A 144,179-nucleotide genomic window follows, 5' to 3' on the forward strand; every position below is an offset into this window, starting at 1 on the left:
AGTTTATCTTATACACATGTATTTTCCTTTGTAAATCTATTAACATGATACAGTGCGCTGAATATACATATTTTTCATCGTATTCTCATGTTTTCTCATTTGTTGCATGTTGATGTTTTCTTATCATACATTTTTTTCATCCATTTCCCATATGTTTCATATTATGTGCATATATTTCGACTTAATTCATTCTGGCAATGTGTTTTGCTTGATGCTGCCTAATTTTCTCTGCTCGTATTTACAACTCGTGTAATTTAACAAAACCTTATCTGTGTCTATATGAAGCGAATTATTAATGATTATATAATCATGTGTGCTTATACAGTCATGTTTGCTTATTCTTCATCTTTGACCATGTCTGACCTTTACCATGTGTAACCGTAATCCTCCTCGCTTTGATAGCTGCCACAAGTGTGTACAGAATAAAGGAAATACCACAAAGTGTCTTCTCCATTATGTAACCAGTAAAGGCTATTGTTGATTGTCAGCTTAAGGCCAAGGCTGGAAGGTGGAAAACTACTGTGAATAGCGATTGTGTACACAGAGTCCAAGAAAGACATAGCAGACGGTGTTTGCCTGCTGGAGCATTAACAGAATGGGAGATACCAGATAAGGATGAGACACAGAACCAGAGTATAAAGAGAGTCCTCCGTTCATTGTTTGGGGTGCGCAAGTTTGACTTTTTGCGTGCCATGCTCTGAGAATTAATAAAGTGTGACCGTGCTGGAAGAGGTTTTCGACTCATTCCTCATTGTTGTTAGAGTGGAATTAGAAATATTTGCTGCAACAGTCTAATTTCAGATTTTTTTTTTTCATTCTCTTGTCTTCCTCCCCTCTCCTTCCTCATTCCTCCTTCTCCTCCCTGTCCTCCATATCCTCATCTTCCCAACAGATGTCCGCCAGGCCACATGATCCGTGTTAATGGGACCAAGAAGTCCTGTGTTTACACCCTGTGCGCCACCCGGCCTTGCCACCGGGGCACCTGCGTGGCCCAGTCGCCCTCCAAGTTCACGTGCCACTGCCCCGAGGGCTACAGGGGGCGCCACTGCGAGACGACGCTGGCCATCTACAGGGAAGACGTGGGCCTCAGCTTCAGCTCCCTCTTTGCTATCTGTATCTGCTTCATGGCGCTGCTAGGTAGCTACTGCAATTATGGCCTGTTGTATTTGTGGGTCGATGATTTATGAGGGCCAGCACGATGCAAGATGGCTCTTTTTTTTTTTGTATGTGTGTTGTCACAAAGCCCGGTTGAGTAGGAATGATGGTTTGTCTAAGAAACACAACCCAGACATTTAAATGAAAGAGAATTGTGACAAAATAATTTATCTGACTGCACCTAGAATCTATCAAGACATTTTGTAGACATTCATTCATTACTAATGAGATTGGCTGGTAGTATTGATGGTCCCGCCCTGCCCCCTGGCATCAATAATGACTAAGTCATGGGCTGATGCTAAATGATTGGTTGATTTTTGATGAGGGCCAGCTGTGACAAAACATTTCTTGGCTGATTGGCTGTTTTTTTCTGGTAGCATCATTTTCCAGAGAGAACACAGAGAAAATACCAAGGAGTACCAACACCATTGTTTAACATTTAGCATTTAAAAACCTCTCATGTTGCAATATCCATGATAAACCTAGTGAAGCCTGTTTTCTGTAATACCTCCCTTTAAACTGGTTCTAACTACAAATATAGGCCCCTCCCCTAGTGAAACTAATCCAGTACAAATTGGGTCTAAGAGGGATTGCTCAAACTACATACAATGAAACAGGATTTCTGAATTTAAAGTATTCACTTAGTGTATAAAAACATGAGGATAGCCTTCCCAGTGTTGCCTATTTTTCACCCTCTTTACACAATCCATATCTCTCCTGCTATTTCCAGGCTTAAAGTGCCCTCTTAATGCAGCCCGACTTTTGTCTGATCAAGTTCGAGTTCATTTCAAGTTCATGTTGATTTATTTATACAGCCCCTCTCCACAAAACATGTCTCAAAGGACTTTTCAAAAAGTGAACCTACTAGTCAAAAGTGAATGAGAATAAAGAGGAAGGACAAGAGGGAAAAAAACAACAATAAAGTGCAGGACACAGAAGAGCAGGTCCATAACCTAGCAACCTAATTTGCTAGCATGCAGCAAAGCTCACTATGGTTTTCAGCAAAGCATGGATGATGTTTTTTGTGCGTAATGTTTACTACGCTAGAATATTTTCAGGATTATTTGTTTGCCTAATAAAAGGTCAGCGTTCCTCGTGACCGTGGGTCAGGTGGGTTCATTTGTGCTTGGCCCGCTTGTGCTGGTGAGCTACAAATATACAGAAAGAGACTGGAGTGGAGAGAGAAAGAGAGAGAGAGAGAGAGAGCAAGATGTCTGTGCTTTGTCACTCTGTTGTTTCACACACACACACACACACAGACACACAAATACACTCACTCACTCACTCACGGAGACTGAAATGGAGTAATATTGGATAAATTGAAGCAGCACAGTGGTGGTCCCACAGTAAAGAAGGTCTGGGTCCTGGTTCTGTGTGGTGTTTGCATGATCTACCCGTGTTTGTGTGGCTTTACTCCAGGTGCTCTGGTTTCCCTCTCCATCAGAGATGTATGTGTGTGAGGTTAAACTATAGCCTTTTTCCATTCACATGTGCTGGCTCGGCTTTCCTTGTTTTGACTCAGCACGTCCTTGTCCTTGTTTTGACTCGGCATGTAAGCCCTGCACATCTGGGATTTGCGTTTCCATTACGACAGGTCTACCCGCTTGAAGATGTCTCTTAACTAACAGTGAAGGCCCATTGGTCACCTGTGGGTGTATTGATTTAACAGACTGTGGCGGGATGCAGCTGTGACAACAACCTGTCATGCAGGCTCTGGTGCTCATTGCAGCAGCCCACCCAGTGGTGCCACTGGGGCTTCTGTATATGTGTCGCCTGCAAAGGTGGTTTGTCAGTCTCCGCTTGGATGAGACAGGCGCTGTCTGGTGACCGTCCTACCTTCATGCAGGGACGCCTGCGTACTAGGGGTCGCCACAGCTCAGTCGTCAGGAACACCGCTGGGTTGAGTGGCTGCCTATGTCTTGGTGTTCACAGATGCATACCTGACGGGGTGGTGTGGTGGGGGGGGCTGCCAGGGAAAAGCGATGCGTGGCCTTCAAGGGAAATCCAACACATCAGCCTGCTCGAAGTCCAGGCAGTGATGCTGGTTCTGGTCCAGCAGATTTGGACCCGGTTCAGGAAGTCATAAGTGGATCTGTTCACCAACACCCACTGTCCACTGTGACTCTCCCTGATGCCACAAGACAGCCCATCCTTGTGGGTGGATCTCCATCTCGTTCCTCCACTGCTGAGACAAGAGAGGGTGGTCATCCTCGTAGCCCTGGACCAGACGGTCTTGATGCACGGAGATGACACAGATGTCCACAGCCCAGTCCTGGACAATCTCCCATTTTTGAGGAGCTCTGTCACAGGAAGTGGACACAACAGGTGCACTGCCCACACTAGACCAACATCTCCAGGCTTGGTTCCTGAGAGGGAGAGGCTGATGCGGACAGGATTATCTGTGCAGGTCATTTAGGCAATCCAAATGGCGAGAGGGGGATCCAGCACTGCCTATGACAAGATGAAATTGTTGGGATTCCATCACTGATGCAAAGAAAAAGGAAGTTAGATCCTTTGAGTTACTCAGTTGGATCATTTTTGCAGTGTCTGCTAGAGAAAGGGCTGTCTCATGCCATTAAAGTCTCTGCAGCTGTCGTTTTGTCCTATCATGAGGAGTTTGATGACAGAAACGTCTTCACCCACCCCTTTGTGAAACATTTCCTTCAAGGAGGAAGGAGACAGTGCCTTGTGATGCATGTATCCGCCCCCAAATAGGAACTGCCATTAGTACTTACCTCTCAAGGCAGTGTCATTCAAGACAGTGGAGATATGCTGTGGGGGGTGTTGCATGAGTTTTGACCCCTGTGAGGTTAGGCCCACGATTCCACACAGGACTATATTAAACATGTCAACTGGGCTGGATAGGGCCCCTTACTTTCCTGCATAAGTGGTCTAAGTTAATGGAAGTAGGGTGGCGTTGGTGACTAACCTGTAGCTGGCCTTTCTCAGGGTGCTGGATATCTGATGTTACGACAGGGCATAGATACATCGGGCTCCACTCACAATACCTTGAGAGTCCTTTAGAGGGCGGAGCATATGTGAGATAGAGTAAAGGTTACAAGTAAATTTTCAGTGGATGAATTTGTGCATATGATTTGGGAGTACCTTCCGCTCCAGAGTCCCCTTCCCCACTCATGATCAAGTATATTCTTGACAAAACCCTGTTTTTCAAGTGTACACTGCACATCTTCAGCTTCTTTAGGGAATACCAATATGGCTGCTGACCCACTTCTGGTGGCCTCAGCCATAGCTGGCAGTTTATTATCATGTTAGCCATGCAGTATGTATTATAAATGCGGTGGTTATGAATATGCACATCCAAACCTGCTGCTTCTCAGTGTAAATTAATGAATGTCAAATGTCATGCTTTGTCCACAATCCATCATGTCATAACATCATCAGTATCAGCTGGACCTATGTATGTCTATGGTAGGGTGTGGTAATTAGATTGCATTTGAAGTATTACTGAACAAGCTTGTTTTCTGGCTGGTGGCGAGATGGATCACTTATTGGCTTTCATGCCATCCTGTTTTGTTGTGATTTTTTTTTTCTTTGTTGAATATTCATCTTCCTCTACCTTTAGGTCTGCGCTCATATTCCTAAAGGATCTTCTAGTGAGAGTCTGCCTCGGGCACAGTATTACACAGAGAATGAGTTGTCAGTGCATTGACACGTTCCTCTAGTTTAATTGAATAGAATACAGCAGAGCGGCAGGGAGCAGTGTGAGACAGAGAACAGTACAACAGAAGACAACGGATCAGAGAGGAACAGAATAAAACAGGACGCGGCGCGAAACCAGAAGAAAACAAGAGGAAGCTGAATAGATTACAAAAGAGAGGGAAGTGTGCTGTATAAATCATCAGAAGAAGAGAGGGGGAGAGGCAGGAGGGGTGTGATGGGAAGCATGGTGTCAATGTCATGCTGCTGCTGGCCATGTCTGGTCCGTTCCACCTTCGTCCTCATTGGCGATTCAGGTGGCACCATCCCTCCCACCCAGACACCAGACGGACACAGTTCAAATGATCATTTCTCCTCCTCCTCTTCGTCCCACCTCTATCCCATCATTCCCCTTCATCTTTGCCGTCGGGCTTGTATTAAATACGGCATCCGACCTTGATCCTGCCAAGGCCCAGTTGTGTTTTAAGTGTTAATTACTTGATTTGTAGGCGTACAAGGTGCTGTTTACCCAGACCTGCAGAAATAGAGAGCAACACTCCAGGGGCTTTGGTAGTAATTTCAATCGGTGGAGCATTCCTCGCTCGATCAGTCGAGCGCTTCTTGCTCTGAAACTTAAGTAGCAGCAAGAGAGTGGGAATCTTTTTTCTCTTTTTTTTTTCATGGTTTCATTCCATTTTGTTTGTGCTGAGTTCAAATGTTTGAATAGCAAGAACAAAAGGAGATCTGCTGAAGACAGATGAGCAGTGCTTTTGAGAATGTTATGATTGGCGAAGATTAAAAAGAAAATCCACTCAAACAAAACTCACACTGTGTCATTCCCTTTGATCTCAGGCTGTCCAGTCTTGCATGGGCAACTCTGAAAAGTCTCACACAGACTATTATACTGAAGAACACATTACTATAAAGAAAAGCCAAAGCAGTCCTAGTCAAAGTTCAGTCTTGCCTTTGCTGTTTTTTTTTTTTTAATTATTTATTTTTAAGTCAATCAATCAATCAATCAATATCACTCAAAAGTTGCGAAACATTTATTGGGAAAACAAATTCAGCGAGAAACTCAAGACCAATGTTATCTCTGAGTTACCGCTTTGGTAACGTAGGGTAGGGTTGAGTTAATTTACGCCTCTGGTCTTAATGATTTCCTCCACAGAAAAAAAGTCTTAGTGCTGCTTCATTACTGCTTCATTGATAATGAATGGCAGACTGGCAGTGTTCATCTTCTAGGGTTGTGGGTTCAGAACAGTTTCTACTTAAAAATGTTTGCACGACCACAAGGAGTCAAAGTCCAATGGGATCTCTCTTGACAACATTACTGATTAACAGCCTCACTCTCTGATTTCTTCCTTCTAGCTTGCATATTGATTTAGCAGCCAAAGATGTGAGCTCATTTATAATTATGTTTACTTGTTTTGGCTTTGGCTTTGACTTGTGGCTGTGTGTGGATATCTATTCATTCCTGCCTCCTCATTCTTATCTGTTCCTATCTCTTCTGGCATTTCCTCCACACTCTTAAATCCACCTGTTGCTGTTGCTTTGACTGACATTTTCTCCTTTATTCACTGTTTGACAAATCATATTCCCCCTGTTCTCTCCTATCCCATCCTACTCCTCTCCTTCAGAGAAAAATACAAGATACAGGTTTCAGTCTAACTTACAAGGATCCATTTCATGGCCACAAACAAGACTGAAGCAAGAATGTGACAGTTTTGCAAACCATATCTGTTTGATTTATTTTTTTTTTCCCCTCAGAGGGCAAATCGAATTCAAGGTGCTGGTTTTAATTGATCTGTGGTGTGTGTGTCTTTTTTTTCATATGATAAGAGGTGAGGCTGCACAGAAATGTTGAGCTGATGTCATTGATTTTAAGTGGCCATTGTAGGCTTTCAGCATTCACAGGTACATAGATTAGTGCCTGATTGCCACCTACATATGCACTGATCTGTGAGGGTGTGTGTGTGTATGTGTGAGTTTGTTTGGCTTCATCGTGGCATACTGAACATGTCCGTGCAATCTGCTCTGCCAGATACAGTAAGCTTCGCCGGTAGTTTGCGGATGACTGCGTTTTTTGCGTCTGCACTTTTGCTTTTATGTTGCACCAGAGAGGCTGGCGAGCAAGACTTGTTGTTATACTCGAGCGGCATGGTGACATTAAATTGAATTAAATTGAAAGGATGGCTGCATTTATCACACCCTGACAAGATAATCAAGATGTTGACTTTCCTCCAGGATTATTTTAAAGGTGTTTTGACTATTTATTTATTTATTTACCCCCTGATAATTAGAAAGAGAATGTGGGATAGAACATGACATGAAGTTCATGACACAGATCCAACAAAACAGTGTTTACATAACCATATCTGGAGAGCCACCTACATTGTTGGAAATATTACATTTCCTTTGCAGCTGGTGAGAAACGCATCACACCCTTTTCCTTCCCGCTGTAGCTGTGAAGCATGTTCACTGCACAAATTAAGTACTTGAGATTAAACTATTTTTCATTATAGGAAGTACTAAATACTGTATGTCTGTTGCAGGGCTGATCTCAGGAAAGGCTTTTTTTTTTTAAATCCTTCCTTCTGACTGAATGTATTGAAACCTGAACACCAATAAGCTTATATTATTATGCAGCTTATTATTATACTCAGAAGGCAGAGCTGAGGGGATTTTCACCACAAATCTCTTGTAACTGATAAGTTGAATATGTGAGGAGCAGCTCTGATTATGTCTTGCCAGTAATGGTATAATGAGCTTGAATAGCTCCTTAGATTGAGCTTCTCCTAAAAATGAGTTCCACTTCAAATCGGGGGTCAGCAACCTTAGGCACACGTGCCACCGCTGGCACATGGTAGCTTAAACAATTGCAGATGAACAGTAAGTGTGCAGGAGAGTGCCCTGTTATTTGCATGCCAGATCAGTCTACCTCTTGCACAGCCATTGGCCCTGTGTTATTTAGTGTGATTGATGGTTCAACCTCCTACTCAAATCATGCCAGCAGTGCCGGTTCAGGCTCAGTAGACGACGGCAGCCCAGCTAGTTAACAAAGCTAACGTAAAGGTTTGAGTATTCCAGCCTTCATAGATAGAGGAGTAAGGTTCCTTGTGTATTTTCTGTTTGAAAAATATTGGGTTAGGGTTAGGATGCTAGAGTGTTAAACAGGATTTTGAGAAAACTTTCAAGGATGAGCCAGACGAGGCAGAATCCATCAAACATGCAGAGTCCGGGGACGGGAAGCAAGGCGAGTCTTTTTTGCTGATCACCTCCCGAGCACACCACCAGTCGTCTTTACTGGGGGAACCCTCAAAGTCTGTTGTTGCTATGTGTCTTGCCTGTATCGATGGATTAAATTTCAGATCCACAGATTTTTATTTTCATGTGGTGTCATAATTACGGTTAATGTCAAAGTCGGTATGGCACACCGAATAACAGGAAAATGTAAAACTGGCACTTTGTAATGAAAGGGTTGCCAAGCCCTGCTTTCAGTTAATCTGGAGGTTATGCTATGTCTTATGTTTAGTAGGATGATGTTGTCAGGCAGGGTTGGCATCCATGTGCATCTCTGTGTCTCTGCATTATATAGTTTTGTCAGGTGTGTATGCTAAACACTTTAGCATACAGTAATCATGGGCAAGTTTCAAAGTAAGGAGAGAGATGGTAGAGTAATCCAAAGATGGTACTTTCTACGCATATATTCTGTCAAATGCAGATTCTATATTATTGGATAAAATGATGAGGATGGGAAAAGGATAGGTGTGATTCTTTGTGTAAGAGTCTGTGCCCTTCAAACAGTGTAATATTGGCTGCAGTAACCCAACAAAGGAGCTCCTTCATAACACAGACATGATTAGTTGTACATGGAGACCAATGGAGGGTGTAAATTATTACCCTTGGAGGGCATGGACATGCTCAGTCAGCTCTACGATACAGGGGTTGCATGAGAACACAGTCAATTTTCCCTTTAATTTCAATTCAAGTCACCACATAGATTTTTTTTTTTCATATTGTACAGCAATGTCACATACATTTTTTTTTTTTTGTATCTGCTCATTTCAGTGCTTCACTGAAGCATAATAATGCTTATATTGATTGAGATATTCAAACCCAGAATGATATTATTTATCGCTGCACCATTATATCGAATAGAAACTATCTCTTATACACATTTCCCTGTAATTCTGCAGGACATATTTGGGTGTCTTTGGAAAACTTGGGATTTCCATTAGTGAATGAGGCGTACTTAGGTGTGAGAGCTCCAGAGACACAGCTGTAACCTGCACTGTTAAACTCTGCTTTTCAGGGGAGGTAATGGCAGCAAACAGTTTTCTAAAATCCACTTGTTTGTCAGTCGTGTTATGTGCACAACAGTGGTTTAGCATTCAGCATGATGGTCCAGGTCAGAAGGCAGGTGAGACCTCCAATATACAGGCTTCCATTAAGCAGCAGGTGCAAACTTTTATGGCCTTGACATCTGTAATGGTGCAGTTACCGACAATAGCTGTTTTTCGGAAAGGATGGATGGTAGACTGCCGACTGAGGAGTGGCCATAGGTGTACTGGAGAATGAGAGGCTCTGTCTCGTGATGATAATGAGCTGAACAAGGAGTGAGCTCAGGTATCGGAAACCCCTTTTAACCAGTTTGGGTATCTCTGGTCAGTCAGCTTTGAAGGAAGAGCAGGGGTTCCTTACAGTCCACCTAAGACCGCAGGGCTTTGCTCCTCTGCAGTTTAGAAGAACAATCTCCTGAGTCTGTGGGAGCAGATACAAGCAGGGTGGGCTGTTTTTTGTTTCTGGGTGGTGGCAGTGGACCATTTGAAGGGTTGAGTCCAGCTCAGTAGGTCCTTTATCTAATGATGGAGGGACAGTAGCTGCAGAAGTTTAACCAAAGAGCTGCTCATCCTCTGTAATCTGCAGGGTTCCCACGGGTCATTGAAAGTCATGGAAAGACAGGGAATTTAATACATTTTTGGGACAAGAATCATGGAACACTTTGGAATTTTGTCAGCCTCAGTTGAAAACATAGTAAGTATTCATTCACCAAAGGTAATATTTATTTTCCGTAGTCTTCACGTTTTATTCACTTCCCCTGCAGAGTAAAATGGAAAAACACCTCTGAATCTGGATCTGGTGTGAAATAGAGAAAGGACCTTGCAGTTAATAAATCCTCCAGCTCAGGCTCACACTTCCAGAGCAGTCGGGCAAGGGGAGATATCAAATTGAGGACAGTCCAGCTCAGCTCAGTCCAGGAAGTTAGTAACTCGGATAACAGATTAGAAGTCCGTAACACAAAGGCTACAATCAACAACCATCTGTGAAAATTGAAAATCTGTCACCAAGATGATTTGGCACCTCTCATCATGTATTAGTAAACATGAACAATGGGACAAAGTCCTAAGAAGTTGGTGTAGTCCTTTAATTAGGCTGGTCCCAATCAGATTTTTTTTTTTTTTTTTTTTTTTTTTTTTCAAAGGAAATTAGAACAGCACTCGCCAGGAAAACAAATTGTTGCATATAGTTAACAAGTAAATGTCCAAACAAAAACTTTGCCATGTAAGTGCTCCAAAAGGCAGCAGTCCTATAGTGAGGGAACACACTCAGGTGTCAAACCTTTTTGAATTTGGACTAAAAAGATCACAGACAGCACCTTCATTTCATCAAAATATCCAAAAATGTCCACTTGAAAGTACAGTTGTGCCAGCTTAAACTCATGTGGAGCTGGATGTACCACCTGGGAGGAAGTTGGTGCATCATGAACCCATCAAACAAGCTAAGTCAAACATAATTACCCTGATAGGTAAGTGCTCTTTTTATGTGAGCCTACACTCGCAATGACATTCCAAGCTGTAAGGCATTTAGAAAGATGGGTACGTCCCTGTCCTTTTCCTGTTCTCCTCCTCACACAAGCATAAAATATATTTCTGCAATTATTTAGGGCTGACAGCCACCAAAGGACACAGAAAGAGGAGAGAAAAGACAGAGAGTTTGAGTTGTTAAAGGACAGGAGATGTTGATTATATTTATTAATTCCAGAGATCATATTTCGTATGATGAGTTTGGTCCAGTACATAGATTGTATTTTATTCAATGACATAGGGTTGGCATTTGGATGAATAAATTGCAGATCAGCAGTGAACTGAACCCATCACGCAGGGATTTCCCTGCTGATTTTTGTTGATTCAAATTAGTTTGATCTTTGTCATTTAAATTGCCGTCTATTGTAACACACTCAAATGGGAAATCAATTGCAGGGACAAAAACTGTGCTAAAGTTGATTTAAAATGCTTTCAGACCCTGAACACAGCCGACATTTCCCAGAGCCTTCCTGTGCTGGTTGTGTCCTATTTGAATGTTTTGTGTTGCTGTTTCCTCTGGGGAATCGATGCACTCCCACTTGATAGTGATTCAGCAGTGTTGTCTTGACTGTAAGGCTTTATACAATCATTTAAAATGCAAGAATTCCCCGTGCTTGCACATTTAAAACGTTTTAATTCAGGTCACTGTGTATGTGTGAGTTTGGTGTGTGTGTGTGTGTGTGTGTGTGTGTGTGCATGGCTGCCATGTGGAGATGACATGGACAGACACATGCAATGCAATTTTGCAAAAACATTTTTTTTTTTTTTTACCACTCATCAAACAATATAGAACACAAATATGTGACCTCATCATATATACACACACATATATATATATATATATATATATATATATATATATATATATATTTTTTTTTTTTTTTTTACAAATACCAAGCACTGTTTTGTTGTTTTGAAATCACAGTATTACCAAAAAAAAAAAAAAAAAAAAAAAAAAAAGCAGAAAAAGCCAGAGAAAGTCTTTGGGATGCTGTTTTTTTTTTTTTTCTTTGGTTTTGTTTTTGTTTTTTAAAGGGGGATCCCAGTTTAACAATCCCGCGATGGGCCGTCCCAAGGCGTATGTGAATTCTTGAATGGAGTGCTGTTCCCCGGGATGTGTGGGCGATTTTCATTTCCCCCTGCTCCTTTACCTATTCCTCTTCATTGTTGTCACTGTTTCCCTCAGCTGCTTTCATTATTTACCATAAAATCATGAGTGCCTGCCTGTCACCAGCTTTATTAGTTTCAATAAACGCTTGTTGCACAATTCCCTCTGTTCGTCCCATTCATTAATATTTTCCTGTGTTCATGCTTTTTGATCAATATGCTTCATTCTCATCCATTTCCTCCCCCATCTCTGAGTAATAGCATATTTCATCTGTTGCTGTGCTGAAAACGCTCTGTTTATTATTATTATTATTATTGTTGTTGTTCTTTTCAACAACTCTGACAGACATCCCTGGGACCGGCGTCTTCACGGGTTTCACAGTGAAACTTTTGAAGACGTCTTTATTAGGCGCTTTTTTGGTGTTCTTTTTTGGCGTTCACTTTTGGCGTGCACATTGTGGCTCTCATTCATGCTCACTGTGAATAAGTTGGTGATCTGACCCTTAAAACAACTAAATTCCTCCAAATGTCCTCGCTTGGTCCCCTCCCAGCCTGAAAAGTTGTCATGTCATCCTTAACAGAGACAAAGCTGAGCAACACCTGGGTTACAAGGTGAAAAGGCTTGCTCTTTTGCAAACAGGTCAGCTACACTAGGCGGTAAAGGCTCATTAGGTGTATAATTTTAAGCTCATGCAAGGCACCAACAAAATAATCAAGATAAAAATGATCATTTGAGACTCTTTGTAAGAGCGCACAGAGAAAGACATTTATTTTATAACTTAGCTGTGCTGTGTAATCTAAAGTTTTTTCACTACCCGCGAGCATCTGTGAAGTTTTACTGTTATCCTGATGCACATCCTGTGCCAGTGTTTGCTTTGCACGGTACTTATTGCAAGATTGTATTATAATATAAATCCAATGCAATTCTTTTTTTAACTGAGGAAAGCCTAACATTTCAGGTTATTATATGCTGAATCGGTCCTGTACCACTCAAGCCCACTGGAAACTCATTTTGTCATTAAATATAATATACACTGTTCAATGCAACAGCTCTGCCATAAATTCTACCTTTTAACAAAGTTTATAACGTTTAGTTTGTGTTCACATTGTGGAGAATGTGTAAATTTAACTCTGTTTATTACTGAGGTTGTAGTTTGCAGAAGTACTGAACTATATTATTGAGAGGTGTTTCTAATTTTTTTCCCCCACCCTATTTATGTACATGAGGGGGGACAAAATAGTGGAAACAGTAAAATGCAGTCCAGTCCAACCGCAGCACTAACTATGAGCTCAATGCCAAACATAGAAGTGAATGAACACCTCTATTACTGTGACAAAAAGAAAAGCTGAGCATCATAGGCTGGATTGGAAAACTACATAGATGACATTTAGTAAAGTCCCTACAAAACAGAATTGCATGGTTTTCAACAGACGGTGTGCTGTAGTCGCTTACTACACTCTTTGTATCTGAACTGTGTTAGGATTTAGATGTGTACAGACTAATATTTTTATTTCTTTTTTTTTCCCTCGTCAAAACACAGACTGCCTTTTGAAGTATTTACATCGTCTAAAACTGACAGGAAAGACCTCATTTTGATTGTTCACCATCAGGAACTCAAAGTATGCAGAGAATCAGTGTTTGACAAATTATGTAGCTGCCTGCCACCGGTTTGATCTGCATCTTTGACTTCCGGTTGAATTTATGTGCGTGCGTACACACACACACACACACACACACACATGTGCATGCACACACACACGTGCATGCACACAAGGAAAGAGGCATAAGAAGTATAAATCTATTCACACCTCTGACAGCTCCAGAGGATAAGTGGCCACTTTACCACCGTGCCTGTGTATGGGCGGGCTTCCAAGGTGATAATTAAGGAGATAATTATATGACACACAGCTGCTCATTCATGTCCCCCCACTGAGTTTTGAAAATGTCTCTGGACCTGGTGTGTGTGTGTGCATGTGTGTGTGTGTGTGTGTGTTTCTGTGCATGCGGGCGTGCAGGAGACTCTACTGAAAAGACTCGTGGCACAAAAGATGGAGCAACATATTGAAGACAGGATATCATACGAGACCTATGGGGAGACCAGTGGAGAGAGAAAGGTCTGGAGGTGCACTGTGAGTTTAGTCAACCTGAACGCTTGCAGAGAGGCTGAGCGATGAAGAGCAGAGTCACACTGAGCTGAAATATTGGGCAGATATTGACCTTTTATTAAGTATAAATGCTGTTTCAATGGCTTCTCAACCCTGGCAAGAATACAAATCTGGGTGAACCACTGAATAGTTGTACTTTTTACTGGTCAGATCTGATGATGGATTACGTGAAATATGACTTTTATCGACCTGTAGCGGTGACCAAGGAATTGCAACCCAATTGCAACCCAAACAATATAGTCACATTTGTCATAATGACCATGTTTGCACACCAAAAACTAATTACCGCGCGATGAAATCAGATAATTTGTTTACGTGTGCTGCTATACTGTGATAACCCCTAAACCTGAGTGTACATGCAGCTCTGTCAGTCAAATGCAGACCGCAAGGTTTCTGTTCTCCTCAACTTTGTGAATTTCAGTTTTACCAGACATACTTCGGAGGTTGTTTTTTTTTTTTTTTTTTTTCGTCTGCCATGAGGGTTCAGGTATGGGAAAGAAAACATAGATGGTGTAAATAAAGAAAGAAGGAGGAAAATAAAATGTAATACTTTCAATCTGAGAAACACAAAAGTTTCTCAGGAGAAGGCAAAACTTTTCCTAGAGAATGTAAAATTATTAATTTCCTCTAGGAAGGTGTAATTTTGCTGCTGTAAACAGTGATGAAGGGCTATGAATAAACTTGAATTTGAACTTTTGTGCAATAATTGTAGATTTCCGGCAGAGAGTGTGATGCATTCCTTCGATAAGCGTGCAATTTATCTGCATTTCAATCCGGTTCTTCCCGTTGTTCCCATTCTCCCTGCAGCTGTTGGATGCATGTACGAATAAAAGACAGATGGGAGAGAGTTGTTCTGACAGAATACACAGACACAAACAGTGAGAAAATGTTCAAATGCCGTGAGTCTGACTCATGAAGTCATGTAGCGAAGTAAGACATACGGTGAACCCTGTGACACAGTGACTGTGGATGCACCTCCGCCTCTGGAAATGCGAGCAGCAGTTGCACGTCAGTTCCCTCATTCGCTTTCTCTTCTCCTCACATAAAAAAAGCCTTTCGCAAAGCCGGCGAAGGATTTACATGGCCCACTGATCAGGTTTTTTCATAACCGCTCTCTTAACCTGATAATGAAAACCGGGCTTGTCGTTTACAAGGCATGTCTAAAACCAGATGACTGCTGCATGTCGGGAATCACTGGATTTCTAAAGGTGCATGTAAACACACTGAATTACAGAGGAATAAGAAACATCTAGTGAGGAGGTAATACCCTGACTGCACAAAATAATCCCATTTGGCACAATAAAGTGATTGATTGAATTGAATATGCCACATATCGGAATAGTAATTTTGTTTTATTATTTGTTTTTTTGGCTCCACAAAGAAACAGTGCCATTTACTCACTCTTTGCAATGCTGAGAAGCTGAAAATGGCAGCGGGAGTGGAAATCAGAGATCTCAGTGTCTGGCCAACTAATCATTGGTATTGATCAGACTGCATCATCCATAACGCAGAGGTATTATGGAAAGCTTGTGGCTTTTTGAGCAATGGAAATCGTACATATATCACAGCTTTAACAATATTGCACAGTTACAATAATGCGATTACTTTTTTCAGTGACGAGTCGTGTTGCAGATTTCAGCTTCAAACTCAGCAATTACATTACAGTTATTATTACCGGTAACAAATCTGTCAACTGCTGTATTTTTTTTTTTTTTTTTTTTTTTTTTTTTTTTTTGCTAATCCCTGGTTGATTTACTATGGGCAGGTGACATTAACATATGTGCATAGCTTCATTTCACACAGCTACTTTAGACCTTAGTTTTGGAGCAATGTTTCAAATAAAGCGATAACACTTAGTGGTGGGCAGCCAGGCTGATATTATTGCTCAGATTAGGTCATCCTTTTTTTGACAGTGGGGTGCTGTAACGTAATGTAATGTACTCAGTAATGCATAATATATTACATTTTCTGAGTACCTTGCCCAGTATCGATCATCAGCGTTAATTCAAATCTATTGGTATCGGCCTTGGAAAGCCCATATAAGTCAAAGCCTAATATAAAGAGAGAGCAGTGAGTGGAAAAGAAATGATAAAAGCAGTGCTTACAGACGGATGGTTGCAGTAAACAGAATTAAAACTTGATGAGGCTAATATCTATAGTATTTTATTGATTTGTCTCGATGTTCTCATAGACACTGATCTCGTTATTGCAGTGCAGCTTGGGTATTGACTCCCTGACTGGAAACCCCATTACACACGCTCACCCCGCCGCCACAATTCAAAATGCTCAAGGTAGTATGCATTTCCCCGCACCTCGGAGAGCAGCGTGCCAATTGACTCTGCATCCGGACCGAAGTGAGGCGGGAGGACAGGAATTTTGAGAGGCCCTCTCAATCGATCACTAACCGAACATTCAAACATTATTCACGCTTGTTCTTTTTGGTTCAGTTCAGAAAAGAAATCCTGTGGTGCCCTCCTTAAGTTGTTGTCAACGATGCTCACAAAAGGAGGGATAATTCAGAAAAAATTCCTTCAGAGAGTCAGTTAACCCTCCTGCTATCTTCAAATTTACTAACATTTTTTTTTATCAATTAGAATCAGTTTGACCCCAGCAATTTAAACCCCCAGAAAAACAGTTATAATAAACATTGTTACTCATGGAAGTAAATGCAGTGCCTTGGCATTTTGACAGATAGACTTAACAAAATTTTAGCTGTGTGTGTGCATCCTTGTGTGTATGTGTTGCTAATGTACTAACGTGTAGTGGGACACAGGCAGCCTGGAGCTTGTGCTGAAGGTTAAGGAGTACCTCAGGGTCCTGACCCAAACTAGCGGTTGTTTTTAAAGGGCAATGCGATCGATAGAAACACACTTTAGTTGGGGGACAAAGAGGGCAAGGAGAGAGGAGAAGAAAAGGGAGGTGAAGAGGGGAGGAAGATAGTAAAAAGCAGTTAGAGAGAGCGGGGGCAAGATGGGAAAGGTATACCACGGATAAGTCACGGAGATAGACTGAGAAAGTAAAAAAAAAAAAAAAAAAGGAGTGATGGTCAAAGAGACTGTGGGACCTTGCAGGCAGTGTAAACAAATAAACACAATCTCTCTTTCCCTCTCTCTCTCTCTCTCTCTCTCTCTGTTTCACACACACACACACACACACACACACACACACACACACGCACACAAACTGAGTTAAAAACACAGATCAAATTCTCTCAATTTCTGTCTTTGCCCTCTGGAGAGGGCCTTTGAACAGAGCAGATTCATCTTGTGTGCCCTGACCTCCAGCTTCCTCACTCACTTCCCTATGGAGCTCACTCCAGCCTCCTCTTTTCAGCAGCCGAATACACACACACACACACACACACACACACACACACACACACACACACACACACACACACACACACACACTGCTCAGCAGATGGAAGGGCGAGAGAGTGAGTGCACACACATATAAACCCCACCACAGTACAGCGAGTGCAAAGGCATCCCTCATATTTACAGTTTCTTTTTTAAAGCACACATACTACAATACACGGAAAACATCGATCCGTGCAGTGCATTCATGACCGCAAGTCAATCGATGAGACTTCTTTGTGCGCTTCCATTCACTTCCAGCCTTTTTTTTAATTGTACAGTTATGACCCAAATAAAGTAAATCCCGCTACATACAAAGTGTGTCTCTATGGTGCCAGTTGTGAGGCTCATTGCTTGTTTATATATACTATATATTATATATACAAGTAGAGCCTCCACAGATGGAGTCCTGGCCTTTGTAGCGAGACTAGCAGACCTGCAGTGTGTCTTACTTTCCTCTGTGGCCTGACATCAGATTCACTGATAAAATCAACACGCCTGTTTCATCTTACTATTGTGTGCCAAGACGTGCCATGACACAAATGTCAGCACTTACGTAAACATTTATGATTTTATAAATGATCTTATAATGGATCTCAAGAAGCCACAGGAATATATACCTTTACATTTTTAGCTCTCTATAGCTCGTTAATAGATTTAGTCGCTCTGTTGCTGCTGCCAATGCTGAGGTGGCACAGGCGTAGGGAATCGCTACTATTGACAGTGAAAGCATGGATTGGTTGATTAACAACATTAGGCAGTGACCTCCACTTACAGATCCAGGTATCCTATAGGGATGAGGATCTTAGTCTCTGAGTGTTAGTTAGAAATCAGTACTGATATCAACTTGGGGAGGAGTATCAGCAGCCAGGGCTGTGCTTGTTGGACCCTGTCGAAAGAAAGGTTCAGTTGTCACCACAAGTACACCAGTATTTGACTAAGAAAATAACCTACATGTGTCTATTATAATGTTAACTTTAGGTTACATGTCTGTCTTTTAGCCCCATAAACGTATTTCTTTCAATGTGTACATTATCATGGATTTTTTCCATTTTCAAACAAGCTCAGACACGGATTCTGCATCTCTTTAAGTCCGATCATATCCATAACTATTGTCAGTGTTACATCAGTATCGCACCTACAGCTCTGTGAAAATAAAGGACTTTCTGTGAGGATACAGCTGATCACTGCGCCATCTGCTGTCTGGAAGAAGAACTGCACACTTGGCCAGGAGATCTAGTGGAATTACAGACATCGCTAACATTTTGAAACATATTTCTGTGATTCTTACAGCAGTTATGGTTAAAGAAAAGTCAAAGGAGGTTGATGCTCTTAGTTCTTGGTAACTAGGTATAAATATTTTCTAAATATCACCAAAAACGAGCACTGTTGCTGCTTCTAGTGCAAAGCCACTGCAGAGCGTTAGATACCATAGAATTCAAAAGGAACAAGCCTGTAATGCGGGAAAGTGTTTTCTATTGGATGAAAGTCAAGATTGATCATGTTTGCCACAAAAGTTTAAAAGTAAATTCCTTAGCTATATTTTGCTAAAGCAGCTAACCAGCTAGTCAGGGGTTTACTAGCCAGTAAGCCAGCTATAGTCCTTTCTATATCCATGCAACCATTGTAGTTGTTGTTCTGGAAATTGCCATCTAATTTGATAGCTGTAAGGTAGTTTAGTATGTTAATGCAAGAATGGAGTGTGATGAGTTTAAAAATGGCTGCTGTACAGGCTGTCCATTCATTTGCCATATACCCTTATTCTTGTTAAGGGGCTCACAGGAGCTGAAGCCTATCCCAGCATGCAGCTGAGTGAAAGGCAGGGAAGTACCATGATTGCAAGGTTGTCAGTCTATAACAGGGCGACCACACAGACAACCCTAACCCTAACACACTCAAACCTGTGGATGATTTAGAGTCTTCAAAACACCTGACCTGACTGTGGGAGAAAACTGGGAGGACACCCATGCAAACATAGGGAGAACATACAAACTCAACACAGAGAGGACTGGTGTTGAAATTCAAACCCTCAACCATCTGTTTGTGAGGTGGCAGTGTTAACCAACAACTGACACAAATTATTGCATGGACCTCCACTTGACAAAAGTTTGTCCCATAAGATAGGGGAGACTGGGGACAGTTGCAACGCTTTTTACATTACCCTCAGTTACTCAGAGACTATTTGGACTAGGCACACCAAATTTTTACATATTAAACCTACATCTGTCTGCTATATACCCATACCATTTAAAGGTGGCTACATATAACATATCAATCACAATATTTATTTGAATAAAGGAATTCAAACGTTGCAACTGAACCCAAACCTGGGGACAGTTGCAACACGGATCAGGGACGGTTGCAACATATTAAAAAATCATTAAATTTCACCAATTTCACTTCTGATTTTTGTCTGAATAAGCACAGTATACAGTATTAAAGTATTTACTAAGTTTTGTTTTGTGTAAAACACAGGCCTACCCTGAGTTAATGTGTAGATGTTACTGAAGCAATGTGTAGATGTTACTGAAGCTATAGAAACTCAATATGACTGTTTTCACAGGAAAATTTATTTAGTTTGTCCCATAGCACAGCACATACAACAATATACAACAATAACTAATTGCTCATTTTTGCTCAACAAGTTATTTAGGGAATTATTTTGTTTATCATTAGCATTAGTTTCTCATTATGATTGCCTGTTCTGTTCATCATGAGCAATGAAATATATTAATTGTGCCTATTTTGAGCTAAAAATCTTCAAAAATACTGTTGTGTGGTCTGTTTTGATATTAGCATAGGGACAGTTGCAGCTGTTGCAACCGTCCCTGTGGTATCAGTCATGACAAAACACCATGTGCTAACTAGCCACAGTGACATTGACACATGTAAACGGTGTCACTGAATAGTCAACAAAACAGTGATTCAAGCTAGGTAGGTTTGGATTCATTCATACAAAAGACCAGGACAGTATGACAAAAATACAGCTCATGAAAAAATCTACTTTCATACCTCCAAAACAGTTTTGCCTTGATAAAAGCTGGACCAGATGATCAATATGGCCACTCTCTTGTTTGTGGGTAGAGGGTCTAACTGAGCATGTGCAGTGTGAGTGTCATCACTCTAGCATGTTTCTGATTGGAGAAATAAGGCTTGTTGCAACCGTCCCTTGTTGCAACTGTCCCCAGTCTCCCCTACCCTGTTAACACTGTACACCCTCTGTGATTACAGATACTGCTTGTACCTTGTGTAACTGGCATCATTTCTGGTGCATTAAATTATTCAGTATTTTATTGTGAATCCTCTGAAACTCCCCAAGAGATCCCACCTTGAGAACATCACCTCATAGTTTTACAGCCAGCGTCTTTTGATGAGTATTAAGTTGAAAGTCAGTGCTGCTGCTTTCAGAGTCTTTGATGTGACCCAGTCCGAAAGCCCCAGGGCTCCTGTTCTCAACATGGACTCTGGAAACCACCAGGCTGCTTTTTCACCATTTTTCAGGGAAGCCCAGGGTGGCTTAGATGAGACCCAACACATTTAGAGCAGGAGATTGAACCTTGTGACCCTCCTGTCTGCATTTCAGCCGCTCCCGAACATCCCGACCACCCGGCGCAGCAGTCAGCCTGACGTTTCTCTTGCCCAAACTGACGTCTGTCGTTCTTTCAGCACCATTAAGAGCCATCAGGGCGCTCTAAAAATAAAACAGCGAATCTCCTGAAACTATTCCATCTTATAAATCTGTCAGACACAAGAGTTCTGGAGAGAGGGACAAGTTGACAGTAAATGAATATTGATTTTTCCTCTCGAACTGTGCGGCTGGTTTCTGGATGAGTGAATTTACACTTGCAGCGTTGTCAGAGCGTGGGCTGTTTAATCGGGTGTTATCAACACACAGGGAGTTTGAGTGCCGTCTGTTAGTGCGGTTACATGATGGATTGGCTCGCCGGGTTTTCGCTGTGATGTCGGAGAGGCGAGTGGATTGAATGAAAGAGAGGGGCTGATGAAAGATGGAGAGGGGAACAGTTAAGGACAGTGTTAAAAATGTAGTTAAGGGTGTGTTTGAATTCATTAAAGTTTCAACATGTCTCGCAGAGCCGATGTTTTGCTGCCCACAAATAAGATTGTTTTGAAAACCCTGAGCAGCCAAAAGACTCACGATGTATTACTGTCAGTCCCGCTTATTAGGCAGCATGTAATCTCTGCTGTCTTAAGTGGTGATTATACACATATTTTTACATAATGACATTTGAAAACATCATGACTTTAAAAAAAAAAACATGAATTAAATAAGAGCGAATTAATCAGTTAATACGCTTGCAATGTATTCCAAATGACCTCAATATGGGATATAATATTTTGCATTCTTCAAAAGTTGCTTCTTTTTTTTCTGATGTCTGCAAAAACAACGTGTGCGACTGAGCTGAAGGACAAAATTAATGACAGAGAATGAAAGAGCAAGAGTTTGTGTGGGTGTGAAGCAGATTTCCGTGAGGTTAATATCACAAAAAGGCAAGTGAATTCTGAGGCGCTAACTAAGGCTGGAGGTGATGGAGTGGGGAGTCAAGGCGCAGGGGATTTGTTAGACATCTCGGAAAAGGTCACAGCAACGCCGGAGTGGGAAATACATGCAGATTGGATCGGTTGAACTGCATGTGTGCCGCCTAGAATTTCCTTCTCGCGAAAAGTTAAATCTTTTCAACCAATTTTTCCCCCCCCTGACGTCAGTCAAAAGTCACCGACAGCTCCTTTCCCCTCATCTTTTCCCTCACATACATGGTTTATTATTAGAAACACCACCTGTAAGCAAATGAATATCTGGATTAAATAGGAATAATTCAGCTCCTGCAAATTTTCCCGTTAGTACTTATCATGTAATTAGCTCTCCAATTAAGATGGAGACGTCCAACCCTTCATTATCCATGCCTCCGTGTTAACCGCGGCGCTTTGACCCTGGGCGGCATCAGAGCCCCGTGGATATGTAACGCCTTTTTATAATTAAGGGCTGCAAGTGTGAGCAAATGCCGGCGATGTACACAGGCAAGGAGAGAATTAAGGGATTTGTTGATCAGCATAGTGTTATTTGTGTCGTGTTGACCTAAAAAAAAAAAAAAAAAAAAAAAGCTGCATTTTAATAAGCTGTGCTAGACTATCAGGCCGGTGTTGGTTACATTAATTTACATGGTCATTACGTGGTCAGATTATTTTTCTGTGTTTGAGAGGAGAGTTTTAGCGTCCTGTGATGGTTTAACGGCTTTTCCACCTTGAGTACCATTCTGGCACAAGCAAAGAGGCTGTGTATTTTTATTTATTTATTTATTTATTTATTGCCATGGAAAGGGTCAAATTTAAAGGCTGTCCAATATCGGCATAAAATATTGTCCGAAAAACACCACATTTAGGCGGCTCAACCCTGATCCTTGAAGGTGACTCCAATTATTCGGTCACAAGCTTCACCTCTGACTGTGTGTCATGATGATATTTAATGTCACAATTTTGGCAAATTATCCTCCAAGGTCGAGTTCATCTCTCTCTCTCTCTCTCTCTCTCTCTCTCTCCCTCTCTCACCTCACTCTGTGTGGTCAGAGGTTAACTGTATGTGATGATTAAGTTGTTAATTCACCGAGCTAGTGTATGTGCTAATGAATCTGTACCACTCTGTCTTCCTCCCCGTCCTGTTGTCTGTGTGTGTGTGTGTGTGTGTGTGCGCGCAGTGTTGCTGTTGGGTATTTTCCTGTACACCCGCTGGCGGAGCTACAAGGGCCTGAAGGAGGGTGTGTATCACGTTTCGGCGCACCACGACGGCTGGGAGGACATCAGAGAGAACGTCCTGAACTACGACGAGGAGGGAGGAGGCGAGGAGGACCAGGTGCTGTATACACACACACACACACACACACACACACAGATATACACATCTTTCCTTTGTCATTAAACTAACTTGTTTAATCCAGCTGCCATCATTCACACACATACATTTATACTTTAATTATATTTTCATAAGAGGCATAACGATTTTGTACCAAAGCTGAAATCTGTGTTCCTGCAGTCCTTGGTCTTCAAAACTGTTAGTTCTTTTGGAGCCCGATGCGAAATAACAGCAAACACAACTACACTGCAGAGCTTTCAGCACCGCCTTTGGTTAGTAATAACATCTGGCCTCGCCACGTACAAAAGGCTTTCTGTTTCCACGGTGCACAACCTTTACAAGCTACACTGGTAAAAGCCTCATTCAACGTCTTGTGTCGAATTGTCGGTTCGCGTTTGAAATCAAACAGAGAGAACAGGAATTCTCAGTCAGTTCAGTTTCGTTCAAGGCCATCCATGATATAACCCAAATCGTGGCCTAAAAAAAAAAAAAAAAAAAAAAAAAAAAAAAAAAGCCAAGTTACACTAAGTCAAGGCAAGTTTATTGGTATAGCACATTTCAGCAACAGGGCAGTTCAAAGTGCTTTACATAGAGCATAAAGGCATTAAAACGATATAAAAGCAACAGAAGAAAACGTACATTAAAAACAATTAAAAAGTGTTAAATTTAGGAATAAAAAGAAGCTAAAACGAGAATAAGATGACAAAACAGGACATTAAAAGTTACAGTGCAGTGCAAATTATTAACCCTCACTGTGGCAAACAGAAAAGTCTTCAGCTGTGATTTAAGCGACAAACTCAACCATGCAAAGGGTGAACTGTCACACCCTTAATATTGACACATACAGACGAATAGTGTAAAACACCCCCTCACTCACACACAAGCCTGCAAAGCCCCATTTACTAGCAGAGGACTGTAGTGGTACAAACACAGTGATGCAAGCGTCCTTAGTTTTGACATATTCAGCCATGGATTCTAGGTAATGCTGTCAATGTTTGTTTGACCCACAGTGGATACAATCAGTTCAATTGGGAATGAAATCCCACCATAATGTGTGTGTGTGTGTGTGTGTGTGTACTTGCTTTTTAATTAGGCCCACGCAAAACACATATCTTTCCCTCTCCACCAGCCAGTGGAGCCCACAAGCACTCAAAAGAAAAGAGGGCCTTAAGAGCTCACATAATATCACGGTTTTGATCGAAACAAAGACGAGTGCAGCTGATGGAGTGCCTGTGCCGGACACACACACACACACACACACACACACACACACACACAGGCACAGAGAGAGAGAACCATGACAACAGACACACATAAACTCAACATTATCATGCTCTGCTAATTCCCTCCCAAAAAAAAACCCCTCATGGTTTCATCCCTGTCACTCGACATCACACACATGCGAGCACGCTGCCCACACACACACGCAGTAATTATCCCCCGTAATAATAATAATGTCATATCATACGCCAGCGTGCCGTGCTATCTGATTCTCTAGAGCCGTGTCAGAAAGCTCCGGAGGAATAAAACACACGGGGCTCTGCGACATTTTCCACTCATCACATAATCAATTTTCACAGAGCGACCTACACCTCCTCTTGTTTCGTTCCTTCCTCCTCCTCCTCCTCCTCCTCTCTCTCCGTGCAGCCGGTATTTTTGTCTCTGCTGCCGTGGTTACAGTTTCAGTTCAATCACATTAGTGCTGAAGCGACTGTACACACACACACACACACACATATATGTATATATATATATAAAGTAGCTGAATGGACGTTCCAGGACCCCACTGTGGTTTTGTATATGAGGCATGCAGGCAGAGGGGGAGACGCCCATCTCGCCTCGCTTTGATTCACACCCACTCAAATTATGTATCTTACGGGTCACATGCAAATACACACACACACACACACTTGCATGACCACACTCTGGCTCCTTCCCAGAGACAGTAAATAGAGATAGATAGGACATTTAAACAAGGGGAACGCTGAAAGCAAATTTAACGGTGTGACTTGATCTTTTGTTTCCGCTCGCTCTCTCTTCGCTTTTCTCTGTGTCGCGTTTGATTCTTCATCTCTCTCTCCCATCTCACTCACTGCCTCCTCCTGCTCTTCTGCCTGTTTGCACTGTGCCTCTGCTAATGCTAATGTCTTTTCACCCCCTTATGCATTTTCTCTGCGAACCGGGGCTTTTCCCTCTTGGTGTATTTTTATGGATGCATGTGTGTGTCCTGCGTGTTTGCGTGTGAAATGATGTGTGTGTGCCTATACATGTGGACTGTATGTGACTCGGTTTGTGTGTGTGTGTGTGTGTGTGTAGGAGTGGGTCTTCTTGTTAAGTACTGAGAGAAAAAAAAAAATCAGGCTCCTTTAAGTATATAGGGCGATTGAACCCTTCACAAAGTAGCACTGAACACCATTTGTTAATGTTCTTTCTGTTCTTCTGTCCCTCATTTAATTGAAACTCTCACACGTTAGTCCATTGTAAGACATTATAACACTCATGAAAAGGCCCCTTTTTGCATTAATGAACTCCTGGCTTTTATAGACTAAGGGGGAACAGAAGATCTGATGGGGACTTTTCAGCGTTACTTTGCAAAATGGCTAAAATGTTGCGTACAGCTCAGGTGGAGCCTGATTTTTAGCTGTTAGTTTTTTCCAATACTAACACTGTAAGAGAAATTGTTAGACATGGCAGTGAAGTCAGAAATACAGCCTTCTTATGAGCTGCTTAGATATAAGTTTGCTATGGTTAAGATTACGGTAAGGCTGTTGAGATAAGATAAGATATTCCTTTATTAGTCCCACGTTGGGGAAATTTCACGTATTACAGCAGCCAAAGTGGATAGCAAGATATGAAGCATAATTTACACTATAAACAGATAATAAGTACCAAAGAGCAATATAAACATTATAAACAAGGAATGTAGAAAAATACTATATGAACAATTTAAACAATAGAAGAAAAAGGATGAATTTAATAAAATAACACAATAATCCCAAAATGGTGGTGATACAAACTTGGATTACGATCATGTGTTAATCTTGTGTTAATCTTGTCCAGAATGCCTACGACATGGCGGAGCTGCAGAAGTCCCTCCAGCCCAGTCCGGCCCAGTCGGTGCAGTACTGCCGCTCGCGGGCCCTGCACCACCCCCCGCCCCCGCCGCACCACCACCACCACCACCACCACCTCCTTCACCAGGCGCCCCCGGTGCCACCCGCCGTCCCGCCTCCAGACCCCCTGAGCCGGACAGCCAGCTCCTCCACCCTGCCCCCCTCCGCCGCCTCCTCCGCCTCCACCGCCACCACCACCGCCAGCATCCGCAGGGACGTCCCGCCCACCCGGCTCCCCGCCCAGGGCCAGGCCCGCCCGCCCCAGCTGGCCCGCCGCTCCCTGTCCTTCTCCAGCCAGGACCTGGCCCGCTACCTGTGCGAGATCATCCGCGACGCCGACCAGCACCCGGACACCGGGCCCTTCGACTCCCTGCAGGTCTTCTCCACGGAGGGCGGGGGCTCGCCCGCAGGCTCCCTCAGCTCCTTCAGCTCGGCGGGGCTGGAGGGAGGCAGCGGCGGCGAGGGAGCGGGAGGAGGAGGAGGAGGAGGAGGGGAGGGCAGGAGGGAGGAGACGCTCGGCGAGTGGGGGCCTCGCTTCGAGAAGCTGCGGGCGCTGTACGAGCGGGCTGAGGCCAGCGACCTCTGAGCCCTGAATTGTGAAGCGCGCAGACCGGATCGAAGCGCCGCGGAGACAGGGACCCTATTTGGCGGGACAAACGAGACCAGTCAATTAAAGATGAATGAGGCGGGAACTCAGAGAGAGAGAGAGAGGAACCCTCGCTCTGTGAGTGTGTGAGTGAGTGTGTGTGCGTGTGCGCAGCCCGCCCCTTGCCTGTTGACTGAGCGTTCGGCATGGCAGGCACTGCATTTACCGAATGATGAGCCCTGTCAATCACCGCCCGCCGCCTAACAGACAGATGAAAGCAGCCGGCGGTGCTGTGCTGCCGTGGATGACAATGTTGCAGGAGCAGACATTATCAAACCTGCCAGTCAGGTTCAAGCCTTCACTTACCTGGGCCACTCATCCCGACGGAGCTCAGATACGGCCGCGGCCCAAACCCAAAAGTCCAAACCGTCCTCTGATATTCGTCGTAAAGCTGCTCTGGATCAAGTGTTCGCGAATACCTAAAATGTGAGGTGTGAAGTGTGAAATGTAAATGCGTTGGCCGGGTGTTTTTGACGCGCCGGGACCAATCGAAAGCCACATGAGAATTACTTTGTGCCCCGATGCTGCTGGGATCTGTTTTCAGCCGTTGTAAATAACCACAGAAAGGACTCCGACATAAAGGATTCACTCTGCAAGGTTAAGTGATGAGACTGTGCAGAGGAGCGGTGTCATTTTTGAATAGCCCACACGACGCGGCCTCCTGGATCTTCAGTATATAATGGACATATTCTGTTCTCTCTGCCTGGCTGTACACAGCTTCTTTCAGTGTTTATACGAGAAAAAAAAAAAAAAAAAAAAAAAAAGAAGTGCTTTGACCGTCATTGGGTTGCAGGGTGACTATTTTTTTTTTTTTTTTTGTCTTTTCTGTAATGCGTCCTTCGCGGGGTTCAGTAATTCTGTATTGGTTTGGGTGTTTGAAGTTTCAACGCTCCGTGGGTTGTAACACATCAAGCTTTCTACTTACACTGCGCCCTCGTCTCCATTTGATTTCCTATTCTCATTCACTTTCCTCCGCCGCTCGCTTCTCCGCACCCGGGGGAGGGCACACAAAAATTCGAGCAGCTTTGTAACAGAGAAATGGGAGCGGACGTGCGGACCGCGGGAGGGAGGAAAATACTGGCTCTGCTGCTCTGTTCCACACACACACTGTTCCTCGGGCATACCAAACGTGGCGACTGCGAGAGACTGTTTTAACGGACTAGAATACAAACTATGTCAAACGGTTTTCCAAGGTGACTACCCAATGAACGGGAGCGAAACGAGGGGGGGAATTTAGAACATATAAATATATAAACCTTGTTCGCTGTGATACCTGTGTGCCATAGGAGACTGACGCACGCAAGCTGCTGAAGAAGAATAAGGGAACGGATCATAATTGTGGGAAAAATTGTGGGGAAATTGCGGGGAAACGTCTTAATGCTGCAATTACGGAGCAAACTGTGGGGTCAAGTGTTAAGTTGTTTGGCTTCCTTGCTATTCAGTGAGGCTGAGTCCTTTATCGCTACATAAAATCACCTCCTGCTGTTATAAAACTGCTGGGAACAATTTGGCTAAAAGGCAAAAAAAAAAAAAAAAGAACCCCCCCCCCCCCCCCCCCCCCCCCCCCCCCCAAAAAAAAAAAAAAAAAAAACAATGAAAAGGCAGCAAGCTGAGGACCGTGGATTGTGAATAGCACCTGCGCTTTTCACCTCTGATGAGAGAGAGATGATTACAGGGTAGCGGGTGAATCAGAGAGAGGGAGGTAGGGAGAGAGAGAGAGAGAGAGTGTAACCCAGCTGAACTCGTGCCTGGCTCTGTGTTAAAATGTGCCACTGGTGCACAGAGCTCAGTGGCTCCACGGGGAGCCACAGAGAGAGGAGAGACGCTGTGAGCAATAGTTTTTCTGGGGGAAACGTTTTGTTGCACAGCAAACGGCACAAACACAAAGTCTGTGTGTGCGCCTCTGCCCCCTCTGCACGCAGCCCTCCAAACAGGCCAACCTGACTTCTCCTGCATTTCGGGGAGGGAGGGGGGGGCTGTATTAATGCAGGAAGACGCAGCAGTCTCATCATACTCTTTATTTATTCTGTTTCCTCTTCACGCTGGCAGAGCCGGAGAGCAGTTAAAGGGTAGGAGTGTGTGAAAACACATCAGGGCACTAATCCTAATAGGAGCTGATGGCTTGCTGTCATGCCGGAAAACCAAAGGATTGCGGGTACTTTCAGAAAAAGTCGGCACAGGAGTCGATTCGCAGATTGTGGCTTTTCAGAAACATGCTAATTTTTTTTTTTTTTTTTTTTCCCGAAAAGCCAGGGCAACAATGCGGCTTTTGAAAATAAGATATTTGGAGGTGGATTGAGCGTACAGCAAGCTGTGGGAAGACGCCTGGAAGTATCACACACTAGCTTTTCTTATAGACAGTGGGGATTTCCTTAAGAGGGATGCCTGCTTGTTTTTGTTTTTTTATTCCCCCATAGACGGAGGCCAGTCAGAGAACCTGAGCCGTGCAGAGCGGCAGAGTACAAAGAAGCTTCATGGCACATTTCTCTCTGCGGCGAGCCGGAGGCACGATCTCCCTATCATCATTCATTTGTACCATAAAAAGAGCTTCTTAAATGTTGTGTTATGGGTGCAGACATGTTGTGACAATGTTATGGTTTTACCTCATTTGTAAATACAGAGATAGATTAATAAAAAGAATTGCTTTTTGTCAAAAAAGGCACTACTGCTCAGATGTGCAGCATCTCTGAGAAAAAAAAGCAAATGTATCTTTTTTATCATTATCAGTGATGAGCTTTGAAAAGTTATGTGGGTGTTTTGTATTGGCTTTGATTTTTTCTTTTCTTTTTCTTTTTTTTTTTCTCAATAAATTCATTTATTTGCACCAGTGATTGTGCTGGATTATGACTGCGTTTGAAAAAAGCTAAAAAAAAAAAAAAAAAATCCAGAAATGAATTGAAAGACAGAAAAAAAAAATCATTAGATGCTAATATGAGTGAGAAAGAGCCAGACAAAATTCTTGGAAAAGCAACGTTTTATTGATCGTACAGACTTTATACAAAGATGTCTCAAAATGCTGATATCCAACACTGACCTCAGAAATTTTGGCAGCTCAAAACAACAAACGTCTTAAATATCCCACACACTTTTCCCTCTGTCAGTACGCTTGGCATGACAACAGTGTGAAGTCCGGGTAAAGAAGCTGCAGCTACTTTGTGTGTTTATTTATGGGATGGAGAAGAGTCCCGATGCAGAACACGGAGCTGCACAACACAAGTACACAGGACTGTTAGAGGACCACAGCGGCCCTGGTTCCACAGTCAATGATCATACAGTATCTGTTTCTCGAAAATATCAGTTGCATAAGTTTGTTCAGGAAACGCTTGGGCAGCTTTGAAGTCGAGGCAATACACCGATTCACTCACATTCATGTTGGAAACAAACCTCTCTGTGGAACGTGGAGGTTGCAATGGCAAACTCAGTCTTGTGTTACATGCATTCGCTAAAATGACTGTTTTCGTGTATAATAATCGTTTAAAATTTGTCCCTTAACGCCAAATATGTGTTAAAAACTTGCATGTAAACTGGAGACAGAGGGAACACTTGCATACATGTCAACTAAGACTCTCAGAAATCTCTTCGCACTTTGAATGCTGAACAGATTCCGTATCCATGTGCAAATTTGAAGTGATTATCATAAAACAAAACACACAAATTTTAGCAAACATGCTGTGCATGCTGGCCAAGTGTCCACCAGACGGAGTGACCTTTGGATATCAACTTTCAAATTTCGCTTGACAAGTTTCACAGAGCAGATTCTCACATTTTTCCAAACTTGAATGGGAGTGAACTGGCTTAAGTTAGCCTTGATACTTTGAGCATATTCCATACAAACTTATGCAAACCGATATCTGAGAGAAAAAGATACGACCAGGACTGCGAAGAAGTCAAAACACAATCCGTATGCTCCGTGAAAACAGAGACTGGCAGGGAGAAACGTCAGAAAAAAAAAATGACCAAAGGCACTATCATACACAATCAGATATTTCTCAATCAAAAAAACGACACAAAATGATTTAAACGCCAAATCTGCAGCTCGGACGTGAGCGGCGGTGGTGGCTGTGGCTGTCCTGAATCTCCAATAATCAATGGCCGGCCATGAGAAGAGGTTTTTTGCGCTGAAAAGTTACACCGTCCGGTTAGAGTACATCAGCTTAAGTACCAAAATCACTTTATGACCGGCGTTCATTTGAACGGCCACAGACAGCGTGGAGCAGGAGCGGCCTACGCGCTGTCCGCCAAACAAATCTTTGTAGGAGGCTCTCAATCATTTCTGATTGCAGCATTGTGTGTACGCGCTGTGTCGGGAATTCATGCACCTTGAACTTGGTGTGAAAAATGCCCCTCAGCTCAGCCTGTTGAGACAAAGGTTTCCTGTTAGCGACACTCACACAGAGCTGCACCACTCGGCTGTGCACTCACTCAGTAAAGGTTTATTTTTGCCTTTTTTTTTTTCTTTTGTTTTTCTTCCCCACAGCTGTAATTGTTGTTCATGTAAGCTTCCCAATGCTAACACTAACAAGGTTCATGTTCACAAATAGGCTGGATTTATATGTGGTGCCGGTTTTGATGGCGGGAGTTCAGAGCTGAGCTGCTGTCATGCGTTTGAGTTTGAGATGTGACTTCACATACATGACAGGTACCTACAGCTGAGGCGCACGGCGCAGCTGCAGCTCATGCCATAAATAAAGCGCGTGTGCCGACTCAGAACATGATCTTACAAAGTGAAGATATAATACAAGTATATTTGGTAACACTGTATTTGAAGTTGTGTTTGTAAGATCGACGCTGCCTTTGACATGATGCCGCAGCTGCTGTCAGGAACATTAATGAAGATTTGTAACGACCGCCATTAAGAGTCATTTGGTCAATTATGAAACTTTCCCAAATTACCAGGCAAATGTCAGCAGTCATACTACTGTTCATGACAGCCACCAGGTCACTGTTATGACAGTCATATGTCAGTCTTATGAACAGAATTTAAAAGTGTATTGGTAACACTTTACAATAAGAGTGCAACAATTAACATTAGTTAATGCCGTAATAAACATTAAGAACCGTTAACTAATGTGTCTAAGAATCATGTACTAATGCTGTTCATGCTAAGGTGTTAATTTATATGTTATTTAAGGGTTATTGTAGATATTATTAACATTAGCAAATGCCATAATAATGATTAACTAATAGTTAATTAACCATTACGGCATTAACTAACGTTAACTAACGTTAATTGCTGTACTCTTATTGTAAAGTGTTACCGATTCAATTATGAAACTTTCCATTTCAAAATTTCCCAAATTACCAGGCAAATGTCAGCAGTCATACTAATGTTCATGACAGCCACCAGGTCACTGTTATGACAGTCATATGTCAGTCTTATGAACAGAATTTAAGAGTGGATATTTTTACATGATGACTCAGCACTAGAACTCACCAACACCCCCCAAAAAAACTATCCAAACCCAGATCTGTGTTTTTGTCAATTTTAACCTTACTAATATCAGAAATGGCTAATTTAATAGGAAATTTCATTGAAAAAAAAAAAAGTATTTGACCCCAACATGAGCAGTAAAGTGAGAAAGTCATCACAGTCTGCGTTCATAGCATCATACTTGTACCCTGTCATGTAAGGTCAAATTCTGAATATTTAAGCTATTCATTTATTTATTTATTTCTATTTTCTTAACTATTTAGACTCTACACGTCTGTAGCCTGACTGTAGATCCACTTTACAGCTGAGGCAATCTACCAATCTCTTTATGGGAAAATTAATTTCCCTGGCAAAACTCCATGTTCAAGTGTTCACAAACTCAACGGTGCTTCATAAACGAGACTTAAATGTAGTATCGGGCCGAATTATGCACAGAGCAACTTAACGGCTTTCCTCCACCTCCTTTTCATTAAGAAAACCGGAGGCAGACAACGCGTCTCAAAATGAAGTACTAGTACCAATATGTATGGAAATTAACAACGCTGAAAGAGAAAAAAAAAAAATAATAATATCACATTAGTACACTCTTATTAGGCAAACATAATGGAATCACTTCGCTCTCAAATAAAGCAATCAGACATCTCCTAAATTAAACATCCAATATCAAGCTGGAGAGAGAGAACAAGCGGTGCTATTCCACAGCGATCTGATTGGTTTGCATTACAATGAGGGCCGCGGCACTTTGCTGGGCTTCGGCACACACAGCTAACGAACAACACGTTTCCAAAAGCGGCACGACATTTGTGTGCAAGCATGCGTGCGTGCGGATTATCAAAGACGTAGGTCCTCATTAACAAGTGTACCAATATAGGCAGAACGAGATGAGGGGAGCGATACGAGGCTTGTGTGTTTATGTGTGTGTGTGTGTGTGTGTCGCCTGCACATGACGTTGCATTGCGGCGCGCGGCTCTGACCGGGGCCAACCTGTAATTACTGCCACGGCTTTTCAATCGCCGTCTCTCCTCGGTGCCTCCTCCTCTTCCTCCCCCTCCCGCCCGTGCATTTTGTCCGGCTTAAAAAGCAAGGGAGAGGAAAAAAAGAAGAAGGGGTGGAGATCATTGTAAAATCTATGTTTTCATGCACTCTTCTTCTGCTGTTCAAACATGAGCCCCTTCCCTATCCTCCTCCTTTTCTCTTCTCGAACCAACAAAGCCTCGGTTTGATATGCAAGCGGGGAATCGGCGTCGTTGTCAGCCTGCTGCAATTTCCTTGCCACTTACATTATTCATGTGTTTTGTGTGTGTGTGTTTGAAAGGGTTGAGACTGAGGATGATGAGAATCACAGAGCCGACAGCAGGTTAAAAAAAAAAAAAAAAAAAAAAAGGGAAAAAAACACACACAGACAAAAAAAAAGAAAAACACAACTGCAATCACAACACCACCATTCTTCGTCACAAAGAAGTCCTAACCCGTTTTACAGGAAAAACACATTTAAGCTGCAACTGAAACATCGCCGCCCAGGCAGGAATCGAATCTAACCCAATTATTTTTGATTTTCTTTTCAGGGATAATTGATAGTGTCTATCGCAGCGGACCCGAAATGTGCCGAGCCCACAGTAAGTGCGGCTCGCCTTCCTGTCTCTGAGAAACTTTGTCGGTGGGGAATTACACCTACGAGCGTCCTTTCTGACCTCTTGTTTGATCTCTAATCAACAGGACATGCTTCATGGTGGAAGCCAGCCGTGTTTCAACAGGTCCCATAATTCAGCGCTGGTCACTTATATAACCATTTGTCAACATACAGCAGTTACTGTGGAAAAAAGTGTTGAATAGGTGATAAAAAAAAACCCTCTTAGATGAAATAAGTCCTGTCATAAAAATAAGAAATGGTTAAAAACTGGGTTCTGTAGACGAGCCACTTCAGTGTTTAAGAAACAGTGTATGAAATTTGGCAGATATGTGACTGAAAACTTCTTGGGTGGCTCATAAAAGGCATGTCATTTGCATGTGTGTGTGTGTGTGTCTGAGTGTGTGTGTGAGTGGGGTACCATCCTCATGCAGTCAGCTGATCTTGCAAGATCACTCTCCATTGATTCTTGAAACCAACCAGAGCTCCCTGCCGCTGAACAGCTGCCGCTGAACAGCTGGACCAATCAGCTTCCTTTGAGCAGCTACAGCAGTGGTTTAGGTGATGACGACAGTGAGAAGAGCCACTCAAAAACACAAACAACAGGACAACAACGTAAATCTTCCTCACAAAAAATGGGAAAAAGGGGCGTAGCATCCTAACAAGCCGGCGATAATCTTGCTCGCTTTCACCGAGGGATGAGAAATCGACTCCAAACGAGGGGATTCTTGATTCTGAGACTCGATACTGAAACAAACCGGAACGGATCTGAAGACACTCCAGCTTTATTCTTGAAGCAGAAATAAAAAAAAAAAAAAAAAAAATTGTTTTAACGACAAAAAGACTGACCATCACAAAGCAGAAGCTGTATATCTTAGCTTGCATTACATGGAATATGGAGTAATACGTGCAATATTTGAATACTCAATCTACTGGACCATTCTGGCTGTGCAAATCAGAATCAGAGTCAGAATCGACACCAACAAATTTGGAATCGCCCCTCCCGTCTTACGCCATCACAGTTGCTGCTGTTTGCTTAGCTTTGGCACTCTAAACATCAGATGGTTCGTTTGTCTGATTGGATGAGTTGACTCATCCAAGACAAATGGCTGATCGCATCACCTGCCTTGTATTGTGAACGATGGAAATGAAATCAGAGCATGGCTGTGTGAGGTTAGGGGAGGTTGACGATCATCGGAAAAAACCCGGGAACCATAAAACACGACAGTTAAAGGACAGATAATCATCCTGTACAACTTACTACCGTATTTTTGCTGCTCATTATGCGAGCGATAGAGGGAGAGAAACACATACACCCACTTAAAATGAAATGAATCTCTTCAATTGTTGCTTGTGTCCTTGTCTTAATAATCGATGCTGGTAGGAGTCTAATAATGCTTGTTTACACTTGCAGAGTTTTTTCTCTTTATCTGCACCAATTAGTGTGTGTGTGTGTGTTGTTTGTGGTTTGTTTTGCAGACAAAACTGCCCACAGCAGGACTCTCACAGGTGCTTCCGCACTCCAAGAACCAAAAAACAACCCAGCTCCGAGCTTCATCTGAGCCGCTGTTGTAACACAGTAGTTTATGGGGATGTTCTATTAAAAAAAAAAAATAAAATAAAATAAAGAGTTCAGACAGAAGATGGAGGAACAGAGTGAGAATTCAGTGTTTTGTTTTGTTTTGTGTTTTCTTCTTCTTCTGGATATTTCTCCTCTGTGGCCTCCAGCCCTGCTGCAGCCTGACCTCTGCTCCGGCTAGTGGGTCGGGTCGGCGTCCGTCGAGCTCTTGCTGCTTTTCGCGCGCTTCTTCCTGAGCCGGTAGACGTGGAAGGTTTTGTTCCGGAAAGTCCTGGTGAACAGCGCCGCGTAGGCCGCCGCGTCCGACTTGATGGCCTCGCAAAAACGGGGGTGTGCGGCGGGAACGAGGTCGGCGTCGTTCTGTCCCGGTCCGTCCATGATCTGAGGAAGCAGCAGCAATGACATCATCATCATCATCATCATGGAGCCTATTACCAACTCACGTTATCAATACACACAACAGAGCCGTGCTTAAGAGAAAAATCAAATGAACATCTGATGCAACTGAGCATAAGAACTAACGCTGCTTAGACTTTCTGTCCTCATTCACTTATACATCCAGTATTCCTGTTACGTGACTATGGGAAAATATGCAAATCACCATAAAATCTCACTGATTGACCTAAAATTGGAAAGAAATATAAATTTTTGGTGTTTTAATGGCTTTATATTATTTCTAAGTACAGATTTTTGTTATTTATAATTGATGCGTTACAAGGTGTGTGCAGGACATTGAAAACATATCATCATGTGAATTTCATGTTTACCCGGTAGTACCCATTACATTAGGAAAAGTCATTTATTTAGAGATGTTAAACACTGACACTAACAGGAGGGTTAAATGTACTCAAGTTAAAAACATGCTGTGTAAAGTTGGGTGTCACTTTATTTGCACTTTGTCTCAACTTTACCCCAAACTGATGCTCAGTTAAAAGTCAGCTGATAGAATTGAACACTCGGGTTGATACTCATTCCATATCAGTCCATCCAGAACTACACTCACTGTGAGACTCACTCAACTGATACAAAGCTGATACCAAGTCGAATATGAATATTGGACAGTGTGATCCGATTTTGTAACACGGGATATAAAAATGTGTTTTATCTATGTGCCAAATCACCGTCATCAGCGGCAACAACAATCAGGGTATGCACACACTCGTGTTAATCAATACATCACATTACCATGTTAATTTGGAAACAGTGTAATTATTGTAAACAAGCAGACAATCACGGAGGAGGCGGGCAGACCGACGACTCAAACTCATTTGCAGACAGATCAGCAGCTCGTGGTGTTACAGAGCTCCATACCAAACTCCAGTAGGAAAAAAAAATGCAAGAATTTTGCACCTTTGAAAGTGATGTGATGTGATTTTGGTGTGTAACTGAAGTTTGGCAGCCTTTGGTGGGCGTTTGAATCGGCTGTCAGAAACATGTTTCTATGAGGAAAAATATCTTAGATCTATGATAAAATATTATAGAAAAAAGGGCCACATGTATGTAGTACTGCCAATATGCCAGATTAGATGGAGTTTAGCAGAACAATCTCCATACATGGCAGATCAATATGTACACTCTAAGAGTGGTCATGTAGTCATTGTTGTGACTTGTAGGAGATAATACACAAGCCAAAGATTTTGGCTGTGTTTTTTTTTTTTTTTTTTTTTTTATTTTCAAATAAAATAAAATAACGGTTCATTTGTGATGATGAGGCTTGATAAAAACTGAAACGATAACCTGATATGTATTGGAGTCTGCTACAGTAAACTGGAGTCGGTGTGCACGTTTGACCGGGGAAAAAAAAAAAGAAGAAAGTACAGAGAATATGCAGAATATATTCAAATCATTTCCCATTTGCTCATGTAGAAATATTAGGACTACCTGTTGTTTCCATTAACCAGGCAGAGCAGAGCAAAGGGAAACAGGCAAAACCTGGGATTCCCTGTTGGTTTAAATCCACTTCAGTCATGGAGATGAAATGGAACAGACAGGTTAAAGAGGGATTTTTAAGGATTTTTAAGCTTTGAGACGAGGATTGTGCGTAAAGGGGTGGAGGTGAATATCAAGAAGGCAGTCCCAACATCACACACACTCAGTTTTCATTCATTTTATTTGAGTCTTTTTTTCCCTTTTCACACAATTACTCACAAAAAAAAACCCAACAACTTAACAGTAATTGAAAAGTTAAACGCTCTTTATTTCAAGGTTTTGAAATAAAGGTTCTGCTTGACTGATGATGGACACAAGCACACACACACACACACACACACACACACACACACGCAGACATGCCCTAGCCCGCCTTCAATAAAGCTGTCTGGATGTCAGATGATCTGTATGCTGTGTGCTGTTTACACAATTACCAACGCAGACACGCACGCCGACACACACGCCGACACACTATTTCACGTGTCTTACACCACACCGAGCCAGACAGCCAGACTGAAGCGTGCGTTGCCTCGAGTAATCCAAACAGCCAGCACGCCATATCCAACATCACAATCAGGAGACGGCGAGGGAGAGGTGAGAGCGAGAGGCTGAGAAAGAGACAGTGATGTGTAGATGAGAAGCCAGGCTATTGATCTTTGTCGAGTCCCCTGTGTTTGTCTGTGGATTTCAAAGCCCTGAGACTGAGAGCTTTCACACAGTCCCAGAAGCTGGCGAAGGGGACTGTGTACTCAGACACACACACACACACACACACACACACACACACACACACAGAATGGCGTGTATTAAATATGTTTGACCCACATGTCCGTTGGCCAGATCCAGCAGGTCTCGCAGTCGGCAGCCTCTCTTGTGCCTCCTCTCGTAGCAGATGCTGTCCTCCAGGACGAGGTAGTCGGCCCCGATGGCCTTCAGGATGCCATAAACCTCCTCTGGGGAGCGGCGAGCATACACCTGGTACACCTGCTCACCACACACACACACACACACACATGCACACACACATAGACAGAGACAAGGAAAGCGGTGTCATGCAGGTTTGTCTTTTGCTTTCTACCTGCTTGAATCATAAAAAAAGATATCCTCCGGCAGTTGTTCATTATTCATCACGGTGACATTTATTTTCTGAACATGGTTGGCACAAACAAGAATCGACTCACTTATGTAATATTAACATTACAGCAAAGCCACCGAGGTAGCACATAATATGCAGTCCTAACAGGATTTGTTAGGTGTGTGTTACAGCGAACGCACAAAGAGAGCGAATCCTGAGACGACGGCCGGCAGGTTGGATGTCTGCCTCTGTCACACCTGCAACAGTGGCTACGTACAGCTTCTCTACCTCCATCCCTGCTGTGAAGCGTGCTTTGGCACCGAGCTCGCCGGCTTTGCCCTGACACCCCAGGCAACACGCGCCCTTTGTGCCCGTCTGCCACTGAAAGAAACGCAGCGCAGGCAGGGATGAACTGGCCGTCGGGAGAAATCTCAGTGGGCCACGAGCTCATGGTGGCCGCCAGAGAAGAAACTGTTTTTTTTTTTTTTTTTTTTTCTAAATCTTAGCCTTTAATTATGATATTCGTCCAACCTCTTGTGGTGTGTGTTGGGCTTTCTCTGAGAGTTTGGATTTGGCCCCTTAAAGCTACAAAGAAAAACAAATGCATAAACAGGTGCAGGGAGCAAACCATGTTATTAGTTCACTAATGAATTATTTTGCAGTGTTGTATAAATTAAGCCTTGCAGAGAATTGGAAACATTAATAAGCTGGTTGTTTTCTTGTTTCAGAATGTATTTGCAAAACCTACCTCCTCAACCACACACACACACACACACACACACACACACACACAGAGCCTGGAAGGTCTACACTAGTGTCGTGGATCATTAGTGAGCTCCACACTAAGCTTCGGCCTCGCCAGCGGCTCAGCATGGCCAAGCTCCCGCTGGGAGGCAAAACAAGGGTTCTGCCACACAAGAGACACACCATATTTTACTTCCTGCTCAACGTGTAAACATACACACACACACACACACACACTCCAACTCATACAGAGGATGCACTGAAGCTGATCCTGTGTATCAAACTGATAGCAACTCCATACTGACTCAAAGCCAGTTGATGAGTAAAACCAGCGTGCTACTTATCAAATATTGATCAGTCATATGGGGCTCTCATTACAGTATGGCGTTAGGCTGGGTCATTTTCTGGCAACGCATCAGCAGCCGAATGTGAGGCGACTGGGATGAGGGTCAGCGCCTCCAGGTTCAAGGCCACGGTGCCCTGTAGGCAGTAGGTGGTTTGCTCCCTCTCAGTTGGGAGTGACTTACTGCCCCGAGTGGAGGAGTCAAGTCAAGTCAAGCCAAATTTATTTATAAGGCACATTTCAAAACAGCCACAGCAGACCAAAGTGCTGTGCAAATCCAAAATCTAAAAGTTAAAATAGAATAAAATAAAATAGAAAATAAAAAAAAAACAATCAAAAATGAAATAAAATATTAATATTAAAATAACAACAAATCACAAAAATCAAACATCACCATGAGACAGAAGCACAACATGAACCACACACGCACACGCAGCCAATCAAATCAGACGATGTCAGACGACCTGAGGGACCTGGAGGTAGTGTAAGGGCTTAAGGGGTCTGTGATGTTGGAGGGGGGGGCCGGTCCATTCAGGGCTTTAAAAAACAAACAGCAAAGCCTTAACATTAATCCTAAAGCATGCTGGGAGCCAGTGAAGGGAGGCCAGAATAGGACTAATAGGTCCCTCCTCCTGGAACCAGTCAGAGGCCTCGACACAGCATTTTCAACCAGTTGCAGGCGGGACAAAGATGAATGGCTAATCCCAGAATGCGAGGGATTACGGAAATCAAGCCACGATCTTAATGGATGGATAATTTTTTAAATAATTTGTCTGCCTTTCCTGTTCGTCAAATTTAAAGGCAGAGGAGTTCAAGCATCATGGGGTCTTGTTCATGAGTGAGGGTAATCTGGAATCCTTCTAGACGGATTAAACTTCCGCATGTCCTTGGAATTGTGGTTTTACTGGACGGGGAGAATTTTGGGGTTTCTGTTTCCACGGAAAAACGAGCGTTCGTCAAAATATAGAGTTGTTGGAGGCAATATTAGCCTAAATCACGCTGTTGAAGAGACTTGTAGCCGTCGTCGCATCATCGGACCATTACCCCATTACCATCAGCACGCCTCTCCCTGTGGGGGCGTTGGAGGCACGTGCCCTGGGGGCTACATATCCCAGCTGGCCTGCAAACGCATCGCAACTGCCAAGGAGGAGCTGGTGGATGTGGCCGGGGGAACGAGGACGTCAGGGCTGCCCTTCTCAATCTGCTGCTATGACACCCAGTCCCAGTTTAGTGGCAGACAGCAGACGGATGGAAGGATGGATCAGTGTATTACAGGAATTAAAGCAAAAAAAATATTTTGGACTGAATTTTTTTTTTTTTTTTTCAGGCCAGTTCATATTCCAATGCGCTGCAACACGCTTTAATAATGGCCCCTTTTCTGCCGTGCAATCGCTTCCCATCGCATCTCCATTTGTTTTTCACAGTTTGATCTATTTTTGAAACGTCGGAGCCTTCCTTCACTATCGATGCGTCCATGTTGACATGTGGAAATCTACTGGAATCTTCTCCGTGTTAAAGATAAATGAACAATCGCAAAAGTCGGTGACAGCAGCTGTAGTAACACGGAGATGAAGATTCAACTTTCATTACATGACGATTAATATGCTCCGTCCTTATTCAAATAAAGTATAAAGTAAACCCGAACCTCAACAGGGAAAAGACACTTACCAAAGAAGCTGCTCTCAGATGTTATCCATCAGCTATCCATTTTGAGTTGGTAAAAAATCCACGTTACATCTCTGTTAATCCCACTCATGCAGTTACAGCAGGGGTCCGTTTCTCAAAGCAGGTTCAACAAACTCCGAGTCTTATACCCCGAACTCTGAGTTGATCTACTCTGAGACAGGAAGCACTGAGTTTTCGGTTCCAGAACAGCTGATTTGAGTTAGTTTGATGAACTCGGAGTAGTTTCACCTGGAGTTAAGCGCGTGCACCAAAGCTGTAAAAAGACAGCGTCAATGGAGCCCCGATTTGACGAGTCACCATGGCAACGGGGCAACGGGCTGTGCAACACCGCTGCAGCGGCAAAGGAGAGGGAGACGGCGTGGGAGAACACTGCTGCTCGGGTCAAGTAAGTTTAAATGTAGTCCGTTGCAATCACAATAATATTACAGGGGAAAACTGCTTGAATGGTCGCCTATTAATTTATTTCATTTAGGTGCAATCCCGCGGGGGAGAAGCGCACTTGACAGCAGCTTAAGATGAAATATAAAAACATTGTTCGAACAGGTAAGACCTCGGCATAAACATCTATGCGCGGTCTTATAACCAGTAATACTGCTCCTTCATCCACGGGATCGTTGTCGAACGGACATGCCATGTTCGTGAAAAAAATGTCGCCACCTAACTACTAATGGACTCCTAATAAAGACCGACTAACTGTTTTTTTTTTTTTTTTTTAATTATTATTTAAAAAAATAAAATAAAATAAATAACAGACGGCAGAACTAATACGCCACGCCAAAACTCGCCTGCTGACTGAATGAATGAGGAAGTTAAATACCGTGTGTGGCTGAAAGAGGGCGGATACACGAAACCTCGAGAAACTCGACGCCGGGTTAGTTTCAAGTCTGTTACTGCGGTAACTGACCGAGAGCCTAAGTTACCTCCCTCTGTGAAACAGGCTAGAGTTACCCCTCTTTCTCTAGTTTGAGTTACCTCCCTTTGTGAAACGAAAAACTCAGAGTTTCCCTCATTTCAGGGTTAACAGACTGAGAGTTTTCACTAAACCTGCTTTGTGAAACGGACCCCGGATCCTTCCCTGAGAGGCAGGGGTGAACCCGCCCTCCTCTGTTTCTGATTGGCTAATGCCAAGGCTCTGGCTGGCTTTATTGGTTTACAACAGCGTCAGTTTAATGCCTAACATGATTTCATTGGAAATTCCGTCATGTGGTATTAGATATCGAGGTTTGAATCTCCCAGTTCACATCCAGCATTTTAGGGCAATGTCAGGCTGGAAAGAATAGAAAAAAAAAATACAATAAAAAAAATTACTATATAGTATACAGACACGGGCGGAGCTTCCTGTCCGTACTCTGCATTCACTTCATCGGTATTTCATCCGTATTTGGGCAGTAACATCGGAAATCATTGGGGCAGTGTAGCCAAAAGTTCAAGAAAGACCAGTCCATGAGCGACAGACCAAGAAGAAATTCATCTGATTGATAAGATTCGAGAAAATACTTCTCCGTCCTCCTGTCGCTGTGTATTTAATGGCCTCACAGACCGCCGCCATTTCCATTTACACTACCTCCTCCGCTTTTGCCTCTTATATCAGGTCCATTATTACCACCTCCTCCACCATCACCATGTTTATTGTCAGACACTTTTGACTCTGAGCTGCCCTCTAGTGGATTCATTGCTGATGCCAACAGAAATGACACATGGAAGTACGTGGGCAGTGATGGTTTCAAACGGCGGTATTTCTCTTCGTACATAAAGGAGTATAAACGAGCCTCAAGAATGCAAGAGTCAAGAAGAGCTCACAGTCACAAAAGGAGGAAAAAAATTTTATACATATCGCTTCGGCAGTATTTTTATGGTGCATTTTTTCCCCACGTGCTCTTCAGTCCGTCCTCATGGATGCAAACTGCATTCACTGTCTGATCAGATATTCATTCACACAATCATCGCGGGTCATTGCCCCTATCTAGATCCATAGCCGAGTGAGACGGATGCTTCAAGCTTCAAGCCTGTGCAATCCACCTCTTTAACTGAACACAGACAAATGTATATACAGGAGAGGTGTGATGTCTGTTTATAGAGCAATGGCTAGCGCTAGGAAAAAAAAAAAAAAAAAGGCAAAGCAAACAAGCAAGCAAGAAAGAGAGGTTTCACAAGGAATGCCAGAACTTAATACTTACACTTGAGTACAAAGACAAAGCAACAGCAAATATATGAATACCAAATATCTAATATGCACTCAGGCCATGGTTCCACTGAGAGCGGCATCAATCCTCCTCGCACTGCTGTCACGCTGCAGCCTCAACTGTGTGCTCTGAATCTGGGGCTGTCTTTGAGAGGGGAAATGTTTAGTTCTTGAGGGATGAAGTGGGAGCAAATTTACTTGCCATAAAAGTTATACTGATGTTTAAATCTGGTGATCTGGGCCACGGAAGGAACTTCACTCCATCCCGCCGCTCATGGAAACACTCCTGAATTTGTTTAGCAGTGTGCGCCGAGGCACTACACTGTTTCTACCACAAAGCGGATGCAATGTCGCCATTCTACAAATGGCTCTGACATCAACGGCACCCACACACACACACACACACACACACACACACACACATGCACGCACACACACACACAAATAAATAAATATGCGGTAATTTGTTGCTACTATTTATCTGGATGACTTTGTGGATGACTAGATTTATCTCCTGCCACAAAATCTCAAGGACGTTTGATCCGAGCCCAAGACCGCTGCTTTTGTAAATTCAAGCTCTTCATTTATTTATTCTTCACCTTTTAATTACTTAACTATTCCAATCTGCAATTTCACACTCTGCAGAGGTGAAGTTGAAAAGAGATTTCGGCTCTCATTAAAAACTAGAACGTTGAATTTGTCAACCAGTATTTTTTTTTTTTTTTCAAATCAATTAATCCTTTACTCTGTCGAATGTTAGATATAATAACAGATGCTCACGGGACTTGAGCGGGGCCCAAAGTGATGTTTTCAGCTTGCTTCCTTAGTCTGATCAGCTGCCAAAACCCCTAAAAAGTATGACTTTTATAACAATGTGAATGGAGAAAAGAAAGCAAATCTTAGCATCTTATTTGGCATTCAATATTTGGCATTTCTGCTTGAGCAGGTAGGACTCCTGGCCAATGCAAAAGGCGGAGGTTGGTCTTCAATTCAGACCAACAGGAGACATTTTCCATTATTGATTAGTCTGAAATTGCTATAGTTGTCGGGGCCTTTGTTCTCTGTGAGGACCACAAGTAAAACTTTTTTTTTTTTTTTTAATCAAACATTCAGTACAACTCAGGGTGAGTAAATGATACAACATCTATCCAGTTTTTTGTGTGAAGTATTACTTTAAAGTTTATATTTCTCAGCCTCATGGCTGTGGTTTCATTAGCCTGCCGTACCTGTCTTGTTCTTTCTCGCAGCTCCTTGTCCTCATAATGCGGGTGGTTGGTGAGGACTCTGCCTGTGCACAGCTTGATGCCTGCAAGCAGCTGCATGCTGCCTGCAAACACAGCCTGCTTCGGCGTCTTCGAGCTGGAGGGGGAAAAAAAAAACAGAGACAGACAAGGAGAGTGAGAATCAAATGTATGGATTTTTTTGACCTCATATAAAGTTCGACTCTTCACAAAATTACAGCATAAACCTGGAACGATGTAAAGTGAGGCGGGATGTACGATGTGAGGAGAAAGCTGCACTGGTCAGTGTGTGTACAGGCATCAGAGAATTAAACAGATTCAAGACAAGCTAGAATAAAACTGAAGCCTGGTTTTAAGACAGCAATATTTTCCTTTAGCTTAGAAAGCAACCTGTAATAAATCTTACTGGGTATGTTCAAGGATTTTCTTGCATTTCTCTCTACAGGTAAGTACAGCAGGCTAGAATAAAGTGAGCTGGTTTCGTAGCAGATCCGAATAAAGACACTAATCCATTCAGTCAAGGTAGTTTCAAAACATTAAAAAAAGTTAACTCTGCTGCCAGAATTCATTTAGACGAAAATAAAGATGGAAATGAAATGATAGAACTAGGCAGAAATGAAATGAAGGTAGAAATGTGGTAAAATGAAGACCTTAAAGCCTCCCAAGTGAAAAGAAGGAACAAGAAAGAAAAGGGCAGTAATAACTGCCTTTTTCTTGTTTTCTTTTCACTTAAAAAAAAAAAAAAAAAAAAAAAAAAAAATCTACCATGGCAACAGTCTATATTTGTGTCAGAAACTGAAGTCTGGGAGGTATTCACAGGTGCATTCGCTTGTCAAAGAAGTTTGATTGACTTGTTGCTTTAGTTTACTTTCATTATTCAGTCCACATCGCCTGAATTTCTTTCTGCATTTGTTGCAATAATTGGGACTCACTGATTGTATTTGAAAGTTTCTTTCAGCGGCATAGCTTCAAGGCCAATGTTGCTATCTTGCACAAGACAAAATATAAAACACTCTCCTACACAGGCAAAATTAAATCACAAAAATATGGCAAAAGAATTTTAGTTAATGTGGTATAGAAGATAAGCAGCTACAAGAATAAATACTGAGGGGCTCTGGGTTTTAACAAGATGTTACAGCACAGTGTGTATCTGTGTGTGTGTGTGTGTGTGTGTGTGTGTGTGCATATAAATACACGTATGTTGCTTATTAACAGCCTCTGACCTTGGCTGGCCTCTGTGAAGAAAGGAGCCGTCTAGTCACACTGAGACACTCACGCACACTCACACACACACTCACACACCTCCAGCCTGTGAAGTTAACCTGGGGGGCCGTTTTTAATCTCAACTCCTGCCTGCACGGAGCACGGAGCACGGAGCACGGCGCGGGTGACGCACCGAGGCCTGACAAAGCTGATTGCATGATTGCACGAGCAGACCTCTGTGCAAAGTCAGTGTCCCGCTGATGGTGTGAGTCACATTTGACGCTGGGGTTTTCATATCCGTGTTGCGAGATCAGATGCGGTAAATTACACCCGCAAACACAGGAGGGTCACACCGCGAAGAGTTGGAGTGATACATCAGGCCGATAGCTGACGTCCATCAGTCAACATCGTCCATCCTGATGTGTGATGGAGGCTTCCTCCCATCTCCCATCACAGCTTGTTTTATAAATTATTCCACCGTGGTTAACCTGAGTCTGGAAAACTTGCCTCACTGTACCATAAAGCTCAGATTCCAGTATGGTAAAACTCTAAAAACAGAGTTCGACGCCTGTTTCCACGTTTCCCTCAGCAGATTTCCCAGTGATTTTTTTTTTTCTGTTTTAAAAATGTAAGAACATTAGCTCTGCTGCAAGCAAACAAATGGCTACAATTATGGATACGTATTTTTTCATGATAATCTCCACAAACCAATAAAAATGTTAGATTTTTGACAAAGCGGTAACATTTTACAATAGCAGTACAACAATTAATGTTAGTTAATGCCGTAATAAACATTAAGTAAGAGGTAATAAACATTAAGTAACAGTTAACTAACCGTTAACTAATGTGTCTAAGAATCATTTACTAATACTGTTCATGCTAAGGTATTAATTTATATGTTATTTAAGGCTTATTGTAGATATTAACATTCGTAAATGCCATAATAATCATTAACTAACAGTTAATTAACCATTACAGCATTAACTAACATTAACTAACGTTAATTGTTGTACTGTTATTGTAAAGTGTTACCGACAAAGCTAATGTTGGGCTAACTAAACTAAAAACATTTTAATTGAATGAATGAATGAAGGCTTTATTTTGAACATGTGAAAAAAAACAAAACACAATGCAAAAAACAATACAGAATAGTCGAAACAACAAAACATGTCCAAAAAGGAGTAGAAAGAAGCATATTATTTAATTCCTACCCCTTCTCCATTACTCAGTAACTACTGTATCAGTTGACTTCCATACAATTTATCCAAATTACAATTTTTAAACCATATACCCATAAACAAACGTGCTATCATATGATCGTTTGTGCATTTTTACCCATAGTAAAAATAAATAATGTGAATAAACAAAAGAAATAACAGAGCAAAATAGACAATACATAAATAAATAAATAATCTGTGAGAACACCTGTTGATTGACACAGCCCTTCTTCCTCCCTGTACCCCATGAAAACCATATGTTCACTGAAATAAAAATAAAAACTAGACTTTAGAAAAAAAAAAAAAAACTAACTGAAATAATATTATGTACTTACAAAACCAACTAAATTAAAATAAAAATATGCAGAAAAAAACTTTAGGTTTAGTCTTTGTTAATTTGGTCAAATTTATCAGAACAACAACATGAAGAGGTGTTGGTGCTGATCTTTATTGACACTTTGACATCAAAATGACTGGGAGTCAGCTGATTCACAAAGTGTTGGGTTTGGATTGTAAAACCTGTTCTGAACCTCTTCAATCTAGACCCTGACAAATACCACCCTTATTATAATTAAGCCGAAACAAACCAAAACAAACAAGAAAAAATACTAACTGAAACTAAACTGAACTGAAAACAATAACAACAACAACAACAATAATAATAATACTAATAATAATAATAATGATAACTAATGAAAAATGTGCATCAGTGTTTGTGCTGTGTCATTATTCTGACAGTTGTAGCTTCAACACAGCAACTTGTTGGCAGCTTACTTTTTCTAATGTACATAACTTAAAAATTTGTGGCTGAGATATTAACAGGTGTGATTTATGTCGACTGTCTTCGGGCTTATGTTAACCACAGACCTTATATTGTGCAAAATTGAAAAACCTAGACGGAAAAAAAAAAGTGGATCTAGCCGAGGATCCCATGACTCAAAAAATGCTGACTCACTTCCAGGTTTTAGGACTACAAACTGTAACAATCCACGGAGAAACGTCTCAAGTATCAATCAGCTTGTCTGGGCCCATCTGTCCCGGTTGACAGCGACAATTAAGTCTGTTCAGAGCAGGGCCATTACGCTACAAACAGGATTAATCAAGCGCAGACGCTCCAGCTTCAATGTCAGCACACGCAGATAGAGACAGATTAGCCTGAGCGGCATGGAAAATAAACTGCGGACAACCTGAGCGTGGTTACTGTGAAGCTGCTCTCACATCAGCATATTTACATCATCCCGCTGCTACTTTGCTTTCACATTTCAACACGCGCAGTAAGGGAATAAACACTTCCACTCCTTGACTCTCCCATCTTTGCTGCAGTTGAACGATTTTTCGTAGAAAAGCTTTAAAGAGCAAGTAAACCCGCCAATCGTTTTAGTGTCCAATATGCTATAAAGTCTGTTTCAAATGGTTTTCTATTCTGACATGAATAAAAACCAGTGTATCCGGAGTATTGGTGCATTTTTATGTACAGAAACAAATTTACAAAGATTGAAAATCAGTGAAGCTTCAACTGAAAACTGCAAAGCCTGGGTCATGCGTGCCAAACCTCCCTTGCCTTGCAATGTTTAACTGTCACCACAAGGAGGCTCTGGTATTTTACAACGTACGTTTGTATATTATAACGTTACATTTAGGCAATATGTCCTAGGGCTCAGCAGACCTGCCTGCAGAGGTTCTCAGTCATCCAAGTCATGCTTACACCTACTTCTTTGCCCACAATATGTAAATAATCACTGTTATAATAATAATATTAACAATAACAGGGACAGAAGGCCTAAAAATCTGCAAAATAAATGACTTTCTGTGAAGACACCGCTGATCACTGTGTCATCATGAAGGAGAACTCAAGGTTGGGCTGGGACGCTGGAAATAATCCAATAAAGCGTCTTCTGTTGGATGATGGCAATGTGAAAGTCACACTGGCTACGAGAGGTCAAAGGTCATTTCCTTAGGTATATTTCTGAATTAGCTGAAGCTCTGATCCAAATGAAATAATATGATCTGATATTGAAGGTGGGATTTTTGCAGAAGACATCCTGAGCTTTCAGAGGTGACCACAAGCTGCCATAACACCTTCAGTGCACCTTGTCATAGCTTCTCCAAGTTTCTCGGTCTCCACCAGAGGGATGGATCACCCTCCCAAAAAAGATCTTCCAAAAGATTTCCCCTCATGTGGTGTTTTGATGATGGTGGTAGAGAGCGCTGTCTAATTGTACAGAGTCTAAAATCTCCCAGCTGGGTCGAGATCTGGTCACTTTGACTTTTGGATATATTTTCTGCTTATAGATTTCATGATATCAAGATGTTTTTTCTTCATCACTGAGCGACACATTATAGGCCTTTAGATGTTGCCTCGCCCCCGTCTTGCCTTCCTCACTAGACGATAACAAAAACAGTGACCCATTTTTTGTAGATCAAGGTGCTACTTTTTATTTATTTATTTTTTATTAAGAACAGCATAAAGTTTAAACAAAAGCTGCCTGTGGTCTATTATCAGTTGAAACTTGGCGCACACATACATACACACACACCCCACACACATGCACACACATTATACTGGTATTATTAATGCTAATCCCCTGCATTATTAATGCTAATCCCCTGCTCTTGTTACAGTTCAATTAGGCAGGGAACGTGAGCATAGGTGTGTGTGTGTGTGTGTGTGTGTGTGTGTGTGTGCATGCCTCAGTAATCAGGTGTTTCTGGAGCCTCGCAGCAGGTTGCCTGGACAGGGAACATCAGCCGCTGCATAAAGATTGCTTGTCTCTCTATTCCCACCCTCACTCGTGTGTGTGTCTGTGTGTGTGTGTGTGTGTGTGAGGGACTGCAGGCAACGAAAAAGGGGGAAAAAAAGGAAATCATGAATGTGCAAATATGCGTGTGCCCCAGTGGACATGCACATGTACGTACGCTGTGCACATGTGAATTTGTGTATTAACACACTCGCTCATGTGTGGGCTGGTGTCCTGACCTTTTGACCCGTGGCAGAAGTGGGTCATTTCCATTCCTCCGTCTCTTCTCTTTCTGTCTGAGTGTGTGTGTGTGTGTGTGTGTGTGTGTCAGGGCGTGTGTGAATTTAATCACTGCCTGCATCCCACAGAGCATCACCTACCGCCTCCTTCTCCCCTGATTTACATTTAATTTTACTTTAAATTCTGATATGTAAATGCCATGAGACACGGGCACGAGCTCTGCTGACATTATAAAAATGGAATAATGACATTAATAGTTGGTTATGGAGGGGTAAAGGGAGGACTCGACAATGTCAGCTTGGTGCTGATATTGGGCTGCCTCCTCCTTTTTTTCGCACATGTGGAGGCGTTGGCGTGTTTATGTATGTATTTATGCGTGTTGTACTGGCGACATGTAAAAAATGGAAAATGCATTCAAGCACCTGTTGATCCAGTTTTCGTCATGCACCAGGTGGAGCGGCAAAACATGTGACGTGACGGAGAGAAAAAGATACACACTGTGGTAAAACAAATCACTAAGTTAAGGACAATCCATTCCAAGGTGGTCTGCTTTTGAAAAAATAATGACTTTGACTTTGACTATTTAGCACAATATCTACCAAGAGCCCTGGAACAAATTAACCTATTCGCACTGTAGGCCATTTGAATAAGACTGCCACTATTTAAAGCACAGTTTTGCACACATTATCAACCTTTTGGAAATGCAATGTGGATTCAGTGGAACTGGAGGTGCTGGTTGAGGAAAAAATTGAAATCTGTGTGGAACGCTACATTATGTTAATGCAGCTGAAGAAACATAACGCTCCATTGTAGAAATGCAAAATATCACACACACACAGATTCTGGGATTGTCCAAAAATACAAAGGTTCTGATCTGCAAATATATGTATGGTAAATCTCAAAGGTACATATGACTTTTGCAAAAATTTATAAGTGCAGATGTAATTTGTGCAGGTCATTCCAATTAAAGTTTATCCATAATGGGTTATTATATTTGTATCAAGCACCGGGCGCTGCCTTCAGTCTCTGGCAAAGAAAGTTTTACTTGCAAGCTTTCCTAGTAAAAATATACTCCAAGAAAAAAAAAAAAAAAAGCAAAACACTACGACATTTTTCATTTGAAAAGCTCACACTCATCATGTTGTGTAATCCAAGTCTCTGATATCCACTCATGCTCAGAACTTCCCAAACAGACGTATTTTCAAAGGCCTCCTCTCATGCGTGCACAAGCGCACGTGTTTCACTGGACGAGCAGATTGGACGGACACTGCATGATCGCCTGTGTGAGAATTTTCTGGAAGTGGTCTTGGAGACGGTGCGGCTTCACTTTATTTGCAATGGTTTCCACAGATTCATGCAGTACAATTTTTGTTGATCAAATCGCAGGGATTTATTAGAAGTATCAAAACGCTCGAGCACACTCTATACGCTTAAAAGACTCTACTCTGACTCCACACTAACTGCCTCTCAGTAGTTACCAGAACTGAACAGACCTTCAAGCATCTATTCTGGCTGCGACACAGCCATATGTGAGGACATGTAATTTTCCTGGGGACCTTCATGATGACACTAACCGTGACTGCTATGACAACTTCTTGCAAAATTACAAAGTTTCTATTAAGGGCTGCAGGGCTGCAATTTTCCTTCACAACAGCTTCAATCTCTGTTGGAATGCCATCATGTCCTCAAGTCCTCAACTGGATGAAGTACGATGGTGATCTTTTCTTCGAGAAGGGACCAGCTATTTGGCATTTGGATCTCTCTTAACATTATTATTATTTTTTATTTATTTATTTATTTATTTGCAGATTGTTATAAAGTTGACACAGTCCATTTTCGTGTGGTGCCCTTTTCATAGTGTTTTATCCACCTATGCTATATCTATAGTATACTTACAGTCAAGTAACACACACACACATATACACACACACTATTACAGTTTCTTTTTTGACTATTTAAGTGTAATCTGTGTGTTGCTGTGCTGACATGCAACAATGTCAGTCATTATCTTAACACCACCCTCCTGACGTGAACTTTCCCGCATTAAATCTGGTTCACTGATTTTCTTTCTTTTCTCTGATTTCTGTACCGCGCTACACACTAATGCGATGCGCATCTTGGTCCCAGTCATCTCCTTCACTCGCCCCCAACCTTCCAGTGATTGATTGATTGATTGATTGATAGGGTGATGAAGTGAAAGTGACTGGGAGTGTTGGTTTAAATGTCACCGCGTTGCTTGCTTTTGACTGCGGTCTTTCTTCTGACTGAGATGTTTGTGGTTCAATCTAGGACATCTCTCGCTCACTCTCTCCCCTTCGCTCTCTCTCTCTCACACACACACACACACAGACACACACTCTCTCTCTCTCTCTCTTGCACTACCCCTCTGTCTCTCTCTCTCTCTTTGTCTATGTCTCTTTATCCATTGACCTCCAAACTGCCTGTCAATGAGATGGGTTAGGATGCAGAGGAAGACACACACACAAATACACACACACACACACACACACACACACACACACACACTGAACTGCACTTTCCCCACTTAAGGATGAGGACAAATGCAACTAATTTAGACAATTTAAAAGATGAAAAGAAGCAGGCTGACAGGAAGACAATTAAGGGAACAAGAGAGCGAGACAGAAAGATAGAGAGATACTGGGGGGGGTGATGTAAGACAAGACTAGGTCAAAACCTAATGGCTGGACCGCTACATTTAAAATCATTTAAAAACTACATTTAAAAAAGCTGCTGTTCTGACCTCGGCTCCACGAGCAGTGACTGAACAGGACAATAGTTTTCAGATCCTGATTATTTATGCAGTTAAAAAGCGCTGATTTATTCTTTATATGAAATAATCATCAAGGTCTGGACCTCTGTGTCCTCGGCTGTCCACATCCATAAATATAACTCTTTGCTTCCATCAGGCCTGGAAGTCACAGCAGTCAGTCGCTGGCATGTCCAAGCACAGTCGTCTAACATGAACTCATGTCCACCCTTACAGTTACTCAGTACACACCACCTCACTGTCTTCTGTAATGTCAATCGTCTGTCTTACATTTTAGTTCACCGGCTGTTTGTTATGGCATTATTTAAAAAAAAAAAAAAATCAATAAACTTAATTTTCTGGTAGTATAATGTTTTAATGTTTAAATGATGCACTTCACGTTCCCAGACAGACAAAATGGTCTGGATAGTAGTGATGTGCCGTAGTGAAGTTTTGTGTCGTGCAATTCAATGGGCGCATATCGATGTGCTGACAAAAGAGCAACTCCAACCTTCAGCCGACCGATGGCGTAACTTCATCACTCGGCGAGCCGGTGACTCACAGAGCGATGGACATTCGTGTTTGTAGGACAGGCCCCGCCCACCGCTGCGGTCCAGCCAAAAAAACAAGACTGACAGTACAGCTTGACAGGGCCAAAAAAAAAAAAAAAAAAGATTGTTGAAGAAGAACTGAGACAAAAATGAACCCTGGCGAGGCATTTCCTCAGATGGAAAAAAAAAAAAACAGAAGGAAAAAGGTTAATTAATTTGTCTTAATTGGGCAATAAATAAATAAAGAAATAAGAGGGGATCACACCGGAGTTCAGTGAGCATCACAACAAAACATCATCAAGTTACGCAGCTGTTATAAAGGTCAGGCACGCAGAGCGGGGCTTCCCTCTCCGGGGTGCAGCTTCCCCTCCGGCTCTCCTCCCCACCCCCTTCCCCCCACCCCCCCTTTCATCCCTGTTATTTCCCTCATGTGTGTTTTATTGGTTCACTGGCTCCCTGAACCCTTACACACTCCACAAGGTGGCTGAGCGCTCTCTTTCTTTCCTATTCGGTGTTATTCAGTGTTTTTGTTGCTTTACTTTATGAGTTATTCCACTATCTATCTGCTAATCTCCACAACATGACGTTTTGCTGAATGAATTTTCTGTTTTTATTGTGTTTGGAAAATAAAACGTAGTTCTGCATAATGGCGCTGTATTGTCAGTGCAACTATGCGAGTTCTCTATTTGTAAATCATACAAAAGTAAAGACTTTTTAAACTATTTTTTTTAGTTGAACAGAACTAAGACCAGGTTACTGGGGAGGGGTGGGATGAGGTCAGACAGACAGATGGGAGGATGGAAGTAAAGAGAAAGTTAAGTTATAATCAGAATCATAGGATGTTTAAATGGAGGTTGAAATATTATTTATAACAAATTGAATATTAATAATAATGAAAGCAAATGGGAAAAAGAAGAAAAATTATAAAAAAAAATTGGTCACCAAGTAAAACCTTTTCTTTCGAAATTAATTTATCCTCAAAAGCATAAAGCAATTCTTTAAAATGCCATTTTTTTCGATAATAAACCGAGGTATTCATATGAAGCTGACTGTGGAACAACCCGCAGCGTCGTTGCTTAATGGCAGCTGTCTTCTCCGGCTACAGCGTCGACTCACATTTAGGCTCGCCAGAAATATCAGCAGCAGACAACAGCAGCGCTGAAAGAGGGCGGGGCCACGACATCCAGCCGTGACCTGGAGGGCTGCGTTAAACCGAGTGCCCTCTTATTGCTGATGTTTCTTTTTTTAGACAAACTCAAACCCTCCACCTCTGCCACTCGCGTCGGTGAACAAACACCATCTGCAATGAAAATGTCAGCGAATCAAGTGGATTTCTCCTCATTTTCTATGCTACAAACATTTGGTGGCTCTGAGATTTATCCTGTGTCAGTGCGTTTCTGGCAGAAGTCTATTTCCAAGACAATCTGAAGTCTAAGGTCAAGAGGTTTCTTATAAAATCTCTCTTCTATATAAAATACAAACGAAAGAGAGAGACTGCATGAGTGAGTGGAGCACAGACAGAGGTATTATTCCTATACACAAGAAATTATATAAATCTGCAGAGGAATCTATGCAAGTACATTGCAGTATAATAAAGAAGAGTCAGTTTTTTAAATAAACATAATCCATTAAAGTCACATTGGTTAATGCCAAGCTGAAGAGGCTCAGCAGAAGATGTTGAGTGTATGGTATATATGTGTCTATATATATGTGTATAGAAAAATTAAGCTTGTTTTTCGCTATCCACGCCTGCACACACACACATAGGGGCTTCTGTTTTTTCCTGCTAGTGTTTAGGAGAGAGTGTATCTGTTGGTTTTAGCCAGTGGAAGTCTGAGGAGGGTACCAGACAGCAGAAACCGAAGCTGTTGATGTTTGTTGTAAAGCTCCTGCAGTCTCCTGTGCAGTGCCATTAATTTTGCTGCAGACATTAACCACATTATTGAGTACATGCTTCGGCTTGACCTTGAGAGATTAATGCCAGCGGATAAAAGAGAAGGTGAACACGGACTCAATAAAAGATTGATAAAAAATTGTCATCAGGGTCTTGTCAGCCTGAAATTTGGTGAGTTTTGTAAAACAGAAGAGACTCTGCTGACTTTTCTTGTATATCATGCCAGTATTAATGTCAAATGTCAGTTTATTACATTTTATATTGTATAAATCTTAAGAGAGCTCCCCCATGCCCCCCCAAAAAACAACAAAAAAAACCAAACGCATCATCGCAAAGAGCTGCACAAGACATACATACCCGTACTACAACAGCAACAGTGACTTACTGACCCAATCACATTGCCTAACAGTTGTCATGGGTACTTTCTTACCCTGGTTTTCTCAGTGGTACCCCAGGCAGTGTTGTTTTCCACAGTCCTTTTTCAGGTCTGGCTTGTACTCAAATGTGGCCACTCGAAGCAAGAGCAGAACATTTTTTTTTTTTTTTTTTTTTTTTTTTGACTTCACTTGTCTTAGTGTAGAAAAAACTGACTCACAGACGTAAGCTGATGAAAACATTGACATTAGCTTCAGTGCAGCATGTTTGACCTTAGGATACCTGACTGTGGGAGCAATTTTCCAAAACTCCATGGTTCCTTCTGTCAAAACACATGTAAGCCTGTCATTCGCAGAGAGCTCCAACTGAGATGCTGCTTGCTCTGCCGTTAAAGGGGCTTTCAAACAACCCGATTCAGCAGTGAAAGGGTTGATGAGGAATGTGATCTTTACGTAACTTCCAACTTAGTCGTTAACGTCCGATATTCCCGGCTCACCTCCCTGGTTTACGTTGAGGTTCTCTGGACAGGTTCCCCCAGATTATGGAAAAATAGGTCCAGTGGTGGCCAAGATATTACCGGGTTTTTGAGTTTAAGCAGGAAGTCCCGGACATAATGAATCTTGTTGGGTTCAAGTACATTAACCACTGCTAATGCAAGTCCCTGCACACATCAACAGGGAGCAGGGACTGATTATAAGCTCTGTTTGTATTTCTTTGTGTGTAATGGACTAACTAACAGAAAGAGAGAGAAAGAAAGACAGATAAAGACAGAAAGTGATAAAAAAAAAAAAAAAAAGACTGGGAGTGTTGCGGATCCCCTCTTGAGGGCTTAGGCCCCGTTTACACGACAACGATTTTTACAAAGAACGGTAAACTTTTGTTGCGTTTTGGCCTTTCATTTACACGACAACTGCATTTTAGGTGCTTGAAAATGCAAACTTTGGAAACCGGGTTCCAGAGTGGAATTTTTTGATAACGCCGCTCTCACCGCCGCCGCGTAAACTGGCAATACGAAATTCTTGTGAAAACGATGACGACACGGCCCCACTTTGCGCGCGACTACGACGTTTTCAGCCATGCGCGAATACTCGCCGCGCCGCCAAAGCGTTTGTACGCAGGCGCGCGGTGCTACTCTGTGGTGTTACATTGCAAAGTTACACCGCCACCTACTGGCCTGGCATGCACACTACAGCGTTTTCAGTTGTTTCTGCGGATCCGTGTGTACGTGGATCGTTCTCACAGCGTTATTGTATAAACATGGGACTTTTTAAAAAAGCAAAGGAAAAAGTTTTCCATTTTTATCAGAACTGTTGTCGTGTAAATGGGGCCTTAGAGAAAATTCACCTCTTACATAACCCTTCTGATTGGAGTTAAATGACTCCAGGTGTGAAGGTGAAGGCTTCCGCCTCCCCCATGTGTTGCTGACAATTTGAGTTTCCTTCTTGACCGTTTATTGTTTGAATTATGTCATGACCATACGCCTGATTACATTTCTACCTCATTTATGGATAGCTTGATTTGTTGTATTAATTATCGATAAAAGCATTGTTTCTTATTATACTGCAGAAAACCGTGAGCTGGATGGAGGAAATAAATAGACAACTAAATTGCCTTTCCCTTACAAGAACTCTTTGATTTGAGCAGCCAACTATTCCTACACCTACACCGGCACATGCATTAGAGGAAATCTAATTCAGGGAGAAAAGAAAGAGAACGAGAAACAATAGAGTCAGACAGGGTGAAGTGAGACAGATGAAAAAGACAAAACTTGTATGAAAGACTGATTGACAAGGGACAAAGAATAAGGACAAAAAGCAAGTCAGAGAAACACAGAGCGAGATAAAAAGAGAGACAGACTGACAGAGAGAGAAAAATGGAAAGACAGTAAGAGAAATGTCACTGAAAATGAGAGAGAAACACTGACAGACAGAGAGACGGAGATGTTGACTTTTGATGTTCTTTAATGAAACTAAAAGAGACCAGGCTGCAGCCGTGGGGTGCACAAAAAATCCACCAAACACAACCGTGCACCAAGGTATACTGCAAAGAGGCAAAATACAGTAATATATAATGCAAAAACTGCACACACTTCAAACATAAACAGAATAGTGTTTCCTTAAGGATTTTTTTTTCAGCAGCAGGGGTAAAGGGTTTTGTTGAACCTGGGTGGTGTGCGTGTGCTGCTGGCATAGCACACATATTCATGCTCATCCTGTGCCCTGTTTGTTACTCTGCTTGAGGAGAAAGTGCTGCACTCATGCTGTTGTTGACAGGACCGCAGCAGGCCAGCCCTATAAATGTGCATAGTCTGTGACTGACTGACTGAGTGATGGACTAAATTTGTAACTCCATCAGCTGGTCTAGTGTTGCCACTTCTGTATCCAACATTTCAAATTAAAAGCCCTCTAGTGCTTCATCCATAGTCCAGCCATATACTGGCTTTTGACCCAGTCTTGTTTATTTGGTTGTCATGACTTAGCGAGTGATTGATGTCCTGTTTGTTTGAGTTCAGTGCGGCGGACAGCTCCACCGAGTTTTGCAATAGTGACTTCATGACACTTCATAAAATCCCAAAGCAGCCGGTGCAATAATATTGCAGCAGCGGACCACTGATGCAAAATGTATAACGGAAACACTGGAAAACTATCAAAAATGGCCACTGAAGAACTCTGGAGCAGATAAAAACAGATGGGCTTCTTCAACAATAAAAACAGCTACTCCAGAAACAATACATTATGAAGGACAACAGTATCACTTACCAGTATATTCTGCCCTTAAGTGCTGAGAGACTATCCCCTTGAACATTAATAGCATGTCAGTAGACCCACTACTCTGCACTTTCCTTTTCCAGGTCAGCCAGATGCCTACTGTAGCCTCTTGGTAACACAAGTGACTGCTCCCATTATATGCATCCCATAAGAGTACTTTTAACAACTTCAGAACAGGTACAACATGTTTTGTTGTTTTTAAGATTTCTTTTTTTGAGAATCAGACAGACACAGTTGAGAGAAACAGGAAACGCACAGCAGAGTGAGGGGATGACATGCTGCAAAGGCCCCGGGCCAGACCTAAACCCAGGCTGCTGTGACTAAGTTGACCTCAGCAGTACATGGTACACACTCCACCGGTGCACCCATGAAACTTGTTTATTGCTTAGGCCCCATCACAAACCACGAGTCTATGCATGTTCCATATGCCAAAGCCTGTAATACTTTGCTCACCCAACTCCTCCAGCCTCTGATGCTGCCTGACATCATGAAGAACACCGATGGTCCTTCCTTTAACTATGGCAGTATCATGGACTTTCCATCTCAACTCCCCAAAGTTCCCCAGGGCTTGCAGTAGCACACGAGACAATTTTCCATTTCTCTTCTTTCCAGCCACGTGGCTTTGCGGACACTCTCAGAAAGGGACAAATGGGAGGGACATTGCTGCTCTTCATTTTAGTACTTAATCCAATCAAGTTCACACTCTGAGTATAATTCTTAACAAGAGTGACAACTAGTCATACAGAGTGCTGCCTGAAACAGGTAGTGACATCTGGAGCTGACTCTTTAAGATAGAGGATAAGCCTGGCTGTGTGTGGTTACATAGTAATGGGACTTAACAACTGCCAGTTGATGTGCAGTGATGTGATAGAAAATACAGATGCGAGTCCTAGTGCTCGTTCATAAATGCAACTGCTCACAATCTCCTAAATATGCCTCTGTGTATGGATACAGAACATGAATGACTCCAGTTTATGGCTTCGGCTGTCGAGCCCCGAGACACTAATGTAGACAAGACCTAATGGAGTTTTATTTGATGTTAGCCCAGTCTGTGAGCAGGTTTCTTCCAGCCCCTTCCTCCTGGCTGTCTCAGGTGGCCTTGTGTTGTGAGGCCCTGGTCATAATAAGGCCTTTTGAAGTGTCAGAAAGCAGTGGATCTCCTCGAGGCACAGCAGGATAGCCTGACAATCCAGCCCCAAATCACTGGGCACTTGTCGGTGGTGCTTGTACTGGATCCCCACAGAAGACATCTATGGTAGAGTTGCCTCTGGTCAGTCTAAATGCAGCCACCCTGATCTCTAAGTCCCTATGTCCATAAGCACCTGCCCTCGTCATCATCGGAGACAGAAACTTCAGGCAATGGTGCCCAGCCCAGAGGAAGTTCCATCGTCTTTCTCTGAATATTCCCGGCTTCAGATTATTCTCTAAAGGCCACTTTTGAAGGTCAGCGAGTGCCATAATGATGATGCAACCAGATGGTAAATTATGAGTGTCCACCCTCTGGATGACACTTAGAATAATGGACACTTCCACTCATGCAGCCAGGAGATGAGAGACTGTGTCATTCCCTCCCAGTTTTTTTTTTCCCGTCTAGCCGTCTGAGACCAGGTGCATGCTAAGGACCATAAGCCCTTTTTAGCTCACTGTAGCCATCCTGGCAGGCGAGGAACCAAAACCTCCCTTCACGCTCCACATAACAGCCTCTCCAATGTCCTTCGTATAAGCAGAGAGCAGAGAGTGAGAAAAAGTCTCAAACATAAGATTTAATAAAGGTACGATGGTTAACCTGTACAACTGGCCTGAAAGTGGGCAACCCTGTCTAACAGCCCATCCAGCTTACATTGGCCTGCTTAGCCCCCACATAACTTAACTAAACATGAGGCCCAACAGGACATTTACCAGGTACTGATGGTCGCACTTATCAAATGCTCTTTTATGGACAAGGGCTGGGAGTTCAAAATTCACACTGCATTGCATAGCAGTAACAGACTACTGAGCAACTGTAAGATTGGTACCTTATCACAGTTTTCACAAGATAACGCCTAATGCTGTTTGCCAAAAGCATTGGAATACTTATAAAATACACACAAAGCAACACAACAGTTCTCCAGTCCCGTAGGGTCACTCAAATCATTGTTTTTAGACGAGTCAATACGGCCCAACAACAGCTAAGTGGCAGCTAATGTTTTGCTAAGCGTTAGTCCTTCCCAACTGTATCCAAGAAACTTTTGAAAAAGTCCAGCTTCAACCACTGGGGAAACAGCCTTGCTCAGGTAATCGAAGGTAACGGTTAAGTACAGCACGGTTCTATCAGCATGAACCAGCTTGGGCAGATCCACCAGTCACACCTGAGCAGACATCAAGTCCCATACCTGGGGGCTTATAAATTCACAGGGCAAGAAGTTTACATCCCTCTCCTGCATTTCACTCAACACAGAAGCCAACAGCTTCATGTTTCTCCCTGTCTCCTTTCTAACCTCAAAACAAAGCTTGGAGCTGCCATCTAACCCTTGCTGCTTCAATTTCATTCAAAGCTTCTCTGAAATCGTATATTCTGCAGATAAATGCGTCTAAATTTCAGACCAATCACATGAGTGTCTTTGCCGCTGCAGTCAGCAGTGAAACTACAGAACAAGTTCATTCAAAACAAAGCCTAACTTGTAGCTAAAAGTCGGCATTTTCACCACATTTTCATATTGGAAGTCAGAGACAAAACAATATAAGTAATCCAACATAAGCCTTATGAGTATGAAATGTATCCCTCATTTCCATTTAAACATTTTTCAGCACAATCCATTTACAAATTGTTTGTGAAGCAAATGAAAAAAAAAAAATGCAGGACTGGCTCTGTGTGTTTACAAATTAAGTTTGTGCTCTTGACACCCTCTGGTGGTCAGAAATCGCTTCGTGTAACTTTAAGCAGCACAAACAGGTTTTGTTGCAGCCTGGGTTTATTCTGAGCTACCAGTGGACTTACCTGTTAGCAGGCCCAAATTCAGCGAACACTCTCCCGTCTCCGATGTGCAGAGACTCGGAGCAGTGTACTGCTGGCCAAAAAAAGAAATTCTAATCTATCGCTTGCTGGCAAAATGATGAATAAAATGATGATCAGAAATCAGAAATGCTGTGCATTGTTAAGGCTTAGTGGCCTCTTGCTGTGACTGAGGATGTATGTGTGTTCTGTTCCACCTCTATCCATAAAACTGCCTTTCATCTGGTTGTTTCAGTCTCCAGGCATCCATTAAGCCACAGCTGTAACCAGCTGGCCTTATTTATGAAATGTGACCAGAAGTACTTTGTTGAAAGATTTTTTGTGGAGGAAATTAACAGTTTTTTATATACAGTGGTCCCTCATTTATCGCGGGAGTGACGTTCTAAAAATAACCCGCAATAGGCAAAATCCGCGAAGTAGTCAGCTTTATTTTTTACAATTATTATAGATGTTTTAAGGCTGTGAAACCCCTCACTACACACTTTATACACTTTTCTCAGACAGGCGTTAACATTTTCTCACTTTTCTCTCTTGTTTAAACTCTCAAAGTTCAAACCTTCGTAGAAAAATAAGTCCAGTATTATAGAATGAACGCATTCTGTACTGTACAGGAGACACGGCACGGAGGAGATTGATTGACAATGGTCTACAGTCCCTTAGCCAAACAGGACGCAGAACACGATGCGCTGTAAAAAAAAAAAAAAAAAAAAAAAAAAAAACATGCAAAATTGCACTAAAAAAAATCCGCGAAACTGCAAGGTCGCGAAAGGTGAACCGCGTTATAGCGAGGGACAACTGTATGTCAATTTGTTCTTATGTCCAAATGTAAATTTATAACGAGAAAGAAGAAGAAAATCCGCACACTGGATTCGAGCTCCCAATAGGCTTTATTGACAATAAAGTCAATCAATAAAGCCTACTGGGAGCTCGAATCCAGTGTGCGGATTTTCTTCTTCTTTCTCGTTGTGACCCTGTGATCATCCGGCACCTGGCCTAAAACAGGATTGGATGTGCGCGCAACCACTCTGTCCAAATGTAAATTTATACCTGAGAGTATATGTGCACATGTTAACTCCACAGTTTGTCTTCTGTTTAAAAGCCTTTTACTTTCATTGATGAATCTGGATGTTAAATTGGAAATGACGTTAGTCATATCCTTGCAAAGCATGTTGTTACACAAAATTAGAAGTGTTCTTAAAGAAATGCCACATCCAGGATGAGGGATGAGTGTGGGTGCAGTCCTGAATTAACAGACCTACACAGACCTCTATTATATGTATCAGTACAAGCATGTGCATCCTCAACAATAGGGCCAAACAAACTTTCTAATCCCCAAAACTAAACCGATTAAACCAATATAACCACAGTCCTAAAATCCAGCCACCATCAATAAAAGCAACAGGGAAAAATAAAAAGGGAAAAAAATGGGCAAGAGAGCTGAAGAGCAGCAGCTCCTCCTCCACTTACAACTCTTAGAGAGAGACATACAGACAAATTAAGCGATAAAAGTCATATAAACATCGGGAGAGAGTGACAGAAAGAAGAGAGGGTGTATTATACCACTGGCCATCTATCTTATTTTATTCTTTTTTCAGCTATTATCATGTTTGATACCATTATGCTTTAGCTAATTTGAATTTGAAAAGAAAGATGAGGGTTAAAGAGAGACAAAGACAATACACAGAGGAGGAAAAGGGAAGGGCATGCCTATTATGTGCATGCCCTACAAGTTGCGGCACGAAATCTGCAAACGCACAACTATAACTCAGAGTCAGAAGCAGCAAAACTACCAGGCATTGCTATTGATTTATTGACTGTCCACTTAAAACAAAGTATCAGCCCACAGCCAAGCCACAGAGCTACTGCTGCTGGGATTAAGTGCCGACTCTATGTTTTTTTTTTTTTTTTTTCTAAAGTAAAGAAAGATCTCTACTGGTCATTATCATTTTAACCTAGACCTTACTTTTTCCAATCCATTAAGCGCAGGGTCATGAATGATCACCAAGATAATTGCAATACACAGCCGTTCCAGTCTCTGTTGATACTCCCAAAAGTGAACCAAGCCCAGAGTGACTCAACTGGTGGCCTTGAGTGTTCTGGCTATTTACCATAGAGAGGAGCCGGTGTATTTTAAAAAGTGAGTCGGCAGTAGCAGAAAACTTCTGCTGCACTGCTCTCTCGGGCTTGAAACTTCCAGAGACGTTGTACTTCTGGCCACAACCAAACAGTGATATCACGATAAGTATTTTACCATCGACATCTTAAGAAAAATACCTCCTGTGCTTTTTTTTCTCTTTCTTTCTTTCTTTCTTTCTTTTTTTGGTCTTCAGTGCTGACTCATTAATTGCAAATGTCTGATGCATCTGCAGGTGGAAGGTGGGACATCCTGTCGCAAGGCAAGGTGGAAATTGTTTTTCACCGCTTAGGTAGGAGATAACATCTTGTATCTAAGACTCATATCTCATACACAGGAGATAATATTGCCTTGCCTTGCCTTTCAGGACCAGTGTATGCATGGCTTTTTTTTTTTTCTTTTTTTTTTTATTTTGTAGTTGGATTTTAATAGCCGGAGCTAAATTAATAAAATTCTTGGCTTTATTTGGAAGAGGCAAACTTAATTCTGTCTTTCCTCTCATGAGATATTACGATAATTGGGGTGTTTTGAGAGTAGAGTGTGAGTGGGATACAGAATGAAGGGTTTAGTGCTGGATACAAAGGCCATTGAAGTTCAACCAAATACTGCATAAACAAGGTTTTACCAACCTAAATGTCTGCTGTAAACCAGAATGGAACTGTGAGGTCTCTATTAAATGTTTTTATGAACTGTCCTGGCCATTTCCATGTGAGAGCAAGCTCCCACGTGACACTGCGTAGCTGCTCAGCGAATGGCCGCGTGCTGTGAGCCAGACTGGAAAGCAGAAACTGATCTTCTGCCTGCTGGTTTGCAGCGAACATTGACAGTTCGTTCACTGAGAGGGTGACACCTTTTGTTTTGAACGTCACACTGAAAAACGTCATGCCTTTCTGTCACAGTGCTGCCAAACATGTGAAACAACAAATGTCCCACTGCTGTTCTCGTTTTCAGCCACCAGGAGTCACAAATACACAAACACACATAAGCTTGTACAGTGTAAGCCATAGACTGTATGCAGCTACCTCATTCCTACTGGCTTTGAAGGAGTTTCATAGTGTTTAAGTCAAGTGTCATGCATTTATTTGGTGTGTATTTTAATTAAAGATTGCCATAAGACACCAGTCGGTAATTACATTTCTGTTTCTACATTTCACCATCACATCTTGTATAAAAACTTGTATCTGTGGGCATATTAGGCTATATACAATATTCAGAGAACAAAAACAGTCAGAACTATAAAAGAAGTCCCTTGGATTTGTCAGGCCTGAATTCGGTTGAAACAATTACTTTAACATCTGTTTCAGCATATTGTAATTAGTAACACCAAGCCCAGTTTTGTGACAAAAAAGATTTTAGATTCTGAAAGTAGCCAATATTATATTAAGTTCACCAGCAATTACTAAAAGTGGTGTGCTCTTAATGAGTGAAGCTGCAAACAACTTGGTGACATACTGGCTACCTGTTGTTTGCAGCTACACTCATTCATACTGTCATTCACACTGTCACCTTATACAATTTCCTTAAATGAAAAGCTTGCATTCAGTTTGTCATTACTGTATTTAAAATGAGCACAAAAGCGCCGACAGTTACCAAAGGCGAGAAAAGTAATGGTCTTTTTACATGAATGCATGTTTACATGACAGCACAATAAACTGAAAACCCCTTCGAATCCAACCCCCTTCATGATGCTGACTGAGGCAAGTGATTATTTCACTTTCACAGAAATGCGGAAATTGGAATTTACTTAAAAACACAAACACGTACTTGTTTCCTGCCTCGCCTCTGTCAGATTTCGCCAAAAAAGTTCCAGTCACGATTCTGTACTATCATATCATGTTCATCACAGCTATGGGCCGCTATCTATTGGAAATACAAAACACAGACTTCAGATGCTACTGTTGGGAGAACTGTTGGAAAGGAGAGGAAGCGAGCAGCTGCTCCCGGCAACCTGGAGATTTCGGAGGACGACGTGGAGTGACGAGTGATGATGTTTTCCACTCTACAGAAGTTGAGTTGTAGCCAAGCAGTTTGGTGTGTACAAAAACAAAGACGTACTGTGTGAGATGATGCAGATTTATCTAGATTTACTTAGATTTATCTGGGTAAAGATACCACATGCCTAACTGTGTGGCACTCTGAAGACGCACACCACTTCCCTCAGTCTGCATAGAAGAGCTTACCGGCCCCGTTGCTTTTTCTGATGGTTATAGAAATTACATCAACCATAAAAAACAGACACCCAGACAATCCTAAACCAGTGAAAATGACCCCAAACTGGTTTAAAGGCAGATGAAATGTGCAGTATTTGTCATTGGCTGAGCATCTACATACTGCCACATAGGAGTGTGGTCTCACATGGAAACCGGCATGCATCAAGGCAACCTGCCAGAACGGCCGGGCCAGTTCATGAAACCATGTAGTAAGTAAATGTTTTACAGCCGACATTTACTTCGTTAACTGAGAAGGTACAACCTTGTTTACGTAGGATTTGGCTGAACTTCAAAGCCTTTCGTATCCTGCACTAAGCCTTCATTCTGCATCCCATTCATACTCGACTCTCAAAAACAGCCTAATTATCATAATATCACATGAGAGGAAAGGAATTAAGTTTACCTCTTCCAAATGGAGCCAAGACTTCCATTAATTTAGCTCAGGCTATAAAAATCTGACTCCAAAAATGGAATTCATGCAGTGGTCCTGAAAGGCAAGGTGGAAAAAAAAAAAAAAAGAAAACACTGGCATTATTATTTTCTACATAGGTGACAGTAACTCCGATGCAGGAGATATTAAGTCCTGAGATGGAAAAAAAAAAAGCCTCTTCCATAGATCTACCATATTTTATTATAGATCTATAATATTTGTTATTATAGAGCAGTGTTTCAAACAGCCGTGTCGAGATCCTGATGAATCCTGTAAAACCGAGACAATCACATCAAAACAGTCATACGTAAGGCTATTTCATCAACCCCGCGCGCAGCAAGCAGCGCTCCCACGAGAAAAGCCGCCTCCTCCTGCTGCTGCGTCAGTACAGCCGCTGTGAGGAGACCGTTTTCCCGTCACATCCTGCTGGCTGAGTTACCGGTAGGTTAAACTGTGCTCATGAGGCGTTCACCGTGGATACCCTGACCCTAACCCTAACCCTAACCCTAATCCAAATACCGATCAGGGCTTGCACCCAAACTTGCAGCTTGCACCGGTTTGCCATTTGTTAGGTTTGTGCACGAGGTACATCACCTCATTTTTGCATCTCAAAGTATCATGACATGATATTGATATATTATATTGGCAATGTCATGCTTTGTCCACCCGTGAAATTTGAAATAAGGAATAGCCAATAGGTTGAAAAATGCAGATACATAAATGAATCCAGTGTCTTTCATTCAGTGCTTTTGTACGTCGCAGTGCATGACTGATCTGAAATTTGGATATGTAAGACAGTAAGACAGTGCATATATTTTTGCGTATTTTTGTGTATTTTTTCTTTGGTTATGATCTCAATGGCCCAAATCAAATCTTTTATTGTTGCATTCCCAAATTTTAACAGGCGTACATGTCTCTTTCAGCGAGAATTACCACAAGGAACAGCTCATGTAAATACGCCAGAAGACCCAGAAATATAATGTGTTCTCTCTGTCCCTCATTATAACACCGTGTGAGAAATCTCCCGTGATCTTTCCGTATAAAATAAGGCCGGCTATGGAGTCTGGTGTAACATGACACCCCCACCACCGCACGTCCCCATCCTAACACTTTCATCTGGAATGTAATTAGTGCAGCAGCAAGAAGCTTAGTGCTCCACCCCGCTCTCAACCCCAGCCAAGGTAACTCTAGTCAGCCCCTAATCCTCATAGCCTAATGGGATTAGCCCCAGAGGGAAGGGAGTCCATGTCATCTCTCTACACACACACACACACACACACACACACACACAGGATTCCAACCTCTCCTCCGCTCCTGCTATCCATCTCTGTCTCCCTCTCTCTGCACCATCTCATGTTGTCGCTAATAGGATTAGACCAATATTGGCCATTTATTAAAAATCAGAGCTGATCCACTCAGTGTTGTCTACCTCTGATATGATGGATATGTTTGTTTGTTTGATTGCATATTCAGTAGATTTATTAATATTGTCTTCATGAGTTTTATCATGAATACTTGCAGTTTGTTTCTTGTTTTTTTTTTCCTAACAGGAAACTGTCCAAATGTGAAGATTCTGACCACTGGCACAAAATCTTTACTATCAGCAGCTGCACATGGACAAGGACATACAGAAAGTTGTGCACACACTTGTGCCCAATTAGGCTTCACATGTCAAACGCAGCATTCGTACATCCAGACAAATGCATGCCGCTGTCCATCCGATCAATCTTAACCTCCAACTGCATGACCACAGAAGTGACAGACACGATGTGCAAACACAAAAGCACACACTGACACACAGTGGCCACCGTAAGGCGCCGTGCCAAATCAGGGCTCCGTCTCAGATCTCATCAGGCTGACGGTCCTGATAAAAAGCCCGGGCACGAAGGCCCCGAGGTGGGCTGCAGCTCTGCCAACAGCTGGGTCCTCTCCAGCACTGCCATGCCTTATTCATGGAGACCCATCGGCTCTCATCAGTCATCAGCCAGACTCCCCGAGCAAACATGCACTGATACACATGTTCACACACAGACACACACACACACACACACACACACACACACACACACTAATCAAGGGCATCAGACAAAGGGAAACTTGATCTGTGGAAACAAGCTAATCAGATTTGTTTCACTTTGACGCATGCTCTGGGTTTGAAAGTGTTAGAGACGTGTGTGTGTGAGTGTAAATGAGTGAAAAGTGTGTCTGTGTGTGTGTGTGTGTGTGTGTGTGTGTGTGTGTGTGTGTGTGTGTGTGAGTGTGTGTGTGTTCATGTACCTGATCCAGGTCATGAGCTCCACAGTGTCTGGATCATAAAACTCTCTCAGTTCTGATACCTCCTCCATCAGCTTGGGCCAGAACTAGAGAGAAAGAGAGAGCGAGAGAGAGAAACAGAGAAAGACAGGGAGAGAAACAGAGTGAAAGAGAGTGAAAGAGGGAGAGAGAGAGAGAGAGAGAGATAGAGAGAGAGAGAAATAGAGAAAGACAGGGAGAGAAAGAGAGTGAAAGAGGGAGAGAGAAAGAGAGAGTGAAAGAAAGAGAGAGAAAGAGAGAGCAAGAGAGAGAAACAAAGAAAGATAGGGAGAGAAAGAGTGAAAGAGAGTGAAAGAAAGAGAGAGAGAGAGAGAGAGAGAGAGAGAGACATGAGTGATAGCAAACGCTGTTAGTGGCTGTTAAGCTGTAAAAAGCTGGTTATCAAAACCACTGATATATGTTTAATAACACCTAATTACAGAACTGAAGATTACTGCATCTTTGACAAATAAACCATTAGCATTCCTCAAACAGCAAAATAAATAACAGCGAAATGGTCATTTCTGCATCCTATTATGATCCCATGGCTTGATCTTATTTTCCTCTGCAACTTCCATCTCGGCAACTGCCTGCTCTTGTATCATCGCACATGCTTTGCCCAAATTGGCTGCGTTCCGTAATGACGCCGACAGTGCAGTGATGAACACAAACCACCGAGCAAATGGCATACCTTGTAATACAGGCAACCAATCATCGCCAGTGGAACGGCGTATCTGACAAGCCTGATCTGCAAAATGGGAGATAGAAAACAGCTATCAGGAGATGAGGATGTAATCATGAGCAGTGATGGAGACAGGGAAAGAGACAGGCAGACATCAAATGGACAAAAGCATTTCTGTTATTGTTTTGCAGGGCAGCCACTGAGTCTGTTACGGGGTCACCACATGGTTTGGTAGCCTCGCATCACAACTCAGATCAGAAGGGCTGGGGCTGGAAAAACAGTTTGCATGCGGCCCGCCATCGTCTCTCCAGGAGATAATTAAGGAGACAGTGAGGAAGCAGGGCCTTAAAGTCACCTGTGACCCAAACCACATCCTTCACAAAGAGTATGAGCTGATGCCTTCAGGCGGCAGGCAGTGGTTATTGGTATGGGTGTGTGTGTGTGTGTGTGTGTGTGTGTGTGTGTGCAAGGGTGTGTGTGTGTGGGTGGGTTCTTCAAATTGCTTCCTCTTATTGGGGAGGTGTGCGCAATACTTTGGGGTCAGGCATTGTGCAGTATTAATGCGGGAGTGTGAAATATTCACAGTATATGTGTGATATTCCATGTTAAATGTAATTAGTTTGGACGTGTAAACAGCTGTATTCAAGGGTTTCGGACTGCGAGCAAAATGGTCAAATATGTGACCGTTTTTTTTAAGAGTGTGCGAGATAAAATTTCAAGTGGTCACATTCATACGAGCGCATGGGACTCAAGTTCTACAAAGTCGAGGACACAGAATTTAATGAATAAGAAAGAATCCATTTAGCTGTTACCGTGTTTCTAATATGAATCGGTCTAATAAATAAATGAGTAAAATGAGGAAAGAGAGGAGGAGGATGGTGTCGAGGGAGAGCAAACGAGAGGTTTTGACTCAGATACCACTGATAATGCAAGTGCAGGCGGGGAGAGACGGACAGCTTGCTTAGGACATACATTCATGCATGTGCAGGAGCTTAGCTGTTCACACCAAAAGTGTATTTTTCAGGGCCAATTACGCACGAAATCTCTCCGACGCGGGAAAACAATGTGTGTTCAGCGGCGATGGTCGCAGGAAGAGAGACCTGACGATAATAAAACCATGCACACGATACTTGCTAATGTATTTTTTGTATTCTGTGATACTGTTAGTAAAAAAAAAAAAACATAGTGTAGCAGATTCATTTGATCAAAATGTGGGTGAAACACGGGGGAAATGAAACCCCTGGAGAACAGTGGGAGGAGGGCAGGAAAATCAAAAGAGTTGGCGAGCACGGGATGCAAATTTAACCATCTACAATGTATTCTCGGTGTGGTCTTGTGAAATTTGCTCACAGTGTGCGGAGAAAATAGACTCGATGCCGAAATTGGCGCTTCAGACCCCCCAAAAAACAAAAAGTGTGACCAAATCATGTGCTTTTGGCAGCCAGCTGAGAAAGTTCATAGCACCAGGGCTCAAGACAAAATTCTCCTAAGGGAGACAATAAAGCTTTATCTTATCTTATCTTATCTTATCTTATCGGAGACGGAGAGACAGACAGGAGACCCAGGAGGAGGACAGACACTGAGAGGAAGACAGATGGAGATAGCAGACAAACAGAACAGGATGCTTGGAGGTGTCATTTCTTATCTGATGCATGCCGCAGTCAAGTTATGGCCACACTGACACCTAGTGGCCTGACATTTCACAGTCCAAAGTGGAGTGTGTGCACTCAAATGCCCCGGTTCAAAACTCGGTGAAAAAAACCAAGAGCATAAAAAATGGCGGCATCACAATTCGAATTCACCTGCTTTGGACATACCAGACGGTTCAGGGTTACCTTTACCAGCCTGGACACCCCTGCAACCATTTGTTACAGGGGATTGAAACTATCACCATGCAGTAGGGCTACAATTAATGTTCATTTCTGATTAATCCATCCATGTTTTCGTTTATTATCCCTTGTCTTTTTTAAGTGTTAAAAATAATGACAAATTCCTGTGGGGAGTTGGTGTCTTCATATTACTTCCGTAGTCTGACAAGCAGCCAAAAAACCCTTAAAGTATTAATTTTATTGAGGAAGACAATCTGAGCATCTTAGTGATCTCAGTGAAGCTGGAATGAGCAAATGTTTGGGATTTTCATTTGACTCAAACAATTAATCGCTTTTGAGAATTACAGCCTGATTGATTGTTTGTTTTTCGGCCGATCAGCGAATCGATCAATTGCTGAATGGTTTCAGCGATTCCCTCCAGAAACAGAGCAAACCCACTAACTAATACGCCATCATACCGCCACAAATGAACAAATGAAAAACGGGAAAGTCAATCAGATGAGCAAACAGGCGACGTGAAGGTAAGAGAGGTGCCGCTGCAGCCAGGAAGAGGCCGGCTGGCAAAATCAATGAGAAAAAACATTCACCCCCCCTCCTCTTGAATCAACAGCCAACAGTGGAGGGCTGTGAGAGGAAGCGTGTGTGTGTGTGTGTGTGTGTGTGGGAATGAGTTCAAAAAAATAACAGTGTAAACGACAAATTGGACACAGTCATACTGACACTTACACGTTACATTTATAGGCTAGACGGAGCCCCTAACAGACGTCTGTGCGGTCTAAAGCTCGGCTCTGTGTGTGAAATCTTAACATCTTGCTCTGCGCTAAAGTACCAGAGTTTTACTGTTGCAGCGGAGAGCACCGAGAATCAGATTCCACAGCTCCGTCCCACAAACACCGTAAGCCGCCACCGCGCACATATGACCCGTCCAGATATATTTCATCCTGGGGAGAGAGAGAGAGAGAGAGAGAGACAGCAAGAGAAAAAGAGCGAGAGAAAGGGAAAGAGAGAGAAGATAAGGTCTCGTTGTGTATACTAATTTTTCAAAGTGTTCCACCTGCTTAAGTTTCCACTCAATATAAATTTACCATCTCACTGAGCTAACCAAAATGAATGTTCTGCTGCTGTGTATGTGATGGTGATGTGTGTGTGTGTGTGTGTGTGTGTGTTTGAGGGTGGGGGGGTGGGCATGGGGGGTCTAAACATAGAGGCTCTTCACCACAAAGTCACCGATAAAACACGAGGAGACAAACTCAATTGTTAGTTTAAAATGTTGACCGTTTATTTGCAGACGTGCTTTCATGCCAGTGAGCCCGAGAGAGAAACAATGATATCACTGCAAAAACTCAAAATCTTACCAAGATTATTTGTCTTATTTCAAGTCAAAAATGTCTTATTTCTAGTCAAAATATCTCATTGCACTTAAAATAAGACATGATCACCTCAGAAGTAACTTGTTTTTAGACAATTGTCTCTCGTTTCAAGTGAAAATTTGCTTGAAACAAGTGAAAATTTGCTTGTTTCATTGGCAAAATTTGTTTCTTGTTTCTAGCTAATTTTCACTTATTTCAAGTGAATTTTCACTTTTTCCACTGGCAAATTTTGCCAATGAAACAAGCAAATTTTCACTTGTTTCAAGTGAATTTTCACTTGAAACAAGTGAAAATTGTCTAAAAACAATTTACTTCTGAGGTGGTCATGTCTTATTTTAAGTGTAATGAGATATTTTGACTAGAAATAAGACATTTTTGACTTGAAATAAGACAAATAATCTTGGTAAGATTTCGCGTTTTTGCAGTGTGTACAACCGGGTAGCGTGTTGAACGGTATGTTGAACGATTTGGTTACAATGTGGTTTAACTTCAGCGTCTGAAAGCAACGCGTTGCAATCAAAGTCTGCATCTGAAGCACATTAATCAGAGCCCGGAACAAATTAAACGGGGGAAAATGCAAAGATCAAACAGGAAAGGGAAGATCAGCAGAAAGAAGACCAAGAGAAAATGAGGAAAATATTGACGGGCAGAGAGATGGCGTGATAGCAGAGAGACACACAGAGAAGGGCTGCGTCCCCTGCAGTCTGGAGAGATACCATCGATGGCACCTACGTGTGAATGCATGTCTGTGTGTGTGTGTGTGTGTGTGTGTGTGTGTGTGCAGGAATAAGAAGACACGCGGCCTTACAGAAATAAATCTCAATGCTTTTTAACAGGCAGGAGTCGGCTGACAGAAATGAATGGCTTCCGGCACTTTTGGCCTTTCGCTCTTCATCAGCGGTTTAGAGGAAACGCTGAAATGAAATGTGTCGGTTTCTGCACTAAACCTGACTGCCGCCTTGCATTAAAGGCGTTCCAGCTTCATTTTTGATTGTCTTTGTATTTATTTTGGGAATGCAATCACTGCTTTACTTCACGACCATAAAATAAATGCACAGTATGTCGCGTGCATCTCCGAAACACATCGTGATCGGATCACACACGTACTCAGCCACGTCCACCAGTGATATGATCACCCGCCTTGAATGCTAAAACCAACCATGAACGGCGTCAGAAACAACATTAAGTCTCGGCGGAGGCTGTGCGGCGCCCGCACCAGCCATGTTAATTGGTCTCTTGCCGATGCGTGCGTCACACAGCTCCGAGTGAAACATCACGTTGCATCGGTGCTAGCCATGCTGCAAAGACACTCGTGCTGGCACCGCTTTCAAAAATGTTGGTTTTTACAAGATCCCCTTGTCCTGTCGTGCCTAGATCACAAGAGGAATCACAAGAACGTTTACACGCATTTCACAAAAATGGCACCAAGAACCTCAGGAAAAATGTCTCCAAGGACCGCAGGACTCCAATGCCAAGCGCCTCTATTGAACCGGATTTTTCTCAGTTGTGTCCCATCTATTGTGTCGCCCTTGCTACTTTTTCCTGTAGCAGGTACACGACCAAGACACTCCATGCATAAACGTCCTGCATTCAAACTGTCAATAGGAATACTCTCCCTTAAACAAATAAGAATAATAACCATAATAATCATACAGTATGGCAAAAATCCAGACAATCACACTAAAACAAAAACACAACATTTAGGACTTCATGCGCAGAGCACCCCTGCCACTGTGCATACTGAGGACAGGATCGTATTCGAGTTTATTCAAGTTTTTTTCATGACCTTCTGGTGCCCTGTGGCTGAGCCTCGGTGCTGCTGTGAATAAACCAGCGGACGGAATATTTTCTCCTCCTCTGTGTGACTGAGATACGGCACGTTTCCTCGAACACAGGGGGAAAGAAATAATGATCCCACGAGTAATCTATGCGATTTTCTGGAGGCTCCTGCCAAACATCCTGATGGTTGCAGACAATGGCTTTCACAATAATGAATCACGGACGTGAAGAACAACAGGCTACAGCTGCAGCTGGAAATTTACTAATGGCGCTCGCAGAGAGAATCACTGACGATTATGGCTGAAAGCTGGGAATCAAGACTGGTAGGAGAGGTGATTATGCTTAAGGTTGCGGGTGTAGAATGAAAAAAAAAAAAAAAAACTTTCACGTTTCAGAGGCCCGACGAGCTTATTGAAGGCTATTACAGAGCTTTAAAGCCTTGGACTCGTACAGTACTGTCTACCACCTGGTGCGGCGAGTTGCACGTGTCTCATGTGAGTTCACAGGCAGCAGGGGTTTTCAAGTAATTGTCAAACCAAGTAATAAATAATTAAAAATGAATTTTAAAATAAATATGTCCAGAGACTCCTGAGGCTTTTGAAGCCTTTTAATTGGTGAGGTTTCCACAAGGCCCTGGACACCAAACGGTGTTCAGACAATTTGTTTTCAGTGGGTGTCAGATCATGTGGATTTATGCAATATCTCGTTTGTGATCATACAAATTTTCCTTTCTTTCTCTCCACACTCTGAGTGTTGTTGCTAGGTGACGGTGGGTGCTGGAATGCTGCTCGCTAAGTGACGGCGAGGCCGTAGGATGGCGCTCAGTATGGAGGGCTGATCACGGGTCAAGTGGACCATTCAGACTCTTGGCGGCTGGCAATGGAGACGCACTCGGATTTCGGCGTCCGCTCGTGAGCGTACACAATCAAACCGTCAAGAGGCAAAGTGGGTTAGAAGTGTCTTTTCGCAACCGGACCTCGGTGACTTCCTGGTGTGTGAGTGTGTACATGCCTGCATTTACATGTATGTGTGAGTGTGTGTGTGTGTGTGTGTGTGAGCTCACCTCATCGTGCTGAAAGCCAAGAGGCCGTAGAACAGTGTGTGCAACAGATTATAGGCCACATGTGGACGAAGAGTCATTGCTCTTAACTCTCCTCCTCCTCTTTTCTCCTCTACTGACCCTCCTTTGAGCCCGCTGAGGAACAAAAAACGAGAGGGAGAGAGAGAGACAGAAGGAAACATCAATGCATAAAACATTACGGCCAGACGGACGCGAGGAGAGGCAGAAGGGTAGGTGGGTGGCATTGATGTTATTCTGATTATTCAGAATAGCTATTCGCTCAGTTTCTCCAAAAGGTTAGCAGGTGGACAACGCAAAAACGAGCGGGTGATGATAAATGATGTTTGAGCGGAGGCCGGCACGCAATGATCCACACCAACCGACGACGCGTGTGTCCGCGGGCATCAGCATGCACGCAAACACACACACAAACACACACACAGACATGAAAGGGCCTGAGGGCATGGATGTACCTCTCACTATCTGGCCCCCCGCCCCGCGTCAGACGGACACTCGCTTCGATTTGAATACAAATCCAATCTAGCTCTGCCTTCTACGTGAGGTGGAGTGAATTGGATTAAATTAATTCCTGAATTGGCAAATAGCCCTTTGTTCCATGAGGTTAGTATTCTGGCTCTCCGGCGCCTAAGGGCGAGTCGGTATGCTAATGTGATTAGCTCGATGTGGCCCTCACCTTGCGCCACAGGCATACGAAGCTATGAGAGGCAGCCGGGTGAATCTGCTGTGTCGTGGAGCATGAATCAGCGATGACTTAACTAGATTCACAGCAACGGGGAGGGGGGGAGGCGGAAACCACTGTGATTGGTCATCTGCCTCCTGACACCCGACGTGACTCCCACTCCTGCTGAATTTCTCTATTCATCTATTCTTTGCCACCTCACTCCCACCAATCCGCTCTAATGAGAAAGCACCGACGCCACTTTTTCACTGCCCGGTTTGAGGGATCGATGTTACGTATCGGCTGATACAAAGCATCAATCTGAGCTGTCACCTGTGAACAGTGAAGAAATAGTTTGGGGGTCACTGGGCCAAAATGAGATTACATTGAACTTTAATGACCCCGGTGGGGAAATTGGGTCATTACAGCGGCAGGGAGCAAATTAAAATAGGACAGAATTACCAGCATGCATACATCAAACGAGAGGAGAGGTGTTACACAGAACACAGCCAAGAATTTCAACATGAGAATGCTGTATGTTATATGAATTATTCTATTATTTTAAAGACATCAATGAAAAATTTTTTTTTACATGTATAACATATAACTAGCTTGTGCAAAATGAAAGCTGCAGTACATCTCGATCAAGAGAATGTATAGGAAATATGATACTAAAAGCAAATGGTAGCCAGATTAATCCTTTGCTCACTAATTTGCATATATGCATATGCGAATTAGTCTAATCTTTTTTTTTTCTTTTTTTTTAACATTAAATGTTAAATGATGGTCTTAATGGCAGTGTAGCTGGATGTGTTGCAGCAAGAAAGGCCTCACGCACAGAGAAAAAAAGAATTAAGGCTGAGTCTGGATATTAGATATGTATATCAGTTACATTACAGGGCTTTTTTGCACATTTTTGTCCAGACACCCCTGTAATGTAACTCATATAAATAGCTAAAATCTAGATTTCCTTTTTTTCTCTGTGTGCGAGTCCTTTCCTGCTGCAATTCAACTATTTCCCTGCCCACCACACCAAAAAAGACGAACAAACAACTTTTTTTTTTTGTTTTTTACGGTGCAGCTCGGTCCTTGCAAACCACAAATACAGCTGGATCAGTATCAGTGGAGACTATGCAAAGAAATCAGTTGTAGATATGAGTACAGGTTTTTGCTCATTTGAATGTTAAATTAATAGAAAAGGCCTTGAGGACCAATATGCTGATAATGGATAAATCTGGATAAATACTTTAGCTTGTTTAGATAAAAACATTTTAGATAAATAAAGCTGTTCAGACAATCACAGTCTTAGGCGCTGTGTCATAAGCAAATTATTCCACATTTTCCTGATGTGGTGAAAATATTAAGCGGCAACCTAAATTTTAGGTTTTGCAGATACAATTCTGATTATTCAGAATTCATTGGTTGTTCGCTCAGTTTCCCCAAAAGGTAAGTAATGCAAAACAAGATCAAAACTTTGGAAAAAGGAAGCAAAATAAATTTCTGTGTGAGCCTTCGGTTTTTTTTTTTTTTTTTTTTTTTGGGGTGACTATTTTAAAACTAAGTGGAAAGGGCGACTGTGTGGTGCAACACCATAATGAAGAGGAGAAAAATCAAATCAGGTCCATTACTGATATTTTAGTGTCTTGGCTTAATGTTCTTGAATATGCATGACACCTAAATGTCCAACAAAGGTTGTAAATTTCACATCTTGAAGTCTGACTTTCCTATTTCTATTTACCACTTTATTGGGTCATTTCAACAGGCTCTCATGTTTTTACTGTTTTACTTCCTCTTACTGTTTTACATGTTTTATTTCCAACAGTATTTGAAGGGAACATCTGCTTGCTACCATCCACCACTAACTCTGGCCATTTTGTGCAAAACGAGGATCGTAAAATAATTTTAAATTAGTGCCATAAAATTCATATCATGCAAGTCTAGGGTTGCCAACCGTAATTGGAAGGTTACAGCATGTCTAGACCGCAAGTGTCACGTCAGCGGCACGCTTGCGAGAGGTCGTCATTCACGTGAGACTGAACCCGCCAGTGTTAAAGAAGTCCTGAAGTTGCTTCAGCCTGTTCTGTGTGTGTGTGTGTGTGTGTGTGTGTGTGTGAGCTGTGGAGCTGCGACAGTGAGGGCCACACACACTTCACTGCAGAGGTTGGTTATGGTTTATGCTGATGGTGTTGTCATTCTGTTGCATTTAATGGGACAGTTACAATGTGTAACCCACCCCCCCTCTCTCAGCAACAGCCGACTGTGCAGTGTATCTGTGTGTGTGTGTGCCATGCATAACGGTGTGTGTTGCCCATGCAAAAAAGGTGCTATTATCCCAGACAGCGCCATTTCCCTTCAATATTGTGTTAGTGGCGATGTTATGCTCACCCCCTCCACTGTCAGCGATACTTTACCACCCACCACTCAAAAACTTCCAGAGGAAACACTCCTGTGCTGCTGGCACGGCGCACACGGCGTGTGTAAAAATCTGTGGGATAATGATCTGAATTCTGGACTTCTGGATTCACAGAGCAGCCGTTTGGCTTCAGAACACTTGGATTATGCCGCACAAGCTGTTTTAACAAATTTTATGGTCTTTTTATGATCATTTAATTAGGCTGCTGACTGATTTATCCATTTGGCATGTTTTCCACAAAACATTTTGCATTTTTTCTGCTTTTTTGTTTTTGTTAATCTGCCAACATTTAGCATACAACTGCACCTCTCCTCTTAGGCACAGACAAGTTCATGTCAGGTGACCAAAATACCAAACAGGAACAAAAACAAACAAAATATTAAAAAAAAAAAAAGTTGTATTTTTACCAATGTTGGACCACTCTTCACTCCAGTTCACTCTACAGGCTTAGTGGCTACCAGTTTGTAATTATTAAGCACCTTAAATTGGTTGCACCATGTGTTCATGTGGTCTTTAAACCAAAACAGTAAAATAGAAGTTTCTCCATACTCCGTCACTTAATACACACTGACCTAGGTTAATTCAATCAGCAGCCTTTAAATTTGTTAACAGCAAGTATTATAGCCAAGTCCTAAACCAGTTATTAAATATAAATGATACAATTAATAGCAAATAGGACAAAAAATAATGGGGAAAAAAACTAAATTAAAATCCTAACAACCACATCCATGACCTTACCTCCAGGTTTCTGGCCAACAGCAGAGGCAGGCTGACTCTGTAAAGATTAAACTGTGCCAAACTGCTTTAGCCCCCTCTCCACTGTACTGTGAGGTGCTGCTGTAGATGTGGTTTAGCACAATGCTGAACTTAGACTTTAGAACATTTGTATTTTATTTCTTTGCTAAGACATTATTTATGCAAAGGCTTGCCTGCAACTTCAATCCAACTCCAGCTTGATTTCTCTTTTCATCTGACTTGAACCGGTTGAACTGCCATTTCCCCTCACATTCCCCGCTTCAGAGCGAGCTGCCACTTGCCTGGGGGGAAACAGTGCAATCTGGTTGCCAGTGGCAAGCTACGACTGACACTGTTATTCGCAAGTTAAATAAATAACAAGAACGGTGTTGTATTTTAACAAGAAATGGAACATAAGTAATGTCCTGGCATTGAATGATGGTGCAGGATCACATCAGGACAGCCCCCCTTCCCTCCACCCAGCGCCTACCTCAGGTTCTGCAGGGCCGTCACTGCCAGCGTGCCGGTGAGCAGCAGTGATGTGAGGATGTAGGGGTAAAGCAGCAGCGTGCCGGCTAGACGCTCCAGCGTGTCGAGAGGCAGCAGGCCAAAGGCCTCTTCACACAGATAGAGACTGGCATCAAAATCCCTGCCAAAGGAAGAAAAGGGGGAAGGAGGTGGTGAAGAGGAAGGGCAGAACAAGATAGAGGGAAGAAGAGAGAAAGGTGAAAGAGAGGAGAGGGAGAGAGCATGACAAAGGGAGCACTCATGTGCCAGGTTAAATTAGAAATAATCAAGTCCCGTGTTTTGCTTTGTAACTTGTCTCCATCTTCCTTGCTAAATGTTCATCTCTGTGGTTTTTCTGCATTGCTCTTCCCAGAGATCACCTGTCAATCAAACAGCGTGGGCGGGACCTTTCATTGGATTTTCTGTTGATGGAGTTTGAGTTTCTCTTTTCTTTGCCTGTTTCAAAGTGATGGCAATTGCCGCTCGTGCTAATAACCCAGTTCTTCTTCATCTGTGTACTCCAACCAAGGCAGAAACGTAAAACACATCAGTTCCTGTGCAGCAGATAAGAGCTTCCAGAACAGCAAATTCAAAGGCTTTATGAACTGGGCACAGATTGACTCACAACTGTATTAAATATAGAGTAGCAAAACACTTATCAAAAATGTTTGATATGAAAATGTTGCTTATTATTGTTTAAAGGATAAAGAACTTAATATGCTAAATAGAAATCAAACAACAAAATGCAAAATGGAAAGAATGCCTGGATAAATGTAGAAACCTGCTGTGTGTGGGTGTGTGAAGCTATACAGTACATTTTTGTGCACTGCTTTGGCAACGCTGCCTCTGAAAAGACAGCCATGGGTGCCGACAGAGTAACTGAACTGAGAATTGAGATATCACAAAAGATCGAGAGTGCAAGAAAACAAAAACAGAATGAGGATCAGGAATTAGTCTCACCGAGTCAGAGAAACAGAAAAAGAAACAGAGAGGCAGGCAGTACACAGATAGTGTAAGCATTGCATTTTCCAGAGGCTGCTGAATAATTGAAAGGCCAGTTGTGTGGCGTCGGGTTGTGAGCCGTGTTATCTGCCACCCTGGAGCAGCCATCCTGCAGCTGAGCTATTCAACACACACAGTATCTGATCGATGTGCGGACTGCTAGCATAACCCCACCATCTATTATGCACACACACACTAACACCATCTATTATGTACACACACACTAACAAACCATCTATTATGCGCACACAAACACCCTCACAGTGCCAACACCTGTGTAGTACAACGCTGGCACTTAATGAATAATACAGGTTGCAGTGAGTCAAGAAGTGTGTATGCACATGTGTACAAGGATTGTGTGTGTGTGTGTGTGTGTGTGAGTGTGTATGACACAGCGTGTGTTCCTACCTCGTTGGCCCCAAGCCGATTTTCGCCTTGATGAATTTAAAGATGTGTTCATCTGACCTCAGCTGAAGTGCTTTCTGTAAACACACACAGACACACACCGATAGGGTCATCTTGCCAGGGCTAAAGATCATCGTAGTGAGACGTATAAACAACTCAATAAATCTGGCAGGGACTGGAAAGTGAGCTCAGTAGAGTCACATACAGAAGAGGGAAGAGGGTGTGTGTCTGTGTGTGGAGAAGGAGGTCGGCTGAGGGTGAGCAGAGGGTCACAAGGCAGACTTACAAAGTTACTTAGATTAACAGGATTACACGATATGCTGATGATACCGTTTTCAATGTATCAAACAAAACCTGTTCACTTCAAGTTCAAATCATTGTTGTTCCACTAGGGGAGAGGTATACAAAAATATGACTCATACCACATCAAACAATAACAGCAACAGTAAGACAATGAGAGAAACACATGGCTGTTTCAGAGATAAACATACAGGGACTACAGGTGAAAACTAGCCTTTTGCCTAATTCTGGTACATTTACAGAAACATTTGTTAACATGCACTGTCCCTGCGAAATAAAAAAAAAAAAAAAAATAATAAAAAAAAAACCTGTCAACTAATGACCTTGATTTTGTAATTGTGACTGTAATTTTTATTGACAGAATTGCAATTGATTACCTATTCTGTGTTCCTTTTATGTACTTTTTAACTGGATGTGGACATGTATGTGATTACTATGCCTTTTGTAAGGCCATAAAAAAAATTGCAATTTTTCAAAACATGCCATAGTTTTGACAGTATATACTTTACTTCAAATTATAGTGTCGGGTTAATTTCCTCAGTCAGATCACCTGTTCAGCTGCCAGGTTACACCACCCATCCATGACAAAAAGATGCCACTGAATGATCATAGAAATATTACATAAATATTATAAGGGCACTAGAGGTAGTTTGTCTATATGATGCTCTCCCTCTTCTGTGACCACACATTGCTGTTTGTTACTTTGATCGCGAATGTGCTATACTTAAAATAACTCTAATGTCTTGTGTATTTGTAATATATACTTTAGAGCACAGGTATTTAGTTATTATTAAATATGTTACTCCCCAGCAAAGCTCCAAGCCATCTTATCTAAGTTTTCTGGTGATGTGCAGGCCCACATGGATGTAGAATTATGACTCTATATGTGTAGAGCTGTGTGTATATAATCAAGTGCAATTCAAAAATACTTAATTTAAATGGTTGAATCTTTTCCCCAGGCGCTCTCACATTAGACACATTGTAAAAAAAAAAAAAAAAAAAAAAGGATAAGGAGCCCTTCTCACAGGAAATGGCTTCAAGGAGTTGACTTCCAGACTATTCTTGAATTCTTGAATGTCAGGTTTTGAAAGTATGATTAATGCATGATGATTGGTAGTAATAAAAACAATTTCACAAGATATTTCAAAATACTTTAAGTTATCTGGTTAACTTGCTAATCCTGCCTTTTGAAAAACCTCCAGGGTGAGAAGGACAGGAGAGTGGAGACGAAGTGAGGATGCAGAAAGAGAAGGAGATGCATGATGATTGGTAGTAATAAAAAAAATTTCACAAGATATTTCAAAATACTTTAAGTTATCTGGTTAACTTGCTAATCCTGCTTTTTGAAAAACCTCCAGGGTGAGAAGGACAGGAGAGTGGAGACGAAGTGAGGATGCAGAAAGAGAAGGAGAGGAGGAGAGGAGGAGAGGAGGAGAGGAGGCGCACCTTGGCCAGGTAGTTGATGGTGACGGTGAGGAGGAGAACCAGCGCGGTGTGGAGAAGCAGTTTGCCCAGACGAACAGCGAGACTTCCTGTTTTCAGGCCAGGCTGGACCAACACAGTGCAACAGGAATGACGATTCAATTCATGTACAAGATAGAGGTAATCAACTCATCTTCATTTTCCAGGGCAGCATCAACACAGTGATATTATCAATGCAATATCCGCTTTAAAATCATCAAGAGCGCAAATGCAAACACGTCATCACATGCATACACGTTCTCTTGCTTTCAGTTTCATTAATAATGTTAACTGTTTATAAGAAATATCATTGCCAACTGTTGGTAGTAAAAAGCCCATTTCTGACAAAATAAAAAAGTTTACATATTCAAATAACATTAAGATCATTTGATACATAAATGTGGATATTTTCAATAATGGAAAACCACTTCCATGTGTGTCAAATGTGTCTCTCACCACCTGATGAGTAAATCTTTAGAGGATGTTGGGTGCATTTCAGTGTGTTTTTTTCTCCACTCAGTTACTGTACAGTCTCAATGCGGATGGAAATGTGGTCTTTCCCTCTCAGTCTATCTCTCTGAGTTTCCCTTGTGTAGTTAAATCACAGGGAACACATCTTTGAGGCTCTACACAAGCATCAGAAAGGGGATATATAATAAACTTACACACTGTAGAGACATTTCCCATACATCCAAAGAAGAGAAGAAGAATCTGCATTTACTTTGATGGTTCACAGGGCTGTATAAATAAACTATAAAAACACACTTTCATTTTCTCTTTTTCATGCTAAGTTGTGCTCTCTCTCTATCTCTCTCTGTCTGTCCTCCTTGCTGTCTGTCTTACTTACACACACACACACACACACTGACCTGGCAGTGTTTCACGAAGAGCGCAGCCACTATGAAGCTGAGGACCAGTGAGCCCAGTATCATGGAGTTACAGAACTGGAGAAGCCACACACTCAGCAGACCACTGACTTGGACCAGGTACAGAGTGGTCACCTGGACACACACACACACACACACACACACATACACCAAGTGCATGTAAAACCTCAAAAGAAAGGATTGGCTTGGAAATAAGTAACACTATGACATTAAAATCATGATAAATTTAATAATTTAACAGTAAATTCAGAAACCCCTGTGAGCTGTAGGTTCATCCAAGTATGTGAGAATGCCTGTAGACCAACATGTAGAGAGGAGAATCACACTGCTAAATGTTGTTTCATATATTTTAGACTAACCACAGTTAATCTACATCTTATAAAGCCATTCACAGAGCTAATGCCTAATTTACACCCAAAAAATAAGTAAAAACTCAGCACAGGACAACATCAGTCTAACATAGTCTAAACATGTTGGTTGTTGTCCCGTGCTGAATTAAAGATTTTGCTTATTTTTCCCCTCCAATCACAGTGCCTCAGACTATTAGACTGTTTCTTGCAGATTCCAAAGACAGTATGACGTCTCTTTTTTTTTTCCTTCTATTGTTTGCTCTCATCCTGGAGGAGCATCTGATTGCTTTTCAAATTTCCTTTCACTGCCATCATTTGCCTTTTATGCCTGACCCGGTGCAGCACGGCTAATCTCTCGCTCATCAGTCGGGCTATATTTAAGGGAGCACTACTCAACTGACAGAGAAGCGCACAGTCACATAATTTATCAGCGAGTCCGGCCAATGACAAGAACCATTTAGAATTATATAATTATATATAATAATTGAAATGTTGCTATTGTAAAAGCATATTTTAAATTCAAGGTCAAATGCACTGTACGCCCCTGTCCATTTTGTAAGTGGATGTAAATGGACGTAAAAAGGGCAGTACAGTGAGTACACGTATTTTTTTTTTTCCTTTTGCATCCTACAACCATGTAGACTCAACCATCCAATTATATGCTTATGTTTTGTCTGCTGAGTCTACACAGCCCTCACTTATATCACTGTAATGGCCATTTTTTTTCAAAGGGCACCTTCAGGAGAGCAAGCATCTCATCCGGGGTCTGCGGCAGTCGTACCTGTGAGGCTGTGAGCACGTCCACACTGTCCAGGCTGTATATGATGAGGGCCTGGACCAGCAGGATGAACTGGTTGAACTGCCACGTCAGGCAGAAGCAGAAGGTCGTCACGAACATCAGCCACACCATCACCTTCTGAGGAGGGAGAGCACACACACACACACACACACACACACACATAGGTTACATACAAGAATTACTACTACAAGTTACCCAAAAGTACTCAAACGTTACCCAAAAATACCAAAAAGTGCTTAACCAGTTACCAAAAAGTACATGTAAGTGGGTACTTTGGAGTACTTTTGCATAACTGGTTAAGCACTTTCGGGTATTTTTGGGTACAATTGGATAACTGAGCACTTAGGGGTACTTTTGAGTGTTTTTGGATACTCTTGCGTGATTAGGTGGGACCCCAGAACTGCACACCAATGGAATATAAAACTGATTTCTGTTTCGCTGCCTGCACCACCCAAGGCTAGCTGGAGTGAGTAGATTACTGAGCGCTTGTTCAAAAGTTGTGGGTGTGTTCTGTCAAGGTCGATCAGTGGGGTAAGGTTGGTCAATAACTTTGGTTTAGGTTTTGTGTGTGTGTGTGTGTGGGTGTGTTTGGGCGTGCAATGGAACTTAATGAGGAAACCTGTCCTCACTAAGTTGTGTGAGAGGCTCCCATTGGTGTACACTGATTTGGTGGAAATGGCATGAAACTCCATGCATGTTAAGCTCTCCTTACTGTCAGAGGAAAAGAAGCTGATGTGTATCAAATACAGGGAAAAACAACGAGGGCCATAATTCATTTCCCTTTTCCAACACAGTGACATCCTTCAAAAACCCCTGAAATCGGCAACAGTTTCCGCCAGCCCGAGGCCAAAGTTATACATTATAAATGCCACTGGACTGAATGGACATCAATTGATTGAATGAATTGCTTTGGTTGAAGCACAGAATGGCATTTTAACTCACACACACATACACACCAAGGACGTAGCATTTGGCAGGTGCTGTCACAGAGCGCCCTCTGTTTGTCAACGCTTGGAAGGTGCAGCTATTTACAAGCATTTACAAGCACCAAATGATCAAATGACGACTGCAGCAGTGTTAATAAATGCTTTTAAGGGAACAAAATGACATGGGGGGACAGAGGACACAGTATGACACCACTGGCTGGAGCACATCGGGTGTGTGTGTGTGTGTGTGTGTGTGTGTGTGTGCACGTGCATGCGGGTACCTGCTGTATGGCGGTAAGCTGAGGCCTAAGGTAACAAGTGATGGCAGCAACCTGCAGCGCCAGAAAGGGCAGAGACCAGTTTTCTCGGAGGGAGATGGTGAACTCCACACGAGTGGTATCGACCCTGGAGGGAGAGACAGCAGATAATCAATAGATAATATTGTACTGTCAAAATGTCCCACTCACTGGGCCTGCTGAGAGCCCGATCTCACAGGACACACTCTGAAGGTTGGAAAAGCCAAGGCTCACTGCACCTTTTTTTTTTTTTTTTTTTTTTTTTTTTTAATAATAATACTATGCAATGCAGTGCTGATGTGTTGTTGTTGCTGCTAGGTAACCAAAAAAAATCTGCTGATGATCGCAGTCAACCAACCAGCTGCTGTTATACCAGCTTGTGTAATGTCAAAGGTTAAAGCTTTCAGCTAAGTCATAGCCTACAACAACAAAACTTCAGGATAAAATGCTACCTGAAATTTGGACGGCAGCTCTAACCTGCCCCCTGACCCGCTGTCTTTTTATATCAACCTCTCACTTCATGGATTATGTTTGTCGGTGCGGCAGTAAGTCTGTGCGAGCCGTTTTTAATGTATTTTTGAAAGCAGTTGTAGTGCCTGACTGTGGCAAACACATGGGTAGGTTTACACTCTTCAGTCTGAATGCACTCAGTAGAAATTGCTATTGTTTTACATTAGCAACACAACAAGCCATTTCCTCAAAGTGCAGTTTCCTGGGCTAGTAAACAATGTTACACACACTTATTTAATCCAAACTCATCTTTCTGTACCAGAAAAATGGACTGGTTGCAGGCTAGCTAGTGGGAAAATGCACTGAACAAGCTGCTATCTTGGTGAATTTCAGTGTTGTGAACAGCACAGCTGAAGGAAGATTCGGTTGTCTAGGCAGCCTGAAGCCTTTTTCCACATAGAGCATCGATTTCTGACTGTAATATTAATTTATTTGAAAATTTGAGCAAAATAAAAACGACACAAACATTTAGGAGATCATGGGTGGAAGGCACTTTCACATTTAAGGAAAGGAAACAGCTTAAAGGGGCTTTGTGCAGCTCATCAGCAATAACATAATGATGACTTAAGGGAGTTAAGGTGAACCTCAAAAAGGGATTAAAGTATAAAATGTAACTAAGACCTTTTGTGCAACCTGGCACAAATCCTTTACCCCTCTGCGAAAAAAAAAAAAACATGTCCTGGACTGTTGCCAGTTTGCTAAGTTCTGGTGTACTGCACAGGAGATAGGTAAAAATTTACCCTGCAGTATCTACACAGATCCTGGGCAGTTTTTAGTTTGGCTGTCATCCGGGAGAGAAGCCTTGGATTCTCAAAAGAAAGAAGCTGCTAAATAAACTTCTTTACTTGGGAAGAAAAAACAAAAATGTATGATGTGACTTAATGGGACAGAGAAATCTATAGCTCGACCTACAGAAAGGCTCGGTGCTGAGGTAAAAGGGAACCAAGCAGCTTTATACCTCTGAGCTCTCTGAGGCCTTGTGCAGTTTACTCCTTTAATGACTTGCTAATGTGCAATGCTAAATGGCACATGGAGGAGTGTGTGTGTGTGTGTGTGTGTGTGTGTGTGTGTGTGTGTGTGTGTGTGCAGACTGTGATTCAGCTGGTGTTGCTGCTATATAGGATGAGACCAATTATGGTTTACTGATGAACTGGTGCATCTTTACATCTGTACTGGGCCAGACTCTGCATTTTGGAGTTTTGGGATATCAGTGAGTCTGATCATTATTATTGTTTGAAAATATATCTCTCCTCTTCTTTATTTTGGATTTCAAATACTCTTTTTGCTCTTTTTGCATTTCATTAAAAAGATGTAATAGTTTTGATGTTTACCTCTTTTTGCAGAGTAATTTTCCAATTTAAAGGTATCAAATATTGGCACAATATACCAGCTGTTGGCAGCGTAATCAGACATCAGACCTTGTTTTTGTATTGTCCACTTGATATGTATTACATTTTTTATGACACTATAATTTTCTCCTGCTCCAGGCGAGCCACTTGTACAAACCAAAACTAAAATCGTTTTTTTTTTTTTTGTAAAGGATATAATAAACAAATTCCAGTCTTCTGTCTGATTACCGTGTCTCTGGGCTTCAATTTGAAAATGTGCTCCAAATTAACTTTTGCTGTGGCTGCCGTGCTGACGGCAGCGACAGAGGCACTTGTGCGGCCGATCTGAAATGTGGATATGTTGATAACAGCGAGGGGTCCCGCACTTTTATCAAAAGAAAATGAAAAAGCCCTTTCAGCTTCAACCCCTCTCACATGTCAGATTAACAGCAAGTGCCTGCTCCCCTAAAGTTAATCGAGTCAGCAAAGACTGTCCAAACTCAAAATCCAGTCAGGCCGAAAAATTTGGGCTAAAATTTTTGTTGATCTCCCACTCTCTTTCTCTCTCTCACTCACACACACACACACACACACACACACACGACCCACCTGTTGAGTATGTACCAGATCGCGGTGAGCACACCGGCCAGCCAGGAGCCAGCCAGGAGCCATGCTGTGAGGTACAAAGCGATCACATACACCGCTTGAAGCGAGAACACGGTGTAGATGTAGAAATACACCGGCTCCAGATACACCTGGACAACACACACACACACACACACACACACACACACAAAGAGAGACACACACGTAAACTATTAGTTCATAAGGCTCCATGAATGAACAAACCCAGACTTGAGGCTACAGTATGAACAACTGACTCAGACGCTCAGGGACACTTTGACATTTCCAAGTTGCGCGTGATATTTCACATCCTGACATTCTTGTCACACAGCGACATCGCTAACAATGCTAAGTAGCTGTTCCTCACTTAATTGATGTGCCAATACAGGAACCTTTTCCTCCTGTGTGACAGGTACAAGTGTGCAAAGAGATGTAGACTAAAAAGAGCAGAATGTAAAATGCCACAGCATTTCTTAAAGCAAGCGACTGACAGATTCCTACCGTGATTATTATTCATAACAATGACTTGCCGTTCACTGAGACTGTCATTTAGTGGTGCACAATATTGACAAAAGAAAAAAATAAGAGGACTTTTCATAATAATGGAGTGTGATATTACTTTTTTTTTTTTTTTTTTCAGTTTCAGCACAGAATAAGAATGACTGGTTTCTGAGGCCAAATGAAAGTCCCTTCTCTCTGACACAAAAAAGTACTTATTTGAAAACCTGTGGGAGTCATTAGTGTCATTTTTTTGTCGCTGCTGATAATACCACCCTCCTGTCAATAGCTGACTGAGGCCACATCCACATTTATTTATTTATTTTTAGAAAATGAAGCTTTTTTCTTTCCCACACAAAAACTGCCTATTTGGTGAATGAAAACAATTTTCAGAGAACACTCTCCAGTCCAGAGTGGATATTTTGTTGTTGTTGTTGTTTCTTGTCCTCTTGCCATGTGGACGCTGGGTCCCACTCCAAACCCCAGGCAGCACAGTGCCAGTTTGTGCTGGATGGGTGTGGTTTCTACACCAATATGTTTTTCCCCACCAGCACCAGCCACTTGCACTGACCTGTAAAAACCTTGGCACAAACCGCAAACCTACATCCAACACCCGGTGCTAAAGCATGGCCAACAGCTGAGACTGGTAAATACTGAGCTGTCCACATGAATTACAGCTATATCACAATGAAAATGTCAATGGATTTTTTTTTTTTTTTTTTTAAACCTCAATGCATAGACAATAATTGATAATTTCTTGCGTCTAATATGTCCAGTCCTAACAGATTTTTTTTTTACCTTTCTAGTGCAGCGTTTTTATAGTAACAAACTGTTCTTGTGAAATACAGTGGTCCCTCGTTTATCACGGGAGTTACGTTCTAAAAATAACCCGCAATAGGCGAAATCCGCGAGGTAGTCAGCTTTATTTTTTACAATTATTCTAGATGTTTTAAGGCTGTAAAACCCCTCACTGCACACTTTATACACTTTTCTCAGACAGGCATTAACATTTTCTCACTTTTTGCTGTCTATAAACACCGTCCTGCAAAAATACACCTGCTTGCCTCAAGTGAAGTATACGCAGTTTCAAGACATTATGCTAAACATATGAAATCAGCGTGATAACCAGGATGTAGCTGCCGCCAACACACCTTGAAAATGTCTTGAAATGACTCTGAACTTGCCACTAGTTAGTTATTTAGCTATATTATTGACACAAACAGATTATATTTTGGGGTCCAAACACTGTGCAATGTAGCATATTTACATTGACCCAGTAAGTGCATTAATATGAATTTACAACCTGGAATCCCATCAGTCAATCAGAGTGAGCTCAGTTCACTGGAGTCATGTCCATATTTCTCACAGATATCTCGTGTAAGAGTGCACACGAGTGTGTGATCTTCATTTTTCCTGCCAGTCTTACAACAATACACACACACTGTTCATGTTCTGCTAGTTTTCTGCAAGTTTTCTGCTAGTTTTGATGTTCTCTGTTATTTTCAGTATGTATCATCTACAGCAGTGGTTCTCAATTTTTTTTTATCCAATAATTTACCACCTTTGGAATATTTTTTCAGCCATGTAGCCCCTGAGCAGTGCAAAAAAAGGTTTTTGCTTTTCACTTTTTTTCTCATTATTTTCAGCTGTATTGCTGTGATTTTTCAACCACAAATCCATTTTTTGGATTTCTGTCTTGGCTTCCTGGTCATGATGAACAAACATCCTCACTCGACGACCACGGCAGCAGCTTTAAACCACAAACACACACATTTAACACCTTCAGGAAACCTAGAGGGAAAACGAATACAAAATGTGGTTTATCAAACTTACATTAACATTTTTCATTGAACTGATTATAGCATAAGCTGATTATTTTAGGACGTATGCATGTACCCCCTACAGTACTCCAATGTGCCCCTAGGTGTATGCGTACCGCCATTTGAGAACCACTAATCTACTCTAATCTGTTTTAGTAGAGGCTCTGCTCTGTCAGCTGTTCAAACTGTCCAGATAAACAACTCACCCTTTTTTTGTCCTCTAACGTAGTTTTGTGCACATTTTTGGACATTGTCAGGGCATCTTTATGTGTATTTGCACTGAGGACAGATTTCTGTTCTCGAAACGGAGAGATGAAGTCGTTTTTTCCTGCACAGACATCCATGTCTGTGCAGACGAGTGTTGTGCGTCACCTGTATGGGCAGCAGTCTGTAGAGCACGCTGAGGAAAACCTCCTGGTAGATGTTCATCCGCTGCAGGAGGTTTATGGTCCTTTTGGATTCGGTCAGATTGTCGTGGATCAACTCGGAGAGCCCTGGGGAAACACACAGACACACACCTCAGGGAAAAATACAATTTCTTCATAGTAATCTTCATTGCAAAGATTCATACACAACATACTTTTTTTTCTTTTTTGGACTTTCAATTGGCTTCACCTAATACGTGGACAGATTTTACTCACAGAGCTAAAATAAGGTATTTTAAACGTTTGACTGAGATAAAATATTGCATGGACGAATACAATGGAAATTCTAAATTTTCCCACAATGGCTCCAACCTGTTTTTATTTTTTTTATTTATTTATTTTAAACTGGCCAGTTAATCTTTGACAGACCTGATGCCGCTCTTCCATCAGTTTTCCACAACGCTCGCATAAAAAAAAAGTTAATTAATTTCCATTTTTTTACGACAATAGCTGACTTCTGATTATCTTTTCATTTGATAAATATGAGCCAAAATTGTGACACACAGCTTTGTTTTTTTTTTTTGTTTTTTTTGTTTTTTTTTGTCACTCTAATAAAAAGGACCATAACAGGGATTTTGCATGTTTAGCATAATGTCTTGAAACTGCGTATACTTAACGTTTCTGCTACTTGAATCAAGCAGGTGTATTTTTGAACTCCACATTAGTTTTCCTAAAAGCAGCAGCACTGTTGTGCTTTGATGACTTGAAATGTCGGAAAATAGTCCCTGCAAAAAGTTTCCTTACACAGCGAATCATCAGTTGTGTGGTTCATGAACGGCGATGAGTTTGTCAGCGGCAGAAGCAGAACATTTTAAGGTGGATGTTTCAACCTAAAATTAAACTTTGAAAACCAAGGGAATTTGATATATGTTGATGCTGATACATGTTATTAAAATCTTTAGTATACCCACCTGATTTGCTAAATGGTTTATTGCAATGTAAAATGTGGGTAAACTGTAGTAAATGGGAGAAACACTCAAAATCACTGGTAAGGTCTTTGAATATTGCATTAGTGCTGCCTCTAAGCAGGAGGATGGGGAGCTTCGTCCAAAGAGGCTGCAATTATGGCATTATTATTTAATGTCAGAAACACTGGTTAAGTCTTTAAGCGTGCTCCTACAAGTCGACTGGGGTTACGATTCCTTGTTGGGCTCGGGGCTCGGTATCATCACAGTTCAGCAGATTTGATGCAAACAAACGGTGGCAGTGAAGCGGCAGCAGCGAGCGGAGTTGCTGCAGGCTGCGTCGTGTCGTCCTCAAACCGCGCCGAGCAGTCCTTCATTCCTCCTTCCTCCTATATACACTTTTATTTCTGTGTAACACGCTACTCACACTCTCCTCCTGTGTTTTATGTTGAATGTGCCAGGTGAAACAGCAGACATCGGCCAGGATTGGCGCTAATTACAACAACAAAAATTGGCCTTAGTGAAATAAAACAGACCCATTTTCAAGCAGGAACACAATGCACTTATTGTATTCCCTTAGTCAAGCCAAGGTCCTGCAGAACAAAGTGTCTATAATGTTGGGCCCTATGAAATCCGTTTTAATTTTTTCCAGATTCTGTTTAATCCCCCCACCCCCCACCCCCCCACGCACCACCCCAGATTCAGTGTTTTCCATCTTTGTTTTTCTTAATTTTTGTTTTAAGACTGAAGCACATTTTGTCATCAGAAAGTGTCTAATTATGTGGAGGATGAATAAAAATTTTAAGAATCTGATAACATTCAAAATTTATTGAATATCAATGAGCACATTTGTAAAACATTGCACTATTCATTTAATTTTTTAAATCAAAGAAAACGCATCAGTAACTGCTGAGATTTTGTTGAAGTGATGCTGTGCTGATATTCAGGTAACATTAACTTATTGACCATTCTCTCAACAGTCACCGTTTCCCCCTGAATTACATTGACGGGGTAGAAAAATAAATCTTTGAAACAGTGTTTGAACACTAAAACTGCCTCGTAACAGTAAAATGTATGACACAGCTTTTTGGAATACTCCATTCTGATTGGTCGGTCACAGAATTCAGCAGTCTGGTATTTCTGAATAAGGACTGTCGTTATGACTGACCCTTCCATGGACAGTCACTTCAAGCAAGTTTGATTTATCACGCAGATCAGGTCCATTTACTATTGTTAATCAAGATAGCTAACGACAACACCTGCACTTAATTGGCACTTAATTCATTTATTGGGGAACATGAAACATTTGAGTCACAGCTTGAGGCTCGACTGTCGCCGGATAGGAAAAGAAACCCAGAGGAAACTAGAGCAGCACTCTGCCAGGAGTGTTGTCTTACCTTGGCATGCAAATCTGGACAGGAATAAATCCAAACCTGATCCCTAAACCTTTTTTTTTCCCCACCTACCGGGAGAAGGTAAAACATGGAGGCACTGTCTGAGTATCTCCCCTTCTCCAGTGTTCGGACTTGGATGAAAAACCAGCTGAGGAGTTAGCACTAAACTGCAGTAAAACCAGGTTTTTCAACGACTTTGAAAAAAAAAAAATTAGACTAATTGGCCCAGTAGTATGTGAGATTAACCATTTGATGCTATACAAACAAAACTGAACTGGACTGAGTTGAATCCCCTTCATGCTGCCACCTGGTGGAGATGACAATAACAGCGAGGAAGAAGGTCCAACATAACATAGATGAAGTGTTAGTAGCACATAAGAAATCATTTCAAAATTAATCAATTGTGTCAAATCATTTCCTTCTTTTATACATGACTGTCTAATAAAGCGGGATAATGTACATCTAGCCAGGCATTGATGCAAAATCAACCTTGGCAGGGTTTTTCCATTTTGACTGATTTTGTAATAAAAGGCAAGGACCTTATTGGCACTTCAATGTAATGTTTACCTTGCTGTATGGACGGAGCCTGCAACATTTGCTTGTAGTAGGAGTAATACAGTCCACACTCTGTCCGAAAGGAAATCTCACGCTCAACTTCCTGCAACGGAAAGTAGAAATGGGAAGAGGTGAAACCCAGGCACTCTGTTCTCCATAATGTGGAAAACAGATAACTTGGCGAGACATGACAGAGACATGGAGGGCAAAAGCAGAGCACGAGGAGTGGCAAACGCATCGGTAAGCCCCAACAGTAACAATGCAAACGCTGAAAAAAAAAAAAAACAGCAGGAGAATGAAAAGACATCTTTGGTTTTTTAAATTCCATTTTCTCCTTCTTCTTTTTTTTTTTTAATCACATAACAAAACTCACGCTAATACCCAGAAATGTACACAAATGCAGCTGCATGAAAGAGCAAATCCACCCTGAAGCAACATCCACACACACTAACGAGATAAAATATTCAGACTACTTTTCCAAATATTAAGCTGCAGCCCTCGTCTCTCTCAGCCGAGGCTTGAAAAACCCTCTGCGGCCTGTGGCTCCTCCCTTCAGTTACATCTTACCTTTGCGGCTCAAGTGGATTTAATGGAAATCAATAAAGGATCATAGCTTTCACCTGGATTCACCTGCCTGGTATACTCCATGGAGAGAGCAGTAACTCCTCATATTTGATAGACTCATTTGTCTCTCCCAAAGCTGGGAAACAGAGAAACCGTGATCTTTTTCTTCACTGGCACTGCATGAAAGATGGATGCTGTGAGCACAATGTCTGCACCGAGGGTGGAAAAAGACGAAAAATTCAGTTCAATCGTGTACAAAAAGATGTTAAACGCCCAGGTAGTCTAATTATCATAGTTAAGAGAGAAGCATGTCTTTAAAAGGAATATTGATCTATGAAAAACCCTGGGCAGGCCTGGGAACTCAAGGCGGGGCAGTTGAGTAAGTTTTGCCCATCCAGCTGTAAAAGCTACTGCTTCAGTTCCCTTGAGCAAGGCATTTAATCCTCAACACAGGCTTGTGTTCAACACATTAAAGATAATGGAAGCAGCCGCGAGGCAAATGAAAAGCAGCCGCTCTGGAAAAAAAGCGCTGTGCCTGGTTCCTTTACAGAGTGGAGTGCTTTAGAAAGTTCAGAAAAGTTCAGCGTTTCACAGCCTGGACTGCTTTTTTTTTTGTGAAGCGAAAGGGGGGATTTTACAGTAACCGGGCAGGTGGCTGTTTACGATAATGCGCACCTACTGCATTAAATGGATAAAGGAACATCTCCTCTGTTAATTGCAACTTATGAAAGGCGGGGAGGGTTGAGTTTGTTTTCAATGTTATGTGTTATGAATTAATGAACTGTCCTTTTACCCACAGTGAGTGAAGTGTTTCCAGCAGAACCTAATGGTGAACAGGGCGAAAGACTGATACTGCACACGGCATTCATATTAACTTTCCATCTGGGCATTGGGAAGTTTTACAAATCTGTTAAAAATTGCTCTTTAGAAAACACTGGCTTACTAGAATTGTAAGTTTAGTCTTTGTTTTCATAGTTAAGAAGGTATAAAGGCTGCTTAAACAATCTAAAGGACCAAGGCTTGTTATTATAAAGAAAGGACATAAAGATCATAAAGAGTGTCGATACCCGACATAAGCCCGGGTTGAAATTTAGAAATAATCTTCCAGTTTAGGTCAGGTTCGGTCACGCCTGCTTTATTTTGACACGTAGGCTATTTGAGGTGATGAATGTAACCTGGTTCGGGTCGGGCTCGGTTACAAAGCTCTAAGGATTGAGCGGGGTTTGGAAAAAAATATGCAACCTGATTTGCGCTATAGTTTAAACGGAAAAAATGACATCCTATCACAGCGAATACAGATGCATGGAGTAAACACACCCACTTGTTTTTTTTTTTTTTGTTTTTTTTGTAAAGGGAGAAAATGATGACATCCTGGTCACTAAAACTGTTTCCTACCGTGATCTGAGAGAACCACAGCAGATTCTCATGTATGGAGTTAACACACCAGGCCTGAGCCAGCGCCAGCAACACCGCCAACACCAGCCCTGCTGCCATGGAAACGCAGCATCGCCACGGCCACCGGGGCAGAATGTCTAAACCGGAACGACTCCCGGATCCTTGCGGCTGAGAAACCTCCCTTGGTGACCCGTCCTGTGTGACTTTTGACCCCGCGGCCCCCCGCACCGCATTACTGCCGCACTCGCCGGCATCATCTGAAAACCCCCAGCTATCCTCCAGCTCGTCCAGCTTGACTCTCCTGCGAAGCTCCATCGCTTGAAGAGACGAAGATTATCAATAAATTATTCTATCCCTTGACGGTCTGGATGCAGGCGTATGAACAGCACGTTCCCATGCTGTGCTGCAGCGCCGATCCATATCCAGGATGGCAAAAAGATGTAAACGTGTGTATTTCCCTTTCCTGAAGTGAATCCAAATGAATTGATTTTTTAATTAATCGCAGTTCCTCGCCAAAGGAAATATGCAACGGCTCCCTCCGAAGAAATGAGCAGTTAGTTTCCTCCCCATCTCTTCTTTCAAGACTGCCTGAGGCAAAACAGGCCTTCTTGGCTTTTAACCAAGAACTCTGGTGAGATGGCAAATCCTCAGTTTAATTCAAGGACAAAGAGAACAAGCTTAATTAATAAGTTCACACACTGTTCATCGCCCTGAAAGCTGATTCACTTGTGAGAAGGCACCAACCCTTTTGTGTATTTCTCTCTGTTGTCATTTGCTCTCTCTCTCTCTCTCTCTCTCTCTCTGGGTCTCAAGTTGACTTGAGTCTCTCTCTGATCCGGTGCTTGTAGATTCCAGAGGGCATCAGCCTTGCTTTGTCTCTTCCTTCTGCTTTTGTCTCCAAGAGCCCGAACACACACTGACCTCTGCCTCCCCTGAATACCAACACAGACGTCAAAACAAAACAAAGCAGCCGTGGCTGTTTTACAAGACAAATGGACAGGCCACAGCCGGCAGAGAGAGAGAGGAAAGCAAACAGAAAGTTGCGCGGACCTCGCTACAGTAAGTCTGCAAACAACAGGATGGGCTGTAGATAACTGCAGCAGCCAGAGGGAGGGATGGAAAAGAAAAGAGTCGACTAATGGTGACCTCTTGTCTATAAAAACACATGCACACACACACACAGGAAAAGAAAAAAAGAAGGGCTGGAGGAAAGGGGGGGGGGGGGGGGCGAGTTGGAACATCATTCGGAAAATGCTGGGAACATTTGTCAGAGGGTTTATGGATCTGAAACCCGCGTGGAGCCTGGGAGCGCACGTCTGAAATAAATTCTGCGAGGCGCTGCAACCAATGAGGACATGACTTCACACCTGACGAATTTAAGAGGCCAGATGAACCCAGCTGTCCCACCGCAGACACGAGCGGAGGGCCGGTGATGGTATAGCTTTGCGAGGATGTATGGCAGTGTATATGCGAGCAGGGGCGAATGAGCACAGCTTGATTAGATGCCTTCCAGACCTTCATACCTCACGCTAACATTCCCATTCCCTCGGCCTCCCTCCGACACGCAGGCGAGGGAACCACGTGGAGCCCGGTGGGATTATTAAAAGCAGCTCTCTCTCGGTGAAACAGCAGCTTTCCCACCGAGCGCAGGCCTCCCAGACACACCTCATACTCCGATACCATCAGTCATGTAAGGTCGGGTCAGAGAGCAACGACCACAAAGCGCAGAGTCTTGACTACGAGCCAGCGAGACTCCCGGGCTTGTAAATGGCTTTCCAGCATGTTTCGCATCATTTTTACACCCTGCAGGCCCTCGAGTCATTTAAGAGAACAAGAGTGTGTGTGGAGTAGAGAGACAAAAGAGAATGAAAGTGACAGAAAAAGAGAGATAAAGAGAAAGAAAGGAGGGACGTATGAGGAGAAGAAATTAAACGGATCATCTCAACGAGCTGAGAACAAGCAAAGCAGTCCACTTGAGATACAGTCAGACCTGCAACTGTGTGTGTGTATGTATGTGTGTGTGTGTGTGTGTGTCTGCCATACGCTAGGCCATTGCTGCAAGGGTTCAAACACCATGTGTGTGTGTGTGATGAGAGAGTGTGTCATTTCCTGAACCATGTGCCATGTGCTGCAGTGGACCTGGGGGACCGAGGCTGCGATAGCATTCACAGAAGGAAACACTTCATAGACACGCGTACACGCACACATGCACACACACACATGTGCACAATGTGCAATGATGTCAGCCACCAAACAGTATGCTGAGGAGCCCACTTTGTCATGTGGGAACATTTCAGTTCACCAGGCCTGTAAAGTGACCCGCATTTATTATGAATGAGAGCATCTGCCTCCCTCCTCCACACACACACAATCACCCTGTCTCTCGCTCCCTCTCTCTCTCTCTCACGCACACACACACACACACAGAGAAGAAAGTTGCAAGCAGCACAGCACTGCAAGCTGTGTCCATGCAGACTCGACTCAGTCAGAGGGGTTTGCTTTGCTTTGATTGTCTCCCTATGACGCACACTTGCAAATTGTCCTGCGCAGATTGCCTCCGTGTGGGTCGAGACATGTTGCACATTTGTGTGGGCATCAGACGAAGCACCTGGCACCGCAAATTACTGCCAACAGATGAGACAAACTCTGGGTCTAGGATCTGTGGCCTGCCCACAGATCTGAGCTATTTTCCTCTGTTCCTCTCTCTCTCTCCCCTGTTCTGCATCTACAACATTTTATTTATTTATTTCAAGATTAGTCTTGGTTAGGGTGCTGTCTCTGTGCGGGGCTGAAATGACTCAAAGAGGTTTTTCTGGGTTTTTCCTCCGTAGAGAAATCAAGGCGGCCCCCCCTTTCTCAAATTTCGTGCCACCTCCCGGTCCCAGTGCAGTCGAACATATTTTTGGGCTCAGAGTAATAACCGCCGTTCTGTTCAATAGAGTTTTCTAATTTGACTACAATCCCGGCACAATACGCTGTGGAGCGGTACCATAATCAGCACAATGTGCCCAGAAAGCCGATGCTTAAGAAGATGAGCAGCTCTGAGTTTGTGCTCACTGGCCTGGCCTCTGAGCCTGGCTAACCGGAGCTGAGCAGACTGAACATGGGAATACACGACGAAACAGCGAGGAAGTGCTCAGACTGCTTATCACACAGGTCAATCATATTTTTTTTTTTTTTTTTTTTGCACGACAGCAACTTCATTTGGTGAAGCAATTTAATAAATTCATCTCCTTAATTACATCGCATAATCAAATTCCCAAACTTACACCCAGTCCATTTGCCAAGTAAAAACGAAGGCTTAAACTTTGGAAATGAGCTAATAGAATCACAGATTTCCATCTGTATAATTCATATTCATTACCATCTGTATATTTCATATCTCATATTCTTAGGTTAGCCCTTATTGTATATTTTTAGTTTTTTTTAGTCTTTATAGTTTTTACTTTATATATTTAGTCTTTATTCTATTTTATTTAACTTTATTATATGTTTCTACTGATGCTGCTGTAACACAAGAATTTCCCTGGTTGGGATCAATAAAGTATATCTATTTATCTATCTATCTATCAATCTATCTATCTATCTATCTAGATGAATATGAAACACAATAACAAAACATGTTGTACATTAACTCCAACTCCTGATTCACAATTCATGTTACAACGTAAGATACTTTACTTGATTAGACTATTATTAACATTAATATTTCAATACATAGGTCTTCAATTTTAAAAAATGCATTATAACAAGTTTAAGAGTGTATGAAAACATACAGCTCAGACCTGATTTCCCACATCTGAATTATTATAGGAATATTACAGAAATATTACAGCAGTGTCTGTGGTGTTTGCGTGCGCCAGAAAAGAAAACAACAACGAAAAAAACCCTTTAGGGAACACTTTTATGCAACAAAGCTGCAACCGAGCATCTGATCTTCCATGACTGACTCTGATCACAGATTTAAAGTTAGATTTCATATTCTGATTTATATAGTGGTGTTTGCTCCTCGATCGGAGTGTAATCCATCCACCAATTTTGGTCCATTAATTCCTTCCCTGTCACAAGAATAACACTCCATTCTCAAAACAGGGAAGGATTTAATGGATCAAATTTGGTGGATGTATGATACTCATATAGACCAACAAATATGACAATATGGGTAAAGAAATCTTCTCTACACGGTGGGTGAGGAATCAAAACTCAACTGTGATATCCAAGTGTAGTTTCCTGACATTACCGTAAATAAACTGTGGGTATTAAAGTTACATTTCTCAACCCATTCACCTATTTTTAGGGGTTATCATTGAAACCTGACAGCTAATGTTTCAATTTCAGATTGTGGATTTCTTTTCCTAGATTTTTAACTTTTAACCTTTTTACCTAGATTCACTGACTAATAACAGAACAATAATGTCAAACAGCCAAACAGCACCAGAAGCACAGTGTAAATCACTCATCCAAGGTTTTGAACAGTGTTAATGTGTTTTTTGCTGGAGTTTACCTTTAAGCAAGGTGTTATACAGAACACTTCAAAAACTACTCAGGCTAAAGAGCAAATTTCTAGAAGCTTTTGCAACCAGTTTTGTTTAGAGCATCACAACACCCACTTCAAACCTTACTAAACCAGGCCGAACCAGACGGTCTGTGGGTCCAGGGCTTCAATTTTTAGCGTTTCATACATTTTCAATGATCTGGTAGCTTTTACTCTCCCAGTAAACGCAACAAAAACAAAAAGCCTGGCCACGGTGTTCACTCACTGATTTACCCCAGTTTTGACCCCTACTGAGTGCTCCATTCTGGCATGTCAACCAGCTATAAAAGTGCTGTGTTTAAATAATCCAGCCTTAACTAGAGTCCTGGTGAGACCCTGGAAGGGAGATTTTTGACATGACATCATATCTGGCAGGGCACAATGTTCTGCTGCCGTACAAGACTGGAGCGCACTCCAAAGGGATTCTGTAACAACAACTGGTCGCCATGGTCTTTTAGGACTTAATGGGGCTCATTTAACAGGCCTGCGAGTCAATCCGCTGAAGTGTATGGAAGAACAATCATCTCATGTTGGGATGAAGTGTTTATGATGTGTTTGCAGTCCGCTGCCGAGCAAAATACTGGATGAGAAGATACAGCAGCTTGGCAGTGCTGCCGGAATTACATTACATTTTGTCTTGAGATAACAAGCAGCAAATGGCAAAACAATGTGCATGGACGGATTACATCTTTGCATAATGAACTTTTGGGACAGATTTTCCATCTGTAAATATTCCACATCTGCAGTTTTCTTGATGAGTCATACAAGCCGATGCCAGATCCTTAGATAACGTCTACATAAAAGTGTCAGGCACATCACTGTGGCCATCTCTGCTCCCTCCTCAGTAAAACTCTCATGAAGAGTTTGGGTCCATGTGTTTTAAACATTTCCAGACCTCCTCCTGGTCTGGCAAAAAAAACAAAAACTGAGAGGCGATGCTTGGTGTTGAATAGTCAATGTGAAGTAGCCAGTAGTCATGTTTATAGTTTCTGGAAATCTTTTCGACATCTACATGTGTACCTGCTATGATCAGGTGATATATCTGGGTCTTACCCCGTCCTTAAACTCATAAGCAGACCGCTGACATACTGATGCAAACTATCTCTGCATACAGCTTCTCAGTGAGCTCCCAAAGTGTCATTTCATTGCATCAGAGACAGATAAAAGGAATCTACACCCACAAAGAGTTGGATATAAAATGTCACTCTTCATACACACCAATGTCAACTTGGTTACTTAGCTGCTAAACTCTGATATTGTGCGGGTTATCAGGATATTCCCAGCAGAACACAATTGAACTCATTTGATCTCAGTTATCAAGGTTTGACAAAACACTCCCTGAAAACTAAAGCAAAACATGAAATCATTCCCATACAGGTGTGTGGCTATTTACTTGCAGGACAACATACTTTTTCGTTGCCTGGAGCAACCTTGTTGGCTGCAGCTGCGGGTTATGCATTTCAATGGTGGCTAGCTATCCTGACCAGAAACACAAACTTTCAAACACTTTTTTGACCTTTTGACTCAAAAAGTTGAGCAAGTCTTCTTATTAAAAAAAAAAAAAAAAAAGCTGTTAAAAAGTTCAAACAAGAATTCTCAAAGAAATGACTGTGGTTAGGGCTGGGTGAGAGAGCTGAAATGAACATCATGATACTCATAAGGATTCATTTCAATATCGATATATACATCATGACATAACTTGTGTGCAAAATTACATTTAACAGTTAAATTAATGTTCATCCCACTAAACAGAATGGTAACTTGAACATATTCAGATGATATTCTTGAATTTTTTTCATGCCTAGCTGTGTTGTTTTAGTAAAAATCTGCTCATCACCACTTTAGTAGATAGCAGATAGTAGAACCGTGCGTCAGGATATCCCAAAATCACCCAATCATCAACACCCGATTCTACCGCAAGACGATAAACAATAATACTGAATTATTGCCCAGTACATATTTATATGTTTAATTTCATTATATGGAAGCCTTAAAAATTTGTGTCCTGACAAACCACCACAAGCAACTTTACCACTTGATTTTCTCCAAAATTTAGCAAACAAAAAAGTATTTTATCAGTGAAGGTGCGCACCTTGATGTTGGAGAACCACAGGTCGTTCTCGTGAAGCGTTGCCACGTAGATGCAGCACAGCAAGCCGAGACCGACGGACACTGACCAGCCAACCGATGTCCAGATTATCGACCCCCATGACCAGTCACCTGCAGGAGCATTTGCAATTAAGTAAGCTGTTACTAGGCAAATGAATATTTTATGATGCAAAATCTCCAACCTAATATTTTCATTTTTCTTTCTGATTGCATTGGTCACTTCATGTTATATCTATCTAACAGAGAAAAATGAGTGACATCTTTCATGACCTCAGGCTGAAGTTACCAGAACTAGTTGTAGTGAGGCTTTTCCTTTACCTTCACTTAACAGTGTAGGCCTAGACCATTAGTTTTGAGTTACCGGACAAAACAATTGATATCAAATCTTTCTTGGTGCAAAAAAAAAAAAAAAAAAAAAAAAAAAATGAACAAAATCAAGTTTGCTTTTGATGATGATGATGATGATAAGTTTATTCATTAGGATAAACCCCCTGAGATTAACCATCTTGTTGTTGAGGAGGTCCTAAAATATTTTGTCTCTGACATTCTGCTGAGGGCTTTTGGTATCAGATATTAGTCTTATTAGTCTTATTAAAAAAAATCTGATGAATACTCCATTTTAGCCTGGTATGCGCATTAGTATGATACCAGTTTCAGTACTGGTACACCCATCACCTCTACAAGCCACAGAGTTATATTTCTTTGAGGTGATTATGCCTGGAGGCCCCTGAGGACACAACATGAACGCATTATTGAATCATACATGGGCAAAGAGTGCAGGTGTTGATCAGTGGAATGAGTCATAATACTGTGACACTTTATTTAACCCCACGGGGAACCAACCCACCACCTATCAAATGCGTCCCGAGCCAACCCTGATGCTGTGAAACTGTGTGTGGCTGGAGTTGGGCTCACTCACCATGCAGGATCTTGTCTGAGTGATGCTCAGAGCAACAGTTGGACTTTTGGGGCTGAAAGTCGGGAGCGACCGGGGGCTCCTTCCCCTTGCTGCCCTTCCTTTGGCGTAAAGCTGTCATGTTGCAAAGCTGCAGCCAGACCAGGGCACAGTGGGTTACACACACATGATCACATCAGGCAGATTATCATGTGTGTGCAAAACTGCTACACAAGCTACAATCAGTAGGATGCACACACACACACGTACACACTTATCATCTACAGACATCATGAATCATGATGTCACCACACTTTTACCCCTGTCACCCCTATTTACAATAAACTGATATTTGGAGCCAATAACACGCGCACGACAAATGCCTGGGTGCACGCGCACACGCACGCAAACACATGCAAACAGCGCGTGAGCTGTTGTGATCCGAGCGACAAGCCAAACAATAGCCCGCGCCACTGTGTGTTTTGCTTCGCTCTCTGCGGCGTTTCATTTATTCATTCGTTCATTCATTCATGCATCCATCCGCTGATGGACGGATGGATGGACAGGCCTGCTTTGCAGCGGCATTTCCTAGCCTCGTCGCTGCCGGAATGACATGAAACCTCAGATCCCATCAGTCCCGGTAATCTCGGCCGCCTTCTACCGACACCGACAGCATCGAGATCACCGGCGACAACATCCTGTGGTGGGTTTTAGCCGGATGCTATGCACAACATCACAGCAAATCTACAAGTATCGGATGGAGCAGTATGAGGAATATTACAGTGATGCCGGATGAGGTGCAATAAAGTGCGATGCGGTCCGTATAAACTCACTAGTGAGCAGCACAGCCAGACGACTTAGTGCCTGTAGTAAATGTGACCATCAGGATGTTAAGATGGGGTTTACGTTCAGGCGCGCTCCCGCTGTGAACGCCAGGCTTTCTCTATCTGTCCTTATCGCAACAAAGACTGGTTTTACTACACACTACGGTACATTTTTAAGCCTCACCCTCCTCTACAGCGGCTTGTAGGCAGGTCCGACGGTCCTTCAACACCTCTCTCTCTCTCTCCCCTCTCTCTCTCTCTCTCTCTCTCTCTCTCTCTCTCTCTCTCTCTCTCGCTCGCTCGCTCTATCTCTCCCTGGCTCGCTCCATCTCTCTCTCTCTCTCTCTCTCTCTCTCTCTCTCTCTCTCTCTCTCGCTCTCTCTCTCTCCCTTTCTCGTCTTTTTTTCCCTCCTGTCAGTCGGTCAGCTGCCTCGAGCTGCACAGTTAACCAGGACAATACCGGAAAATGAGACACCCCGCGCCTTCTAAATAAAAGCTTATTTTGTAAAACGCACAAAGAAACTTAAATCCAAGATCAGGACCATGGCAGTTGTGATTTTGACAGCCAGAAATTGGCCAGTTTGTTTGAAAGCAAATAATAAATAAATAAAAATAAGAAAAAGAAATAATAAAGTAAAATCAATTTTTAAAATGAGCATTATAACTTGTCACAGGGCAGGGGCACCATATATGGGGGAAAAGTTAGGACAATTCCAAGGGCCCTTCCCTGACAGGGGCCCCAAAAAATAGGTAAAAACTAATATAAAATTATTAAACCATCATTGAAAATAAAATTAAAAAAAGTTATATATATATATATATATATATATATATATATATATATATATTTTTTTTTTTTTTTTTTTTCTATAAAAAAAAATATATATATATATATATATATATATATATATATATATATATTTTTTTTTTTTTTTTTTTTTTTTTTTTTCCGTGGGGCCCAAAGTTCCTGGCGGAGCCCCTGTGACACAGGGTGTGAGAGAAGTCTCAAATCATATGTATGAAGAATGTTAAAAATGGACGTGTAGATAGGCAGACAGAATGATAAGATTGTGTGTTTGTGTGTGTGTGTGTGTGTGTGTGTGCGCGCGCGCGCGCGCGCGTGTGTGAGCAATCTTTCACAACGAATGGTTTATTTATTAGAGCTGAATGCGTTTTAAGTTTTCCCCTTTGAAATACATGCCAGTCAATAAGGCTTTTATTTTGAAAAAGAAACGCAGAAGTCTTTTTTGTTTTGTTTTTTTAGTGTGTGTGTATGTGGGGCTGACTTGACACTGCTGAGAGGGTTGCCTATAAACTTGAGCCTCGTAGTATGAGGATCTACCTCTGCTGCCACAGTACTACAGAGATGGAGAGCTGCAAAAAGATTAATCGCCATAGACTTTATATTTTCTTCGTTACATTATAAACTCTATGGTGCTTCTTTAGTTATTGAGCCGTGCAGTAGCCACGCTGCAAAAGTTGTATTTTAACCTGCACAGTCAACACAAGGGCAACCCCTGATCAGAGAGTATGGTAACCCTGTCATACAGTTTCACATGCATAACCTAGAAAATTCCTGCAAAAATAAAATAGGAATATTACAGTGATAAAAGATAAATGAAACACCATGAATTAGGCCTTTTGGAATGTTGATTACTTCACATTGAGTATCACAGAGACACACTACCTCTCTGTAGGATTGAGGCCATAGGAGACTATAAGGATGCTATGAAGACATTACTCAGTGTCATTAGTCCCTATCAGAATATTACAGGAAAATCTCAGTAACTGCATAATCACATTTCCAGTTCACACACAGAGGGGAAAAAAGAGTCCTCGAGGGCAATCAGTGCCACTTGTCACTTTTGTCCTTAACGGGAAAACTCGCTGAAGAGCCTCCAGCCTCCAGCCTCTCGTCCTCGGACGGCCACATTGCTGTGAAAAGTGTCATCAGAGGAGATTAGGCCTTCCCAGTTTGGTCGTACACTCCAGACTCCAGTGACAGAGTGTGTTATGGTGTGGTCTTGCAGCAGACTGTGGCCTGCAGGTATCTGTCACTTCACAAAATGATAATGATTTATAAATGAATTAATAAATAAAAGTCCAACATGGGTATAATCGAATCCGTGTATTTGCCATTCCAGGTTAGAACTTTAACCAGGTTGTGTATCTGATTTGAGTCTTGGCTTTTATGGTTCTTTATAAAAAATAAATAAATAAAATCTTGATGCAATCATATGTAATAGCAGCAGAACGTGGATGAATTATAGATTAGAGACTCCAGTGTCCACTGCAGTTTGTAGGAGCCACAGTTATGTGAGACAACAGCAGTTATTGGCGTAAAAATCAATCATGCAGGCAGGAAATCCAAAGGCAAGGCAAGGTTATTCACACAGTATCATTCATTTCTTTAAAAGACAATAAAAACAAACAAAAGACAAAAACAAAAAAAAAAAAAAAAAAAAGCAAGCAAATAAGTTAAAGATTAAAAAGAAGTTATGTATTTAATTAATCTGAAACATGTAGTGGAATATGTCCTACAAAGTGGTGCTGCATACAGTAGCACCACACTTTTTTTTTTTTCTGCCCATCCTGAAGCATTTTAATTTGCACACACACACGCGCGCGCCCACACACACATGCATGGCCAGACGCTTAGATTCTGTTTGATCTTTGGGTCTTATTAAGGAAGCTGCTAGCCACAACAGCGTCATCTCAGCATTCAGAGTGACCTCTCCATTATCAAACACGCCCTGCCGTTTCTTTCCCAACTTACAACCTCAGTTATTTGCGGAATGAAGGAAGGAAATAAAAATGGAGTGCGTGCCATCGCCTTGCGTGAATGCAGAGTACATTGGCTGTTTGGCGAGTGCCCTTGAGAGAATGAACAGGATAAGTGGGAGAATGCTGCAGGCATTCAGATGGAAGAGAGAGTGTGTGTGCAAGGGCTGACATGAAAGGCCTGAAGATTATCAAAGAGATTTAAGAAAATAAATTGGCAGGACTCGTGTTGGAGAGAGGGATTATTGGAGAAGAAAACCGTGAATGTTTAATGGTTATCTTCCCCGACTGCCTTCCCTTTTGCTTTTCTTGGACAGCCTTCCTTGTTTATCTTTTGGATCGTTTCTTAGCGGGCAGACACGCATGTACATACATGCACGCACAAACACACACACACACACACACTTGAAATCCCTCTCTCTTTCCTTCACCCTCCTCTCATTTCATTTCTCCAGCTCATATCATCCCTGGAAAAGGCTGGAGGAAGTAAGAGACTTCGAGAACATGGTCCATTACAGATAACCCTCGTCTCTCCCAGTGCGCCCAATTGGATTCCTTAAGCCGGTATGGGATCGAAGAGGCTGCCCCTGTATTTTTTATTTTTTTAACTCGCTAGAACACAAAACAAGGTTTGCTGGAGCAAGGAAATTTGGGAATTAAAGCGGCGGGTCGTGAGAGTGCCTTCAATCGATATAGTCCCTCTCTCGGCGTCAACAGTATCACTCTCTTCTGTCTCTACCCTCCTTTCTCTCTGTGCCTCATTTCATTTTTTTTTTTGCCTTGATCTCCACTTCATGGTGCCCCCTTAAAAGGTTTAGGTAGAAAACTTGATCTTGTAAAGGAATGAATGGGCTGGGATGTTTTTTTTTTTTTTTTTTTTTTTTTTTTTTTTCCTGAGCAGTGCACTGAGGCTGTCAGGGTGTCGTGTAAAGTGAAGGGATTACAGAGGCAGACATTTTTCCTTTCAAAACGAGGGACTACGTATGTGGGTGTACATGTGCCTAAAGTAATGGGAGACGCTTTGCTTATCACTCACCTACCGGACCTTGAGCCATTGTACTTTCTACTAACTTATTAAAACTGCATGAATACATGCCGTTTTTTTTTTTTCTTTGGGTTGAATACAGGGAAGGATACATTGGCAGCATCTCGCCTGATTTATAACTTATTCCCAGGCAGGCCTGTGAAAGCTTTAACTGCATTTGAATTCTTGTCCATGTGTGTCCAATGGATTTAATTAAATGTTAGCCTTGCAAACAGCCTTGCATAACAGTGAAATGAGGTGTTCTTTGGCTTAGTTTCATAAGTTTTCAAGTAAAACAGAAAGGCCTTGTCAACACACAAAACCTGAGCCTTCCTCCCTGCGCCGTGTGCGCCTGTCTAGGGTTTACTGCTCTGCATCTGCCTTATTCATGTGTGCAGCACATTGCTTGCGCTGACATATCATGGACCTTTTATCTATGCAATTCTTTTCAGCACAAGACAAAGGCGGGGGGCAGCAGACTACTAGATAGCCTTGAGACAGCCTCCATAGCCATTCAGCCCAGCCCTTTCACAACCACAGCCAGCCTCTGAGGGTTAATGAAAACACAATGCACTCTGCCTGAGGCAAAGCTGTATGCCACAACACTGTTTTTTCCCTCCACTTAGAGAAGGATATTGTCTGTAAAGTGCTGCTTCGCGATTGGGCTTATGTGTGTGTGTGTGTGTTTGTGTGTGTGTGTGTGTGTGTGAGGAAATAGGGCATCCTTAATGCAAGGCAGCGTTGAGAGTAATCCGGAAGATTTGGCGTTTGTCATCCTAACATGTTTCAGGGAACACACGACTCCAGCCGGCTTGTGTCTGGTTAGACTGAGGCCATCACAACACTCGTTTTCACAAAGCTCTGCTCTCGCGGGTGTAAAGCCCCGGCTTAGTGTGGACAGAGGGCCAAACTGTGCAAAAAAAAAGGGTCTGTTTTCATGAATGTATTTGGCAGAAGTATTAAATTGAGTGAAACTGAAAGAAGCATAGGTATAAGAAAATGCTTAGGGGTCCTATCTTGCATTTGTTGTTTGAAAAATCTCCAGCAACATTTCTGGAAACCCGTGAAGTTTTGATGAGCGCACAGCCCAGAGAAAACAGGACAGCAGTCAGTGGAGGTTAAAATGATGATTAAGGATGATCAGCAAAGCTAGGCTCATCTGTAAATGTAAAATAGCATGTAAACATAGCTTAAATTTAATATGCTAGTATCTGTGCTACTCTAACAGGGTATTTAAGTTGGTGATATGAAGGCTCCGATTGATTATCACTATTAGCAGTTTGTCTAAACAAGCTTTCTAGGTAAAATATTGGGTTTTTGCCGTCTAATGGCTTTACATTTATTGAAGCTGACAAGATGAATTAGAAAAGGTATGTTTTAGAAAGGATCTGTGAGCACTAAAAATCCCTTTCCCTAAAATCAAATTATGAGTCTCTGATAAATAGTACAACTAGTATGCTATTTACCAAAGACTACTTACATTATGTGCTTGTATAATGCACGTGGGCTACATTATGTAAGCAGTGGCTATGCTCATAAAGGCCTATTATGCGCAGCACCTGTCTGAGTTGAATCATCTGTGTTACTCTGAAAGAAAGTGATTGGGTAAATATTAAGCCTATTTTTTGTAAACTCTTCTGTTATCATTGCAATGTTCAGGGAGAAAACTGACATAGAAAACAAGATCCAATCTTCCAAAATTGAATCACGTTTGAAAAGAAAACAATAACTTTCTTAATATGCCAGAACTAACATCACTGATCATACACTTTTCCATTCACTTCACAGGAGCATCACTGAAGTTCTGCTCTCCAAAGCCAGATGGTATTTTCCAAGTTCTCTACAAATGTATTAAGATATTATTTATTATGATTTTTATTAATATTGGACATTTTGGAAACACATTTGCTATTTATGCAAACATTAACATGGGAAAATAAAGACGAGTGCTGTGTACAAAAGCTTATTTTAAGTGTGATTATCTAAATATGAGCTGTGAATAACATTATAGTAATATGTGGCTGTCAGAAAGGTCAGATTGTTCTTTCTTTTTCTTTTTTTTTTTTTTCTGCCCAGGGTCCCACCAGTGCCCAGAATCGCCCGTTACCAACTTGGTGACTTGGTTGTTAGATTTTGGTGAGTTTTTCAACATGTATACATACTCTTCAATGTGTGATGAGACATAAATTTGTCATAGCAAAATGAGGATTTGTTGTACAATAAATAAATAATCAGCTTGAATTAAACCATGTAGACTTTCAGCTTAAATTTCATGGGATTTTCTATAGTATACATCTTTTTGTGCATGTGTCCGCTTCATTTGGTGTGCCAAAAATGTTAGGACACATTCATTTTTTTTTTTTTCACTCCTTAGTCAGATATTTTGAATCACACTTGTGAAGTTTCAAAGATCTCCTGTCATGTCAGGAACAAAACCAGACAAAGTGCAGCCACCGTTTCATTTCCGTCTTTATTAACAAAAATACAATGGCAAAGTAGTGACATAATACTGCCTATGATGTTCCAAAAATAAATAAACATAAAGCAAGCACCACACTGCTGTCTGGACAATTCCACGTTGAACTTCAGTTACAAAATTGAATATGAACAGAAATGCACTGATCGGCACAGAGACGCTGCACATTCTCTAGCTCCTTTGGTTTTAAACGCACGCAGCTCGGTGTGCTTCGTTTAACTTAAAACTGTCAGTTCCCTCAAAAAGCGTTAAGTACATAAAAAGACCAAAACATCGACCTAAAACTTTTTTATAATTTTTTGCCTTAGTGTTTTGTTTTATTTATTTATTTTTACAAGATCATTAAAAAATAGATTTTTCTTCCTCTTAAAAAAAGTCAGTTTTGCAATTCTACAGTATTCAGTTACAGAATGTACATACTGAAAATACAGTACCAAGTGTCTGTGCTCATCGCCGGGTTGGATGTGTGGTAATCTGTGGAAGACAAGGCCTGTTTTCGTGTTCTGCTTTTAACAAGACCCTGCACATGTTGAATTTTTGCCGTCTCCCGAAACAGTTTTTGCAATATGAAACAAAAAGGCAGACATGTCTACACACAAAAAGGTGTTCCATATATGATAACCGGCGTTGTCACAGTGCCTGAAATTTAACTGCTTTCATACCATGGTGAACGAAAGAAGATGTTGTAAATGTTTGAATACTTTCTGATAACAAAGTAATCTGGTTACACTTTCTTAATTACAAAAACTGGAATAGACAGAGCTGCAGCAACATCTGAAATCATGACAAAACAGTCCTCAACCTGAACCAGTTCACAAAAGAGCAGCCAGGTGCAAAATGTGGAAATTACTATCTCACTTATAACTGCTTGTTGTATTTTTTTTTTTTTTTTCTTGTTTGCTGCAGTATCAATGCAATAAAGAATTTCTAAGACATTCGGCTTTGTTTTTGGTATGGAAGTCAAATTCTGGTGTTGTGACAAGACGGGATACCTTGAAAAGAAAGGCACAAAAAACAACAACAGCAAAAAACAAAAACAAAAAAAAAACAGAACTAATCACAAAATAATGACACAGTTCTTCCCTTGACAGTCTAACAGGTTGCATTCAAATAACCTAATATGGCACTCATTTAAGTTTCTCACAGGATGAGAGAAGTTCACCAGTCCTCTAACTGTTGCTCTACAAGTGTTTGATTACATCACCGCCCTTTCTGCTCTCAATGCCGAAAAGCCTGCGTACCCGCTTCGGTCGACGTTCCGAGAAAACCTGCAATGTAGAAATCATAATGACCACCAATTCACCGATTTGAATTAAAGCGAGCAGGTGGCCCCTTGCTGATTTCACCCGCTTAACCCACATTAGTCGCAAAGTGGAAAAGTGGAATTGATGGGGAGGAGGACAGCAATTTTTTAAGGCATTCCAAAAATGAGGATTGTGCAAAATGTGGCGTGGCTGAACGGTAGGAAAATGGTTTACTTTGTATATTCCGTGCACTTGTGCAGACTGCAGGGCTGATCGCTACTAACTACATAATAGCTGTGGTTTCTTTGACGATGGTAGGAGTCCAGGGAGCAGACTTGATTAGTGCTAAGCTAAACTGCAATCTCCGGACACAATAAAACGAGTCGAAGCCATTTCTGGCCAAATAGGTAGCATTCCCACTCAACTCAAGGCAGCTGCACTCCAAATGTATGGATAAATACAATACAAGCAACAAGAAGGAGAGAGCACCTTGACATTTCATGAAATCAGTCACCTTGTGTTTGACATTTTGGAACCTCCATGTCCAAAATCATTTTAATTGCCTACCATCCTCAGCAGATATTGCTCGCCTTTTGTAAATATGTTTGATCGTATTAATGTGAACACTCCTGGTTGTTGTTGTTTTTTTTATTATTATTATTCTGGACTGCTGACGTCAGGGGATTTGCTGCAGTGTTTGCGCATCTCTGCAAATTATGACACCAAGTGGGAGATATTGGAGCCGAGAGGAGAAAACAAAACAAAACAAAACAAAAAAAAAAAAAAAGACAAGCAAAAAACCCTTGTCATGCTTGTATTTACCAGCAGGAGGCTAATGAGAACTTTTTTATCCCTCAGTTAGCAACGTGAATTTATGTTAAATCTATGTATATAGTAGCTTTACAAAGCCAAACGGTCCCTGTGGAGAGCAAAAGAGGCGAAATGCATTCACAGAAATGCCGTCTGGAACTAAAACACCTAAAAAACTATCAGCCAGCAGTCATCATGTTACTTGGCAAAACCATCCACAGCAATCCGCCCTGAAAATGACTTATATTTATTATTTTAAACCACGGCCACTGCCTGGTGGAAAGTAATGCTGCACTCCAGTCTCTGTGAAAGATGACAGATACAGGCTTCGTGCTTTGAAAATATCACTGACCTCGGTTAAAAATATTGCTCGTACACTTTCTCTGCCTCCTGAACGCTGAATCTCACTAAAAACGAATACCAGTCAAGTGTGGGGAAAGTGGGGAACGATACAACAAACGATTTGATCATTATGCAAGTCATTTTGTGCCATTACAGCTCTTAAAAATACCACTGCAGGACACCACTGCTTTTGTTTTGGACTTTTTTGTTTCTGGTTTGGTTTGTGGTAAAAACAACTGTTTGCATGTGTGTGTTTCTGGAGTAAAAGAAAAAAATATATGAATAAATAAAATAAAATAAAATAAAAAGCTGATCAGGAGCATATGAAGTCTGCAAACAACATCAATCATCACGGGTTCAAACAAGTTTAAAACGCACTTTCAAGGCGCTACTTCAAACCACTGACAGTTGCTCCCATATGATGTGAACGCAGCACAAGAAGTACTTATTAAGTTCAGCGAGGAATGCCGGCAATCCATGTTTATGTACAAAACTTTTCTTTTTTTTTTTTTTTTTTTTAAATATTTAAAGCCTGGCAATGTGAGGAAAACAGACTCCCACCTTGGAAAACTAGAATCCAAGCTTGTTTGTAAGGCAGGATTCATTATTAGAGTCACATAGTAAGCAGTCAGAGTTAAGACAGGCCTCCATCTACTGTAATTGGGGGAAGCAGGTTGTCACCACTGTCGGCTGGGGGGGGTTCTGCTCGGTTGACTCTTTAATTCTCTCTGCTCATTTAAATGCATGCTATGTTAATGAGACAGAATGGAGACTGTGGTCCATTTTTTTTTTTTTTTTTTTTTTTAATTCCGTCAAATGCAGATTTGTCACCGTCTTCCCTGACACCGGCACTTTGAATTGTAAATGAAAAGAGAGACAATAATAATCTTCCATGATAATGAGAATCCCACCCTGGGTAACAGGTCTTTGAGATAGAGATTTAATTTCGTTTGATACACTGCACTGCACACACATGCGCACGCAACTCCAACCTGTTAGATGGAGAGGGGCGGGTGGGGTCCATGAATTATGGATTTTCCATTTTATCTTAATTTCCTCTGCCTCTGTCTGTGTGTTGTAAAAACAGTAAGGGCATGCAGATGACTTAACACAATGTATGTTCTGCATGACAAACGCTCACTCGGCTGAGACAGAAATGGAGAGCAGCGTGACGTTTAAGGGCAAAGAATAATGCCTGTTTTCAACCCATGCACTTCATTTTCTCAATTTCAATCCTTATGTGACTTTGACAGGCTTTTTTCTTTTTTTTCAGTGAGAGTGATCTCAAAACTAGCTGGAACAAGAATGTACTGTTTGGCTCTGCGGTAAGCAACATCAATACGTGAGCAAAACTTGAATGAATGAGGCCGCTAGTTTGACATGATTTATCTAGAAATGCTTTAACATGTGATGCGTGCTCCTGTGACCCCTGTTTTGCACGCGACATTAAGCTGCACCCTGGGAACTGTATTCAGATGATTGAAAGCGCATTAAAAATACAGCTGTGGGGGCGCCTCGGTGGTAGAGCGCGTACCTTTTGCTGCATGTCATCCCATCTCTCTCCCCTGTCTTTCCTGTCTCTCTCCACCGTGGCTGTCTAAAAAAGCAGAAATGTCCCAGAAACGAATCCTAAAAAAAAAGAAAAAAACAGCTGTGCATGCAACCAAGATGCATTTCCTATCACATTAGTCAAACCACCTCGCACTCAGAGAGGCATTTGGCCACTACAGCAACAAAGTGTGACTCTTGTGTAGGGCTGCCCCCCCATTGTTGACCAAATGTTAGTTGACAAGAAGTTTTTATCGGTCGGTTAGTCACAGAAAAAAAGAAACAAACAAGACTTGGTCAAAGCCCAGTGTATGGCTGGACCGTGTATGAAACACTAGCGGGCTTTTAATTTGACACAATCAGTCACACGGCTCGTCTCTGTGCTTGTTAGACCACATTGGGCGGGAAATCCAGAGTGTGGGCTCATTTTGAACTCTGCAGGCAAAAATTCACCAATCATTCATTGACCGCAAGCATGACATGCTCAGCACAGCCTTGATAAATAAATGTATTGTCTGGTTGTTCCCACACATTCAGAATCATTACCGCTTTTGTTGATGTTGTTAACAGGCGGCTCGACTCGTGAACGCATGCATAATGTAGCATAGTGTTAACAATGTTACTCATAACAGTCTCTCTGAGCCCTGGAAATCAAACCATCTTCTGATGCCCCAAAATATATGTTTGAGTAGCTGATTCAACATTAACATGCGAGAGACTAGTCGACGACTGGCTTGAACAAACCTCTACTAGACGACTAGAAAAATCTTTGGTTGAGGGCAGCCCGAATCTGTCCTTTAACAGATACACAAAAAGATGCAATTAAGATTTGATTGTGCAAACCGAGCACACAGCTCAGACAGAACCACATCTGTCTGCAGACTTCAAAAACAAGCCAGGCGAGGTGTGACTCATCAGTTTTAAAGTACACGTACATAAGTATTAACAGAGGAAGTGATATGCATGGTAACTCAGGTTAGGGAAAGAGATATTCAATGTGACTATGGAGACCAGAGATGGACTGAAGTCTCACATATGTAATCCGGCTCCATCATAAGATACAGTCTGCATAGGAGACACATGTTAATGTCAGACAAAAAGGGGTGAAGGACTCACAGCGTGCAGGCATACCAGGCTTCATTTAGTTCTTAGACATCTCTCAGGGAATAATAAAAAAAAAAACACCCAGCTATCTCATATGATTAAAAAAATAAATAAATAAACAGATTGAAAAACTACACTTATTCTACAAGGCATCAGTTTGGAAACAGCTGTCAAAGGAGGAGCAGCAAACTAGCCAGATCCACTGCTGTCTGCTCAGTCTCCACTGCTGCTGTCAATTAAAATGCATCCAAATTCCCTTTCCTCTGAAATCATCACCCATCTAAATGACTTTGTTTGAAGAGATCGGCTCAGCGAAGAAGTTGCTGCTGGGGTAGAGCACTTTCTTAGGCTGTTATTATCAACACGATCACCAAACAAACACGAGGAACATGGGGACATCGCAGGCTATCTGAAACAATAAAGGCTTTGCTTTGCTTCTCTTGAACAATCAAACATCACTTCTGTGCTGCCATGGACTCAATTCATATCAGCCAAGATTCAGAATTAAAATGTCAGTGGCCTCAGTGTACACAAAATCTACGACTAAAGCCTGGGAACAGCTGCTAAAACATTAAAGAGATAATCTTGGCAATGTCGAAAACGACAAAAACTGATTATGGACATCGCTGCAACATTCTCTACCCTCTTAAGGAAACCGGGGCTCACTTTCCTCCCTGCTAAAGAAGCCATTCATTTTCGTACAATATGAAAAACAACTTCCACAGAGTGAGATAATCCGTCACAGTGAGCACAAAGCCTCCGTTTGGTTTTGTCAGAGTTTATGTTTAGGCATTATTTGAATGTGCTAAGCTAAGTGTTTTCAGATCAGGGCTGCATTACGTTCTGCTCTGCTTCCTGTCAATCAGCTCACAGCCACAGTCTGAACAAATGGCCTCCTCCAGAAAAATAATCCTTCAAAAGCATGTCGCCTAACTAACTTTACTGTTTCATCCGTGTCTTTGTATTTAGGGCGTCGTCGTTAGCCGGGGCAGAATTTCATTTCAAGCTAGGTATGACACTGGAAAGTTTGTATTTTAAAAGCAACGGTAAACAAATGCATGGTTAAAAAAAAAAACAAAAAAAAAAAAACAACAAAACATATTACATACAGCATGAATTTCAAATGACCGGGAGAACTGTGACCTATTAACAGTAGGAAATGTGGTTGGACTCTTAAGTGAGTCCTGCTTTCAAACATCTAGGCACCATTATTCAATATTACGCCATCAGAAATTATTGACAAGCCTAACTTCCCTTATGTATTTTAGCCAACAGGCTACTATCACCGTAGACCAATTTTGACTTCATTGGTCACAGGAGAACACTTCACACGCCTATTTCATGAGACGTGCGCAGGAGAGGGACCAATCTGCAAACACACTCCCACACACAGGCCAAAACCTGCTGGAGGTCTAGCACCGAAATGTCGCACATTAATGCATCACTGCAAGTTAGACGGCGTGCGGGAATCTGTTTGCAAGTTTTGATCCACTCCACTGGTCAACCTCTACTCTTCCTTTGAGAACAAAGAGTCTTTTTCCCTAAACACATTAATTTTTAAATGATCCAACAAGTAAAATTTACACTGACAAAGACAAACAAAAATTGCAAGTAATAATAATAACAATAATAATAATCAATTGCCTCTTTAAATGGGCATAACGGAAACTGACATGCATACAAGTAAATTGGTAAATATTAATTAAATCATATTCAAACTGTGAAACATGCCTTTAGGCATCGGTGAGTTTGCACATGCGCCTCCTTTACTAGGCTAGAGCCTTAACTGTGTAGGATTAAATACATTAAATAATATTACAGTAGCAAAACTAGAGCTGCCTTATGGTCAATATGTGAATTATACTGGAAACATGAAAATTGTTTCCATTTCTGATGAGGGATTATGTGGTTTTGTGAGGTATGAACTGTCTCTGTGTACAGAAACTCTAGTTTGGGTTTTCCCTTGAGGTGAACTCACTGCCAAATTCCCTACAGACACACACTGTGTGTCATTTTTTAAGGTCAAATTATTTTGTCTCACAAATATTAACACCTCATGAGGCCATACCCATTCAATGTTTTTCTGCAAAGTCTGACAAAGTGATGGGTAGACATTGGTCTCAGGAGCTGACTGGGAATCAGCTGAATTTGCTTTAGTGATTTTTTTGTATGTGTGCTAAAGAGGGTCAGGTTATGTTTGCATACTTTCCTTTAAAAGGATATGCTATTCAGAAACATTCACTGTGTTTCTCAACACTTCTTCAATGTGTTCAAATTGGACAGCAGGTGTCACAGTTAGTCACCGCTTATTTTTTGTGTTAGCTGGCAACCCTGTGTCACAACAGTTTGTGTTTTTCTCTTTTAACTCTACCTACTCAGCAAACATTTGGAAAAATGGCTGTATAACAGTGAGCTGCACTGCTACAATACAGCACACACAGAAAATGGCAGTGCTGCATTATCCAGCAGAAACACTGTGAAGTAAGGTAAGAAACGCAATGAAATACACTTTTTGTGGGGAGGTGAATTCTTTTAAGAACAAGGGATGCACTGACAACTTTGCCGATACTGAGTACAAAACTGAAAGTATTCAATGACCCAGAATACCCATCAGATTTAGAAAAGCTTTGGACAAAGTAATTGATATAAAATCCTTCTTTTCCCCATCATTTGAGAAATACAAGCTTCTGTGTGCCTACAAAAATGAAGAAAATCAGGATAGTTTGCCTTTCTTTCTGACATAGTACTCAGAGCTTTTGGTATATGGGATATTAGTCTTGGGTAAAATCTACAATACTGATTCATTTTATTCTGGAATATGCTCCAATATCCATACCAGTATCAGCATCAGTGTATCCCTTTTAAGAATGGAGATTGGTGTACTATAAATATATATATAAACTGAGAGCGAAGGAGGGGAAGGTGCTGTAGTCTCACTGTGCTGCACTGCCCTCTGCTGTCTGGAGGCCTGACTGTGGCTCTGGCTGCTGTGGCTGCTCCTTGTTGAGGATGATGCTGATGATGTCTCCCTCGTGGTCCTTCATGTGCTCCATCAGCCGCTCTTTGCTGGTGGACTCGAAGCCGCAGATGCAGCAGCAGAAGAGCAGCACGCAGTACTCCATGCCCGGGCCTGGGACGGGAGCCCGGCCTGCCCCCTGCTGGGCCTGGGGATGGGGATGGGGCTGAAGCTGGGGCTGCACCGGCTCCTTCCCCTGGGCGGTCGGGGATTCGCTAGGCCACTGTGAAGGCTCTGCAGCGGGTGGTGGAGGGCCTGCTGACCCGTCTGCCATTGCCACGCCAACGGCTGTTGCTGTTGTGGGCGTCGGTGCTGGCTCCGCCGGGCCTTTGGCTTTATCCCTCGGTGGTTGGACCACAACGGGCCGCTCTGCCACGGGCTCAAACACAGCTGACAGCTTCTGAGGGGTGCTGACGACGTAACGGGACAGGGCCGAGAGAGAGTGGGAGCAGAATAAAGAAACTGAGCTGTCAATCTGATATTTGGGACAGTGATGGTTCACGGCTGTTTTTACCCCCCAGGTTTCCACAAATATTGCTTATGTTTGGGCAGCTCACACAGGCAAATGAATCATACAGGTAGATTTTTATTTTAGATATAATTTGGGTGCTGGGATACTTGAAGATGGTATTGAAGCCTGGGAGTTTTTGTCTATGTAGATTACAAAAAGAAATACCATATTTAATGCTGTCACTCACTGAAAATTTGGTGGTGCTTCAATGCTATGCAGTCTGTGGAAAAGCTTTATCTTGAAACCGATTGCCTATGAACACTGCATAAACTTTTTTATGTGCACCAATTTCATTGCTATTTGAGCAAATAAAATACTACACTTTTGCATTTTCTCATTTTTGATTTACAGATTAGGCCTAGGACTGAAAGATATATTGTTAACTAGATGTGAACATGCACAATATCAATATCACAAAAGGCAACCATATTGATATCAAATTTAGGGGTACGAGTTAGCTTAAGACGGTAATTGGTCTGTTTTGATCAAAACAATATTTTGTGAAGTAATTGCATTTTCAACACCCAGTTGGTATTATTATGCTGTTTTTTGAAGAATGCTCAATTTTCACTGTTGCTACACTTAACATTTCAAGTAAGCGTGAGCTCACAGTCATATCATGCATCATACCACTATCCAGATATTTGGCATAAATATTGAGGTATGAAATTTTGTCTGTTTCGTGCAGTCCTAACTTGGCCCTTTTCTCACTGATCACTGGTGAGGAACAACAACATGATGATAAATGGAGGTGCAAGGTTTCCAGTACAGCCTGCACGATATGCCGGGGAGGAAACACATCTGGAATACAGCTGCATGTTGCATTTGCTTCATAAAACTGGCGATAATTATATGGGAGCATAACAGTCAAGTAGTCGAATTAAGTAATGCTAGCCTCATTTGTATCGTCCAGCTACAAGTGATCTGGACTGATCTGTCTGCAAGTTTCATCAACATAAATTTAACACTTTTTTCCCCCATATCACTTACAATGAAATCAGTGGATTTTCACTGGAAAAACTGAGCAATTTTAAAGCTCCAATCCCTAATTTTTGCCACACCCAAGCGGTCACAAAATGGTTGAGTGGACACTGTCTGCATCCCATGAAGTCTCAATGTATTTGGGTCAACGTTCAGTCTAAACTAAATGCAGATACAGTCCTACTGTGTGCTTACCGACTGCTCTGGGAAATGGCCTCATTGATGGCTTTGTTGACTTGCTCGTAGTTGTAGTTCTGGTCTCCGGCGTGTTTCCACATGTGGGATTTTAGTGACGGGGGATGGCTGCACACATAGCCACACAGAGAGCACCTGGAGAGGAGACGGAGGAGAGGCTTAGAGGGATGGAAAAAGAGAAAGAAGTGAATGAAGGAAGATGAGGAATTGAGCGGAACTGGAAAAAGAAAGAGCGGATCAAGTCTAAGTTGATTTAATATGCGTGCTGAGGTTCAGCTAATCCTTCTCCTCCCTTCTATCAAGTGGAATCATCCTTACTCAAGACTCTGCTGAGGAGGACTCGGTGAGAGACACGGAGATGAAAACAGGAGGTAGAAAAGAGGGAATAGGATTTGCCGTAGACTGCTTAAGTCATTTGTCCAAAGTGAAAGAAGAAGAAACGTGGTTCACCTCCTTACACTCCTCAAAGTCTTCACAGGCTGAATTTGAGAACAAAAATTGGGCAATCGCACATTTTTACAATCACTGGGAAAATGGACAAAAAAAGAACTGCAGCACCTGTCTTCTATGGCATGAACAGACAGGATCTAATAGATGTAAATGGTGAGAAGGCACCTATCAGAAAGAATAATGGACTAAGGGGCACCCCGGTGGCACACTGTGTAGATTGTGTACCATGTCAAACTACAGCCACGGCAGCCCGGGTTCAAATCTGGCCAAGACCTTCTGCTGCATGTCATCGCCTCTCCCTGCCCTGTCTCTCCAATATAAACATCACTCAATAATACTTGTATGCAAAAATCATATTAATGTTCATCCTATTGAAACAAATGATAATGTCAGATGTGATATCAAACAAAACTAGAATTTTCAAAAATATTCCATGAAATGTTTCATGCCAAATTTGGTTGGTTTCTAATTAACAACTTGCTTGTTATTATGAGCTTAGGCGGCAAAAATGTCTCATGATATCTCAAAATCACTACATCATCATGATATGTTTCTGAAGATAACAAATGATAATTAATAAGACTTTGTTTCTAAAACAAGTTCCACTATAATGATTTGGAATCAATAAAAAATGTTAAAGTAAAAATGAATCCAAAATGAAAGAAAAACACTGTGATATTCTTAACTAGCATAATACTTAAGATTATAAAATGTCCATGCACTTATCCCAATCCAACCTCTTCTGTTCATTTTGTCCAGCTGTCATACACACTTATCAAATCCCCTCTCTGTAGAGAGAAGGAGCTGACAAAGTGTTACACTGTCGGCTGCATTTCATCATTGCATGAGACATGCCTCAACGTCTGACACAATAGATCACTTGGATGACACAGATCATCTGAACCATCATTTGATCATCAAAATACATCATCTGACAGTTTACAACTTTGTAGCTGCATAGAGCTGCTATGCAGATGCAATCAGGGCCGTCGGCGCCTAAAATCGGTGTGAGCAGAGCGATACATCCACCCAGCTGCTGACAGTGTCCACCAAACAACCACAGGTTTGTGCCGTCAACCGCAGAGAGCTGCCACGATTCCCCCTCTTGATTTTCTTTACATATAAAAGATAGGAAGACATTCCTCTTAGCAACAGAGAAGTTTATTTTTCAAGCAGCATTTATCTCACTGCCAGAACAGGGAGGCAAATCAGAGAGAACTGATAACTCCTGTATTACAGGTTTAAGACATTCAAATTTAAGACTACGAGATCACTTTTGAGGCCAAATGTTCTTAACACTGAATTTATGAAACTAATCAGTTGTTTAGACAGGAGATCCATGACACGTTATCCCAAAATCACCTTATTAAAATGATATGATTCAACTAAAAGATGATAAACAGTAATACTTAATTATCACGAAGCTCTAGTTCCAAGTCATATTTCTGTTCTGCCTGTCAGGGGAGTTTTTTTATGGCATCCAACACAATACAGAACTCTAATGTAGAGTACAACAAGCCCGCTGTCTTTTGCTGGTTACAGCTATCCATTCTCACCTCGGAGGTCCAGAGGTCGGCTTTATCTCTCTGCTGCTACTGCAAGTTTGATGTTTCTCACCTGTACTGCTCCAGCAGCTGCACAGCCTGGTGCTCCTGAGGATGCCTCCTCATGTGGCTCTTGAAACTGTTCATATTGGTGGTGGCAAAATCACAGCTGCAACACCTGGCGGACAGAGCGAGGGTGGGGAAACAGGGGAGATGGGAGGAAAGAGAGAGGCGAGTTTAACAAGCTGCCTGTTGGGGTCAGTGTGTTGTTCCTGTTCCTGTTCCTGTGCAGCCTGAAGGGAAATGAGGGATTTACCACAAAACACACGGCAAATTGCTACTGTAAGGAAATGAATGCATTACGATGTTTTCTACTTTGTCGCCTGGAGGGCACAGAGGCGCAAACCATGGCCGTTCAACTCACGGCCGTTAGCACCGACTTTAAGTGCAGAGAGACAGACGGCAAATGGGGAGATGCTCTCCATAATGTTTCGGTATAGTGAGCCTAGTTTATCAGGAAGTCTGAGTTGACAAAATGTAGAGTGCTGGAATTCATTGGAAAACCTTCTCTAACCAAATGTTCACACCATACTTAGACTGTTATAGTAGCGGTAACAGTTAGAATTAGTTTTATTACAACCAATAAAGGCTGATGTATACACTACCTTGGACAAGAGTCTTCTGTGATACATATATATATATATAAAAAATCCACTCCTTTTTCCTTTGTTGTGCTAAGTTTAACATCCGACAAATCTTGTTCATTCTCCTTTGCTTGGTTATTCCACTGAAATTTAATAGCATGCTATGTATTTTTCCCCCTTGATGATTTGTGTAATGTGTGCTATTGGTTATTTAATCAATACTGCAACACTTGGTGTAATCCTAAATTTCAGTACCTCGACAACAGGGCCCAGGGAGTGTCTGGAGCACAACAACAGAACAAATTGCTTATGAATCTAAATAAACACATTCGTATGAATTGACTGTGCTGTATGCTGCTCCTGGTATTGTTGTTGTTGATGATGAATGGCCCAGCAGATGAAGAGGCCTTCTGCGATACCTGGCACTGAGGTAGACTCACATGCAATAAAATTAAAATCTACAATGCTTATCCATAATCTATGATCTGGGAGTTTGACTCGTACAACCAAGTCGAGGACAAGTTTTTTAAATCTTTCCTAGCCTAACATCTTTGAGATTATCTTTGAAATTATCCAACTTTTACAGCTATTAACCGAGGTTAGAGGGTGGAAATAAATTATTAAATTTAAACACAATTTTCAAAAAATATATGCCACTTTGCCATACCACTTTAGCTGATCCAAGGAAAAATAATCAATACAAGCTTAATTTTACCTCCACTGCTTGGTCTTAAACCAGCATTAGCCCAAATTAACTAATAAAAAACTTGATGTACATGAATGTCGCACATCATTCCCCCCTCTTTTACAATGTCCTGTGTTTGTGATTGCCATTCACCTGGAGGCGAAACACCAGCGGATGATTTCCTTGAAATCTTTCTTAAATTTTTAGAGGGCTGCATTGGCTCTATTGTGATTTGCCAAGGTCCTCTGAATGTCGATGGATGTCATCTGTTAAAAATGCCATCTGCTATCATCTTAAGAGTCATCTGCTGAGCGTCTTTAGAGCACACAGTGCCAACAGACTCAGTGTCATTATTCTTGTCAAGAGAGAGGGGCACAGCGCTAAATCTGTGCAACCGATTGCGACCGACTGCCAAACTGCCACAACCAAGGACTATTTTGCTCTGCCAAAGTAACCCTACCGGGAGTCGGATGATATCCAATAGCCTAACTCCTGATCCCTGCTCTGCATTAGCTATTCAAATCTGACCCTGCCAATTTGTTTTCTCAAAGTTAAGTAATTGAAGATACTGTGTGACACTTTTGACCTCTGGGGAGCGAAGAGAGACCAGAGACTCCTCCAGGGGCCAATAGAGCTGGAATGTCAAAGCAGTATTTTGGTTTCACAAGTTTTTTTTTTCCTTCTTCTTCTTATTCTTTTTTCAGTGTTAATCAAATACAAACCCACAGTCCAAAATTAACCCGTCAAATGCCAGCAAGATTTGTGTTTTGGCTGCCATCTTCTTAAAATAGTAACATTTGAATCCCTTAGTTAAATACAGCTTTTGGTCTAAGGTCAACAGCATTTCACAGTCATCCAAGGTCATGGTATTTCTAGTAATAATGCATAATCCTGTGTCATTTTGAAGACGTTTCATAAAAGTCAAGTTGCCTTTGACAGATGACTACTAGATACAGCTTTTGATCTTTGCTTTTTCTCCAACTCAATCCCTGGAGAGCACCATATACTCTGACTGTGAGCCAATCAAATGAGGCCAAAGCACTGAGCCATGTGTCCAAATGTCGCATGAATGGACACGATGCTGCTGCATAAATCTGCTGCTTCTGTTGGGATGAATTAATCGAGCAGTAGCCGTGGAAACTTAACATTATTTCCATGTGTCTGTAGGGCAGTGACGAGGCCACTGTAAAGAAAAATGACCACGAAGACAAAAAAAGTTCACTGCATAAATGAGTGAACAAGTTTTAAATTGAAACTCTAAATCTGCTCGTCTATTTACTGACATTTCACACATGGCTGATTGTAGACATAACAGCAACGAAAATGTGGAAGGTGACAAATTTCTATGAAAAAACTAATATAATTTAATTTAGCATTTTTTAAATTTATTTATTTTTGCTAGCCTTGGCAGGTGGCACAGAAAATTATTTTCGATCAGTGCAGACAGTGTAACTCTACTGGTGATGATTAGGCAACATAAGTATATGAAGTAGCCCAAGTGCCATACACTGGGTAGGACAGAGCAGCAGAGTTGTAATGTAACATAAAAAAAGAAAAAGAAACTTTAAGTGATGGAGTCGTCACAAGAGGTAATTTGCTGTGCCACAACACACAGCAGCTAGCTTTCTTTGCTGAGGTCGCAGCTTATTATTAGCTGACCGGTTGCCTTGAAATGGGACCCAATGTATGTCTGTTGTCTGGGGCCCCGTTTAGAGGTGACTGATGTCTTAGGTTACCTACCGGTTTATAAGTAACAGGTGAGAGGATGGAAAATAGCAGCTACCTAGTTGAAGGAAGTTGCCATCCATTGCTCTCTTGTAGCATCTTACTGGTTTACCAAGGAGCAAGAGAAAGATTTTGAAAGCTGCCTATCAAATATTAATTATTAGTACCAGCAATTTAGCAATTTGTTAGTTATTGTACGAGCAGCTTGTGTTATTGGTGTTATAACAAATGGTGCAGTGTTATCAGATTATTTCATGTAAAATATACAGATTTACCACTGCAGTGCTTGGCCAGTAAAAAGGGAGAAATATAAAGGCTACATAGATAAAAAATTAATAAAATATGGAAAACTCCACTGACAACATTAATATGTACATTGAATACTTAATTCTGCTTAGCTGTGACGTTTCCTATTTACCATTTCCATTTTCAAACCAGATATCTTCTTACAAAGATAGTTCAGTTTTCCATATTTGCAGCTTTGAAACGCCATCTGAGGAGAGCCCTGAGGGCCGAGGAAGAGGATGTGGAAGTGGCTGGTGCAGAGGCAGCAGAAGTAGGCCAAAGGAGGTAGAGGCAGGGATGTTTGACATCCTGTCTTCCACCAGGTCCTACTGATGCAAGCGCCAGTACACAACCCTCATGCTGCATGTCGTAATAACTTGCATTATCACAACATTTTTTTTTATGTAATTAAAAAAATTTTACATTTTTTTCACATTTGTGATTCAAAGTTGGTTTTGTTCATCTAAATGTGTACTAACAGCTTTTTAACCATTTCTACACAAATCAAATCAAAAGAGCAAATTTACAAATGCAGTCACACAACTTATTAAATATTTATAAATGAATGGAAGTTTGATACATCATGAGGCTTGATGCAAAGACTCTCTCTCCACCTTTTCATAAAAGCAACAAAGAGGATGGAAGCTGTACATCCATTGTGCATCCACCACCACAACATTACATGATGGAGTTTCAGGCGCCTTTCAATCTAAATGAATGGCCTGGCATTGCATCAAAATCACTGTAAATTAAAGCCAGCTATACAGTTGATCTACTATTGATGAAAAAGGTTCTGAGCTATGTAAAAATGAAACCATGCCCACAATTTGTGTATCACAGCCTGACTTTACTCTTTAGGTTTGCCAGCCACTTGTGTTTGTGCACAAGTTTGTGTTCATGCATTTTAGTATTTGAGTTATTCCTCACTTATTGCAGTTACAATAGTTGTAGAGTGGGCTTTTATGGGAGACTGGTTCGGGGTCCTGTTACCCAGGGATAAACTCTAAACTCAGAGCTGTCTTGTAAAATCGTTCACATTTACAAACTCTGACAGTAACCTCGCCCCTGATGTAAAATCACAGGCTCCTTTTCAGAAATTACTAGCTACAAACATTTGCCACACGTATGAGTAAATTTTATCTTGCACAATTTACAAACGCTCGCCTGTCTGAGAGAAGTAACAAGACATGTGTGTCTGTCCTCTGTCTCATCTCCTCCTTCAGCACTCTCCGAGGAAAAGTTTCACCAAAGGTTATTCAAGTTTGTCTTTGTCTACACTTTTTCTTTTTTTTTTTACCCTAATCCTTCCTCTGAGAGATGAAGTTCTTTTTTACCAGGAGCATCAAAAACTTTTCTAGGATGCTTCTTGTATTATTGTGCCACAGTTTCCATAATACTGCTAGATCCTATAAGGGACTCTCTCTCGATGTTGTAAGTTATCTCGCGAGCTCACTAGCTACTGTAGTAAGTTTTTCTGCTTCCTGGTTGCTTTCCCCATCAGCTCTGGCAAGCCAATCACTGCTGGCTGATGTAAAATGCATCACTGCTAATGTGCCGGTGCAGGAATGTCACCACAGACACTGGATTATCATTTTTGCTGTATTGCAACTCCAAGAGAGATCTACCTGGTGATAAAGTTCAAATGAAATGACCTCACATGACTTCTACTTCCTGTAAAACAGGGTATCTTAAACAGTGACATCATCCTGCAATGGTGAGCAATAAATCCTTCGCAAATCTTTAAACAATCCTCTCTCATCCACCTATCCCTTCAGCTAAAACTGTGTTTCTCTCCCAAACTCGCACTGGGTTAGGGTTTGGTCTGTGCTGTTGGTTTACACCTGTGAATAAGCCTTTCCCATCCAAATGTCCTGTTTCAACAGGAAATACATCAAATCACGAGAGCAGAGTCCATTTCAGGGGTTCTTTAATCAACATTGTGTGAACCTGTTTGTTAAGGGCTTAAATATGATGGAGTTTCATTTAAAAGTGTGAAAGTTCTGCACTGCAGTTTTAAGTCTCCAGAGTGTGCATGTTTATATGTGCCATGGCGCAATAGAAAATGTCAACAGTACCTAATCCAAGCTTAAATATGGATTTTGCCAAGATTAAATGAGGTAAAAATCTGGCTCAATTCAGAGAGAAGGTCTTTAATTTACCCACTGGGGTGAAAATAACACTGTAAATATATCTAAGAGGAGATACACACTGTTCATTTTAATTTTTAATTAGTTTATTAGGCTGGATTTTTCAAATTGTTCTGCTCTTTTCTTCCATATTTTCAGTGCAAATGTATCCTCACCTTAGGGCATGATGAAATAAAAAAGCAATCACTTCACATCGGCTATCAGGTGCACTTCTCTGCATTTTGAGGTGTATCAGAGCCTTTATTTATTGACACTCATTTTTGAATGACATTTTTCTACTCTAGTCAAAAAGAAAAAGAAAACTGGGAACAGTACACAGTCCAAATAAACTGCTCCGAACAGTCCCGTTGTGAACACGACCTCACAATAATTCCTCACATCAGTAGTAGTTTCATCTCACTGGCTAACAGCATGGCTGACATTTCTGACCTGAAATAGCCTCCGACCTCACCAGTGAGACACCTCCTGACCTTTTCTGGTGCAGGGAGACTTTCTGGTGCGTGTGTGTGTTTTTATGTGTTTGTCTGTGACCTCAGAGCACAGGAAATGGCCTAGTGGTAAAAAAAAGATGACGCCAACACCAGTATGTGTTTACACCACACAGCAGCTATGTGTTCACACAAAGGCCATGTGCTAATACAGAGCCTGGGAGCAAACACAGTGCAGTCGATGTGTGAGAAACACAACAGCCCCCAGGCCGCCTGAGCGCTCATGATGAGCTCACTGTGCTCCACTCAGCTTTACCTAGCACCTTCTGCCACCTAATGGGGATTTTTAATATGACATGTGCAGCTCAAGTACAACGTATTTTAGAGGGAATATGACCATAAGGACATATTCCCGAGGGAGTTTCACAGAAATAAAGTGGAGAAAGTTAAGTCTGGAGCCTGTTTGGTAATCTCACTCTGCCAATCAAGTGAAAAGATAATCACAATGCATAATGTATCAGTGTTCACCAATAGTGAAACAAACTGGAATGTACTGTGTCCCAGTTTATATTTTTTAGTAAAATTCTGTCCCAGTGTCCAATAAATACATAAATAAACAAACAAACAAACTTTGGTTTGGTGGAGAGAGAATTAACAATAATAGCTGGGATCTCAATTCAGATGGGATTAGTTTTCCATTATTTTTTTTTTTTTGTGTGTCTGTTTTTTTGTTTTTTCTTTTCTTCTTTTCTGATACTAGGCATTTAGCAAATGGAAAAGGCTGGAATTTTACCGACAGGGACAAATGCTACAGCTGGCAACCAGCAACCACCTCCTGTAAAACTAGTCCAGTCCAAATAAGTCCATACTGTTTGGTAAAAGCTGATGACTTTGAAGACCTTTTTAATGTTTCAAAAAGCAATTTAAGACCAATTCCACTGCTGAAATAAAAAATGACAATGCAAGCTACCAATGTATCAGACTTAGGCCTGCAGTATTAGGCCAACTCCTCACATTAAAACCAGCAAGCGAAGAAACCTCAACATTTCAAACACCTCTCAAACTGACTTTAAAACTTAGAATAGTGTATTCAACAGGTTAAAGAAGCTTTTAATGCCTCGAGTTCAACTCAAGACTTTTCAAAGCTTCTTCAGGACTAGGGGACATCCTGGAATGATCTAGACAGACCGATGCTTGGTGCCTCTGGGGAGGTTTTCGGGCAAACTCACCTGTAAGGCTTGTCAGAGTTGTGGATCCGCCGGTGGTTCCTCACCCCAACGTAAGTAGAGCTGGTGTAGTCACACACGTCACACTTATACACCTTTTGTTCGCTAGACACTGGGGACAAATGAAGTGGACGTATAAATTTCTGAAAAACATCACGTGCCAAAGCCCTAAAAGTAGAGAGGATGACTGAGGTGCTTTACTAAAAACTGTGGGGGGAAGATTAGCTGCTGGGAGGGAGCATGGTACAGGTAGACACAATACACATTACTATAGAGATATAATTACACCAATTACATCATTTTTCTTCTTTACATAGATTCAAACTTTATAAGGCATGTAAGGAATTCATGACCTGTTTCTTTGAGAGGAGGACATTTTTGGAAATACAAGGTTTTCACCTGACCATAGGGTTTTCCTGATCAAAGCCAGCCAATGTAAGCAAAATTTCACTCGTGATGAGCATCCCAGGTCTCTTACCTTCATCTGTTACCCGGTCAGCTTCCTCTGCCACGGCTGCAGTTTCGGTGACTGGCGTGAGGGCTGCCACGGCGTTGCTGAAGCTGTGATGCTCTCTTTCATGATTTCTCAGCTGACTCTAGGGATGAGAAATAAAAAAAGAATAGCAATATAATAACAAAATAAATGAATTCCATATTCATATATACCATACATTAAATATATGTACATATATAAATACAATATATAAGGCAGATGCACAAAACTCAACACATCATTTCAAATGTTCTGGTTTTTATTACCTTGAAGCCTGACAAGAGAACTCACTGAATCAAACTACTTCCATTGTCATTTGAATATAGTAAACAGCAAAATCAAGGTAAGAACTAAAAGCTACTTATGTCTGACAAGGTACTAAAACAGATAACTGTAAAACCTTAGCCGAATAATTACGAATACACTTTAAAAGTGGAAAAAAAAAGTCTGATTGAATGAGTGCTCATTTCAGACTTAAAGGTAATAACCACTAATCTGAAAGAGAGAGTAAACCTGACATCTACTGTACATATTTGCGGAGTCACTGAATACATAATGAACTCCCTATCTTGCATTAAGTATTTTATAATAAATTTTGGTTTGTGTGGGTCAACTGAATCCTCTCTCTTTCCAATGTAGGTTTGAGCTCTGTGAAGTCCAAACTGCCAACATCTGTAGGTGGATGCCGATTGACAAACAGGGAGCTTTGTGGATGCACCGCGCAGATATCACAGCACTGGGCCAGCCTTCACCCTTCCCAATTAGAAACTTTCCAAGACTGGCTCCCAAGTCTGCAGGATAATATGAGGAACTTAATGATCTCTGCTGCACATCAGCACTGGAGTCTCATGATAGCAGTGGAATCAATACTTATCTCCTCTGCCTGAATCATCAAATCAAGGGAAACTTAGGCTGCAGCAATGCACCAAGCTCTTCCAGCGCGCATCTCTCCCTGTCAAGGTCTATCACTTCACGCAGAAAGAATAAGTTATCTCTTTTGGTCGCAACTCATCTTCATTGCCACTATTTTGGGTCGCTGAGAAACGAAAAATGCAAGAGCAATTTTCATCTTGATGAGAAAGAGGAGGCTGCGGGAGAGGGTTGGTGAATATTACATTTGTGTCAGGGGACGCTGAGACTGTCCTCATTTCTGCCTCAACATTTAGACTGAATATGTAATCATATGGTTTAGTACAACCAACACTGCCTGATCTACAATGATTCAGGTGTTTAAGTTTTGTTTGGACTCTTGGCTACAATGGATTTTTATATTATTAACATCATTTTGAACAGGATTTAGATGTTTTTGAATAGGACAAATAGAGAAGACTGGTGCTGGTGTGTAAAGCTCAAATCATTGAAAAGTGAGAGGAGTAGTTTCACCATGTTTTTTTTTTTTTTTTTTTAAGTCCAGTCCTGAATACTTAAAAACAAACTGGTGTTTTTTTTTCGTGTAAAAGGCTGTTTCTATGACGGAGTACTACAAAACATGCATGTATACAGGTTTGTTCCTATATGTTAAATTGTTTTTATACTAATTTGATTAAATGTAAAGCAGACTGCATTGGATTTTAATGGACAAAATTTGTAAAACTTTGACTGAGGACCTTTTTTGCCCAACTTACCTTGTAGTGAAATGTATCTGGGCACTGCTTGCACTGGTACATTCTGGTCTTGCAGTGGTGGATCATGTGGCTCTCCAGGTCCTTGCTGTCTGAGGCAATGTGCTCACAGATGGGACACTGGTACGGCTGTCTTTGCCTATGGACCCGCAGGTGCTGTTTGATGTAGCCCTTGTTGCCGCTGCTGTAACGACACAGGCGGCACCGGTAAGGCCTCTCACTGCCAGGAATGTAGTCCACCAGACCGCCATCGGGGGAAGCAACCACCCCATCCATCCCTGCAATGTTGCACATGTAACCCCCGGCGCCATTCCCTGCTACCACTCCCGCCACTGCTCCGTTTTGGAACTGCGCGTTATCCTGAAGCTCCTTCAGGATGTCTTCATCCGAGGCATTCTGGTCGGACCGCTCTCGGAGTCTCTCGATGACAGTGAGCAGAGACAAGCTGATGCCGGCCTTAGCGGCAGGACCCTCTTCATCTACTTCCCCCAGACCCAATGACACCAGTCCCTCATCTCTGTCCTCGCCCTGAAGCTCCAAGTCCACCAAAGCCGCTGCTGTCCCAACTTCAGAAGTCTTCCCTGCTGAAGTTGTCACCTCCAAGAGTCTCTGGCCTGTGTCAGGGCATTGTGCTGGAGCTGTAACGGTTTTGGGACTGGACCTGGTGCTGGAAGAAGGAAGTTCAGGCGTCCTCATGGGCATAGCTACCAGGGCCTCAGCAGCCAGGGAGTGCAGCCGGAGGGACTCAGAGTGGGTCCTCCTGCGGCCGACCGGGGGGACGTTTTCATCCCGAGGGGGATCACTACTTTTTGCGATAGGGGGTTTGTTATCAGCTCCCACTGGCTGTCTGTCACCACTGGTACCTGCACTCCAGCCAATGACCACCTCCTCCTTCTCCTCTTTGCTTGAGATTGTGGGCGACTGCTGGTGAGCTGGCTCTATGTGACGCATGTCTTCCTCTTCAGCTTGCAATAAGCTCTTGTCCCCAACCATGTCTGGGCTGAGAAGAAGAGGATTAGCTGCTATGACTGAATCCTCTGCCGAGGGCAGGCGTTCCACAATCACATTGATGTGACCGGCACTGTTCGGACTGCTGTTGATAATCTTTTGAGCTGATGATAGTAAGCTGTCCGTCACGGAGGAGCTAACATGGTGACTGTCAATCTCCCCTTCAGTCTCTGCCTCTGTGGTCACCTGTACCTCAACCACTGGCTCCTCGGTGGCTAGGTCTTTGATGGGGTATATACTTTCCTCCTCTTCCTCTGCTGCTACTGGGCTTTCATTATGATTTGCAATTGAATGATTCATCATATCCTTTTTGCTCTCAACAGCCAGAGGGGCACAGAGCTGGAGCTTGAAGGTAGTGGGGATCTTGCGCAGGTTTTTGTCCTGGAGAACTGGCGAAAGGACAACAATTTCCTCTCTGGCTGCAGTAGTGTTAGCAGAGAGACCCACTGGAGCCTGGGCTTCTCTTTTAGCGGGAGCCCCATCTTCATCCTCAAAAATGGGGTAAGAGCAGTCGACCAGGCCGGCATGCTTCCAGGCGTGTGTTTTGAGCATCCGCTGCTGGCTGCACACATAGCTGCAGATTAGGCAGCGATACAATCCGTATTCTTCGTAGCTATACCATTTCTTTTTCTGTGGAAGCTCCTCAGCAGCACCCACAGAGTTTTTGATAACCTCGGCTCCTGCAACGCCACCACATCCAGCCTTCTCATCGTCGCCCTTTCTTAAAACCTCTTCCTTCCCGTCGCTGTGGGGGTGAAGATTTGCTGTAGCGGGATTCTTTGTCAAGTTGCCTCCATCGTCGAAATGAAGCCTAACATGAGCCTCCAGCTCCCCCTGGTCGCGGGACGTGAAGCGACACTCAGAGCACATGAGGATGAGGTCGCTGTGCTGCTCGTCATGCTGCTTCAGGTGCTCCTTCAACAAGGCCAGCGTTGGGGAGAGGTAGCGACACAGGCTGCACTGATAGCATGTCACTGTCCGCTTGTGACTGCTGATGTTGACACTGTTGGTCACCTCTGTTACAGCAGTAGTGATGTTGTTGTTACTGTCACCCAGTGCAGAGGGAGGAGGAGTGCTGACAGAGGTACTGCTATCCAACCTCACCTCTTCTCCCTTCTCTTCTTTACAGTTCCTCCTGACCTTCTTGCAAGGCGAGGTTCCTCTGCTCACCATCTTCCCCTCGGCTGCTACTCCCGCAGAACAGGCCTGTTGGACGGCTCTTTTCTGTCCAGCCATGGTGCAGCGGCGCTGGGGTCGCTTCTCCACAATCTTGCTGAGCTTCTCAATGACCTGGATGAGGGAGTCGGCAGCCTGTTTCTGCTGCAGCCTCTGTGAGGCGTCCTCCTCAACACCCAGCCTGTTTTGAGACTGACAGTGGGAGCCCAGGGCCGGAGGGGGAGAGGAGGTGGAGGAGGCAGAGGAGGAATGTGCGATGAGTACAGCCACATCACTGATCTCCTCCATGACCTGAGAGAGGACACAGCATGTGATTAGTTGAAGATGAACTGATTTGATGGAGGTAAACTAGGGTTCAGCATACAGGGATATATTTTAAATAACAAATATTCAGCGTTTCTCCAAGAACTGCATTCTTGTCAACGTATTAAAGCTCCAAAAAAAGCCTATTTAACTCATCATGTGATATTTAAACTCTACACTGACATGCATACTAACGAAATTCTTTTAAACCATGTGTGCAGCTCCTTAAAGCAGGTTAACAGGTTTTACAGACCAATACCACTGGAGTAAATCCTCCCATACTGCACTGGCTGAGAAGAGGAATGTGGCAGCATTTTCCACCAAAAGATGCATGAGCAAATTTCTCAAACAAGTCCTACAAGACCCACCTTTCTCTCTCCAGCAACTTATGGATCGAGTCCTACTCTTACACACCTGATCTAATTAAGATATCATGAAAATATGTAGTACTTAATTACATCAGTTGTGCATGAGTGTGACTAGGACAAAAGCTTGCAGGACAGATAGGCCTTGAAGACTGGGTCACCAATAACTGTAATAACGATAATAATAATAATACTGATAACAACAACAAAGTTCATTTGTATAGCACTTATCAAAACCAGCCTTACAAAGCGCTTTACAATGAGCTCATTAATAAAATACACAGTAATGCATGAATAAATGGGCAAACCTAAGGAATGAAAAGAGAGTTAAACTCCAAAAACAGTGGTTGGTGGCCTTTGGTCGCGCCTCGATAGAGAGCGTTCTGTCTTACTGCATCACCGTTTGGTATGCCGGCTGCTCAGCTGTAGACAAAAAAGCTCTTCAAAGGGTTATGAATACAGCCCCAAAAAAAGAAAAAAAAACAACTCACTGGCTGCCCTCTTCTCTCCCAGGAGGTCACCCACACCCACTCTCTAGAGCCACAAACATTGTGCAGGACTGTTCACACCCCGGCCACCACCTGTTTGACCTGTTGCCCTCGGGCAGGTGCTACAGGTCATTCAAGGCACGGACAACAGACTTTCACGGACAACTAGACTTTCGAGCAGTTTCTTTCCCAAAGCTATCTGCACTCTAACGCATAATTCATATGATGATTTCACTAGTATGCTACATTTATTACCTAATTTCACTGGCACAGTTTACTGTTTTATTTATTTATTTACATCTACATTAGAATTTGTGTAGTGTGAAGCTATGTTGTAGGCTACTACATTTTTTTTTTTTTTTTTTGTATGCACCAACCAGGAATAGTACTCCTAATTTTGCTGTATGTGGAATGCAATGAGCATAAATAAAACACCATGGATAAAATGTAAAAAAAATGGGAGAATTATAACTTAAAACAGAGCAGTGCAAGACTTGCAACGTCAAGTATAGCTGAGGAGCCCCCAAAAAACGCTCGGGCCCCTTAAGCACTTAAGCATAAGGTAGGAACAGTCCCACCTGAGGATGTCAGGCTGCACACTCGTTGGTAAGGAGACAGCAGCTCAGATATATATGTTCTGGGGCCAGGCCATGGAGCGCTTTAAAAGTAACAAGTAAAATCTTAAAATCAGTTGTAAAAGAAATTGGCAGCCAGTGTAAGGTCATTAGAACTGAAGTAAAACTTAATTAATGTGCAGACAATTCCCCTTGAACACTACATCTCCAACTGAATACTGGCAGCTGATTTTAACCACAGGAGAACAAACAGAGCGAGGATTTTTACTGAATTAAATACGGCAGCAGCAGATTGATGCTCCGATGCTGATAATATGGCCGGCACTGTTGTATTTCATGACTGCATTGTACAAAATACAGGTTTACAACTCTTTACAACGCTTACAAAGCGTTTTAGTGTGCAGCTACTCCACAAATTCCTCCATCAACCCCGCTTTGGCAGATAAATTGGATACTTTACAAGGAGCCAATCATATAACAGGTTGCTGGTTCGAGTCAGTCTGCAGAATCAAAGATGTATCTGATAGGAATTCAGTTATAGTGGTGCACACACTGAAGCCGCAAAAACATACTGCTGACAAACCAGTGCAATCCATTTATGAAAAATGTGATTTTGGCCTAAAGGAGACGGCGGTTTTGCTGCCAAAGATGGCAAAACACGCCAGACATGTAGACAGGGTTTGGCTGTTGGAGAGGGAAAGGGACTGGGGCCAAGTGACCATCATGAGCATGATAACTTAACGAATACTGATAAACCGTGTCACTGCTGGTCAATAGCCAACATGTGCTTCTGTTTACAAACAAAGCTTGACGTGACATGGGCCAAAGCCGCAACTTTTCATGTGGTTGAGGTGCTGCAATCTCCACTTTCCTCTTTTTTCACTTTCAAACCACAGATCTCCTTCCCCTTTTTCCTACTTCTGCTTCTGGCTGCAAAATAGCCACTGAATGAATCGCTCGCAAGTAACCCGGAAAGCAGCTGCTGCATGCAAAAGTAAGTATTATCTATTATTATCTGGCTTAGGCGTGTATTCATGCAATAATGAATTCACCTGTGAGCTTTATGGCTGGTTTAAAAAAAAATGAATTTAATAACACTGGACATTTGTTAGTGAAATGCCTCCATAGGGAATGTGTTGCCCTAACAGAGGAAAACAGACATAAATCAAGTTATTGATAAATCATATCTTTGCCAGCTGCTAGGGCACACACAGACCGGCCTTCTGACCTAAACTTGACACAAACAAGTTTTTTTTTTTTTTTTTTTTTTTCCCCCTCAGGATGATTTTGGCTTTGCCACTGTGCAGACACACACGGGCATCTGACAGTCTTATGTCAGAGTCTAAAAATATTTCCTCCACTTGCACAGCCCTAGTAGACAGAAGTTAGGAGCAGCCTCCCCTCTCACACTGAGACTCTCCACCAAAATGTCTGGCTCATGTTTCTCATGATGGAGGCAGCGTGAAGCTTCAGAGGAAATGTGGAGGGGGAAAAAAAAAACAAAAACAAAACAAAACAAACAAAACAAACAAACAGCGAGACAGCAGAGCCCACAGTTTATATGTTAGCCAGTTAGCTTGGTGCCTGCTATTCATACGCACACACACACACACACACACACACACACTCACTCACACACACACACACACACACACACACACACACACACACACGAGTCTCCCAGTGCTAACAGTTTAGTTACACACGCTGGTGCAAGGGCATTTTAATTATCGTTTCGGTTAATAAATGACGGAGCGGCGTAAGGCTGTATTTCAGTCGTTATATACTCACTGGTGCGGAAACGCTCGGCGCTCTTTGGCCTCAACACATAAAAAAACTGCCTTATTTCACTCGTTAGCCATAAAAAGTGGCCTCTCTCTCCCACATTGCAAAATGGCGAGGATGGAATATCAGTCACGTGACTCGGAGTTTGGGTCAGGTGACCAACATGCGCCGATGATTGACAGGCAGCCGGCAGCGCGCGGGCAGGCGGGCGCTACCTGCACACGTGCTCCTCGTGCAGTCGTCATAGTTTTGTATTTTTCATCAGTTTTTAGTTTTTATTTTGTTTTTTAACGTTTGTTTTCAATTCAGATTAGTCTCCACAGTGTGTTTTTTTTTTTGTTTCATTTTTGTGTTTATTCTCTGAAAATGTTTAGTTTTAGTTTATTTTTTATATTTGGTTGTATCTGTCAGGGTCTAGATTTTTAAGAACAAGTATTAAAATGTAAAAACAACACTGTGAATCAGTCATGTGTAACAGGGTCAATTGTGCAGCAGAAAAATGTATATGTGAAAAACATGATGTACAGTAGTTATTGTTATTATTATTGTTATAATTACACAAAATCTGTGTACCTTTACATTTATTTTATTTTCATTTATTTAATACCTGACAGGTTGGGCCTCCGAGTCAGTACATAGGAACAGGAACAAATTTGAGTCTGTACCCCGACGTTCTTATATTGTGTGACACCGCCCCTATATCTTGTGTTTTCGCGCCCTTACCTCCCCTTTTGTTGTTGATCTCCATGGGAGAGGGGCACAGTGTTTTGGGGAAGCTGACCGGAGGGATTTGTTTTTATGCCTTTTTGTCAGAATTAAATGGAGACTGCCCCCAAAGGTATCCTTGCCTGAGACTCTTCTTCAAACAACGCAGAGTAGTATCACAACCGGTTACACATGTCTACATCTCAGTCTCAATAAACAGCATCAAAACCTCCTAACACTTGTTGTGGTGACAAATTTGACCAAATTAACAAAGACTAGAACTAAACACATCCCCTGTATGTTTTTATTTCATTTTAGTTCGTTTTGAAAGCACACAAAATCATCTCAGTTAATTTTTGTGTTTTTTTCTAAAGTCTACTTTTTATTTCAGTTGACTAATATTTTTTGCCACACCTAATTTTAGTTTTTGGTTTAGTTTTAGTTAACTATAATAATCTTGGCTCCTTGTAAACTCAAATTTCAAACAGTAATTGGGACTTGTTGGTGCCTTCAAATGCTTCACACGCAGAAATAATGACAAAATGGAGCCTATAACATTTTTTTTTTTAGATTAGGTTAGACAGCTAACCTGCAAATACAAAACAAAGGTGAGAGAATTCATATTAGCAATGCTTTAGTCCAACTAACTAATGAAAAACTAAACTAAAACAAAAACTAAATTAAAACATCACCTAAGACATAGGCAAAACTGAAACTGAAAAACAAAAAACAAAAACTAATGTTACTACAGCTCATTCAGTACACCATGTTGCGTAGCCTACATGGTTTTCATGCTTTGTACCCGTGAATGTCACACTTCAGAAATCTGAGTAGCCTATCATAAATAAAATAAAGTAAAATAAAATAAAATAAAATAATACTTCCAACACACTCAGTCACTTTTCCTGGTGTGTTCATGTACCTCATATGTCTGACATGGCTGGAATAGAAAGAAATGACTTTTAGCACATTCGACTCAATTAGCAGGCTATGTATTTACAAAGGTGATAATGGTCAGACACATCTGAAGGAGTACATTACTGAAATGACTGAATGATGTAACAAAATAAATATAATTGGTATTTAATGGTAGACAAATGAGTGTTTATTATAGGATGCCCTAAATCTACCACCCCGAGAAACCCATGCTGCTGTGTTAGCCTGTTTGTCCAAATGCAAAACAGTCTGAGAGGGAAAAGATAATACACTAATAAGAAATGGATAAGTGCTCCATTTGGAAATTACTCCGCAGGGGCCGCCGTGTTTGAAGTCATCCATAAAATTTCTAAGGTTTATCATCCAGCCATCATCTTCATGTGATCTCACTTTTACAACAAAAGGAATGATTGTCAGGGTCCACCAAGGTTGACACACAGGCTACTGCAGAGGAATGAGATGCACTTTGACTTTATGAGTAATACAGTCGTAATATGTAATATGTAGACTTGTTCATGTTGGTGAAGTCAATTTCAGTCACACTGGACTACAACAAAACAACTGAAACATTTTTTTTTTCTGACACAAAAATGAAGACTTCATGTTTACTGTGATCGATTACCTTGCATTTTTCAAGCCTTCAGTCATGTTTTCCACACTGCAGCAAAGTGCACGGCAGCGCATGGCGTTCACACAAGCCAGAAAAGTGTCTGACATGTGGGCTGCAGAGCTACAAAACCACAGAAGCCAGTGTGGAGACCAACAAGAATTATGTAAATGTCAGCGGTCACCTTGAACACTTACCACAAACCTACCTGTCATTGTGCTTTCAGAGGTGGAGAAAATGTCTCAAGACTAATCCGCAGCTATAGTTGCTGGCCTGTTTTGGCTAAATTAACAGGGTTGATTAGAATAAAAAGAATAGATGGTCGGTGATGTGAATGTGTGTCCTATCTGTGACCCCAGGAAAGCCTTCTGTATCCATATGAGAGAGAATATATAAATGCATCATGTTATGAGGCTGTGAGAGGTACAATTAAGAAATACAGTGCAGTTATATATTCAATTCTGACTGTGTGTGTGTCACAAACATGCATCACTGCCCTGAGACCTCACACATACAGAACAAATAGGGAGCACAGCACTGGAATCAAGAGTGAACACACATCTGCCCTGAAATAAGCCGACCGCTCCTCAGGATTTGTAATTACTTGGGAGATAATAAAAAAAACTTCTCTCAAAACACCTTCATGGAGTGGGAGGTGAGAGATCAAGATCAATCACTGGCATCATCCCTGTGGTGCTGCGTAAGCTCCCCGTCATTCAGCATTTGGAGGAGCTCTCCTGGCTGCACATCTTGCAGCTGTTTTCTTCTCTGCTTGAGAAAATCTTAATTAAGAAAATTGTAGCCATTAAAGGTCTTTCTCACCGATCTTGAAAGTGTTTCCTCTCAGGAGTTGTCTTCAGGGCTAGGATGCTTCATGATTGGCTTGGATCTTCACGAGGAATATCTTGTTTTTCAGGGAAATTGTTAGAAAACATCATCGAGTCTAAGAATTTTGTTTGAATTTCACCGTACGGTCAGCTGAACTGGTACAAATGAACGTTTTGAATATGGCCTCAAATTCCTAGGATATTATATTTTGCAGTCATTGCAATACCTGTTAAAATACCTTTTATTTTTTTTTAAGGACCCATATGCAAATGTAATATATGTCCATATATGGAATTCCTATATATCACATATGTCCATGTATGTACAAACTATATAGGCTATGAAACTTATTAGAAATTGAAACAATTTCATATTTTGACATATATGTCTAGTCCATACAAATATGTATATTTATCTATGTATAATGCATTGTTTTACATCTATATCACATATATGATTTGTTCATGTAACCTGTATTATTAAATATGTATGTACTCACATGTGCTTTAGTTGGCAATCAGTGTTGAGAGAGACTGGGAAGTCAGGGGAGCATATATAAATGAAATATATATTGTTAAAATATATGCTGTCAACATATAACAGCATATTAGAATGCAGCTCAGAGGTATTTTTAATATACAGTACAAGCCAAAAGTTTGGACACACCTTCTCATTCAATATGTTTTCTTTATTTTCATGACTATTTACATTGTAGATTCTCACTGAAGGAATCAAAACTATGAATGAACACATGTGGAGTTATGTACTTAACAAAAAAAGGTGAAATAACTGAAAACATGTTTTATATTCTAGTTTCTTCAAAATAGCCACCCTTTGCTCTGATTACTGCTTTGCACACTCTTAGCATTCTCTCGATGAGCTTCAAGAGGTAGTCACCTGAAATGGTTTTCCAACAGTCTTGAAGGAGTTCCCAGAGGTGTTTAGCACTTGTTGGCCCCTTTGCCTTCACTCTGCGGTCCAGCTCACCCCAAACCATCTCGATTGGGTTCAGGTCCGGTGACTGTGGAGGCCAGGTCATCTGCCGCAGCACTCCATCACTCTCCTTCTTGGTCAAATAGCCCTTACACAGCAGAGGTGACTCTTGGTCTTCCTTTCCTGAGTCGGTCCTCATGTGTGCCAGTTTCGTTGTAGCGCTTGATGGTTTTTGCGACTCCACTTGGGGACACATTTAAAGTTTTTGCAATTTTCCGGACTGACTGACCTTCATTTCTTAAAGTAATGATGGCCACTCGTTTTTCTTTAGTTAGCTGATTGGTTCTTGCCATAATATGAATTTTAACAGTTGTCCAATAGGGCTGTCGGCTGTGTAGTAACCTGACTTCTGCACAACACAACTGATGGTCCCAACCCCATTGATAAAGCAAGAAATTCCCCTAATTAACCCTGATATGGCACACCTGTGAAGTGAAAACCATTTCAGGTGACTACCTCTTGAAGCTCATGGAGAGAATGCCAAGAGTGTGCAAAGCAGTAATCAGAGCAAAGGGTGGCTATTTTGAAGAAACTAGAATATAAAACATGTTTTCAGTTATTTCACCTTTTTTTGTTAAGTACATAACTCCACATGTGTTCATTCATAGTTTTGATTCCTTCAGTTAGAATCTACAATGTAAATAGTCATGAAAATAAAGAAAACGCATTGAATGAGAAGGTGTGTCCAAACTTTTGGCCTGTACTGTATTTGCATATATAAATAAACATAGGCATATATAAATTAATAATGTATTGTTAACATGTATGGCTGCAACACATACCACCAACACGTACCATATAAGAAATATTCATATTGGTATTTTTCATGCATGCACGTAAATCAGTTCTACTATGGATATTTTATAAGTGCTATAAACTTATATCTTCTTATATTCACAGGATGTATGTATGTGACAATAATGTATTGCTTTATATGTAACATAAATGGCAAATCACTCTTAATTAGGGCCATATGCAGTCTGTAAGTATATGACTTTTCCATATAGGGAGATTTGAATTTAAAACTGAAGTCCCAAGAGAAAAAGATAGTGTTTGAACTTGAAGAGATAGGGAAATATGAGTATTATGACACCTAAGCCTGAGAAATGCATTTTATTTCAAAACAATGATAAAATATTTTGACATTTATCTTGCAGTATAACAACAACAACAGCATGCTCTGGAGTGCATCCTGTAGGACAGCTGGAAGAAGAGAAGCAATGCTGCCTCCTAGTGTTTGTACATGATAGTGAGCCACGGCTGATCCTCATCCAACCCCCCGCTCATCCACAGCACTGCATGAGAATTGTAGAACTGTTTTATCTGCAATGAAATCAAGAGGAAGTAGGGACACAGGTTTTCCTTGATCAAAGTAGTTTTGCTTGAATGATTTTTACAATATGTATGCTGAGCATGGGTTTTTAGTTTCCATATACACTGAGTGTCCACCTCATCATGTCCAGCTGTGCAGTCTAATGCAGTTCAATGCAACAGCTCTGCCATAAATTCTACCTTTTAATAAAGTTTATAATGTTCAGTTTTTGATCACATCATGGAGAATGTGTAAATTTAATTGCATATTTATTATTGAGGTTGTAGTTTGCAGAGGTCTTGTACTGGACTACATTATATTGAGAGGTGTTTCTAGTTTTTTGTCCTCCCCTATTTATATACATGATGTGGGACAGAATAGTGGAAACACCTCTCAATAAAATGCAGTCCAGTCCAACAGCAGCACTAACTATGAGCTCAATGCCAAACATAGAAGTGAATGAACACCTCTATTACTGTGACAAAAAGAAAAGCTGAGCATTATAGGCATCAGAAAAGGAACCTTTATGGCACAAAAGTTGGACTGGATTAAATTAGATTGTGCAGATGGACCTAAATGGTCTTATTTATCACTCTCTCCAAAATGTGGCTTAAGGATGAGACTAGGCTAATTGGGTGACCCCTTAAAGATGTCTTTTATTAACGCCACTTTTCTAGTTTGGGGCTTCTATCCTCTGGATTAGTCAAGGTTTAAAATGAGCACCAGTAAAGCTACTACCTGTAAAATCTGAAACTTGTGAGACTGATACTGTGAAACTGTGAGAGTGATAGGCTGAGTTAAATATTCTCCATGTAGAGACTTTAATTTACACCTGCTTTACTGGAAAAAGCATGTGCAATAGGCAATGTGTAGAAGAATATAAAAATAATGTGAGATATTTAGCTTACAGACAAATAAAAACTTGCACATTTCACCAGACAAGTTCTCAGTCTATTGCAGATTCACTTTGCAATGTTCATTTCGCACTTCCACAGCTGTTATCGTCTTTTTTTTTTTTTTATTTAGAAGTGGCAGCAAACACTCCAAAAGCTGGGAAAGTGCATGTTGTTAGTGTCTGGTGTTGTTAACATGAACCTGTGAGATCAACTGATTTCTTTTTTCTGTCTTTTTTTTTCTGTTGATACACGATTTTATAAGCACAAATGCGTTTGATTTATAGATTTGATGAAAATTTAACAATCCCAGTCAGGGACACAGGGTGACATATGACAATGCGTGCAAGTCGGACACATATTTGGAGCTAAACAGGTCGACACACACACACACACACATACACACACACACACACAAATGCGCACACACACACTGTAATTTGGGCACAATTGGTGTAAAACAGCACTGTATGAGAAATGGCATAT

General features: G+C 41.8%; 3 protein-coding genes across 5 annotated transcripts in view; 1 reads left to right on the forward strand and 2 right to left on the reverse strand.

Annotated features, from left to right (window-relative positions):
* Nucleotides 1-28,401, forward strand: part of LOC115376252 (neural-cadherin) — a 376,719-nt gene extending 348,318 nt beyond the window's left edge. The window contains exons 35-37 of the mRNA XM_030075748.1: nucleotides 893-1,137; nucleotides 23,017-23,171; nucleotides 26,232-28,401. Of these exons, the coding sequence (XP_029931608.1) occupies nucleotides 893-1,137; nucleotides 23,017-23,171; nucleotides 26,232-26,870 (1,039 nt within the window). The 3' untranslated portion in view covers nucleotides 26,871-28,401. The remainder of the gene's footprint in view (nucleotides 1-892; nucleotides 1,138-23,016; nucleotides 23,172-26,231) is intronic.
* A 6,208-nt stretch (nucleotides 28,402-34,609) lies between these two features.
* Nucleotides 34,610-104,675, reverse strand: dpy19l3 (dpy-19 like C-mannosyltransferase 3). 3 transcript variants are annotated; one of them, XM_030048524.1, is made up of 19 exons: nucleotides 104,623-104,675; nucleotides 103,639-103,765; nucleotides 102,703-102,830; nucleotides 94,130-94,220; nucleotides 91,211-91,332; nucleotides 88,506-88,651; nucleotides 86,044-86,167; nucleotides 84,819-84,953; nucleotides 83,670-83,801; nucleotides 82,786-82,887; nucleotides 81,043-81,116; nucleotides 79,616-79,774; nucleotides 75,302-75,433; nucleotides 71,919-72,030; nucleotides 69,270-69,326; nucleotides 68,564-68,646; nucleotides 44,753-44,885; nucleotides 38,322-38,480; nucleotides 34,610-35,948 (listed from the first exon to the last, which is right to left on the reverse strand). In XM_030048524.1, the coding sequence occupies exons 2-19, from the start codon at nucleotides 103,754-103,756 to the stop codon at nucleotides 35,745-35,747; spliced, it is 2,211 nt and encodes a 736-aa protein (XP_029904384.1). In that variant the 5' UTR covers nucleotides 103,757-103,765; nucleotides 104,623-104,675; the 3' UTR covers nucleotides 34,610-35,744. The 3 variants fall into 3 exon arrangements, with proteins under 3 accessions (XP_029904384.1, XP_029904383.1, XP_029904385.1); XM_030048523.1 differs by lacking the exon at nucleotides 104,623-104,675 and adding an exon at nucleotides 104,448-104,581; XM_030048525.1 differs by lacking the exons at nucleotides 34,610-35,948; nucleotides 104,623-104,675 and adding exons at nucleotides 37,767-38,104; nucleotides 104,448-104,581.
* A 6,024-nt stretch (nucleotides 104,676-110,699) lies between these two features.
* znf507 (zinc finger protein 507) lies at nucleotides 110,700-137,521 on the reverse strand. The gene is made up of 8 exons (XM_030080702.1): nucleotides 137,426-137,521; nucleotides 131,723-134,194; nucleotides 130,083-130,200; nucleotides 129,608-129,716; nucleotides 122,538-122,642; nucleotides 120,471-120,605; nucleotides 118,705-119,193; nucleotides 110,700-111,987 (listed from the first exon to the last, which is right to left on the reverse strand). Exons 2-8 carry the CDS (start codon nucleotides 134,189-134,191, stop codon nucleotides 111,915-111,917), a joined length of 3,498 nt encoding a protein of 1,165 aa, XP_029936562.1. The 5' UTR covers nucleotides 134,192-134,194; nucleotides 137,426-137,521; the 3' UTR covers nucleotides 110,700-111,914.
* Nucleotides 137,522-144,179: the final 6,658 nt, after the last annotated feature.

This window comes from Myripristis murdjan, chromosome 3, assembly GCF_902150065.1.
Source record: "Myripristis murdjan chromosome 3, fMyrMur1.1, whole genome shotgun sequence".
Taxonomy (NCBI): Eukaryota; Metazoa; Chordata; class Actinopteri; order Holocentriformes; family Holocentridae; genus Myripristis; species Myripristis murdjan.

Excerpts from the sequence above, each read along its gene's own strand:
- dpy19l3 (XM_030048524.1), bottom strand. The coding sequence starts at position 103,756 with ATGACAGCTTTACGCCAAAGGAAGGGCAGCAAGGGGAAGGAGCCCCCG. Across the intron at positions 84,954-86,043 it reads AGCTTACCGCCATACAGCAG|AAGGTGATGGTGTGGCTGAT; the intron begins GTACCCGCATGC and ends CTCCCTCCTCAG. Across the intron at positions 75,434-79,615 it reads ACGGCCCTGCAGAACCTGAG|CGGGCTCAAAGGAGGGTCAG; the intron begins GTAGGCGCTGGG and ends TTTGTTCCTCAG.
- znf507 (XM_030080702.1), bottom strand. The coding sequence starts at position 134,191 with ATGGAGGAGATCAGTGATGTGGCTGTACTCATCGCACATTCCTCCTCT. Across the intron at positions 130,201-131,722 it reads CAGATACATTTCACTACAAG|AGTCAGCTGAGAAATCATGA; the intron begins GTAAGTTGGGCA and ends TCTCATCCCTAG. Across the intron at positions 122,643-129,607 it reads AACTCTGACAAGCCTTACAG|GTGTTGCAGCTGTGATTTTG; the intron begins GTGAGTTTGCCC and ends TCTGTCCGCCAG.